The sequence below is a fragment of the Leptosomus discolor genome, chromosome Z (genome assembly GCF_034619465.1).
Source record: "Leptosomus discolor isolate bLepDis1 chromosome Z, bLepDis1.hap2, whole genome shotgun sequence".
Taxonomy (NCBI): Eukaryota; Metazoa; Chordata; class Aves; order Leptosomiformes; family Leptosomidae; genus Leptosomus; species Leptosomus discolor.
Window position 1 is genome coordinate 67859103 of NC_141419.1, and position 144179 is coordinate 68003281.

The following is a 144179-nucleotide window of genomic DNA, read 5'->3' on the forward strand; positions in this document are numbered from 1 at the left end:
AAATGTAGTAGACAAAAATCCCTTTTTTAATCCAAAAGTGTATTTAGATTTTAATTGGGGGATACAAAGAAAGTCAAGCAACAAGAACACAAGTGATGGAATTGGAGAGGAAAGAGGAAAATAATAAACAAGTAGGAAGAAAACAGAAGCAGGGAAAGCAGACGAGGAGAACAGTGAAACAAACAGCTTACCTCTTGCTGCAGTGCTCTGAAAGCTTTTCTGTTTCACTTCTCTTTCACACTCACTGTGTCCTCTCCAAGGATCTCAGTGTTTCACAACTGCAGAGATGCCTCCTCATGAAAATGCATTTGCATCACAGCGTATCCTACACTTTTTTGACCTTCCTTTTTCTTGACTTGCTTCACAACTCCATCATTAAATTTATTTACAGTGCATTTCTGAGCCATCAATCTGTCTCCAACAAGCTCGTCACTGCAGATTCCCACCCAGCAGTTCCCTGCCCCTCTCTAGCTGCACCTTCTATTTCCCTCCAGGCTGTAGCTGCTCTCATTGACAGAATTCATAGGTGGTAAAACGTATTCACGTGGCTAAATTACAGAAATTGCTTCTTTCAGGACAGTGGAAGATTTAATTACAGAACAGTCCTTAGCCTTTATTCAGGCATCAACTAATTCCTCCTGGGCCCCAAAACCCTTTTGTCTTGTAGATTGAAAGCACAATATCTCCCGTTGCTTCTTTGCCCTTTACAAGACAGAATATTCCAGCAAAATTAATTTGAAACTGCTCAGTATTTCACAAGGAAAATGTTTGTATTATTTAAAAGCTTCCCAAAATTTCATTCTCACAATGAAATAAAAATGTTTTCCTCTGGTCTTTGAGAAAGAAAACAAAAAAAAAATGAAACCACTTTCTTTTCATTTCTATCTAATGTTACTGAAACAGTTTTTATTTCCAGTCAAAATGAAGAATAAATTTGAACAAAATTGAAAAAAGCCTTTGGTTTTCTTCAAATCTTTTCATACAAAATCAGCTGGTTTTGCCTATAAGCCTAAGGAGTGAAGGGGCTTGGCCTCCACCAAGGCCCAGGCCTAAGGGGCAGAAACACATGTCCCAAGTTGTCCAAAGTGCAAAAGTCCAGCTCAGTTGGAATGAAGAAGATTTGCAGTCAATCTGAAATTGTGTGGTAAAGATGGTAACCAAGTAGACTGTAAGATGGGAAATATCATTAAATGTAGGTTAAAAGAACATTTGCTGCTGGCTGAAAAGAAACACGGGGCTTGGTCTCCTGTGTGGAAGGCCAGCCATACAAACTGTTTTGAACACCAGGGAACAAAGAAAGGTGGAGAGGTCATTCAGTCCTAAAAGAGATGCAGCAAAATAAAGATGAAATAAACTTTCATTAAATTCTTTGTGGTGAGGGTGGTGAAACACTGGAACAGGTTGGACAGAGAAGCTGTGGATGCTCTACCATTGGAAGTGTTCAAGGCCAGTTTTGATGGAGCTTTGAGCAACCTAGTCTAGTGAAAAATGTCCCTGCCATATCAGCAGGGTTGAACCGGATAATCTTTAGAGGTCCCTTCTAACTCAAACCATCCTATAATTCTCTTATAAAATTAGGTTTTCCGCTCAAGCTAAGGAAGAAAATGGTTAATGAGGGCTAGTTGATGATTACCCTGTATCCACTCCAGCTCAAATAAAAGCGTAATGATTCTTTAAAGAAAACACAGTTAGTAACATGGCAAACCACAGTACTTAAAGAGTTATGTGTGGCTCTCACACTATAATAGGAACAGCAGCAGCTCAGATTATCTGATATTCAAAGGCACGTGCCCTGAGAGAGGCTCAGACAGGGAAAAGACAGTCAGGAAACACCAGTGTTGAGCAGAGGTAGCAGGCTGTAAAACAGTATTATCTATACAAGCCAGAAAAGATTAAAGCTAGAAAGGTCTCCAGGTAGCCATCCAAGGACCATGAAATGATCATGTGGCACACGAGTAGATCCTCTGTGACCCCTCTGGGTCTTCTTTCCTCAGTCCTAAGAAACACCCTTACTAGAGCAGTGCCTAGAGGGGTGGGTGCATGATACTGTCTCCAGCTTCATCAAATGCAGTTGCTGGAAGACAACTTGCACTCCTGCTGTCTTTTCACTTGTGCCCCTGATCTTGCCCAACATGGTCTTCTTTCTGCTCTTCTTCCTATATGTTCACTTATGTCTTAGCCAGCTAGATCACTCTTTTTGGCAGCACTGGTGCAAGTCTGCAACAGGAAGGCAGAGTAAAGCTGTGCCCTTAAAGAGCTCAATGCTCGTAAAAGCCAAATCTTGGAGTTGCTATGGGCTATGCTCAGTCTCCTCTAGCAACAATGCTGTAAATTAAATTCAGGAGCAGTAACAGAAGGTGCATTTTCTAACTTGCCTTTTTTTTTTCCCTTTCCCCTTTTGCGTTCACTTCTCTGAATTTATCATTGTGGAGGCAGATTCAGGCTTTTACCACAACAGTAATAACAGCAGCTCTGGCTCATCATCTTAACTTCTTCATCCAAAAAGAACAGTTATTATCGTCTTCAATGCCACCTAAAAGGCTGCCAAATACAACTTCCCTTATTACAAGATACAAAACAAAACCGACAGCCACTACTACAGCTATGGAGAAAGGAAGTAAGAGATGTCATTAAAATCTTCCTCAATCACTTTTCCTGCTTTTTTCTTTTCTTTGTGGCTAACAAACATTTAAACTTCTGTTTTGTTTTGGGTTTTTGTTAGATGTTTGTGTTTGTTGTTAGATGTGGGTGTTTGTTGAAGGACATTTGGGTGTCTCTGAATGGCCAGACTTTAACTATTCAGTATTGTACAGTGGGTAATATAAATAAAAACCTTTGACCTTCTTGACTCATTTGTTCCAGTAAAACAGGCTTAAAGTTTCTAATTATTAGAGGATGCCACTATCGTCTCTCCATCCCCCAGAGATGATTCTATAAACACTGTGCCATTGTTTCTTCATTATTTCCTTCTTCCTAGCGCTCTTCCTCTCGCTGCTTAGCTGCCATTCCTTGGGTTACCTCTCCATCCTTACCGACTTAGAAGCCCCAACTATCTCTGCTCTCCACAGGAAAGAGCTGCTCTTACCCTGCTATCCTTTACTGAGCGAAAGGCAGTCCTTTATGCTAAAACTCAGAGTCTTTGCTTCTGGTTAAATAAACCTAAGAAAACACAATTCTTCCAATAATGACAAGACGAAGCCGGAGTGCTTTTTTACTATTCAGATCATTCATATTCTTGCCTTCAAGATTCTGGCCTACAACTATGGTATAACTTGTTACCCCATTGCAGCTTATCCCTCCCTTTGGGCCTCGTCAGCCAGTGCAGCACCTCCATTTCTTCCCACAGCATCACTCCTCACTGTCTTCTGTGTAGCCATTTTCCTTGGAAAGACTTTCTATGCATGCCAGGCTCCCAGGCATCCATCCTCTCCCAATTTATTATTCCCTGCTAATATCGTAGATTCTAGCCAATACAGAGCCAAAGGACTTAACCCAGTATTGAAACCGCAGAAGGTAAATAAGCTACAGACAAGGAAACATCTTCCCATCACAAAGAAAACTTGGCAGTGTAGCAGCCACCTACAAGACTAAGGAATCTCTGTTGTGGGACGCATCAGAAAAGTGACAGCAAGGACATCTCGCAGGAACACATTACCTCCAGTGGATGATGTTCTGGGAGAACAGATGTTCTGCCTCATCTGTTGAGGTCCTTCCCAGACAGTTCCTGATTCTGTAATAAAAGTAGCAATATCTGACTTCACCTAAGCTACCCCAAGTTCTGTTCAAGTGGCCACTTAAAAGTTGTGGTCAAAATACACTGAAGCCAGGCTCTTGGTAATTGTTTAACAAAAGAAGCTATGTTGCCACCACCTATGGCCCCATTGCAGGTTGCCCTTTTTATACCAGCCTTTCGTCAGATCCTTTCCCCTGCTTCTTAGCATCTGCTCTGACTGCAAACACGTAAAAAGAAATAGCTTATGTGGAATATTTGCCATACTACTTGGAATGGAAGATGTTCCTTTCAAGTCAGTGAGACAATGCACGGTAGTAAAGTTAAGACACACATGTCTGTAAAATATTAGTGTAATAACAATACAGATTTGAGGGATTCACATTCAGATAGCTGTAGTAAGGAATTACAAATCAACTACATTGAAGTTAAACTTTTGATGACTGAAATGGCACTGAAGCTTTTGCAGTTTTACAAATTAAAACCAGGGTCCTACAGTAAAAAAAATCTTGTTATATAAAATACATTTGGTACCACTCAGAATCCTCAAGAAAATTCCAAATGCAATTTGTGAAATTAAAATGAAGGGATGCTAAACAAAGGCACCGGAAGGGGAGTCTCCTGTTACTAACAAGGTCACCAGTGAAACATCCATTCCCAGAAGGAAAGGATCAGTATCTCATTGGAGCAAAGGTAAACAAGAGATGAGGCGATAGAAATTCTTGATTCAAGACGTTGAACTCCTCTGGCATATCCAGTAAAATCAGAATCCTTGCAGCTGACTCGAGTCAGTTGCAACAGGTAAAGATCTTCAGTAGATCCATCAGCAGTGATATTTAAAACTTTGTCTGAAAATAATCAAAAGACATAATATGTTAAAGTCAATCAAATCTTACAGAAAACAAGAAGCCACTACAAAGAATGCAGCTGTTAATTACAGAAGAACCAGTGATATTTTAAATAAGCAGAAATAGAGTGATTAATGCATAAATGAGTTTTCTGTGTTGGTAAATAATCAAGGAATTACCAAGCAAAAGAAACAGAGCCATCTTTCAGTGTTCAACAAATAGAAAATAACATAATCATTAAGAAAATGAACCTTATACTACCAAAAAGGATCCTCTAAACAGTGAAAAGGAAAAAGATTAGAATTTAACAGCTACTGATGTTATCAATTAACAATATTTAAAGAAGGGCATGTTTTCCCCCAACAGTATTAGTCTAATAAAAGATATCTCTCCCTTATTTTAAACATTGTTAGTCTCATATTTTTTATGACAACGGTTATGACAACCCGAATATCTCCAAAAGGAGTAAACATACAGAATATAGTTTTGATACAATCAAACAGAAAGGATTTGCCATATTATGATGACAAGAAATTACCAACAGGAAGTCGAAGAACAGCTCAGAATTCTTTAGATCTTGCATCAACAGTAAAGGATGTTAAGATGTGTTTGTCATATGATGCAATTCTAGGAATAAAGACCGGCTGGAAAACGTGTCAGCTGGTAATTAATGACAAGCACATGAGAAATCATTAACAAAAACTATTCCTATGGATGACCTGGATGACCAGCTTCTCTGCAAAAGAAAACAAGTCCACAGCCTTAACACAAATATACAATACCATAATAAAAACTGGTCTGTCTTATGTATGCTATGTTAAAATCAAATACGTGATTGTTAAATATATGATAATAGCTTATAGTGTCATTAGGTTTCATTTCAGTAATGTCAGGTATGGATCAAATTTGTTGAACAGATGCTGAAAGCAAACCTTGGTAATACCAGGAGCAGAGCTTGTGCTGGCAACACTGAAGTACCCCTCTCAGAGCTCATGCTGGGTATGTTATGGTAGCCTGGTCTTCAGAGAAAACAAGGCTTACACAATTGCCACTCATCAGTCCATGTCCCTGCCACTCCACACCTAATAATATTTGAAAGTGCTGGCCAATTTTTGCACTGAATTGCAAAACAATTCAGGTTGGATGAGTCCAACTGCTGAAGTATCCAAAGGCAAATTAATTTTAACAACAGTGAATTGCAAAACGATTCAGATTGGATGAGACATCAACAGGTCATCTGGCAAAGGGTCAATGGGTAAATGCATTTTTTACAAGTTTCAAAAAAACCTGCCATTAACCTAAACATACATAAACAGCTTACGCTTTGTATCAGCTGACCAACTGAGACATACATACCTGTATTAACATAGCTCTAGGTGAGTCATAGAACACACTGATGCTTACCCAGATGCAGGTGCAGGGTGAGTTAGGACATTGAATTGAGAATACAGAACATAAATCTGTAAGAAAATTGTTTTGAATATTCTGTTCCTCATAGAATAAATTGTTTGCCTGAGGCATAAATGTAAGAACTAAAACCAGTAAGACTTATTAAATGGGCTAGAGAATAATAATATAAAATCTGACAAAGGTAACCTCCTAATTTCCATTTAAAAGGCCATGTTTCACTTCTGCCTACAAACAACTTTATAAAGTCAGGATACGGATGTTGTTTCAATTCCGAAGGGCCTGCAATCAGAAGGTGAATCTTTGTGCAAAGAGTTTGAGATACTGCTTGAAAGGAAAAATATTTATTTCTAAAAATAAAAGCTGGTCTCGTTTTTAACAAGCCTGAATTTTTTTCAGCCCAGCTATTCATCAGCAATCACGTGACAGTAACAAAGAATCGCAGAAACAACCACTCTCTGCAAATTCTGAACATTATTTGGATACAGAAACGGGTATTTTTTCTAACATTACACCCTCTTCCATCTCACATCCTTGAACTTTGCTGCATCACTGCAGAATGCCTGCTTAGAGGCTTGCCAAACAGTAATGTCCAGTGACATTACAAAAAGAAACAAAACTCATCTCCCCTTCATGACTCTCATTTGAACTACGAATTATAGCTCTGTATAAACTCTCTCAGACCTTTCTATTCTTCAAAATCTGATCATCTGGATTTAAGGAGGGATTTTATCCATCCGCTGGGAAGCATGGAAGTCCCTCAACAGAAGATTTGGACTGCTTTTTACCAGGCAGTTTACTGTTTCCCTTCCTCAGTACTGGCAGTGGGATCACATGGCAATTCAGCTGAAGATCGAACCAGATGAAGATACCATCTGTTTCTCCTGTACTGAGTAACTGGATTGGACTCAAGTATGTAGCAGCTTCAGGTGTTGCTATGTGTACAGACAGCAGCTGTTGCTATACAGTATTTCTCCAGAACAGCCTAATCAGGATGAGAACTTCTTTTGTAAGTGAAGCTAAATGTCGGGCCTTCTGATGCATAGAGGAGAACACCTTAGATGTTCTAGATGTAGGGGTCTCATTCTGACAGGCTTTGATACGAACACTTAGGATTAAGGCTTGCCCATACCATCAGCAGCATTATTGTGACCTTTCACTTTGTAAGATGAGTTTGTACTGTTGTGTGGAGTGTTCCCATAGCGCTCTGGAGAATTTTGCTGCAAGACTTTCTCACTAGTGCACAGCCCAGCAGTCTGTCCTCTGTCTTGAACTGCCTCTAATCTCAATGGATCCCAAAATGCTGAAACACGTATCTGCCAAACTATTGCTGCTATCAGTAGTTATTTCTGCTCTATCAATCTTACCAAAAGCCTGGTAAGGCTTTAAACTTTGCTCCAGCCTGCTGACTTGTGCTTTACTAGGAGACAGAATTTCAAAATGCCTAGGAAAATGCTCTGTGTTTTGTAAACATCATACAAGTCTAATATTGTTTATGTTCCAAATTCTGTTAATACTGGTGTTAGTCTGCCTTGTGTTTTAGCTTCTGCCCCAACTCTGCCTCTGTTTTGGCATAGCCTGTTGCTGTTGTGCCAACCCAAAATTAATTTTATAATATGTTGCTCTTCAAATGCTTTAAGTATGGCTACACTGCAGCCAGAGCTGTGACTGAATCCTGCACAAATGTATACAAGGCAGCTTTAACATAAGCAGGCAAAATATTTAGAAGAGTATAGCTGAAAGAGCAGGGAGATTACACACAGGCTGGAGATAGACTAGTTTCTGTGGTGAGGCTAGCAAGTGACTCAAAATGCACTTGGGATTCTTGAGACAGAGAGCGAACAATAAAGAAAATCAGTAAGTATTCATGGGCTTCCCTGACCTGTATGAAAGAAGGGCAGAATAAGAAACATCAGAATATTTTGGTGAAAACCACAGTATTCTTGCGATTATAAATAACAGACACTTAGTTTGATAACTGATCATAGTTAGAATCTTAAGCAATAGAGAGAGAGCAATGAGAATTAATTAGACAGTAAAAGGCAAATTCCTTGTCAGTCCCTGAATGTGTTGTCTTGATTGGAGATCAAATTCCTTGTCTGGTAAGACAGCTTTGAAAGTCACAAACAATGCAAACAAATCCTGATGCTTTCTTGGCTGAGTGCAGATTTTTGTCACCTTAATAGATTAATTTTATCAGATTTGAGCTAAGACCTCTCAAGTATTGGGTAGAAATGGTACACTCACCCCTTAATCACGTAATTGAGTAATTTAGGTCTATTACCCAATCTATTCTTAGCCTTTTAGAGAACGTATTTAGAAATTTTACCATCCAAACTGTGACCCAAGTACAGCACTGGCTGCGCTTACAATAGTCTGTTAGGCTCATCTCAGCCAGCGTAATAATGCAATGACATAAACCCTGCAGAATCTTGCAGAGGTCAGATGGCCTGGAAACGTACTGGAAATATGAGTGACTCATCCAGCGTTCAAAGTTTTGCTCCCTCAGACCAAAGGAACAACAGCTTACATGTTTATGGGATATGACAGGATTACACATGAAAAAGATAGGTGGTTATGGTGGGTTGACCTTGGCTGCCAGGTGCCCATCAAGCTGCTCTATCACTTCTTCTCCTCAGTTGGACAAGGCGGGGAAGAAAATATGACAAAAGGCTTACGGGTTTAGATAAGCAATTACCATCACAGGCAAAACAGATTTGACTTGGGGAAACTGATTTAATCTATTGCCAATCAAATCAGAGAAGGATAATGAGAAATAAAAACAAATCTTAAAATCACCTCCCCCCGCCACCTCCCTTCTTCCCAGGCTCAACTTTACTCATGATTTCTCCATCTCCTCCCACTGAGCAGTGCAGGGGGACAGGGAATGGTGGTTGTGGTCAGTTCATCACACACCATCTTTGCTGCTCCTTCCTCCACACTCTCTTCCCCTTCTCCAACATGGGAGCAGTCCTCCATGAACTTCTCCAGCATGGGTCCTTCCCACAGGCTGCAGTTCTTCACAAACTGCTCCAACGTGAGTCCTTTCTGCTGTGCACAGTCCTTCAGGAACAGACTGCTCCAGTGTGGGTCCCCTGTGGTGTCACAAGTCCTGCCAGCAAATCTGCTCCAGTGTGGGCTCCTCTCCACGGGTTCACGGGTCCTGACAGGAGCCTGCTCCAGCACAGGCTCTCCACAGGGTGACAACTTCCTTCATGGCACATCCAACTGCTCCGGCATGGGGTCTTCCACAGGCTGCAGGTGGATATCTGCTCCACCATGGACCTCCATGGGTTGCAGGAGGTCAACCTGCTTCAGCATCCTCTTCACCATGGACTGCACCTGGATGCCTGGAGCACCTCCTCCCCCACCTTCTTCACTGACCTTGGTGTCTGCAGAGTTATTTCTCTCCCATATTCTCACTCTTTTCTGGCTGCTGTTGTACAGCAGTTTTCCCCCTTCTTAAATACGTTATCACACAGGCACTACCATCATCACTGATTAGCTCAGCTTTGGCCACCAGCAGATCCATCTTGGAGCTGGCTGGCATTGGCTCTATCGGACATAGGGGAAACTTCCGGCATCTTCTCACAGAAGCCACCTCTGCAGCCCGCCCTCCCCCAAAACCCACATAAACCCAACAGAGTGGTTGAAAGCTAAGTGGTCTCCAACCCACTCTTTTCACTCAAAGGGTAATCCAGATTTCTTCAGATAAATCTTTTTCTATACCTTCAAATTATTTTAGAACAGGCCTGGTATGATGCTGCAGACAGACCAGGATTGTCAGGCTATTGATCTCTCTATCAGGGTATCATGGACAGAGAAACTGGAACCTCTAAAACTACTTAAAAACATCTGAACTGTTTTCTTATCATACATTCCACTGATTAATCAGAAGGCAGACTGCCACGGGAACTGTAATCTCCTCTTTTTAGAATGATGTAGGTATTTTGTCTGTTATAACTCAATGCTTGTTCTGTGGTTTGTGGCCTCCCCGCCTAGTTACAAATGTTCTTGACTGAGTAGAATTGTGGATATGGCTAAACATATTGCTTCTTCTTTCCCTGAATAATCTCTTCCAATGATCCACTACAGTTGTGATATTGCTGCACAGCTCAGTAATGTATTCAGAGCCAAGCAGGCATTTTCTTTATAGATCAATATTTTGAGGAATCTCAAAATATTATGACTGGAGTTTTTCACTCTTGTCCTCAAAGAAAATATGACTTTCAGGGAACTGTTTGATAAAGTTATCTTTGTTTAATTATGTGATATTAAGCATGACAAAAATACATATTTTTTTTTACGTTACAAATATTTCTTGCATTTTTGCACTTAAGATAAAAACCAAGTACTTTTAAAAAACTTTATATTTCTCAAAGGTACAAATTGTTCCTTCTGTCTTCAGGATCATTTTCCCTATCCCCATGTACTTGGGTGAGCACATAAGAATATGGTTTCCGTAAACAAACAAGTTGACTAATTACTATGTAAACCAATAAAGAGAGTTGCAAGCACCACCTCTCCCAAATCACCCAGCCTCCAAGACAGGACTGCTCCAACTGTCTCTCTTGTTGCAAACTGTTTTTTATCTGCTACAGAGACTACTGATAACTTTCATGCAATTTATTAAATTTCTTCTGAGTTAAACTTAGAGTTTTCCCACTACAATGGCAAGTTTAAATTGGAACTTAGGTTTTTGTATCATCTGAGCTTTCAAAGAGGGATTCTTGAGTATTACCAACATAATTTTTACTCCAGTAAGTTGACTGTGCCCTTCAATTAAACAGACAAACTAACTTTGCCAGTGTGCTTGTTTGGCTAAAAAGGAGAAGATTAACTTTTATGAATGATACCTTTCAAGGAAAGATTGATTTATATTTAAACTACTGGGTCTTCTCAGCAGTAAGCGAGAGATTACATTACATGTTCAGTTTCTCACACGTTTGTAAAGCTTACCACACAGTAATAACTCCACATGTTCTACAACTGCAATAATATTTGGTTGCAGAAAATTCTTCAGTTTAGAGCCAGTATAAATATCCAATGTATATACTTTTCCTCCATAAAATGGATGGGCTATCACATGCACTGAAGCTATACTGGTTCTGCTATACAATGCAATTCCTTGTCCTTGGAAACTACCCCAAATCTCCTATATCAAAGCTGTTAAGTGCAGGCACTTCGAGAATTTCAAGTGCAGATACAACTCTTACTACAAAGTATGCTTTTGGGTGCATGTTTCACTGCTACTAAGCCATCACAAAGACAACAGTGCTTTCATGCAGACAGCTTCTTGTCTTACTTCACACAGACTTTCAAAAATACTCTTAAAACTTTTGCCAGGAAAGACTCCCCCACTAACAGCAGACAGACTTTGCTACTTGACTTGCCCACATTAAAATCTGAATCACACTACCAACAGCAACCTATCAAAAATGCTTGTCCAGCATAGCTGAGTTAAGTGTGATACTTAACAGCAATTTCAGGACATTTAAAAATACTCCAAATTCTATGGTACTTTGAAGCATGCTGTTGTATATCCTCCCCGCTTCATCTTGCCATAAGGAATTGTGCAGCTGATTAACTGAGTATACAATAGTCTTGGATTTGGACAGAAATCATCCTGCAACAGCAGTCGGTTGGAACTGATCAAACTTTAAATCAGGCTTCCCAGATGAGACCTGGTTTTCTCAAAAATGCTTTGTACTGAACTAGTTCATCCAAGGTGTTCAAAGATTCCAGAAGGGTATAATTGCAGGTCAGCAAGCACCTTGCTGTAAGAGTCACACACTTGGTGTCGGAATGTTTGTAGAAACACTCAGAGTAGTATTTCTGTACTGGTTCACAACATCAGCATGCAGAAGACAATTTAAGCAGCACTGGGTGAGATCACTTTGCAGTGGTTCAGGTTATTCAATCTACAGACAACCCAACCATTTATGCCCGGAAATTACTAATCCACCTCACACACGTGCAAGGAAGTACATATGTGCTGTTCCATAGGGTTCCATCCCATCACCAGCCCGTTTCTCTATTTATTATGTATAGATCTGCCCAGGCAGGCTACCTTTTGAGCTGAATTTGGATTCTGTAGTTTCCTTGTTCTCCCAACACCAGCCTGAACTGAGATTATGTCTAAGAACCAGCAGATACGGGCTCAGGGAAATGATCTGCAAGGCAGAAAGAGCACAGAGTAACTCCTGGAAGTTTGCAAACCTACTCTTCACTGGCTAACTAATTCATGATCTTATTAAATATCACTGCTTGGAGACTGCTGAGGGATAACAATGACTCAAAGTACTCCCTGTCTTAAAAGTTCTGGCACTTGACCCAATTCTTACAAAAAAACCCAGGACATCAATTGAATTCCTAACCTCACATTTCAGCTCACTAGTGACAGGACACTTGTGGCTCTCAGAAAGCTTTGTCTTTATAGAACATAGTAATCTGGCTTGTCAGCTAACTGCTACTTCCAAGAGCCCTGCTGCTAAGGCCTCTCACGTGTGCAGTTTCCATGATAGTGATGGGATCCTTGTGTGCTGAAGTGCCATGTCCTCAGCAGTAGCATGGCCACAGTCCCCTGCTCTCCAGACAGCTTGGGTTTTCTTCAGAGACACTCCCCTGTCGTTCTTTCAGTTGCCTCAAACTTGTCACCTTTTTAAAGTGCTGGAATCAACCTTAGGTCAGGCTGACTGGGTGCTACTTAAACCACTCTGCCTAGTGATGAAGAATACACCCCACCACAAGCCCTATTCAGAAGCCAATTTAGGTTTTTAAGAATGTAATTTTAATTTTTTGCTGGTTTATTCAGTAGAAATCAGGGATATATTTCCTTTAACCACCCTTAAGAACAATTCACCAAGATCAGAAAAGCCAGCCCTTTGTATTTTTACGAATGACAAATCTGACTGTCCCCCAGTACAGAAGTTACTATGAAGGCTACTCAGTGCTCCTTGATAATGTGATTTTGAAAAATTGCTACTTGCTTGTAGGTTTTTCTGTAAGGGTACAATTTTCGGCAAAAGATAATAGCTGTTGAGAGCTGACAGTACAGCTTTTCTGATGCATGAAGAGAAGCCTATCAGAAACTTGATTGCAGCTGAGTGATTTTCAGACTTGTTTTCAGCCAGCTTCCAAATGTTCCATTTACCTAGTATCTGTTTTAAATCATATCGGCTTGCCCCTCTGCTATCTGAGAACACTAATACTGCTTCAAAGACCTCAGCCTCTACAGTAACGCACCTGAAATACTAAGACTCTGATCCTTTGGCTGACAAGAAATTTTGAATCCATGTTTAATTCTCTTAAGCCTAGAGGTATAGATACACACATATAGTTGCGTCTTTACTGCTTCAATTTTTCTTTCACGCTTTACTAAAGACAAAACTGGATTGCTGCTTACATTCATCTCCTGAAAATTTGTTTCTGAATACTCAACAGAAAGAGATCATATTTCCTCCACCAGCGTATTCTTTGCTTCCTTGCTGGGCCACTTCTACGTGGGGTATAATCAAATCTTCCAGATCATTTCAAAAGTGCTTTGATCTGATGCCTAAATTTATGGTAATAGAAAAGAATGTTGCTCTCCGAGATGTACAGCACACATCACCCTTAGCTTTAGAACACAGATATGGTCCTTCCTCTGGCTGCTGAGCCATAATTTCCTCCTTTTCTCTACCAGCTGTGACTTTGTGTATTCCAGATGTAACTTTGATTCTCTTGCATATACAAGGTTGCTTTGGTAATGACTAGAGAATGTTTGGCTTGACAGAGGCTCTCCTTAAATACTTCAACCTCCAAGTAGAGGATGGTAGTCAATACAGCAGCTTTAGAAAAAAAGCTGTGACTCTCTCTTGCTTCTCTGGCAAATGCAAATGTTTTATTTCCCTGGTGCTCCCTTTAATTTGGAGTAGGACAACAATATCACAGATGGGCCAAAGCATATTTTCTACTGATCTGTTTTTTGATGTAATTATTTTGGGATTGTTATAATAAGAAGTTTTGGGGTTTTTTTCTTTTATACAACAAGAGAAATAGAAGGGCACCAGGAAACTGGCCATTGGCCTTGGAATCACAGGTGATTAATCATTCCTTTCAGACATGCTTATGAGAGCTGTATGTCCCGGCTCACTGTAACCCACGTGCTCTGCAATATGCTTGGAATCCCTGGAAAGCATGGCAGGCAGTACCAATTCCCAAGTAGGACTGGGCAATGTGAGCATAAAAAGCCATGTCTCAGTGCTGTTAACTTCAGTTATTAAAGTACACAATTGCACGACAGCTAATTCAGAGCGTGCTCTTGTCTTCAGGTTTTGTCACAGACGTTGCACTCTTTTGCAGCGCAAGTGCAAACTCCTGTTGCATGGCATGCCTTTAGGCACTCCTGGTAACAGTATTTTGGTTCAATCTTTAGCCAGAATTAAGTCACACAACTAAAACAAGCCGCTGAAGCACCATATCCTTTTCTCCAACCATGCAGAAAACCACTTTACAGGAAAAGCTGAGACAAATCCTCTGCAGATATCAATTCCCTGTGAGGAGGTTTGTTGCCTAGATGGACCTCCGTACTTAAAGGCCTTCTGCCAGCCTGGGGTCAAGAGGCCCTGGAAAGCAGCACTGGCTGCATGCAGGCTGCTGTAGAGCGCGCAGGGGAGCGGCAGTGCGGGCCCGCCGAGGCCAACGCGCTCCTCGGGGCCGAGTTAACGGCAAGGCCCGAGCCGCGGCAGGCGAAGCACAGCCGGCCCACCGCCCCCGGCAGCCACAGCGCAGAGCGGCCACACGCGGCCCACCTCCCCCCGCAGCGCCCGCTTCCGGCTCGGCCCCGCCTCCCTCCCGTGCGACCGCTCGGCCCGGCCCCACCCACTAACGACCGCCCCCCGGCACGAGCCCTTCCCAGCATGCAGTGCGGGGCGCCTGACCGGCCTCGCTCTACGACCGAGGGAAGGGGCGGGGCGTCGCCCTCCCCCCGCCCACCGCGGGGGAGGGAGGGCAGGAGACCGCGAGCGTGGCCGGTGGAGAAAAGCTGGGCGGGACGTAAGGCTCCGCCCGTCTTTTTCCACAGGAGAAACCAGGGCGACAGCCAATGGGGAAGGAGCCTCGCGAAGCGGGGGGCGGGGCTTCGGGAGGCCGCGGGGCGGGGTCGGCGCGGAGTTGCCGCAGCGCCAGCGCCGCTTGTAAACAGATCCTGCCCCACGTGACGCGCGCGGAGTACCTGTGCGGGGGCACGGCGTATTGTCCGCCGCGGCGGCGGGTTGATGACCAGCGGCGGCGGGCTCCGAGCAGAGAAGAGGTGATTCCTCTCCGTTCTCCCTCCCTCCCCACCCTCCGCCCCCTTCGCCGCTCCGGTGGGGATTCAGCGCATCCTCCCCCCTCGGCGCCTTCCCCGTCCCCCCGCCGTTAAGATGGCTGGTGGTGGGCGGTGAGGCGGGACTGCGGGGAGCCGTTGCCGGCCGGCGGGGCAGGCGGCTGACGGGACGGTACGGGAGCGGGGAGGGTGGGTGGTGTGCGTGGGAAGCCGCGCAGCGCCATGTCCGCCTTCGCGCTGGAGGAAACGCTGGAGGCCGACTGGGTGGCCGTCAGGCCCCACGCCTTCCAGGAGCGGGAGAAGCACAAGTTCGTCTTCATCGTGGCCTGGAACGAGATCGAGGGCAAGTTCGCCATCACCTGCCACAACCGCACGGCGCAGCGCCAGCGCAGCTGCTCCCGCGAGCTCCGCCGCGGCGGCCCCGCCGGCCCCGAGGCCAGAGCCGCCCCCAAGGCCGGCAGCCCTGCCGTGCGCAGGGACGCCGGCCTGCCGCGGGGCTCCGCGCATCCCCACGCCGAGGCGGGGCCGCGGGGCTCCGAGCGGGGCGCGGCGGCCGAGGCGCTGCCGAAGAGCCCGCTGCGCCCCAAGAGCAGCCCGGCCCGGAGGCCGCAGCGGGGCCCGGAGGCGGCAAGCGCCGCCGAAGAGATAGAAGTGCTGGAGCTGGCGAAGGAGGAGGTGGCCGCCGCGCTGTCGCTGCCGCCCTCGCCGCTGCCGGCGGCCGAGCCGGCCGCTGCCGACATGGAGCCCGCGGGGGAGGAGTGCAGCTGGGCCGGCCTCTTCTCCTTCCAAGACTTGCGGGCGGTGCACCAGCAGCTGTGTTCGGTGAACTCGGAGCTGGAGCCCTACCTGCCTGCCTTCCCCGAGGAGCCCTCGGGCATGTGGACGGTGCTGTTCGGAGCCCCGGAGCTGTCCGAGCAGGAGATGGACGCTCTCTGCTACAAACTGCAAGTTTACTTGGTCCACAGCTTGGATACCTGCGGCTGGAAGATCCTTTCACAGGTGCTCTTCACCGAGACTGACGACCCGGAAGAGTATTATGAGAGCCTGAGCGAGCTGCGACAGAAGGGATACGAGGAGGTGCTGCAGCGGGCCCGCCGGCGAATCCAGGAGGTGAGGCTACCGCTCGGTCCAGATATCTCCACCTTGCTGTTTCCTTTCCCTCACTCTATGACACCTTCTTTAGTTGTTCTCTCCAGCTGCTCCCCTCTGCCTTTGCTGGGTTGGTCGGACCATGGGACAAAGAAAGAAAAAGTACAGGAAAACTCTTTAGTTTTTTAAAAAAAGAGAGCTTTGGGAATCTTAATAAGAAAATGAGGCTTAACCTTTCCGAGCTCTCTAGGGCCGGAATATAAGAAGGTGTAGATTTCCTGGTCATCCAACTGTGGCTTGGTACTTTATTCTGCACAACCAAATGTAGGTGTTTGTGAACAAGTATCTGATGGATTTGGCAGGTCTTGCTCTCAGATCTTTGTTCTCTTGTTGCTTTGCACCAGGATATGTTGGAGTTTGAATTTTTCTGTTCAATGGGAGCAGCAACATGCAGTATTTATTTTGACAGTACAGTTGTGGCATTTGAGGACAAATATTTCTGAATTCCTACAGGCTCTAGGTGCTGAATCTGATATTTCAAGTGAGATGGTGTGTTCCAGTGGAATTGGAGTAATTACAACTTTTGTTCAGGTAGTGAGTTCTTAGAGTTGGGATTTTGAAGAACAAGCTGTCAGGTCCTAGCATTTACTGCCTTGCTGGTGCTAGTGTCTGGCAAGACTTCTGTATTTCAGGACATGCCATCTCTTTCTCATTCCATATACTGTTTAGATGAAAGTAGTTGAGGAGGTTTTGCTAACTAATTTCTAGCATCAGTGTGTGAGAATTTTTTAACGTCCTTGTGGACTGAGGTATATGAGGACTCAGATTTCCCTAGTGTAAAAGGAGAATTTTACACTTGTTTTTATGTATTGGTGGCCTTGGTCCAGAATGTACTTGGATGTATCTTTTTATTTTTGCAAACACCATCTAAATTCTGTTGTATGGATATAAGTCAAGTTTGGCTGATTCAGCTGACTGCATATATCCTACCAATGTTGTGTGTTTAAAAATGTGTAGTAGTGGATGCTTTTTTCTTGATGGAGCATGAGCATATCTACTTGCTGTCTGTTTTGATAGCATGGTTTTGAGTCTTTGTGGGATTCAGGCCAAGGTTTTCCTTAGTGACTGGCATTACAGAGTGTGAGAAAATGGTTTTATTGATGAAATCGTGATAAGAGCATTCAAGTGTAGCATTGTCAGGTAAAAGTTTATTTCCAAACTGTTGTTTTAGGGTGTATCATAGTGATTTTTCTTTTTTTCATGGCTAGTTAGAGGGCTGAATTCATCCTCGTTAGTTCTGGTATACAACTGATAATTAGTCTGATAGTCTTCTGCAGTAGTTTTAGTCCAGACGGTATGAAAGCATACTGTTTTCTGCTTTTTTCTGTGACTGCATGAATTCTTGGGAGCATGTGCTAAGGTTGTCTTAGCTGTCAGCTCAGCAGTTTTTGTAAGGAGCGGAGCAGGACAAGAGAAGTTCCTGTTAAAGATGTGAGTTTGGGAACTGGGTACCTAACTCAAAGCACGTCATGTTTTTGGGGAAACACTAATTCGGAATTATTGAGCAAGAACTTGTTTCTTGGAGAATCTCAACTTCTGTTTTATTAGCACCAGTACTACTGGCAAATGATAAATGGGTTATCAGTAGGCAATGAAAGCTTTATCCACCAAGATCTCCATAAACTACAACATCTTATTCCCTGTTAATGTTCAGAGCTTGGTACAGCCAAAATGGCAGAGCCTATGTTTGCATTTGACTACAGTACAACCTTCCTTTCCCTTGGTAACCAATCCAGTAGTGTACCTAAAGTCAGTACAGCTGTACTTCTGCTTTGTCAGTTGTGTAAACTGATGCCTCTTTAATTAAAGGTACTTCGTCTTTAAGAAAGGAAATCGATAGAGTCACCTACTTTTCTCCCTCTTGGCTCTCGGGTTTCTCTCTTCCTTACCTGTGGGTGATTTACTTGGTCCACAGGAAATGTCTTTCTTTTAAGCAAATACTGGTACTGTTTGTCATTGCAATTGTAAGCAAATGAAGTGATGGATGATGGGTACTGCTTGGTATTTCTGAAGGAAAATTTTTTTCATACTTTAAAGAAAACCTGCTGAATCCCTGTTTCATCTTGCACTTTAATTTACTTTTCCATCTGTGCTTGATTTCTGCTTGTTAGATGCTTGCAAGAAAGTTGGGTTCCTGCAATTTTAAACAATTTTTCCTCTTACAAGAACTTCTGGGGAAAAGGGGAAGTGGCTGAGCAGCATTTGTAACCAAAATGGTATCTAGGAGCATAATGAATGTGGAGGGTCTTCATTAAAGTAAAATTGTGAAAAAAAAAAAAAAAAAAAAGTTTAGAACCCCAAGACCTTGACTTAACATCTTAAAACATAACTCTGTGGTTTATAGTTATTTCATATATCTATCTTTTTTTTTTTTTTTTTTTTCCCTTGAACAAATTCATCTGTGCAGTTAGAATATTACTTGAGAAATGTTTGCAGTTTCTGTTGATTGTATTCTTTGGGGTGGAGGAGCAAAGTGAGCAACAAAACCTCTTATGTTTGTTGTTTCAGCATCCCTTACTTGGCCATCTGTTGCTTTCCATAAGTAACACACAAGCCAGTTTATTTTCACAGCAGCTAATAATTGTTGCTTTTTGTAATAGTAATTTTTATCTCTGTCTCAATTATAAACCTTTCATAAGCCAGAGGAATGTTGCAAGTAGAAACAGATCCAAGATGAGGAAGAAAAATAGTTGTAGAGAAACTGTGTGACCTGGAATTAGTTCTTCTGCATGATTTGCAGTTTTGAAATAGCACACTTTTTATTTTTTTCAAATAAAACTACTAATTCTGGATCAGTTTAGGAATTTAATTTATGTTAAAGTAAAAACGTGTTTCTAAAGGACCAGGTATTTTCTACCTAATTTTTTAAAACCAGTAAACAGTTGCTGGAGTTCATTAACTTTATGCCTATTTAAAAAATTCATCGAGTGCTCAGCTAGAGGTCTAAGCTCCCAAATAGAGGCTTGATACGGAATCAGTTAATGACCAGATAAAAAAACGCTGTTATTTCAACAGAGAGGATGCAGCTGAATCCACATTTGGGATTCCAGCTTCTTGGCCAGTATTTCCAAAATTTGAAACTTTGTGTCTGGAAGGCAGAAAAGGTTTGAGTCTACTCTTGCTCCTGCCAGTTTCCTGTCAGTGTTTCCCCTATAACATGGGAGGAGTTTTTCTAGGCCAAGTGTACATTTTTGTGAGTGTAGTATTGTCAAAGATGGTGTTGTATCTCTTTGTCAGTGCTGTGTTGGCAACAGGTTGAAGTAGTCACAGTTTTCCTGAGTAAAAAGTCGTGTTAGTATAAACTATAATTAAGAGGGTTTGGTGGCTTAGTCATTCCAACAAGCGTATTCCGTTGTATGCTTATCCTTTTGCTTGCTCTTGCATAGCAAGCTATGAGTTTTGGGAAGCCTATGTTTACATCGCGTGCCTACTTCAGCATCTTTGATTTAATGGCATCTGTCAATCTCCCTGTTCCTTATAGCTCTTAATTGACATGGCAGTCTGAAATTTGGTGGATGATAGTTTATGGGATCTTGAATGCCAGTTATAAAACTAGTCAGAGACTTGCTTTTTTTTTCCTCATTGCTCTGTAAAATCTGCGGGTTCTAGTGTCTGCAGGCAGAGTGTTAAAGACCATTTTGCATCTCTGTTCTGTGTGTTCGTTTGAATTGCTTTCATACAAAAGTTCAGAAGCACTTTTTAGTGGATTAAATCCTAAAGAGATTCTGAGAGCATCTTGGGTTTTTTGGTTAATTTAAGATTGCCCAAGAGCAAGGACCTACTGATATTTTCAATCTCCTTCCCCTGTATAGTGGAAAATTTTACTAGGCACAAGAATAGCCCTGAAAACTTGTATCTTGCATTGGTTGGCTTAATTTTCTTTTGATTCAAAGGGCAAGAAAGGCTAAAGAAAAATAAAAATCTTTTATCTATTTTGTTACAGTAACAAGTTGTATGAGAAAAAAATGTAGGTGTTTTTACAGAAAGCTGTATAGTCACTTTTTTTTTTTCTTAAATCAGTGTGGATACAATTATTTTTTAATGACTTTTGCACAGCTTTAGTAGGCAAGGTTTTTTGTTTTGAAATATGACTGTCAAATCACACAGATTGGTAAGGAATTGGGTCAGTTATAAATCATGGAATTTGACATTTATTGCTTTCCAAGTGTGTCATCACATATTTCTGTTTACATCAAAAATGCTAAGTAATATTCATAGGTTAATCTTTTGCTTTGCTGAATCTGTTCTAGTGTTTTAGTGAAAAACAATATTCAGGATCATCTCAGTAACTAGCAGAATTTTATTTCCTTGCTTTTGGCCATGTGCATTCAGTTCTAAAATAAATGTGTATATGTTAGTTAGCGGGGCACTATATCAAAAATGCAAGTTTCCCAAAGGTAAGGTGACCTGTTTCTGTCCAATGATCTACTGCTAGGCACAGTGTGATTTAAAGAGAGATTCAACATCAAACTTGAAAACCATGCAAAAGTAAATAATATAAAACACTGCAAAAAAGTGTTCAGTGTTCCAGTAACACAAAAAAATGCTAGCAGTAGTGTTTCCATCAAAACCAATGTAACATCTTTCTATGTAAGAAGCAAAGAAAACTGAGTCCAGTATATTAATGCAATAGCTAGATTTAGAAGATACATAAACTGTCTCAGGAGAGAACACCAATTCAGATTTACTTTGGGACTACAGAGGATTAAAATAAGACATACTGTTGATTTTTTTTTTTTTTTTTTTTTTACCTATTGACATGAGTTGAGAAGAGCTAAGACTAATCGTGAGCATTCTGGAAATCCAAGCTATTTTTATTGAATGCTTCTTTTACTACTCATTATTTGTAGTGTTAACACTTGTTTCCAGTAAACCTGTTTTGATACACGTCTTTGTAAATAAAGTATTTAGGTACTGAACCAGTAGTGTAAGTTAGTACTAACCAAAATATAGTATGTCAACAGCTGTAGAGCATACTCTGTAGAACGGGCAGGTAGCCTCCAGGTTCTTAGGAGACAACTGTAGGATGTAAGTATTCTGGCTAGTACTTCTGTTGCTTTCCAACTAAAGGTATTTTCTCAGTCCTTATTCTTGTCAGCAGTCATCTTTTTATTTATGTGATTTGCAGCTGGAGTTATTAGTGGTTATTTCTGGTTGTTACAAACTAGTCCTAAGTTAATAAATATTTTAAAGGCTTGTCATTTTAAGGCGTTGCAAGTTCACACTTGACTTGTTCTGCAAGTGTCAAACCCAATAGTAAGGATACTGTAATATACTTTCAGATAAGCGGACTTAAATGTGAAGTAGTGTCCCCGTCCCATCCCCTTTTCTGCAAATAATAAAAATCTAAGTTGCATGGATATTTTGTTTTCAGTGTTTCAGTGAGTTTCTGAATTGTGTACTGTATGAGTCAATCCATGTTACAAGTTAAGCACACGTCATGATGACATGTGATATGACTGGAAGATGTGTAAGGTAGAGAGGGCTATGTCACTTTAGATTTTTGGACACTTACAGCAGCAAGAATGGAACGGCTTAATCATATGGTGGACTCACAGTTGCTGAAAGTCTAGGATGTGATTACAAGCCATTTTAAAATACATGCTTTAAGGTGACTTCTAGGAATCCAGTATTTAAAGGACATTAGACCATATTGCTATGGTATTTGCTTCTCTCTGTAGTCTGTGTATTAAAACCTTCTCAAGTCCTATGCAGAATAACTATTTACATTTTCATTGGAAATATTTTATGCTTTGTCCTTCTTCCATTTAATACCTTCTTGAGTAACTGTTTAATTTTTTCTTCTGCCCATCCCTTTTACTTCTGTTTTATAGGTAGCAGCAGGTTGCTTCAGAGGTTTATAGACTTGTGATTGCAGGTTAATTAGACTTGTTTGTTTGTTTTTGTCAGCCTTTTTGTGTTGTCTCTTTTCCAGTCCTAGCATGATACTTGTTTTGTATTTGAAGTGTGTGTTTGTTTCCCCCGCCCCCCTTTCTACAGTGCACTTATGGCACATATATATATAGATGGACTTCATGTATTGCTGTTAATGCCTTTTTAGTTTGACAAGAGCTAGATGAAGGTGGTGAATACTACGGCTGTATCTGAAAACAGTGGAATGCTTAAAATAACATACAGAACACGAACAAATTATATGTACACAAAGAAAAGGATATCTGCTTGAAAAAAATAGGTCTTCCATGACAGAACGTAAGTCTCACATGAGAAGTAAGAGCGCATTCTGTAGAATATAGCAATACTGTTCAGCATCACCCTTAGTTAGTAAGCTTAGACTTAATTTTTAGAAAATGAAGACAGCAGCTTGACAGTCTTGTAGTTAATTTCCTTATTCAAATACCTGAGAGAAAGAAAAAGGAAATAAAATGCAAGATATACTCTTGTTTAACTACCTGAACTGGGATTGGGGAGCTATTTATGTCTGGTAGTTAGGAGACTGTTCTGCTGATGAAATTATTTTATTTGATATTACCCTTCAAAATTTGCTTTGTTTTGTTTCCCTAGACGTAGAGGTAGACTTTCCTCTGTTTTTTGTTTAAAATTGTCCTAGCTGGTACACAGTTACAGCATTTTCATATGAATATTTTGAAAAGGTGTGAACAACCTATGTAATACACTCTCTGTAACTCATTTGCTCCCTGGGATTCACAGCCTACTTAATTTGTTAGCTTTTAGACATGGTGTTGTGTCTTTTCTTTGTATTTGCCCTTGAGAAAAAATATGCAAGACAATTTTTCCAGCATTATTTTCTTTCTGTTCAGTTTAATGTCCTACCTTCAGGTCAATGTCTTTTAAAACTGCTTTCTTAATCCAGTAACATTTTTTTTCTCTCTCTTTCTGGCTGAGATATTACCCAGGCAGGTTTAGAATTTGAAAGCAGATTCATTCTAGTAAATTCATCTTTTTCAATTTCTTTCTATAATAAGAGAAAACACTGCTTATAGATGATCAATGAGGTTTATGTTCTTTATATATGTAAATATTGCTGCCACAGAGCTGAAGAAGGCACTGAAAAGCAGAGGTTTTCAGAAATGGCTGCACCTACATTTTTTTTCCTCTTTGAGGAGATCTTTTAACATTCCTTTTTTAGTATTAATAGAAACATACCATTGCAGTCCACCAGGATATTACTGTTACTGGAGAGAACTTCAGTTGAAGTGAGGACTCAGTCCAGCTAAAGATGTATCTGCTAAACTTTTTTATCTTTTCAAGGGATGAAAACTTAGCCATAAGGAATATGGTAGAGAGAGAAGGAAGATGGGACAGGAGGACAGGGAAGAATAATAATAATGATATTGTTAAGATACATATTGATTAACTCAGTGATGTTATGTATCTATGTCTGAGCTGTTGCTCAAGACTGCTGTCTGCTAAATAGGCAGTAGAACAAGGTGGGATTGTGAAATGTTCAGCCTGTTGCTTTAGTGGTTGAGAGTATCTTCTAAATAGACTCAATCCTCTTCCTCTTTTATTTTCTACAGAGAAGAATCAACTATTGACATTTGGCAATACTATAATTTTACTCTGGGTCACTCTGTAATGCCACATGGTATTTTTTTAGTATTGTACAAAAGCAAGAGAAGCAAATGAACAGTATTGAACTCTAGAGGAACCTGCACCTAGAACCTATTTTGTGATTTTGGGCAACTGGAGTGCACAGGAGTTGCCAGTAATATAACAGTTATATTATTTCTTCTCCCTTTTCCAGAAAACAAACAAGCAAAAAAAAACATAGTTGAAATAAATTAACTTTATTTTTAAAATATGTCATAAGTTATTGTTAATTTGCTATGTAGTAAAAGTTTGTAAATAAGATATTGTGCTGTTGTAAACATTTCAGTGTGATAAACACTGAATGTCCAGAAGTTTTGTCCTGCTACTGGCATTCAATGTGACAGTGCACTAGGAAAGGGATGTATGGTGCTGACAGCAGTTGCAGGTTTAACCATGTAATGTATACTGATCTAGATTAGAAGGTTCAGAGTTTTTGAGGAATGGAGCCAATGTTAATATGTATTTGAACAATTTATTTTGATCACTCATTTTGCATTGTGGTAACATCACTGTAACAATTCAGAACAAATATCTTGGATATTTCACTGAAAATCTGTGCTTTAAGTACAGTGCTATTTAATAGCAAACATGCAGGAATGTTTTAAGAATGATGAAGAAAGAATTGTTGTGCCCTTACAGGACGTAATAATATGATCTCATCAGAAATCTGGTGGTGATAGTGGGTTAGTCTTTAAGAATAATTGTTGAAGCCCCTGCATAACTTGAAACAGGATTATAAAAGTAAAGAAAATAGATTCAAATTTGTTGGGCAGGAGGTTGGATGATCTCATGGTATCTTCCAGTCAGAAGCTGTATGAATTAATAAGGGAAATGTGGTTTTGTTTTAATTAGTTTGTTGTTGAAACTTGCCCAATTTCCATTTTCTGAAGAATTTGGGCCTGAAATGTAAACCAAACTATTATTAGTTTCTCTGAAAACTTCATGAAGTGTTTTAACTTGCAGTGGTAGATGTTAACTTGAAACGTTTCCGCAAATGTCTCCTTGTTTACTAGATCTTGCTTGTCAACTGTGTCCGTTATTATTAGTACCTTCTTATTAGAGGCTCATTTGTGCAGTTTGTATTATACTTTCTGATTAACTCTTTTAGTCATAGCCCGAAAGGTGTTTTGATGTGACGACAGCTTCCCTAGCAAGCTGGTTTTTGAAAATCATCATCTGGAGCACTTCAGAGTAGATGTGGATAGAACACTGGTGGTGGATTTGCCTGTGACTCATCAGTTGCAAACATTTTGGCAGAGGCTGTTTATAATTGAAAATCTTTTACTGGTAAGACTCTATCTCTGGGTTTCCTTTCTAGCAATTCTTTTCTGTTTGTGCTATTTATATAGTAAAAGTTATCAAATGTATGGATTTTTTTTTTCTTTTTTTGTTACGTAGGGGCCAGGCAAACATTTCCATTCAGAAAAAATTGAACGCTTGGTGGACTCTCTTTGTCCACGAGTTGCTTCTGGAGAGATGTTATAAAACACTTCTGGCTGTTCAGCAACTTTCTTTGTGGTGTGGGGTTTTTTTTCTTTTTTTTTTTCTGGAGGTAAATTGAGTACCTCTGCTTTCTTAAGTGCATAAACCAACAAAAATTGCCGTTGTCTACTGTTACAGTACTTTTCAAAACATATTTGTAGACAAATGGTTATATGACCTTCTTTTGGAAAAAATGCTATATTAGTGTGAGAGAACTGGATTTTTTTTTCCTTTGAAAAATGTTGTTTAAATAATCAATTAGCATTTGTTTGTGATGACTTGCAGACAATTTGTGTGGGTCATCTAAAATTAGTAGTAGCACAACTCTTCACATAACAGCATTGCATCATGAATTGTTTTGAGCTACTTTATGGGGACAGTATTGTAAAAGATTTTTCAATAACTTAGGATCATAGATTATTATGTTAGAAGGAAACTTTCTTGATTTTCTAGTTGAACCCCATGCTTAAAATAGAACGAATTTTGCTTAGGACTTTGGTTTGTTGTGGTGTGTTTTTTTTTTTTTAAAAAAAAAAAACAACCAGACAAATCCCAAACTTTAAATAACACCGTGCACTTTATATGTGTTTTAAAGAAATTAAAAAAAAAAATTGAAAGAAACAAAGGTATTAATTCGGTTGTGAAACTTTTGAGGGAGAAAATCTGTAGATCAGTTTTAAAAGTTTCTGAAAGTTTGCAATTTCTTAACAAATAGCACTGTGGCTTCAGAGCTCAAATTCTTCAACCTTCAGTAATGTGATATTTGTTTATAATCATCAGGTGTCAGAATTTTAAATTGTACCATTCTATCACTTCAGAGTAGTATGATTCAGAAAAAAAAAACCTGTATGCGGGAGGAGTTTAAAAAAAAAACAACCCAAACTACTTTCTATATTGGAGCTGTTCTGGAAGAGTTGAATTAATAGGTAAATGATATATATTATTTCAACTATTTTTTTGTCATGTTGCTTTATCGCGCATGGATTTTATTTCTCCGTAACATTTAAACTGTGTATCCTTTCCCCTTCATTTCCGCATGAAAACAGGAACAAAACAGGTAACGCCACAGAATACAAGTCTGTGTTTGCCTGATACTAATTGAACTATACCAGCCTTGAGAAATGACACACAGGGCCATTTGGGTTATCTGTCAGCTGTCATCCGGGGTTTAAAGATGATTTCTTAGCCATGTTGTTGAAGGGAGCCAAAGAACTGTATTATCAGTTTGCTAGTGCTGAAAGCGGGGGGATCCTATTGCTGTCTGACCTCACCACTTCAGCTTTGTGTTCCTTCCTGTTGTGTTTTTCTGTCCTTGCGGTTTGCTGATTCAACTCAGTAAATTAATCCAAGAGAAACTACATGAACAGCTTTCTGCCAGATGCTTAGCTAGTTTGTTGAAGGACCTGAGAAATACCAAAGTCAGAGCAGTGGAGGAGTAAGGCATCTGACAGCAGAAGGAACAAGGAACCGGTGTGGAGTTGGAAGAAGAGAAGGAGGAGAGGCTGGGAAGTGGGACCTACTTTTGATAGCAGGAAGCCATTAGCTCAGCTCAGCTTTAAAAAGTAAATTCACCTGTACCAGTGCTTTGACTCTGGTATTGTCACAGTGCTTTACCTGCTTTGAATTACATTTTTAAAAGTCTGACATTAGTTTTGTCAGATATTTGAGAATATCTGCTACTGTGCCAAATGCATTGTGAAACTGGTAAAAGTACTAATTCAGTGCTGCTGCTGTGATTCCCATGAGCTGACTTCAGAGTGAAATTGATTATGCGTCTTAATTTTTTTTTTTCTTCTGATCAAATGTTCACCTTTGTTTTCACAAAAGAACATTTACTCTTTAGCTGAGTGGGTATTTGGCTAAGCCTGCATCCTGACATGGCAAACTTTACACAAAGAAGGGTTTTAACAGTAGCGTTGTAGTATATACTGAGTAAATATCTTCATTGTATGCAAATATTAGTTTGTTTAGACAGTCGTCAGTTTTGGGGCTCTTGAATATGTTTTACTAATAGCATAATTCAGAAGCACAGAAGAGGGTCTGTGGTCCAAAAGTTAATGTATTTTGTGGCACAGCATGAACACCTGTGTAATATATGTTCTCAGCCTTCTGGCTTTGTTTTTTTTTGTTTGTTTTTTTGATTGGACTCCTGCAGAAAAAAGTTACTTAGAACTCATTAGGACACGTGTAAAATAAGCTCTTTGCCAAGCCTTCAGGGTGAGGTGTTGCCTAGAAGTCTTTTTGTTCAGAGTTACCATGTTCCAACTGATCAGTGATTCATTAGTGACTTTATCTTTTAGTTATTTTGCCCCTTTCCAAAGAGAAAGAGTCCCAGAGTGCCATAATAACTTTGAAATATAGTTAACAGATTTGTTTTATTAATCAAATTATATTGCAATGTAAATTCTTATTTCTGTGTTACTAAGAGCAGGAAAAAAAAGCCTAGCATTCCTGTCTAATAAGTGTTCCTATGCAATTAGCCTTTCTCTGCTATTTCTGTAGCTTATTTGTGGCTATACTGTCCTAAGTAATACACTAAATTCAAACAAATACCTGGGTTTTTTTATGGGCACTAATTTGACGTGATAGTGTAACTCAGGAGTGGCACAGCCACGTCACACCATAAGGTAAGGTGATCAGACAAGTACCATCTTAAAATAGAAGCAACTTTACCGTGATGTTACACGTTTGTCTTGTTTACAGAAAAGGAGATGTATTGTTCTTAATTATTGGCATCTCCCTCTTGAGCTTTCAGAGGAGAATTTGGTGTGCCATACATTGTTGTCAGAGTTGGCAGCTTTAAGCCTGAACCTTGTGATATTCCAACAAGTTATATATATACATACAGTTCTGCTGAGATTTCTATTTAGAATTTTGGGTGGGAGAAGTTGCATTGTTCAGTAATGATGCATGCATGGAAATAATGTTTTGGCTTACTTGGCTACATTAAATACTACTTCAGTTTTTCTTACCCAGTTCAGTTCTTTTCCTTTTCTACGGCCTTGTGTTATAGGTGGTGTATTGAAATGAGGCGCATTTTGGTAGGCAGTGTAAATGAACTTGACAAAAGTAATTATCACTGTCCTAGGAGCTGTTAATCTAAGTATAGACTACAACTGATATGAGTGAAAAGAGGACAGGCAATCTGAAATGTGCTGGTCTTAGCCTTCTGGTATGCCTTCTTGTAGTGGGTTGACCTTGGCCACCAGGTGCCTGCTAAGCAGCTCTATCACTCCCTCTCCTTAGCTGAACAGGGTGAGAAAATATGACAAAAAGCTTGTGGGTCGAGATGAGGACAGGGACATCACTCACCGGTTGCCATCACAGGCAAAACAGACAAGTTGACCACGAGCCAGTAGTGTGCCCTAGTGGTCAAGAAGGCCAATGGTACCTTGGGGTGCGTTGAGAAGAGTGTGGCCAGCAGGTTGAGGGAGGTTATCCTCCCCCTCCAGTCTGCCCTGGTGAGGCCACATCTGCAGTACTGTGTCCAGTTCTGAGCCCCCCAGTTCAGGAAGGACGGGGAACTACTGGAGAGAGTCCAGCAGAGGGCTACTAAGATGATTAGGGAATTGGAGCATCCCTCTTATGAGGAAAGGCTGAGAGACCTCAGGCTCTTTAGCCTGGAGAAGAAAAGACTGAGGGAGAATCTTATCAATCCTTATAAATATCTGAAGGGCAGGTGTCAAGAGGGCCAGGCTCTTTTCAGTGGTGACCAGTGACAGAATAAGGGGCAACAGGCACAAGCTGAAGCACAGGAAGTTCCATCTGAACATGAGGGAGAAACTTTTTACTTTGAGGGTGGCAGAGCACTGGAACAGGCTGCCCCAGAGAGGCTGTGGAGTCTCTTTCTCTGGAGGTATTCAAAACCTGTTTGGATACAGCCTTGTGCAACCTGGTCTAGGCGAATCTACTTTAGCAGGGGGTTGGACTGGATGATCTCCAAAGGTCCCTTACAACCCCTATCATTCTGTGATTTTGTGACTTGGGGAAATTAATTTGTTGCCAATCAAATCAGAATAGACGGATGAGAAATAAAAAAATAAATCTTAAAAACACCTTCCCTCACCCCTCACTTCTTCCTGGGCTCAACTTTACTCCTGATTTCTCTGCCTCCTACTGCCCCAGTGGTGCAGGGCGACAGGGAACGGGCGTTGTGATCAGTTCATCACATGTTGTCTCTGCCACTCTTTCCACCTCGTGCACTTCCACTACTCCAGCGTGGGGTCCCACCCAACCGAGACAGACCTCCACAAACTTGTCCAGTGTGGGTCCTTTCTGCTGTGTACAGTCCCTCAGGAACAGACTGCTCTAGCATAGGTCCCCTGTGGTGTCACAAGTCCTGCCAGAAAACCTACTCCAGTTTGGACTCCTCCCCATGGCTTCACAGGTGCTGTGACAGAAGCCTGCTCCAGTGTGAGCTCTCCACAGGGTGACAGCTTCCTTCATGGCACATGCACCTGGTCTGATGTGGGTTCTTCCATGGGCTGCAGGTGGATATCTGCTCCACTGTGGACCTCCATGGGCTGCAAGGGACAACCTGCTTCAGCATCCTCTTCACCATGGACTGTAGGGGAATCTCTGCTTTCGCACCTGGAGCACGTCCTTCCCCTTCTTCTTCACTGACCTTGGTGTCGGCAGAGTTGTTTCCCTCCCATATTCTCACTCCCCTCTTGTGGCTGCTGTTGTGCAGCAGTTTTCCCCCCTTTTTAAATTATCGCAGAGGCACGTCCACTGTCGCTCTGATGGGCTCGGCCTTGGCCAGCAGCAGGTCCGTCTTCGAGTCAGCGGGCACTGGTTCTCTCAGACATGTGGGGAGCTTCTTCTCATAGATGTCACCCCTGTAGACCCCTGCTACAAAAACCTTGCCACCTACACCCAATACGTCTCTGCACACATGTGCTTAGTTACACAGGCTCTCTGCATGCAGGTAAAAGACTGTTTTAAACAGGTTTTAAAAAGGAATAATGTGGCTTGCTTGGTATGAGCAGCTCTTCAGAGGTCTAGAAGACACATCTTTCTTGTGTTTTAAACACCTTGTGTTTTACTTTCCATCATCTTTTTTTTGGGGGGGTTGTTTTGTGTGCATGCGTTTGTGTTCGTTTCTTAGAATAACTGCAAACTTTGAACTTGTTACATGTGTTTTACGTGCGCATTTGGTTTGATTATTTTAATTGGCTCAGTCCTACTGTAAACAGCCACTTAGAAAATCCCCCCAAATCCAAACTAACCTTTGCAGTGCATCAGCATACACTTCCAATTCCCTGTCTTCAGAAGCCTGGTTGAAAACTTTGGACATTTTTGTCTGCTCAGTAGGTGGTTGGTTGTTTCATGTACCAGTTACAAAAACTGTGTGGTTTCCAAATAAGTTGGATATGTAATTCACTCGTTTGTATCTTCTTTTAATCTTAAGAGATTAGACAGATGTAGCGCTGTTTGCAGCACTTCTCATGGTAGGCAGTATTACCTTCTTAATGCTAACCCAATTCTGTCCCCATCTTTTGTATTCTTAGATGGTTTCTGACCCAACAGTAAAATACATTTTAGATCTGTATTGGAGAGTCAGGCTTTGGTCTGTTACTGGGGCATTTAGCTGCTACAATAATGCAAATGCACTTTTGTTGATTGTTGATGGCAATGCAAACAGAAATCTAAATGTCCTGGCAAGGCTTGATCTTTTAACCACAACTGGTAACATTTAAATACAGAACCATGTGTGTAAGAGAGAGAAAAATAGTTTGCCTGTAGTACAGATTTCATGCTCATGAGGACATGTGGGAGTGTATTTGCTTTTAACAGGATTTTTTTGTTGTTGTTTTCTTAAAGATAGCTTAAAAAGAGAGAGAATAGAAACAATTTAAAGCATGTTCTGATATAAGAAATTTTTGTCTAAGTTCTGTTCCTAAAATTTTGCGTACAAATTTTATGTTCTCTAGAGCTTTACTTCTTTGGAACTCGTCTGGAGCTCATTGCAGACTGTTGCAAGTGTATCAGCAGAAGGGTTTGTTATTTTACTCTTAGGACTGCAGTTCAGTGAAAAGGATGGAGTATCTAAAAACTATCTGCAGTAGTGTAGTTCTCTCTGAGAAGAACTATCCTTAGTTCTCCCTGTGATATTAAACAGGCTGCTTCAGATAAAGATCATCAGAATTCTTCCTGGAAGTAGCAAGTAATACTATGAGGCTTCCAAGAATCTAAATTTGTGGGAAAATAGGGTATTCTGAAATCACTACTATTCAAAAAATATGAAGAAGCTTAGGAAGAGACTGAAAAATATCTTTATGGCCTATTTTAGCTGGAAATGGGTATGTGTCATATTGCAATGTTTTTATAAAATACACAAAGTAAAATAGGAATAACAGGGAAAGTTGTGGGAGTAATAGCAAAGGAGATGTAAGACTTGACTCTTCAATGATTAAATCAAGCTTTGGGTTACGCTTTGAACTGAGGTCAACCTGCACATAATTACACTGTCTGCTGTAATGCTTTTAAATATTTATGGACAAAATATTTTTTAACAAGATACTGAAGACAGAAATAATCTGTTGTATAGTTCAAATATATGTGCTGTTAAATTGGAAAAAAATGCATTTCCTGCTGGTTAGAGTCTATGTGTATAATAGTTGCCTAAAATATATGGATTCATTTAGCTGTGAACAATGTAACATCTGTGAAACAGGATTCTTAAAATAAATGCAGTATTCAATGGGTATAGTGCTAGTCAGGCCTGTACAGGATGTTACTCTACCCTCCTCCACCCATTTTAAATAATATAATTTAAAAAACTGTGAAAACCAAAAATTCATAGCAAGACTAATGAAGTAAATGAACAGTAACACTCAGTGTCTGTGCTGAGAATTAATCATGAGTGGGGCATAAAACATGCCACAAAAATTGTTCATGTATTTTGTGCTAACACCTTGAAAACTGTGTGGTTTTAAAGTACCAGATTGGTTTAGGCATTTGTCCAGCTTAACCGATGTCTCCATCTTAGTAAAAGGTATTAGCTGAATTTTCATGTTTCTGATATAGTGTATTGTCTAGATACTGCCTGAGTGAAGGTCAGAACATACATGGTTAAACCACCTGTGAGTCTATGGAGGGCCTGGTTTGCCCTGTGACATTATTAATTCAGTGGATTCTGTGCTAGACCAAGCATTATTGTTATCTGATAGTCTGAATACTGTCTGGATGACAACCAGCTAAAAAAATGCTTCAGCTGACTTTGGTCCAGAACAGGAAAGCTTCCATCAGACTGCTTTGTAGAGCAAAGTGAGAGAGGTCCTCTATCCAGCCAGCTTAGCACTATCTGTCTCCTGTGTCAGTGCCCCGTTAGGATTGTTGGCGATAAAGCAGCCTGGACTCTTCATCAGGCTTACAAGGCTCTGTCTAGAAGCTGAATCAAACCTATCAGTCTTCTGGCCATACCACACCATATTGGTGAAGGCTTGGTGATTGGTAATTGCATCAGTTCATAAAAGTGAGAGAGAATAGTCTGACCCTTCTATGTTCCTTTACCCCGCATATATAGAATCATAGAATCATTTAGGTTGGAAAAGACCCTTAAGGTCATCGAGTCCAACCATTAACCTAGCACTGCCAAGCCCACCACTAACCATGTCCCTAAGCACCACATCTACATGTCTTTTAAATACCTCCGGGGATGGTGATTCAACCGTTTCCCTGGGCAGCCTGTTCCAGTGCTTGATAACCCTTCTGGTGAAGAAACATCTTAATGTCCAATTGAAACCTCCCCTGGCGCAACTTGAGGCCATTTCCTCTTGTCCTGTCACTTGTTACTTGAGAGAAGAGACCGACCCCCACCTCACTGCAACCTCCTTTCAGGTGGTTGTAGAGAGCAATAAGGTCTCCCCTCAGCCTCCTCTTCTCCAGGCTAAACAGCCCCAGTTCCCTCAGCCGATCCTCATCAGACCTGTTCTCCAGACCCCTCACCAGCTTCGTTGCCCTTCTCTGGACACACTTCAGCACCTCCATGTCCTTCTTGTAGTGAGGGGCCCAAAACCGCACACGGTATTCGAGGTGCGGCCTCACCAGTGCCCAGCACAGGGGCACGATCACCGGCCTGCTCCTGCTGGCCACACTATTGCTGATACAGGCCAGGATGCTGTTGGCCTTCTTGGCCACCTGGGCACATATCAAAACTAGGATTTCAAATGCATGTCATAATTTCTCTGTTGTGGTTTTTCTTTTTCAAAACTGATTTTTTTTACACTTCTTTGATTTCTTTTCTCTCATGTAACTTTTAATCTGAGTGGAATTTAAGGCAGCAATTTTATGGTGTTGCTGATCTGACAGGAAAAAAATAATTTTGATATGATTTTGAGCTGGTTTGTGAACTTTGTAGAAAAGATTAATGCTGGGATGTTTTTCACCAAAACGCTATCTGAATGGCCCTGTAGAAGAACATGTTAATAGATGGATGGGTGTAATGAGGCTGCATGTAACTGGTGCTCGCAGGTTGGTAACCTTCCTCCTACATGTTTTGAAGAATATCTGTATGCAATAGCTTTTTGGTATTTGCTCCAAACTAAATAAGGTGATACTCTGGTTTCCCAATCAGTTTTTGTGTTTTGGTATATCTTTTCTGGCAACTGTAGTTTAAATGAAGTTTCATCACCATTTTCATTCAGAAAGGTCTTCATTAGGCACAGGAAGTAGATTCTGTGTGCATCATTGCCTTAAAAAGGAAGAATGGTTGCTTACCGTGTGTTAACAATTTAAGAATATAAATGTATTCCCTATGAATAACTTGCCCTTGCTTGTATTTTTTTTTATTGGGGGTTTGGTATTGCTGAGGGGTTTGAGGATTAGGGTAACCCCAAGAACAGACCAACTAGAACTGCACATGGACAAGACCTTGAATAATGTCCATTTACTTATCTTCTGTATGCGCAAGAGTGTAGTGATAATTCATTACTTATCTACGTTTAGCCTGTACCTGGGGCTAAACCTGTAACAGTTGCTTGATCACCCAACGAACCCTCACCAGCCAGGGAGGGGAATTGGGGAAGAAGGAGAGCAGATCCATGGGTAGAAGTGAAACAGATTTAGTGAAAACAGCACCAATACCAACAGAGATTTACTTAGCCAAATGAATATCCAGTCATCACAATTGACCAGAGAGCAGTCCTTGGGAGAAGCCAGAGGAGGAGCAGGAGGAACCCCACAGGAGCACTCTCTCCTCAGCCAACCTTCCCCTTTATCGTGACCATGATATTGTGGTCTGGGCTACACCTGTAGCTAACTCAGGTCAGCTGCCCTGGTGACTCAAAACTGCTAACAACCTGCCTAGCATGGCTGGGCTGTGATTCTATCCCAGCTAAACTAGGACATTATCATAGCATTTCCAGTGATGGACATGATTTTCACTAAACAACCAACTAATTTTAAGTAGATACTTGCTTTTAGTGTCCTCAAGATGTTTTTGTACTACGCTGATGGTCATAAAATTTATATGGTCCTTCATTTCTTGGCACTTTCACTCTAACTTCTGCAGAGTTGTGACTGTCTTACAGAATTTCGGAACTATTAAATAGGCCTTGAGAGTGGTCTGAAAAGGCAAAAAAAAAGCCCTGTGGTGTATTGTTCTGTTCCTGGAATGAAATTACTTAAGATTCTCCTTTAAATGGTGATAAGTTTTCTCTAATTTTTGTCAATTTTTTGTTGCCTTCTAGTATTCGTATTCTAGTAGAATAGTAGTAGGGTTTCATGATGAAACAAAGGTGTAAATTTATTTAACAAGAAGATGCGAAAAGTCCAAGCAACTAAAAGGAAATTAAGATTACAGTGTGCTGTGGAGCTGCCGCTAATAATAGAGACCCTTCTTGCCGTGAGTGGCTTGAGCATAGTAATACATACACAGCATAGTAATATAAATGTAGTGAAGCAAACTGAGTAGACAGTATGGTCATCAAGACATCTCTTGACTGTCCTGGGATATAAATGAACAGACACCAAAGAACTGTTGACCAGAGCTTCAATTTCTGATCTGCAGTTCCCTCTATTTTGTCTTCCAGTAATACTTGATGCAGTTGAGTGTACTGAGAATCTTGGCATCCAACTTGAATGAACATATAAAAGATACTATGATATTATTCCATAGTGTTCCTAATCTATATTAAGTTGAAATAAACTTGGACTGTGAAAATGTGCTTTTGAGAGGATAATATTAAGGACAAGAGACTTTGACTTTGAAAATTATATAAGCGGGGAATTAGTTTCACATAATCTTGCCTTTGTAAATACATCAAGTAGTCCACATGTCTGTACGAGATTAGTTTTTGTTAAACAGTTGAGTATTTTTTTAGAAATGGTAGTTTTCCAGCAGCATGTGAGGTCTGTCCAGGCAAGTGTCCAAAATAATTTATATGCTTGTTTTGCATCTAAAGTCATACATTGTAACAAATTTGTGGGAACAGATGAATTTTCAGCTTTGTAAGAACTAAAGGAAGGATTGGACAGCCTTTGCTGTGTTTTCTTATCTGAATTAAAACAAAAACTGTTTTAAGTATTTTTAAAAGGTTATAATACTTACATAATTTCCTTTTTTTTTTTTTTAAAAAAAAAAAACAACAAACCAACAACTAATGGAAGCTTTTTGCATTTGAAATTTCTTGCCTAAACTGTCTAGGCTAAAGTCATAAACTGGAAGGCAAAATTACTAGAAATGCAGATCACTGTTTTGTTTCATGTAGATTCTCCTCTGTGTCTGGAATTGCACTGATACAATGGGCCTGTGTGGGTCCAAAGTACAGATAGGCAAAACACACACCACCCCCCACACCCCCCCAAAAGCTAGAAAGATCTTAATATGACTTCTCTTTTGTCTCTTTGCCTATCACCCCGCCCCCACCCTGAAACCTGAAAGTGGGAAATGTGTGAAGTAGCGTATCTGATTACTGAATTATAGATGCTTGCACTAAGTTGTTTTTTGTGCTCATATTCATTACCTTGAAGAGATTTTTGTAAAGAAAAATCAATAGAAGTGCTGCACATTTTGGGTTAAGGTTATCAGAGATGTGCTCATACTTCACTGGCTAAATTCAGGATGTGGGTGAGGATTAAGATTTTTTTCTTTGTTTGTCTGAGTGATGATTTTGTGGGAGAGGAAAGATAATACAAGAGGATAGGCTAGAAAGTATTTTTAAATGACTCACTTTTAACAGGAATGTTTGAATACATTCGCTAAAATTGACACTTTTTCTACAGCTTCTGGAAAAACATAAGAACACTGAAAGCATGGTGGAACTGCTTGAACTGTATCAAATGGAAGATGAAGCCTACAGTAGTCTTGCAGAAGCTACAACGGAGCTCTACCAGTACTTACTACAGCCATTCCGAGATATGAGGGAACTTGCAATGCTTAGAAGACAACAGATAAAGGTATGGTAAAGGTAACCGAACTTCTTATTAATGGGGAAATAATGCTTTTTAGTTACTATTTACTACTTTTATCGTGCAGTATATGCAGTGATGGTTTCTCCACTAGATGTTGACCCTATTTTTCTTGTTTCTCCACTCAGAGGAGTGCTTTTGAAGAGTGAGAATGTCTCTGACATATGTATCTAACCATCACGTGTTTAAGTGACTGTGTGTGACTGTTCAAATTAATTGCTGAATTTAATAGGTGAAACTTGCGATTTTGTGATTACAGGGAAAAACAGCTAATATATAAAATAGAAGGTGATGTATGTGTAGTATCTATGCTATAGGTGATTCTTTTAAGAGATTACGCAAGAAGTTAGTTTTCATTTTAGTTTTCTGAGAAACCATGGGAAGTCAGTAGTTTTCATGTAATCTGAAACATGGAAGTGTATTAGATGCATGTAATTTCTTGTAACACTTTAACAGTATCTTTTCCTAAGAGCTAAAAAAGTATAGACAGCTGAAGAATATTACTGTTTATACAATGTGTATGTTTGTTTTTTAAAAAATAATTCTAATTTTAAATACTTCACCAAAAAGAACAGATGTCATCTTTTTTGCATCTCAGAAGTACTTTTGATAAAATCATTAGTTCCTATGCAGACAATTAAGACTGTAGCCTTCTGATTTTTCTGATGTGTGTGTTGTAACATAGAAGCTAAAATGGGTTTGTGTCACTTAATCTGTATTGCAAATGTCAATTTATCTCATCTTGCCACCTTTTTCAATTAGACAACAGTGTTTTTACTGGTTTCAGTTTAAGAATATAGGTGTGGGGTTGTTTTTACTGGTTTTGAGTATAGAATGAGGGAGGGAGGCAAGAGGATTTAAGATTCCAAAACTAGTTTTATTTTGAGCTATTGCTATGTCCCTAAATTAATTTTTCAGAAAGTCAGCAATCTGAAACTAACTTGGTGAGATAATGGGATGATATTTGAAAAGTAAAGTGTTTTTTCCTTTGAATGATAGATGCTGCTGCATAGAGAATTGGGATGAATATTTTTTTCAGATGTATTACATGGTTGAAGATTATGAACACTATGTTTAATAAAAAGCCACCTTCAGAGTATGATGAAATATTTCCCATTTTACTTAAATTTATAGCAGAGGAAAAGATAATTTTTTGGGGGTTCTTTGGTCAAACGAGAAAAGGTAAATATATTGAGTAGGAAGTATAAATTGAGAGTTGTGTTGTGGTTTGTTGTTTTTGTTTTTTTTTTTTTTTTCTTTTTCTTCACTTCAGCGGTCTCTTGAATTCCAGCTTTGATGAGGAAAGGCTGAGAGACCTGGGCCTCTTTAGCCTGGAGAAGACTGAGAGGGGATCTTGTCAGTGCTTGTAAATATCTAAAGGGCAGGTGTCAAGAGGATGGGGCCAGGCTCTTTTCAGTGGTGTCCAGTGACAGGACAAGGGGCAACGGGCACAAACTGGAGCACAGGAAGTTCTGCCTCAACATGAGGAAAAACTTCTTTACTCTGAGGGTGACAGAGCGCTGGAACAGGCTGCCCAGAGGAGTCTCCTTCTCTGGAGATATTCAAAACCTGCCTGGGCACAGTCCTGTGTAATCTGCTGTAGGTGAACCTGCTTTAGCAGGAGGGTTGGACTAGATGATCTCCCAAGGTCCCTTCCAACCCCTACTGTTCTGTGATACTGTGAAATCACCTCGTTTTCTATTTTTCCTGAAAGAATAACCGTGGTAAGCTTCAGAGACATGTTCTGTGGTGGATTATTTTAGTCATACATAGTTGCAGCTAATGTACATTGAGTTCTCTTCCTAACTTGGCAATTTTTGAGTTATAAAACTTGGTCATCTGTATTATGTGGTAGAGAAAGATGCCATCTCTTGTTTTTCATTTCGTTGTTTGAGAGAAAGCAGTACTTGTATCTATGATGACAAAATATATATTATGCTGGGTAGCTAGGGTAGAAGAATTGCTTTATAAATAGAACTTGTGCATGAAATGGTTTATGTTAACTTGCTGCATGTGCTTTTCTGGCAGGCTTAATAGTGGAACAAAGATCCTTAGGTTTCAATAAACCCTTATGACTGGGGTTATCTTTGTTTTCATGCATAACAGAAGTATTTCTGATGCTTATGACCTTGGTGAAATGGGACCTGTGAACATACGATACTGTTTACGTATAGAGTGACAAAGAGAGAGAGAAAGTTTGGGTGTAGGGAAGGGTAGGGTGTTACTAAAATGAAAAAATAAGTCACAAGGATAATTAAGCTTGAATACAAATATTGGTATTTAGTCAAGATTGCATATGCCTCCTGCAATTTATTTAATATTTTTAGACCTTTTCTGTATTACGCATCTGTTTTTTGATATGTGGGGAAGTTGTTTTAGTTTGATTTTAAGAATTTGGGTTTTTTAATTTTAATCAGTTTTGTTAGTTATAAGAATGAGTTTAAGAGCAAATGAATTGCTTTGCCTATAATCTTTGAGAAGAGTATTTAGTGTCTTCTCCTTTTGGAGCAAGACATAAAAATTGGAAGATGTATTATCTGTGTGTTAAATTTCTGCTGTGGCCGTGAAACTTTTAGGAAAAGACAAGCCTGCAGAAAGAAACATGACATTCTGTTTGCTCAGCAGAGGCTTATTAGAGTAGGACAGCTGTATTCTCTGCAGATTCTTTCTTGGGAAAAAAAACCCATCAAAACAATCCATAATGAAGTTTGTAACAAAGTTAAAACATTTAGAACCTTGAAAATGCGGATTAGAGTTTTCCATCTTAGACATGATAGAAGTCTTTTTTTTTTTTTTTCTTTGTTGTTTTTATATTTTAGTTTGATTTGACTCAATGTGAAGGATGGATTCGTTTCTGTCACGGTTTGAGGCTGGGCCGGCCACTAACGAATGACAGATGCTCTCTACTAACGCCTCTCCCCTCCCGAAAGGGAAAAGGAGAGAGAACAAGGGAGAGACTTTATGGTTTGGAAAAGAAAACTAAAACAGCTTTAATGAAACAATAACAATAAAAGAAAAGAAAAGAATAATGAAATAATGAAATATATACAGTATGTACAAATATATACAAATAGATACAAAACCAATACTGAACCCAGCTCCCCCCACCCTGATGACGATACGTCAGGACCACACTGCAGGTCTGGCACTGGGGCAGTCCCAGGCTGGACTCGGCAGCAGGCAGGGACGGGATGCAGGAGCTGGACTCAGGCACTGGATTCAGGGATGCACGGGTCGGGATCGATGGCAGAAGGACAGAGTCCTCCTCACATGTCGGCCATTGAAGAAGAGAGAGACTGACCCTCGTGATCTCTCAGCTTTATACTGAATACGGCGTGTATTATGATGGAATACCCTGTTGGTCAGGTTTGGGTCACCTGTCCAGTTCTCTCCTCCCTGCAGGGGTGACCCTTTTCCACTCCCGGCACCCCAACATGGGGTACAAGATTTAGCAGTGACCTTGGTCACTACAAGAATAAGTATAAGCAAAGGCCTCTCTGCACACCATTCCTTGGTATGGACTGTAAACATCAGGCCTTATCACTGCTAGAAGCAGTCACTGTCTTGAAAAACATACTGCGGTTTCAGAAAGTGCAGTTAGCTAAAGGAGACTTAACTGAAAAGTTAAAAGCACTAAACCAGAATTAGTTCTGATTTAGCCCAAACCAGGACAGTTTTGTACAGGTGAGGAATCAAAGCTGTACTGTGAAGCACTTAAATATTGCTGGATTTGGAAAACATAATGAAAAAGGTTGAAGATTATGGAAGGAGGAAAAGATGGCTTATTTTTAAATGAAATGTCGCTCTGGAAAACTGAAATTTCTACTAGTCATCTGACCCTAGAGCAATACGTTTGGTACTGATACGTGTCTCATTTTTTCATTTTTTTGGGTCCCAGCTTCAGGAACCTAGTTTTGTTTGTATAAATGCTTAATATTTGTATGCGCTGCTCAAATCCATGGGGACCTCACTCTAAGCATGGTAAAATGCTTACCAGATACCATGCATTCTTGAAAGAATTGGAAACTGCAAGCACAGCACTGTTGGTACTTATTTTTTTTATATATATATATATATATATATATATATATATATGATATGGGAATAATCCTGCTCGCCCTAAGGCTTTTGTGATGGACACGCAATAAAAGCCAATTAGTAATGAATGGTATTATCAAATTGAGAAATGCTCATTAAAGAGGAAAGTCTGTACTCATTTCAAGATTATAATGTAGATATGCTTACTAAACATACTCTATGTGTTTGGTATGACCATATTTTGTAAGGTAAGCGTGAAAAGTTGTATTGATAAGCCAGCCAGACAGTCAAACCTATAATAATGTTCACTGAATGCTGGAGAAGGTATAATAAAGGATTTAAGGCAGTATTATAATCTATCTACACAAAAGCTGTGCTGAGTTTGTACAGGCATTTGTAAATTTCATTATTTCTGGACTGTTGCTGGTTTAGATGTATAATATGTAAAGACATTCAAGCAGTGAATTTTAGCATGTTAATTTTGCTGTTTGGGTTGCTTGTCCATTTCTTCCTATTTCAGACTCTCGGATGTAACGTAGGCATCAGGCAAATGAAGCTTGATATTCAAATGCTGTATTATATGTTTTGGACTATCTCTGTATTTTTCCAAAAATCTGGAAGACAAGTATGAACTTAAAGCCAGAGGGCAAACAATACTTATAGATTATTTTATCTAGCATTAATTTTGAATTCTGAATGGATTTTAAGATGATCTTTTGGCTAGAAATCAGACTTCTGATAAACTGAAAAAAGCTGTAATGCTTTTGATCCTAAAAATGTTTCACATTTCTAACCAGAAATTTTTCATTTATCAGAATGGATCATTTCTGTGTGAAAATTTAGCGAATTTTTTTGTATGTTAAGAATACATGTTACCATAGCAGAAAAGTGGGACGTGGTAGGCATCAGTAGCTGGAAACCTGAAGGTGAAATACTCCTGAAATTTTGAAGAAGCAGAGTAGGAATCTGTGCTCTGGTGCCTTTGATTTCAGATAGTTAATTCTTAATTTTGTCAGATCTTCCATATATAGTATGGAGAGGAGGGACCGGTTAGTGGTTGATATTTGGCTATAGAACTTACTGACAGGTTAATATGATCGAGCTTTAAGCCCTCTAAGACAAAGATACAAAGTATTCTTTGATATGGGGTACCAAATCTGGTTATTTAAAAAAGAAAAAAAAATCTTTCAAAATAATACCTTCACGGGCAAAACCCCAAAGCCTTTTGTGTATGTACAGTTGTGTTCACCAGTCTTCATAGAGAGAAAGAAACTACCTTGTAACTTTGAATTTTTATGGTCTTATAATTGTGGATAGTACTTGACAGTCATGTTGATTAGGCATGTTGTTGGATCAAACCCCAGGTGAAATCACTGGGAGGCTTTCTTTTTTTATGCTTTTTAAAAATTTTTTTTGTTAATGTGCTTGGTATTAGACTGAAGATAAAATCTAAGATAAATTGTTTTGTAACCTGCATGTAGATGCCAGCAAAACTTTGACACAAGCATTCTTGAAGGTGTGAGCTAGACTGGAGTTGTTTAACTGAGAACTGATAGTATCTTGATACAGGTGAGAGAGACTACAGTCGTCATTACCTCTGCATTCATCTCCAGGAAATAAGAACATTAAAATGTTATTATGTATTAAATATATTTAAAAGCATTCTTAGGTTCATTCCATACGTATTCATTATTTTATGTTGACACGTTAATTCACTTGAGTGTGAGGGGTTTTTAAGGACTTTACACTGATGTTGAAGTCTAGCACTGGAAATAAGAGATTGGAGCAGCATATGCAGCTTGATAATTCATCAAATTACTATTTTTTTTTTTTGAAATTGTAGAATGCTTTATTAGTCTATGTTTGGCTTCCCTTTCAAGATTCTTTAAGCAGATACTGGTACCGTTGAAAATACAGTTCTGGCTCAACCATATGTGGATTTGCTTGTCTGTTTAATACTTGATAGTGAATTGCAGTAGTGAACCTTGTAACTAATTCAACTTCGATTTGTGTCAAATTGAATACTTAGAAATAAATTACGTTACATTGAACACTTTCACTTTTAGTTAAAAAGTATTTTCAGAAATATGAAACAAATTCAAAGGAGAGGATAAATTTAGTGATTAGGGTAGCTAACAAAATAGAGTTACTTAAATACTTAAAGAGACAATACTTAAAAAAAGTCTCACAATCAACTGAAGATGTCTCAGGGAAGGGAGTGGACATCAGTGCTTCGTACTCTTAATTTGTAGTGTTGTTCCCATGCATCAAATAGATGAGTTCTGTATACTAAATCCATGTTTTTATCATTGGCTTTTGAATAACTGATGCATTTTTAGGGTTTTTTTAAGCCTCATGCAATATTTTTGAGTGTATGGTGGTCTTGCAGTGAAAAACGTGGAAACAAAGCTACACAAGGCATGCTGGAGGGCACTAAAGCAGCACTGATTAAAATGTATAGATTATTGCATGACAGTCAGCTTAATTTCATTCCTCTCACTTTTGCGAACCACACCCTCCCATGGTTACAGACTAGTGACTGGCTGACAAGTTGATGAAAAATCTGTGGTAAAAAAAGATAAGATAGTACTCAGTGGAGAAACACTTCAAAGTAGTCTTGTCTCTTTTGGTATATCTGCAGTTGAAGGTGTGTCCTCACATAATGAGAAATCATAATTAAAGAAACTTGGCCTTTGAAAAACCTGTAGAGTAGAGAAGTGGTGATCTGAGTTTATGAAAAATGTCTGGATTTGCAGATTAAAGTCAAAGTTTGACGAAAATATTGCTCTCTTGTTTGAGAAAGTGGTGTAGTATGCTGACTTATGCTGTGATAGTCTTTATAATCTCAAAGTCTGTTGAAGAAGGGTTGTATGCCAGTCTCTGTTTACATACTGAACTATAAATCCTCTAGACTATTGTATGAACTCATAGCAAAACATTTTGCTGATTAGAAATAGGGTTTTATGGGCTTTCTGAAAAAATAATGCTCTGAACAGGTGAACTGATAGAAGGCAGGCAGGTACTCTGAATCAGTGAGGAAACTGAACTCTAGGAATGAGGTTGCTGACTACAGAACTGTGGCTGGCTTGTATCTAATCACTTAAATCTGCCTGTCTGCAAAGCAAATACAGTACAAAACTGCTCTGGATGTTCAACTGTACAACTGATTAATAAGACTTGTAGAAAAATCTCATTATGTTTGAATGCCAAAAGGTTTGTTGTTGTTTGTCTTGTTTTTAAAGTTCTCCTACAAAAGGATGGGCTCAAGAATAAAATGGTAGGTGAAATTGTCAGTAAACAAAAAGTAATGCATATGTAGAAGAGTGATGACAACCTGCGAAAGTATACATCCACATTTGTACACACTTAATTAACTGTTACTCCTGAGGAAGAAGGTGCGAGAATTATCTTGGAGTTCCCTGAAAATAGCTTGCCATTCAGCATTTTGAAAGAGGAAAGAAAGGTTTAGAATTGGGGGGGGCAAACAAAATTAAAAATTACATCACATCTTTGTATATGTGTGTGGTACACTCGCACTTTGAATGCTGCAGTTTTAGTTTTTCCCTCTCTAAAACATACTGTAGGATCAGAATAGTTACAGGTTGGCAGTGAGGATAGTAAGGGTATTTCCCTGCAAACAGCCTCAATTCAAGGGCAGAACAAATGAATCAGATTGCCTTCGTTTGGAAAGCATGTGATTCATGTAAGATAAGAGAGAGATCTATAAATCGTGAATGATAAGGGGAATAAAAAATTGAATGATTTCTTTCAGTCTTTGTTATGGTAAAAAACCCCAGGGGCCTCTCATTGAACTCGTGGTGCTTTGAAACGGCCTGCAAATAAAGGAAAAACAATTAAACCCTTACTGAACACCCCTTACATGCTCTGTGGTAATAATTTCCATAGTAACTATGTACACTAAGTATATATGTGTTCCAGAAAGAGACAGACCATCAGTGGCTATTAACAATGATTCAGTTTAGCCATCAACTCAGGAAGCCTCTAAAGCCGTAAAGTAACAGAAGTTGGAAGTTATCAATTTATCCATACCTCGTGTCTTAATTTTTTTTTCCTCCAAGTGCTAGTAATAATTACAGTTGGAAGCAAGGGTGGGGACAGCCTTGGATCTGAGCTAAGATTAGGGTATGGGGAAAAACGGTGTAGAAAGGTGCAGAATCAGAGTGTTCATTCATAAAAGCATCTTGATGAAATTCTGAAAGGATGTTAAACACAGAGAAAATACTAAATTGTGTGTCCCTGAAAAGATTAGAGTAAAGGAGGGGGAAAAGTAGAGGTGTGTGATTTTTTTTTTTTTTCACTTTGCAGAGTTGGAGATGGGGAAGGAGAAAGGAAGAAAGAAGCAGCTTTGATGTAATGTTATGCAGGATGTGGAGGGCAAGGAAAGGAGCTTAAGGTCTTTAAAGACAGAAAAACGTGATCATGAGAGTGTAAAGTTTGCAAGTTCATGTTTACCTAAATCTGTAAGAGTTTGAAATCTAGTCCTTTTTTTTTTTTTTTAGTAGTGCTCTGAAAAAACAATTTTTGTAAGCTTTCATGATATTTGCTGGCTCATACTGGATCTTGTAGGGCTTTATTTGCAGTTGTTACAGCTATTTTCGGTATTTCTATTCATGGGTACTTATAGGTGTTTAATCTGATTTTTTTCTTGTCTAATACTTGTGCCCCTATTATTTTCCTTTTTTTTTAATATATCTGTATATATAAATTGTCAATCATATTTTGAGGAATTCTTGATTGATCTGCTTAACGTTTTGTCTATTGTATACATTAAGGGTTTTTTTTAACTGAAGATTTAAAACTCCATCCAATCATTTTCATCCACAAACAGAACCTAGAACATCCGGAATTACTCAAACCCACTTGCTTTGACACTGGAGCTCACTTGCTTAAACAAAGTTTTCAAATGTGTCTACTAGAATGTATCTTGTTAAAAAATACACGTTTTTTTAAGATAAAGCGTTCTTTTTGAAGGTGAACTTTTTTCAGCCTGGAGCTCAGTCAGTGAAGCTGAAATGTAAATAAAGGTTTTATGATATACATATGGATAAATAAGGAAGGCATAAGTCGGGGTGCACAATTTAGCCTTAATTCTGTCAATTACCAATATAGAATACTTTAACTTAGTGGTTTTAATGCTCCTTTTTATACAGTTTTATGTGTCTGGGGAAAAAAACAGTTGAATAATACCAGTCATTCCTCTTACTCTTGTCATAACCTTAATCTTCTATGATTTTTCTCTTTTGAATACTTCATAATTTTACAGCATTCTCCATAGTTCCAGAAAAGACATTCACCACTGGGCTTTGCAGTACAACATTATTGTTCAGTGTTCTTTCTGTATATCCTAACATCTTGTTTGCTTTTTAGTTTGTTACTTCCTTTAGAGTCTTTATTTTTATTGAATTGAGTATGTCATTCTCCTGTGTTTTGATTAAGATAATCAAAACCCCTGTAGCTTGTATTGCTAGTCCCAGCCTCCAGATACTTTAAGGAGACTAGACCATCCAATCTAAGTTAGTTTGCATGTATTAACATTAAAGCCCATGTAAGTATTTGTTAGGATAAAACCGGTAAAACTGTAAAGCCTTTTTCACAGATGAATGCTTTCACTTAATATATTTGGGCTGTACAGATGGAATTATAACATATTTTGGGAAATAGTGCTGGGTTTGTGTTACCAGCTGGGACCACAGTTAAATTAAAACCTGTAAGGCTAATGTTGAGAAGTCCCTAAATGGGTTATAAAGCTGAAATGCATGCTTTCTGGTTACTATATGCAGCAGGCTGTGGGTTGGAATTGATTGTTTGGCCTCCTGGAATGTGTTGAGGTAGGTGAGTGTTTGAGCCGAAACACTCCTTTATGTATGAAGCTGTTTCCTTTTTGTATATCGTGTCTGCCATCTGTAGTGCTCCGTCAACTTACATTTTTTGTTGTCATGATTAACTGACCTGCTACTGTTACATCTCATGTTTTTCTCCTTTTCTGTCTGTTACAAGTGTGTCTAGAAGAAGGATAACAAAACGAGCGGGAGAGATGTGACAGATCCCTGCCAAAGCTATAATGTGACCTGGCCTAAGTCTGTTTCTGTTGGTCTTGTCCATTGTAGTCCTAGCTGTCTTCAGAAATAACCTGGAAAGCGTTAAAGACCCTTGAGGGCTATTTTTTTATTTAGGAGATGTATACTATACAAAATGTAACAAAATTCTATAGTTGCAGGCCTGTTTCTTGTATCTTCTCACAGTAAGCTTACTTTGCTCTCTTCAAAACTCACCAACAATCTGTGAATATCCCAGAGAAGAATGTTTCCAGTAGAAGAGCCTTGCCTTTTTGATTCATTCTCACTTGCTCACAGGTTAGATTATGGACCTCCTTTCAGTTTGGTTCCTCTGAAGAACTAATCTGTTTTTCTTCAGAAACATATCCATACGGTGTAGAAATTTGTTCTTTCGTGTTCCATTACCCTGAAGCAATTGCTGATGGAAAGAAATGTTTCCATGATGGGTTGAAGTTAATGGCTTCTGCTGTTTCTTCCTCTTCTTATGTGCTTTCTGACAACCACTTTTGTGAAAGCTTTCATCGCTTTCTTAGTTTCAAAGCATTATCTGAAGTAAAGCTTGCAAAACTTGAAAGTCTTCAAAAGCGAGTTTCATAGTCAGGAAAAAAAAATCTTAGCCAATTTTACCATAAGGCTTGGATTCTTCTCAAAAAGAATATAGGGTTTTTTTAGGAAGAATAGCTGGATTTTTTTTTTTTTTGAGAAAATGGTTGCTAGAAGAGAAACTGAAATTTGGCTATGTGATCTAGTTGTGAGATGAGATATTTTTCTGCTAGACCATACTTTCTCCAGAACTTTGAGTCCAAATGAGTAACTTTCAGACCAAAAAGTGAGTTTGAGAAAATGTTGGGGAACTGAAAAGCCTTTTAGGTTAGAAAAAACTTGTACCAGAGTTTCTTAATTTTCAGCTAAAATAAATTTTCACTGAATCAGAAATATACATATGTTTAAAAGAAGTGTCAATTAGATGGCAGCACTTCTTAGTTTTTCTTTCCTCACTCTGTCCATTTCAATTCTTCTGTGGTTTCTCTTACCCATATCTAGTGTGGACGATAGTAATTTAAAGAAATGCATTTCTGTTTAGTCTTTAAAATGACCTGTGCTCTTTTATGAACTGTAAAAACAAAAGATGCTGGCATCATGAAGGTGTGCAGTGAGCAAAATGAAGCGTAGACGTGATGCATGCATTGCAAACAGTAATGGAATGCAGAAGCACCGAAGAGCTTCCTTTAATTCCATAATAATAGTTATTGCCTTACATCAAGGTAATTAATTATTGAAGAGAATCTAGAAGATAAAGTCTTCAAAAATCACGAGCCTGTTCATGTTAATATTTAATGGTCCACATGTGTTTCCCTTTTCATTTTTAAATTCTTAGCTAGGATAAACAGAGAGAGTGGTCACTTCCACCATGAAGGTGATGTAGTCAGGGAGGAAAGCTGCTGTATATACTTCATAAGCTGCAACCTCCAGAGTCAGGTTCCCTGTCTTTCCTCCCTAGCTTTTCAGCTTGTCACAGTTATTTGGTTTTGGTTATAAAGAATGACAGTAAATACCTTTGGAAAGGTTGCTAATAGTATTTTCTTTTACACTTTTTTTTTTAATAACTCTGGGGTTTTTTGTTATATTTCTTGATGGAGAAATTGAATGCACTGGCTGGATGGGAGGAGGTTGGTTTTCCCATGGGGAGCACTGGAGCAGGTTCAGGTCAATGGAGAGGCTTTCAGAGGCTAAAAAGTGTCTATGTCAGGCAAACCCAGAAAAGTAAGTTTGGGCAGGAACACCAGAAGCCTGCTGGGAGCAGCAGACAGCTAGACTCTGCAATTTCCAGTGTACCAATGTGAACTCTTAAAAGTTCTCTGCCACTCAGAATGTCATTGACCTGATAGAAACAATGCTGGGAAGCAAGGACCTGTCTTGAAGGACACAGTGCAGACTGTGATGATTGAGTACCTTTCTTGAGTCTCCTTCTGACAAATCTGCTTTTCCCAAAATTGAATCCTCTTATGAAGTAAAATATTAAAGCAAATTGGTTGCTTTCCTTCCCCCTTGCATGAGAATATCTCTGTCTGCTCTAGGTAAGAGACTCGCTATGTTTGTAATACGCAGTACCAAGCTCCTGGCATTGCTGATAGATAATTAACTTCCCTGAATTTTTTTTTGATTCATTTGACTCCTACTGCCCCATGAATGGTCTGAGATTCCTTTTGCTGGCAGCAGGTGGCCACAGTGTGTTACGCTAAATTTAACTACACTATCCAAAGAGTAACATAGACCTCTGTGGCTGAGGACTGCTACTGCAGGAATGAGCCTGGGAGCCTCGATCTTCTGAGCATTTGCAGCTCTTGTTTATTCTTGAACTTTCTCATTCTGAATTTGTCACCATGAACCTCAGTTTCCTCTGGCTGGCATAACTGCTAAGTGGTTGTTGGAATAAGCAGTGTACTCTAGTCCAGCAGCGTTGGATGTGAAGGGAACAAGCTTTTCAATTTAAGGTTCATCCTCAGCTCCTAGCTAGCCACCTTTCTTAAGGAAGCAGCTGGGGTTTTTCAGCTGTCAAAGACTGTTTCCCACTGGCACCTAGAGTCTGTCTTCACCTATTGTATGGACGTTCCCTTTGAAACAATGAGAGCCTCCTTTCTTGTTATGGTTTAACCCCAGCTGGCAACTAAGCAGCACCCAGCTGCTCACTTGGTGGGATGGGGGAGAGAATCAGGCAGGTAAAAGTGAGAAGACTCATGGATTGAGATAGAGATAGTTTAATAGATAAAGTGAAAAGCATGCATGCAAGCGAAACAAAACAAGGAATTCATTCACTGTTTTCCGTTGGCAGGCATTGTTCAGCCATCTCTAGGAAAGCAGGGCTCCATCATGTGTAACCATTACTTGGGAAGACAAACACCATCACTACAAATGTCCCCCTCTTCCTTCTTCTTCCCCCTGCTTTTATTGCTGAGCATGATGCCATATGGTATAGGGAGAAATTTAATGAAATATAACAAGGGCAAGTGTAGAGTCTTGCATCTGAGAAATAAAAACCCTGTGTACCAGTATAGGTTGGGGACTGAGCTCTCAGAGAGTAGCGTAGGGGAAAGGGACCTGGGGGTCCTGGTGGACAGCAGGATGGCCATGAGCCAGCAAGGTGCCCTTGTGGCCAAGAAGGCCAGTGGCCTCCTGGGGTGTATTAGAAGGGGTGTGGTTAGCAGGTTGAGAGAGGTTCTCCTCCCCCTCTACTCTGCCCTGGTGAGACCCCATCTGGAATAGTGTGTCCAGTTCTGGGCCCCTCAGTTCAGGAAGGGCAGGGAGCTGCTGGAAAGAGTCCAGCGCAGAGCCACAGAGATGATGAAGGGGGTGGAACATCTCCCTTCTGATGAACGGCTGAGGGAGCTGGGTCTCTTCAACTTGGAGGAGACTGAGGGGTGACCTCATGAATGTTTATCAATACGTACAGGGTGAGTGTCAGGAGGATGGAGCCGGGCTCTTCTCAGTGATGGCAAATGACAGGACAAGGGGCAGTGGGTGCAAACTGGAGCATAGGAGGTTCCACATTAACATAAGGAAAAACTTTTTCACTGTGAGGGTGACAGAGCCCTGGAACAGGCTGCCCAGAGAGGCTGTGGAGTCTCCTTCTCTGGAGACATTCAAAACCTGCCTGGACACGTTCCTGTGTGATCTACTCTAGGTGGTCCTGCTCTGGCGGGGGGGTTGGACTAGATGATCTTTTGAGGTGCCTTCCAACCCCTACCATTCTGTGATTCTTTGAATATTCCTGTGATCAGTTGGGGTCGGCTGTCCTGGCTATGTCCCCTCCAAACCTTTTGTGCACCTGCAGCCTACTTGCTGGTGGGATCGTGTGGGAAGCAGAAAAGGCCTTGATGCTCTGTAAGCACTGCTGAGCAGTAACTCGGACATCTCTGTGTTATCAACACTGTGTGTATCAGAAATCCAAAACAGAGCCCCCCACCAGCTACTATGAAGAAAATTATCTCTGTCCCAGCCAAAACCAGCACATCCCTCCTCTATCATTTCATGGCTTCAGAGCCAGAAGGTTGACATTGTGCGTGTTTCTCTTATCCAGGTGGCAGAATGCAGTCTGTATGTGAACATTATCTGTACCTTGGTCTTTTGATTGTACTACAAGACCCTTCAAGAAGAATCTTCATCTATTCATGTTTATGGTCAATAATTCTGAGGGTTGGACTCTCTTGCTAGGTAACAAGCTGTGTAGGTACAGGCTATGAGACTGCTAAATGTCAGGCCAGGTCAGCTGAAGCAGCATTAGGGAGATGCTTCTGTCCTGTGTATCTTTCTGGGGCTACTTTCAGATTTTTAAGCGTGCCACTGTTGCTGCAGCCTTAAGGCATGATGTTGGTCTGTTCTTATTAATGCAAGTACTTGGGGACTGTGTTCCAGATGGTAGTCATTTGTGGAGTATGCTGCTCAGTGTCTTTCAAATGTGAATGTGTATATGAACAGACGCATAAAGGGATGCATCAGTAACTACAGGTCCATCGTCATAAACATATACAACCCCATCTTCTCTGCTTTGCAGGATCATGACCATCTGCTTACAGTTGCATATAAATGTGCATGCTTGTGTGGGTATTGCTAAAGCAAAGGTTTCTTGGGTTTTCTGTGCCTTGCTGTATGAATGACCTCAGTGTGAAAGGTGGCATGGATGACACACTTTCAGAGCATTTGCAGCTCTTGTTTATTCTTGAACTTTCTCATTCTGAATTTGTCACCATGAACCTCAGTTTCCTCTGGCTGGCATAACTGGGATTGCAGTTAATGAAAAGGTGCTTCCTTTTTTTGTTACTTGTAAATACTTGCTCTAGGGATCAAAGATGTAATTTATTATGCCATCATAAACCTCTTCAGCTTGCATCATGTGTGAATAATGTTTTGGCAGGCAAATGTTTATAAAGAAATGTTACTTCAAGGCTTCTTACTCTCTTAGAAACGATGCCTAACAAGAACATTACTCACTTTGCTGGGGGATCCTATGTCAGTTCCAGTATAAAATTACATCATCTCTACCAAGGAATAGAAAAGGAAGGCTTAACTGTAATGTTTTTTATCCTGCTTCTCAAAGGGACTTGCTGTTTCAGAGTTCTGTGTAAATAGAAAGAATTAACTTCATCAGTCATCATGCACTGGTATATACATAGTTTGACATTTATTTGGAAACTCTTGTCTGTCCACTTATAACCATTCCTGTGGAAGTCGTGGTACGTATGTGCTCTATCAAATTGCATGTTACAACCTATCTGGTAAAATTATTATTCACTCACCATTTGTCTACATCTTTATTTTGCCTGTTGCCTTTCTAAGGGTTTCGGAAATATATAAGTAGATTAAAATACATTATTAAACTACTTTAAACATTTTCAAGAAATTAACAGTCACTTAAAAGGCATCTGTATATTTTTACTTGTAAAAATCATCCCTCTAAGAGATGGGGTAAGTGGATATGCAAAGGTAGATCCTGAACAGTCACTTAAAAACCGATCATTTGCTGTTCAACTATAGAGTGGAAGGGCACTTTGAGACTAGATTGAAGCTTTGTCAAAGCAAGATTAATATTTGAGGCATTAGAACTTCAGGTTAAAATATCTGGGGACATATAAGACTATGAAAACTTTTGGGCTTGGGTGGTTTTGTCTATAGGGAGTTGTCGTCTTGACTGATGAAAAATATTCAAAATTAAGGCTTTGGTGTTGCAGGAGCAACCTTACCTATTTCATTACTTAGATATATAGTCTGCAGTGGCACTACTTAATAACTTACCATTTAAAAAATGTGTAAAAAATTACAGTTTGGGGACAGAAAGCTATATTTATATTAATTTTTAAAAGAAACTCCAGCTCTTTTACTGGCTTCAGATAGTTGTTGCTTCAAAATAAAATTGCCTTGATCTTGACAATGAAAAGATACTTGAACTCCCAGGCACTAGGAAAATATGTTTTTAATGTCATCTATAACAAAGAAAAACTACTAAAACATTGATGGTTACTTACCACTACCCCAACACATGCCCCGTTTCCAGCTTCATTCTGACTGAAGAGCATTCATTTACTTCAGAATTAAATGCTCCAGGCTGGAAGAAAGCCTGGATGAAGCATGGTTGTTATCTGAAGCTAATAAGATATTTAACAAAAAGATACTGACAACTCAAATTTACATTTGAGGTTTTTCTTTTTCCAGTAAGAACAGTAACAAAACCATGGATATACTTTTTCAACAGAAAGGAATACTTCAAAGAGTTTTTGTTTCTGTTGAATAGAAGCCATGGTGATTTGCTGGTAGTTTTCTCTCCTTTTTGTTTTTCTTTCTTAGCCACCCTGAAACTGGTTGCTGTTGGCAAAATAGCAATCATTAATTGTGTTATTAATTATGGACTGATTTATTTTCAGATCTCGATAGAGAATGACTACCTAGGTCCCAGAAGAATTGAGAGTCTGCAAAAAGAAGATGCGGATTGGCAGAGAAAAGCCCACATGGCTGTGCTTTCTATTCAAGATCTTACAGTTAAATACTTTGAAATAACAGCTAAAACACAGAAAGGTAGTTATTTTCTACTATCCTATACATCAAATAAAAGATCTTAAAAAATTTATTTAATATTTACTATATTCTGTATTGTACTGTGATTTCCCCCCCCCCCCCCCCCCCCCCAAGTTCTCTATGAGGAAGATGCAGTTATCATTCCCATTTCTTTCTTCTTCCGTGTCTATTCGGGTATTTCACCAATAAGCCTTTTTATAGCATCATCAGAAGTGAGCAGAATAGAAATTTTAAATATAAGTTTTACAACCACTTTCTCAATGTGATTGCATTAGCTGCACTGTACATTTTGCAAAGGATTTAGGGAGCATAGATTCCCTAATGAACTCTGTCTTGTGAACTGGATATGGCACACCACCGTAGCGTTTATTACCTTTCAGTTAAATTTCCTTTTCCTGTCTTTTCTGCCTTTCAGTAAATTTTTTCATAGCCCTAAATATTAAACAGCAGCTTGTTTCTGAGAAACTCTGTGAAAGCTGCTCTGTTGTTCAGAAATCTTCGTGGAGATAACCTTGGCATTTCTACACTTGAAGAATGTGGCAGTTTTAGTAAAGACTTGGTGCAGTAAAACCGGGTCATGTGACTTGCCATGTACATCAATGCTGTCATCCTTGCAGCATTTTAACTTAAATAATCAGTTTATTAAAGCAAACACCTGAGGATGTAGTTTCATGTCACCTCTTTTAGTTTGACTATGGGCTACCACTGGCGGAGTTTATGTCCTGCTGTCTTCCCTGCCTGACCGCAGGTTCCTGTTTCTTCCTTTGCCTTGGTGGTAGTGATTGTGCAAGCAGATAAATGATCTGTACCCCAGGAGAAAATCTTTTTTGATTGGTAGGTTTCCTGTCATCTCCCTGCATGACTGTTAGATCTGCCTCAAGAGAAGCAGTCACTGCAAAATTCTTTCCTTTTGGTGACAAACCCAAGTTAAAGATAAAATGAAACTTCACCTTATTTTGAAAAAGTGACTAAACCAATTCAAGCATGTTGGAATGATTTAATGAGAGCAAATTTTAAATGTATTTAATTAGTTTGGTTCCTTTTCTAGTATGGCAAAGGCAGCAAATAAAATACCCTATTAGTTGATAAAGAACTTGTATTTACAGTTACTTTTGGGGTTTTTTCACATGCTTTTTTACGTACAGCAGTCAGGATTGTGGGGAAAAACACTGGGAAATTAAATGCTTGGACACTGTTTACAACCATAGACCTTTGGTATATAGGTTGCTTGCCTGTTTTGTTATGCTTTGGGTTTTTCTGGCCTCTTGCTGATCATACCAAAATACTAACAGAGGGCAAAGGAAAAGCACATGAGAACATAAAGGTTATTTTTTATTACCTAACAGTGTGTACTGTCTTCTGTCACCTGGAGACTTAATGCCATCTCTTTGATTGTGTGACTTGCGTGCCTTATGCTTTGCAGAGCTAAGTATACAGTGTGACTTGCGTGCCTTATGCTTTGCAAAGCTAAGTGTACAGTATCATGTGATTGTTCTATATATTAAAAATGGTGAAAAGCTCATGTGTGTCAGTCTAGATGTTGTCTGGGGCTCAAGAATAGAAAATCTGAATCAAGCAAGGGACTCCCGCTACTCTGAAGTAGTCTTCCTGGACAGATGGTCATTCATCTCTGCATATTAAGATCAGATTATAATTTGTTTAGTTAATTTGAAGTAATTTTGTGAAGCAACCTGCATTTTAAGTTAAAAGATAGATGTTACTTAAATTTACTTCAGTATTCTTACGTTATTGCACTTGAGGTCAAGCTAAAATTTTTGTTGTAAATTGTAATTTTTTTCACTCTGCAGATTTGACTGCATTATAGAAATTACTAAGGGAAACTGGAGACTTTAGTAGCTGATAATTGATGCTTTCAGAAGTGGAGAAAACGTTGGATGCAGTTTAAGACCACATGGTAGCATTAATGAGGTTTTTATTAAGTCAAGAATTCTGAACCAGTAGTTCAGAATCGTCCCTCTGTGCATAACAAAAATTGGAATTGTAGTGATAAAATTATCAACAAATAGCTAATTGCATATTTACATGAATCCCAAGAGTACTTAACATTCTGGATTTGAACTTTAGTACTCTGTAGAATGACTACTCCCTGCTAGGAGATCTTTGTATGCTTTTGCATAGAAATGTGTGTCTGCATTGTCTGCAGTAGAATCACTAGTGATCTGAAGAGTAGACTGGTAAGCTGTCTGCCTTGTCTTCCCTTCTGTAGCTGTGTACGATCGAATGCGAGCAGACCAGAAAAAATTTGGTAAGGCAGCATGGGCCGCAGCAGTGGAACGTATGGAAAAGCTTCAGTATGCAGTTTCTAAGGAAACTCTGCAGTTGATGCGTGCTAAAGAAATCTGTTTGGAGCAGAAGAAACATGCGCTGAAAGAGGAGGTAATTTTTCCTACCAGTAAACAAAAAAAGAAAACATGCAGAAAAAACCCCAAATCTTAAGGAGTGTTGAGTACTTAAAAAACAAAACAAAAAAACCCCAGACTTGAAAGTAATTATTTTTCAGCTTAAAATAATAAAAGTCTATATTTAAACTTTTGCTACACTCTACCATGTTAGACAAATGGACTTGCAATGTAGGTGTGGTGGGTTTTGTGCCACTTACTTTTTAGGTTTTCCGTCCACCTTTTCCTGGTTAGTCAATCCCGAAGGCAGTTTTTAGAGTTAATGTTTACAGCTGTCCACTAGATGAATAAAATTAAGAGAAGGGATAAGACAGAAACCTGCTGCTATGTAATCTCCACATTTGAGCTTTCAGAGGCATGACCACCTTTTTGGAAGAGTTCTGACATTCCAGGTGGATGCTTCTGAACGTTAGTAAATACACAGGTGACTAGCCTGTTGTACTGCTCTCTCTTTGTCTTTGCTTACCCTACTTACTAAGGCAATCTTCCAGAGGATTGTTGTGCTAGCTACAGCTTTCCTGAGGAAAGAGTGCGTGTGTTAAACTGTGTTTAAATGTCTTAGTAGAAAACCCCCACATTTATTGGGTTTTATGACACCTCCTCAAAAGCAAGAATGCTGCAAATCCTTTTAGAATTTGCTATCGTATGGATGTTTGGTGCTAAGAACTTCGTCATACTAATGTTAATTTACATTCTATCCGATCAGTTGCTTGTTTTTGGAGTGCTTTTCAAATGTTTCAGCAAAATTTCACTAATCTGGTCGTTCTGTTATGAAAAGGTTGTTCAGAGAACTCATGACTTCAGCACTGTATAGATTGGTGGGTTTGTAAGCCTGATAGACTGTGTGCCTATTTTAGGAAGGTAAAGACAGCTTGATCTGCAAGGAAAAGAGAGTACATGCAAGACCCAGAGCACAAAAATAAAAAGTTTGCTCCATTTCAATGCTCTTTAGATTCCGAAAGCCAAGAATGGTCTGGAAAACTGAGTTATCAGGCTGTTGCCATCCTTAGCTAAGAGTTGATGAGGGAATCCAGCAGTGCTAATTGGAAATATTATATTGAATATATTCACATATTTAGAGCAGCCATGCGTCATCTTTTCCATAGCACATCTTATTTTTCTCCCAGTGGAGACCTTCTGTGAATTTTTGTTGAATGAGAGCTGGTAAATGAGTGGTTGTTTGTTTTGATGTGCAAAAGCATTAGGAAAAGGAGAATTTCATACAGAGGGGTGAAAGGCTCTGAACTGAGAGTCTGGGGGTTTTGGGGATGCAGAAATGAGGAACATCTAATGGGTGTGCATGGGCATGGTGCTTTGGGATGGTGTATTACAAGGTATAGAGACCTCTGGGTCAAAACTTGGTGATGGGGAGATATGAGGACCAGCTTCTGTTCTGAAACATCTTTTTCTGCTTTGAGAATATAAAAGCCCTAAGTATGCAAAGTTGGATATGACAAATGTGACTGAGAATCTCATATTGGAGAAGAAGGGTTGCAATCTTACAAAGAAAGTAATTGCGGAACTGAAATACCTTCTCTGGCAAACCACTTAGCTACGGTTTTCTAAGCATAGAAGGTAAAAATGGGATATTCCTTTAAAAAGACTAAAATGCTCAAGAAACTAAATTTGTCAAGGTTTGAGCTGAGGATTAAGACAGAAGGAATGACAATTCAGAGCAAAGACTGGAAATATGGAAGAAGTCTCCTGGCAGTTAGGAGGGAGTATCTGGAACAGACTTCCAGTGGGAGTAACAAACAGAGTTTTGTGTTTTGGTTTTGTTCTTGTAAAAGCAGAATAAGAACAAGAATAACAACATGGAAATTATTTTAAGAACTCGGTTTTATGAAAGCAGTTCATTTTAGATTTGTCTGAAAGCATTCCATGGAGTAGAAAGCTGGATTTGATGGCCCTCACTTTTGTATTCCATGTTAGGCTATTTTTCTATTAATTTTGTAATCTATCACTTTATGTGTGCTCATACTTCTTGACAGAGGCTTTCTGTTTTAACCCGTTATATCTTTATTATCAATGTGTGGGTTTACAGATGATACATTTCTGCCTAGGAACTATTAAGTTCCTGCTTAAGTTCTTCACTTAATATAAATGAGACAACAAAAGCCATAAGGGCCAGAGAGACTAAATAATTTGCTTCAGTTAATAAAGGAAGTTGTGGCATAGCAGGAAATTGCACTCAGATCTCCTCAGTTCTAATTCTTTGTCCAACTACAAAATGTTTCTTTCCTGTAACATTCTCGCTTTGAAGTTCTTTGTGTTTCTTTCACCATGTCGATCAGCCAAAGACCTACCAAGGATGCAGCAAATTGCTTGTACAGATTAGATAGCAACTTGTAGCATTAAGAATTGAACCACTCTTAGTTTTTTAACAAAATATGCTGAAATTTTCCCAAGAATTATGATACTGTTTTGAATTACCACACTTGCAATAGTATCTCACATAAAATTTTAACATAAATGACTGAAATTAACAGTCCTCATTTTTCTTTTTCATGGGGGTCTACTACGTAGCTAGGATATCTGCCTGAGAACCATACAACAATACTAATTTCCCATCACTGTTGCACCTGAAGAATTAATATAGTGGTGGTATACCTCTAAAACTGACCAGGTAGCTGGCAGCATCTGTAATGTGTGCTTGCAGGGCTGAGATTCAGTTGTTAGACAGGTCCTTTATCAGGCAGACACCAGTGCAACTGAATGAAATACTGAGTTGCCATAACTTAATAAGCTGATATTTTGAAGATGGCTCGTTTTTGTGTCTGTGTGTCTTTATACAAAGTCTATGGACTTGTATTTAGGAATATCTTTTTTTAAAGAAAAAAAAAAAGTAAGCTTGAGTAAATTTCACAGTTCACTGACAAAGCAAAGATTCAGTTTTGGTAGAAGTTTGAATGACATTACATTAATTAAAACAAGCAAACAAACAAAACCCAAACAGCACCCCCCCCCCCCCCCCAAAAAAACCCACCAGATTTTGTTGCTATGCTATATTTTTTTTAACAATGAGAAAATCCTTTGAAAATGCTAAAACCCAGGATATACCCTGCCTGACCAGTGAACATTATTCCTCTTATATGGAAAAACTGGAAGGTTAAAGATAATTAGTCCTTTTGTCTTGAAAACTAGCCTCTAATTCACTCCAAATATGCCATCATCATGTCATTTACTGTTCTGGTCACAATTAGTAACTTAATATGGATGCAGACTAATAGAATGGTATAACAAGACATTTTGGAGTCGCGCTGGACTGAAACATATAAATTTTACATTATTGCTAGTAAGATTTATGATGTTCACTTAAGGACTTACTGAGCCTTTCAGGCTAGTAGCTGATATACAAAAAAGTGCATTCAGTAAATATACAATATAGTAAAAGAAATTTTAAAAATAAACTTTACAAGAATTGATTCACAGGTCTTCTATGAGTCTTATATGGAAAGAAGCATAATATACAGAACTGTTTCCTTAGTGTTTCATTGAGCTGTGGAATTCCTGTCAATGGATGATGATACAGGTGCTAAAAGCATAAATGCTAAAAAAAAACAGGGATAGGATAAAATATGAAATAAATTCCATGAAGTCTATTTTGTGTGAAAGGCAGCACTGTGGTGCAAGCTGTGGTGGAGGCTGGTCAAACTTTTTAGGGAGGTCTCACTGCACTGCCTACTATGTTTCATCTTCCTGGATATTTGCAGTTAGCCTTTGTCAGCAACAGGATATTTAGTAAGATGGGTCTTTAGTTTAATTCAGTACAGATACATTTCTGATTTAGTATGGTTATATTTAAATGTGTGATAAATAAAACCAAGGAAACCCATTTCTGCTATTAATTACAGACACAGTTTTACACCTTGAAGAAACCGCCATAATGTAAAAACATACTAGTAAATACTTTTTGAAATTTATAGTTTTTAGGTCCTGTATTTTTGCTTGTTAGACATTTGGTTTTAGTGATTGAATGTCTGTAATACAGAAACTGGACAACATTTCATCAGAATGGTAGTGCACGTAGATCACAAATATTTGGTAAAATTTACAATTACTTTAATCCATTATCTGAGAGAAATCATCAGTGATACATTTCTTGAGCAGGTAGAGAACTTGGATGTAGCCCTAACTCTTCTGCATGCAGGTTGTAGAGCTGCATGGTTTTGAATTCCTTCAAAAGTGTGACAGCATGTAAGATCCCCTTACATGTCGGAATTTCTTAAATATGGTCTGAATGGCTAACTGTATTGAGCGATTAAATCTTGCTTGGCTGAATGAAAGAGGGTGATATGAGTTCATTTCAATTTTGTCTTGTGTCACATTTTCGATTTCAAATATATGACACAAATAAGTGCTAATGATGTATACATATTTTGATCTAGATCTTTTATTTTCCTGTGAAGGACTCCAGAAATGATGAAACTCCTCAGTTAAGTTGTCATTACAAGAGGATCAGTGTATGTAATTATCCCTGTTTCCACTAGCTTTCACTTTTTTCCTCAATTTCCTCTTAGTGATAGTTTTAACTGTAGTTTTTTAGATGCTATCAGCAAAACAACTTTTAGACTTTTTGGACTGAAGATAAGAAAATATTTTATTATGTATCTGTGTTCTGTTCTGCTTGGTATCCCAGAGTCATGTGGTGCTTTTTTTTTCTTCTTTTTTCATTTAGATGCAGAGCCTGAAAGGTGGTACAGAGGCCATAGCCCATTTGGACCAGTTGGAAGCTGATTACTATGATCTACAGCTTCAATTATATGAAGTGCAGTTTGAGATTTTGAAATGTGAAGAGCTGCTGCTGACAGCACAACTTGAAAGCATCAGAAGACTGATGTCAGGTGCTTTATGCATTTTAATTAAGATGTAATCTGTACAAGATAGTTCTCTTCCTAAGCGTCCAGTAAAGCCTGTGGGAATGAAATGAGAACAGATTCTTTACCATGCGAAGAGCTGGATCTTCTAACATAAGTACTGTTAAATTAAAATTTATACCTGTTGATAAGGCATATACATACAGAAGTTTTGATCTGGTTCTCATTGCCAATAAGCATAGAAGGTACTATGTAAAGTCTTGGAAAACTAAATTCGGGGGAGGAAATGTCTGAATTACTGAACTTGTCTTATTAAAAATTTGCATTGGTACTATTCATTTATTTGAAGTGATTTGTTTTCAAAAGGTATTCCTGCAAATCAGAGTCCTTCAGCTAAACTTTGAAGCTTGTTGTATTGCCATCTCACTGATCTAGAGCAGTGATGCAAACCTTACGTTTCCAGAACCTACTATACCTTGTGTACTCACAGACTATGGAAACGGACAGGTACACCATACAGTGGTTTTGAATCCAGTTCTGGCCTTTGGACCTTTCTGTAGGTGATGTTTTTATTTGCACAAACTCTGTTTTACTGTTTAGTACATAGGGCTTGCATAGCAAATTTTGTTACGGACAGAAAAGTCACTTAGAAGAGATTTGAAGTTGGAATGTATTGAGAGTTGCCTCTGGAAAAACAGAAAACATGGGGATCATGGATTGTTCTCACTGTTACATGAATCTCCTACCTTTAGACTTGTGATTGCAACAGCTGTAACTGCATGTATGGAAGATGAGGATTGAAAACTCTATAAGTGACTTAAAGAAATGTGGCAGCTTTGACCAGGTGCCTCTGTGGAGAGCTAGTTAGTGCTTTAGAGATTGATAGGTTTTGTACTTGGAAAATCAGACATTTAATTTTAGTACTGAAGGCATGGTATGGTTTGCTTACCTGTGGACTGAAGGAAATCACTTGAACAGGAGGCTGAGAAGGAATGTGTATCAAAATCCTTTCTCTTTGATGTAGTCATAGTAAAACCAAAGGGCCCTCAGAGATTTATGCTATAAAAACATCATAGGTCATTACAACTTCTCACTAATGCTTTCTCCAGGAATCTCAAAAAAACCCAAACCCCAACCCTACAACCTGACCCAAAATAAAACAAAACCAGTCAGCTAAAAAACTAGCCCTCTCCTTCCCCCATGGCAATGAAACAATTCATTGTTCTGGCTTCCTTTGCTGTTCTAAATTTGTAAAGTATTCTTTAATAATAAATCCAAAAGTTGTGGGTTTTTTCTATTAAAGGCAGCTGTCTATGTTAGAAGGAATTAGTGTTTTTTAACAAGACTCAGTTTATAACCCATAGGACAGAAAATGAAAAATAAAGTTCTTAAATGTGTAGGAATTTTGTTCAAAGAATGAAATTACCTCTTCAGACTTTACTTAAGTGGAGGAGGTAGAAAGAGTAATACGAAGAATGTGACACTGAAGTGGCTACATCTCTTCAAGACTCTTCAGCACCAAATCTGAATAAGAGCAGCTAGAATATATAGTGGTCTTTTAATATGTGTTGTTTCCTATGCTGTCAAAGAGAAAAGAATGGTCTGTTGCATCTCCTATTACGCTTCACTTTTAAAGTATACTTATAGTCAGTAAAAATAATAGCCTTTTAATTGTGCACATCTGTATGATTTCAAATACGTGTGTCGTGTCTTAGCGACTTGTAGAGGCTGTTGCTATTCTTTACTCTTTGACTGTATTGGCTCTGCAGAGGTATTTCAGAGAGTTTTGGATTCAGTTTTGATTTGAGGGACATCATAAGTACTGCTATAATGAAGTCCCAAAATAATTTTTTGAGAGCATGATTTGACTTGACTGCCAGTTGGTTGTAAGCTAGAAGAAAAACATTTTCTTTTGCAAATTCGGCACATTGGATCTGAAAAGTATCAAATGATAATAGATTGTCATATTATAAACAACAGTAGTATTTTTTTTTTTTACTTTCGTTGTGTAAATACCTGCACTAAAATTCACAAAATGTGCATTTATAGGTTGGAATTTTAATGGGTTTTATCCTGTCCATACAAACTATTCACAGATCTTCGTAAGGTGGTTTTGTGGTGGATGCACTTGTGCACTGGAACAGGCTGCCCAGAGAGGCTGTGGAGTCTCCTTCTCTGGAGACATTCAAAACCCGCCTGGACGCGTTCCTGTGTGATCTACTCTAGGTGGTCCTGCTCTGGCAGGGGGGTTGGACTAGATGATCTTTTGATGTGCCTTCCAACCCCTAACATTCTGTATCTGTATTCTATATTAAATTACTGTCTTTAAGTCTGTATGAAATTATTCTAAAACAAAATTTGCATGCAAATTCTCCCATTTTATAAGTCCATGGCAAAATATAATTGTTGTTAGCCATGAGTCTTATTTTTATCCACTGGTGTCTCAGAGTGTGTTCTAGTGACTTGTCAGTTTTATTTATGGATGAAATTTATGTTGGTGGGGTTTTTTTTTGTTTTTATTTCTTTTAACTAAGCGCTGATATAAATAGTCTAGTAGCTCTGTTATTATTAGTAAAGTTAATACAGTGGTGTGCTTTCTTTTCTGGTCCTACCACATATTCTGCTGAGCTGAAGTTAGCATGGTAATCAGAGTCTATACATGCAAATAACATGAAGTGGCAGCAGGTTTTAAAATGGACAGTGTGCTGAAGAAAAACCCTGCCCCTCTCCCCAAATAATCTAGTAGCAGAAGTAGGAGGAAGTTACGGTCTTGCTGGAAGTAGTTGATGTAGTTGAAATGAAAAGGTTTGGTGGTGCTGCAGAGTAGACAGTTGACCATCGTGCCAACCAGTTTTAACCAGCAGTGATGCAGATCCTTCTTTGTGTATTACAAAAAATGCCCTGCTTGTTGTGCCAGTGAAATAAGGGACAAGAGGCCTTTGCTGCTTCTTCATCCCAACATTCTGCAAGGATTTATAATCATTGCTCCTTCCTTCTTGGTGAGAGATGAGAAGGCAGCATTCAGAGATGAGCTTAATGTTACACTGAATGCTTTGCTCGGGAGGCTAAAAATCATGACTGTTGATGAAACTATGAGTAATGACCTCCTCTTCAGGCCTGTAATACTCTGAAGGATCGCCTTGAAATTACCCTCCCTCTGCTGCCTCTGAGCAGAGGCAGTGACTGGGGGGTCAAAAACCTCCTAAGAGAGGATTTTTGCTGTTGTTTTGTCTGATTCTCCTTTCATGAAATTAATAGTCAGTTGTGGCAGAAGAATCCCATGCCAAAAACTTCAGAAAGAGTCTGTACATCATGAACTTTGTTAGTAAAGACCAGAGGATATTACTGCACATCGTGGGTCCCTTGTATGTAAGAGACCCAAAGAGATGCATGGACATTGTGGTCAAGTTAGGATACAGAAACAAGTGTATAGTTACAGTTGCATTTGTTTTTTAAAGCTCTGAGCTTACCTGCATACCAGACCGTGCTTCGTTGATGTTGATTTCTGTTCTTCATATAAACTTTAAAGCCCTACAGTGCTTTGCTTTTCCTCTGACCTCTTGATTTTTGATAGCCTTCTGAAAGGACGATACCATTCTTCTAGATTAAATCTTGCAACTCACTGGGAGGGTTGTTTTTGTTTTGTTAATCAAATACAAGCTACTGGTTTGACTTTTTCATTGCTGACATTTTTAAAACAGAGAAGAGAGATGAAGTGGTATATTATGACACTTACGAAAGTATGGAAGCCATGCTTGAAAAAGAGGATGCAGCAACATCTATACACTTGCAAAAAGAGGAGCTGCAAAAGTTACAACAAAAAATCCGCCAGCTGGAAGCAAGACGTGGACGTATTTCAGCCAAGAAAGCCTACCTCAGAAATAAGAAGGTATTATTAAATTGCAAATTTCTAGCATAATTAGCAAATTTAATAAAACTTCAAAAGGTTTCATTTCAGATGAACTTCCAAGTCTCCCAGAATTTTCATGGATTATATTTACTATTTACCAAAAGTTGTTTTACAGAGTACCAAATATAATAGCATGTATTATTAAATTGATATATTTAAGATTCAGTTTACCTTTTAGCTTTAAAGGAACCTTTAATTACTTTGAACTCAACAAATAAACTTGTTTCTGTTAACAAATCAGGATACTTTCATGTGGAAAGTACATGCTAGAATGCATGTTTTTACAGAGAGTATTTTTATATATATTGGCTGAAGATAACTTTCAAGGGTGTTTTCTCACTAATGAGTTTTATTTTCATTCTCTTACCTCATCCTTTTAGACTTATATCATGTGTCAGTGATATTCTGTATTCAGCAGATGTATATGAAATCCAGTATATAATATTAATTTGTAAGATTAGGTGTGCTGTTCAGGGCCACTTTCCTTTTTCATGCATTACATGATTGGGATGTTGTGCAGAATATTGTTTTTTTTCAGTCACTGTCCTGTCTCTGATTAACACAATATGGAGAAGACTGCAAATAAATTATTATAAAAGAAATGCCTCTTGTTAGCCTGTTATGGGAAGTAGTTTGCTTGCAGTCATTGAGTTTGTTTTTTTGTGAGTTTGTAAAAAGAATAAGTGTCCAGAAGCTGGGCTTTTTACTAGTTTAAGGAATACATCCTATCTGTCATGTTATGCTAATTAGCATAGGCTATATTGTAATAGTTATGCTATTTTCTCCTGAACTTGAAAAGACACTGCTGGCATCTTGCAGAGTAGACAAACCTGTTTAAAAGTGATAGCCTAGTTACTGTTCCGTACTTACAAGAGTTAACAAGTCAAGAAGGAACCCTGAAGCAGGAGTAGAGAGTTTTTAGTATGCCTTCTTATCTGTATAATGAACTAGTCACCTTTAATTGGCTGATTTGTTTCAAGGTTGTACTATGATAAAATACCTGGTTTAAGAGGAATAAACTAATTCACTGAAATGTGATGCAGAGTTATATATGGTAGTAATTGCTCGTCTGAGTCTTCATGCAGGAGTAATATAGTCACGTCTGCTCAACGTTGCGCTAGAAGAATGTGGCTATTCTGCTTTCAGGAGCTGAGGTAATTCCTCCATGTGAAACTTCATTGCTGGACATCACATGTGCTCTCAGAACTAGTTCCAGCTCTCTTCTGATTTCATTGTCAAGCATAGCGTTATCTGCAGTTGAGTGCTGCAGCGAGGTACTTAGCTTTCAGCTCCTAAAAATTCACAGATTAGAATAACTTGTATTTAAACTTGCAGGGGGACATCAAAGACTTTTATTTGAGCAAAAAGAATAGGCAGAATCTGTTGTGTGCCATTTTGCGGCACTAGTTGGTCAGGAAAGAATATAGCCATTTTGATGAATATTTGTTAGAAGTGTTTACTGTTGCTGCTCTCATTACTGCTGAGTAACGCAGACCCCTACTAAGCTTACTAGTAATTACCTGAAAATCAAGACTTTTCTGTCTTTGATTCAAACATAAACAAGCTTAGTATCTTGAGTGACCATTCTAGTGATATTGCAAAATACTGTTAATGAATGCTGTTTATAGTGCCTGATGTGGGTAGTTGTACTTTACGAAACTGGTGGGAAAGAGGGTTCTTGCTCTGAAGAGTTTGCAGTTTAGGTTAAGCACGCAGAACAAAGATACAGATGGGACGCAGAAGCAGGCTCTAGATGGTGAGAGTGAGCTCAGTGATGACTGAATGCTAAGTGGAGAAAAGAATGAGTTTCTGAGGGTACATCTGGAGAGTACATACGATGTGGTAAAACTTTCTCAAAGTCTGTCTGTCTCAATTAAGAAACACTTATGAGCTGATATTAGAGTCTACTTAATGCTCTTCAGATTATGTTCCTAATCATGCTTGTTTTGGCAAAGTATCTTAAAACATATTAGTAAACAAATGTTCTGTTTTGGATTGGGTTGATGGGATTTTGGTGGGTTTTTTCTTCTCCTATTTTTTTTTTACCCTTTCAGTCCTGTACTTGGAAAAAAACCAAAAAAAAACAAAACAAAAAACCCCACCAAAACCAAAAGGAAGCTGTGCATTAAGTGGTGTATATCACAGTCTTGTGATACACTTAGAAATTACAGTCCTTCCTCATTATTAGCTTTTTGGCAACTGAAGATTCCCTTAGGAGAATGCCTCCTTTCTGGGAGCAGCTATCATGATTAAGAAAACAATAGGAAATGATTCTCATATCACCAGTTTTTATTTTTTGGAGGAGATAATTTCATCATCTGGGTATTTGAAAATTTTTTCTGTTGAGAAACAATGCAGTGAAAAGGAATCGGTTATTCTGTGTAGAATAAGTTTATATGTAATACAAATATAAACTTCTGTGACTATAGTCTCTATTACTTTTGTTTTTCAGAAATTCCTTCCCTGTTTTTGCAGTTGTTGCTTTTATTTTTTAATGATGTCAAATAATTGTATCAAACCTTTATTTAGAAACTTTTGGTAAAGGTTTGTTAGAAACCTCATTCAGTTTTGATTCTGAATAACTGAGCCAGCATTTTTTAAATTTATGGTTTATAGAGGTTGATGTTCTTTTGCTATACTGCCATGAGTATAAACTCTTTATTCTCATGTATTTTTGTATGAACCTATTTGCATTTGTTAAGCAGTCATTTCCTGATGTTCCTTTGTGTTGGTGACAGTGAGTTAGTTACTCAAAAGTAAGATTTTAATAGTGTTCTCACTGTTTTTCTTATTTCTTGAAAGCTAATTACAGATTTTTCGTGCAGGATATCTCTATTGTTATCCCAATCTACCCCCTACTGGCTGCACGGTAGTATTAATTAGGTTATCATATGAAACAGGCAGCTTTTTTATTAGGGAGCTAGATTTATAGTAAAGAGTAAAGGTAAAAAAGATGATGTAGAAGGCATCTAGAAAGATATCTTTGGAAAAAGAGTTGTGAAGAAACTGAATTATTTTACATCCAGGAAGAGTATTTCTTATGAGCAGACTGGGAGAAGCAACTGGTTGGTGAGGCTATTTGCGGTATGTTCATAGTATGTGCTTTGATCTAGGAAGCTTCCTCACATGCTACTGTGTCCATTTAATAGGACACCTTTACTACTTTGCAAGCCTACAGTTTAAAGCACAGCCTGTGCCAAAACAGGTGTTATGTAGATGCAGTGACAACTGGTGTAGGGTTACATGGTATGCTTTCATATTATTATTATTATTATTATTATTATTATTACTACGACTATTACAACATAAGGGCGTAACTGCACAGAATGCTTGTAGTAAAACACGGTTTCTGCATGTACTGAGCTTACTAAATGAGAAGCTAACCTTTTAATTGGGATGCTTTTCAGTCTGAAAGCAAGGATCACTGGAACTAGTTAAATAAATATAATACTAATGCAGATATCTCTCACATATGTTAGATATTACTAGTCTTAAACATGGTAGCTTATCCAGGGGCGAGGGCTGAAATGGTTCTCAGCTCTCTCTTTTTGTCTCTTTAATAGAAGTACAATTTGATACTGTGAAATCAGTCAGGTGATTAAAAGATAAATGAATGTTACTTCTTGATGCTCTCTGTTGTGTGGCTCACACTGGACGAAATGCTCCTGCTTTCCCAGTGCTGAGAAGGAAGGACTACTTCATATGTGCAGCAGGCCGTATTCCTGCTCGTACACCCAATTATGATGTTTTCTTTTTTTGCCAGAGTTTGTTGGTTTGTGTTCAATTCGTAATCTGCCATAATCATCCAGATAATTTTCTTTAATGCTGCCACCTGGCTGTTTTTTTTTCTTTATGCTTTGTTTGCAGTCACTTAATCTTGTCTACAAGTACAACCCTGCATTTGTCCCTATGAAATTGCAACATTTTTTGCTTTGGTTTGGTTTTTTTTAGACCATTCTGTAATTAGTTAAGATGATTCGAATTTCTAATCCTGTGCTGCAACATGTTTTCAGCCTTTCCTAATCTTTTTTTATGATTTCAAGTCATAGAACAAATTACATTAAAGTAGGCTGTTTATCAGTACAAAGTCAGCACCAAATATGTTTTGGTCTGGTTTATCCTCTTTAATGCTTAAAATATCTTTCATTATTGCTCTTAATCAGAAAGACTTAAATACTGATGCTGAAGAGATAATGTTTCATAAAAGTGTGCCCCCAGGTATTTGAGACATGTCAAGAAACCCAAAGCAAACCTAGTGTATGTTTCCTCATTACTTTATAGTATTTTTTTATATCTTGTAACATACATTCCTCATTATTTCAGAAGACTTTTAATCGAACTTAACACAGAAATAGAGAATAAGCTATGAAGTTAAATCAGTGGTAGTGTTACAAAAAAGTCTTTCTGGTTCTCTAATAATAATTCTAAAGCTATTGCTGTGTCTTTGAAATGCAGAAATGAGATAGGTTGTCCTTCTATGGTCACAAATTAAATGGATTAGCTTTTCCAGCTACACACATACCCCCCATCTCTGATGAAGTTGGGACAGTATTTCCACAGACACTTATACTCTTAGGCTCTTGTCGGTTGCCTGTATACGGTAGCAACACTGATGGTCTTACTGTTTAGAAACATTCAAGACAGCATGGTATTTCTGTCCTATACAGGAATGCTGGCTACCTTTTAAGGTGATCACAGTATGTCCATAGTCAGCTTGTGGGAGAATGTAGTTCTTTCTGTGTTTCCAAGTGTCCAAAATTGTGTGCTTTTTTATCCCTCCCCTCCTTGTTTTTGTGTCTTTCTGCCACTACTGTAGTATCTTGCTTGATGGCTGATAACTCTGTCAGCTGCCCCAAGCAATGTTTTCAATGGCAAAGCTCCTGTCTGGCTCCACCCGGTAAGTCAAGCTGACTGATGCCAAGGAACCCCATTGCTTCAGTGTTCTAGCTGCAGTCATGCTCCACACTGCTTCCTAACACTGCCCCGTCTTACGCAGCCGTGAGATGTGTTTTTAACTACACATCTGACTTTGTTCTTGTTCCGAGTGGTGCTTATAGCAGGCTTAATTTCATTGCCCTTACTGTCTGATTTCCTGGCCCTCAGTATTGTCCTGTGAACTTGTCTGTCCTGTCACTACTCTAAGATCCTGCACATGCCTTATACTTCAGTTCTTTTTATATTACCTACCTGAAGTTTAAGTGTCATCTATTGTAACGTGGCCTGTTTTGTTTTTTTTTCCCAGCCTGTTCTTGTGTGCAGGCAATGTAATAAATGCTTGATTTTTAAACCAGATGTTACAGATGTGAACTTGATATAATAAGTGAGCCGGTTTGTGCATGCATAAAATTGTAACAACCTTATTACTGTTTGTGCTTGCAGTTTGTACATGCAGATGAACTGACACTTGTAAATGGGAAGCTGTCTAGTTGCGTAAACAGAAATATGAAATGTATTTGAGTTCTATTGAGTTACTATCCATGTATACAAATACATGAAGTTATACAAGGGTTTTATGAAATATTTGACAAATCAGTGTTTGTTGCCACTTTTGTACTGATGTTGTAGAACAGTTTTCAAGCAGCTGTTACTTGTGTATATTCTTTTGACAGTTAAAAATAATAGGTTTGGGTTTGTCTGTCTTGGTTTTGTTTCCATTTTATGTTTTTATTGTAAGTTGAATTAGCTTGGTTAAGTTAGCTTGTCTGAGATAGGCTTTATAATTTTTATTTTCTAATATTTAGTTCTATTTGCTAAATATGACATTATACCCTGTAAATCGATATTTGAAATTCATATAGATAACATTCTGTGTCTCCACAGGAGATCTGTATTGCAAAGCATAATGAAAAGATCCAGCAGCGTCACCAGAGTGAGGAGGAATACAAAATGCACCATACTGTTCAGCTAGTAAGTTTTGAGTTTTCTGCTGTAGAGTTTAGCCTTTAGTTAATAGCTTGCATTCCTCATTATATATTAATTAGGAGAATAGTCAGAGTGATAGCTGTTTGAAAAGAGTGGTGGATTCCTGTATCATATTATGCTGGTAAGGGGGAATATATAACTGTGTTAGGATGACATTGAACCCAAGCAAATAAAACAGTTCTTTAATGCTGGATTCACATCCTAAGTGATTACTGCTAGGGTTAGGCTGCATGCAGTTTGTTATCATGTGCCCATAGATGATGCTACACATCTCCAAGTACAGCATGAGATATGCTGAGATGAATAAGGAAGCCTTATGCGTTTGTTCTTGAATTTTAATAAGCTCGTTCATTATTTTTCTTCTTTCTACAAAAGAAGTCACTTGAATTGTGAGATATAAAGATGTAGTTCCAGCTATATGCTCCACAGTCCTCTGCACAGTCTCATCACAGGGAATAGGCTAGCTAGTCTAACTCTTGTGCTGAACATAGTAGACTTTATCTTAAAGAATATTCAAATTCTGGCGTAGGTCTTGGGAGCTGATATAGTATCAATATTTAATAAAGATCACTGACAAAGATGCATTGAAATCCAAGTCTCTTTAATTCAGGCTTCAATTAGATTAGTGAAAGTGATTCTATTTCATCCTTATACATTTTTAACATTGATACATTTGTCCAGGAAGTCAGCTGCATAATTTATTTTATGAAAAGGCTACTTGTGAAAGACAGTATGTATTGACATACTTTTCCAGGAACTTAGAAAAATTTTAATTTTTTTTTTTTTAGTTCTTACAATAAGGAGAAGGAATTTGCTGTGTGAATTGTAGTCTATTTATCACTCTCAAAATAAGACTTAACAAAGCTGAAGGACTTTGTCTCAAACTCTACAGGGCTTTTTCATTATTTATTTCATGGAGTTGCATGCTTGCATTATATAAAGAACATTATGCTAATGTTTTTGGTCTTTTATTCTGTTAATAACGTGACTGAAAAATTCTACTGTTATTGTAAAATAGGATTTCTGCCACTAGTTTCATGAAGAGTTTTGAAAAGATAACCTCAAGAGTGTCCAAACCTGAAACCAAATAAGAATTGCAATTTCACTATTCTTATTTAAAAACAAAACAAAAACCTCTTGAGTTTGAGACTGCTTCAGCAAAATTTTGATCTGATTGCATATGTAACATGCAGGTGTGGTGGTAGAACTATCCTTTCCTCTTGCTATAATCTTTTCTTTATGCTTCTGTTTTAACTTCTTTGCTTCATTGCTCTGTTACTTTCTTTTTACCACATGCTTCTATTCCTCTTCACCTTTTCCTATTTCCTGTCCTTACTATTTTTCAGACATGTTCTCCTTTTCCTTTCGCTAATGCATCTATACTTACTTCCTTTCAAATCACGGGAGTTGGCTCTTTTTGAAGGACACCAGGCCACTAGCTGAATTCTGAAAATGGCAGGCAGGCACTGCTTTTGTGTTGCCTGAATGACAATAGAAGTTCACAAAAGTGAACTTTTTAATTATGATGATGAAGATGAGCTTTTAAAAGCAATACTAAATGCTGTGAGTCATTTAAGAATTAAAGCTGCAGTTTCTGCTGAGGTTGTTTTTTTCTTTATAGTCACTGGTTCTATTACAGCTATTCTGGATAGCTCCTGAACCTGCATATAATGACTTATGTCACCTGATAACTAGCATCCATTTTCAATAAATTTGAGTGAAGAGTAGTGGTTTGTTTCAAAGACGTAGTAACTTTCCCAAAGTTTTGTGAAAACGGATGACTAGTTAAAGGAGGTGGATCTAAATGTGGTTTTCACTGAGGTAAGATCCCCCAACAAGAAGAAAATACAACTGTCTTAGCTGCAAGGAAGAGCATCAAACCTTTATTGAAGTAAGAGTGCAGAAAACGAAGCTGGATTAAATCATGACAGTTTAAGTTAACTAAATACAAACTTCCATTTACTATTGTAAATGATAATGAAAATGTTTGCTTCATTTGCTTAATATTGGATTAAAACCTTTGTGGCACTGTGTTCTGTGATTTCTTGCACTCTGAAAATACTAATATGACTTGTTTTAAATGGGCAACCCTGCAATCTGGACTGTCATTTTGTTCTGGGAATGAGAGAAAATGGATACTGGTTTGCTGTCTGGCTAATTTATACTGGTTTTCATTTAAGGGGGCTTTTTTCAGTATAATGTTCTGTCATGTCTCTAGTTATTTTTCATCTTTCAAGGTAATAATTCCAATTCTGATTGAAATCTTTCTTTACTGACCTTTGCATTTCTTCAAGCTTATAAAACATGACATGCATGGTTTTTAAGGGGAAGACAAAGGCCATTTTTGAAGTTCAGAAGTGTTTATTTGAGAAGCAGATTGTTAGGTAATTCTTAACAATTAGTAGAAGAGTTATTCTAATTCAGTTTTTAAAATTATGCTAAACATAGCATTGGATTTAATATTTACATGTTTTCCATATTTCCTCAGAAGCGAGATCAATTACAAGATGAAGAGGAAAGAAAGAGCTCCTGGGTTAGTCAGGAACGACAGAAAACACTGGACAGACTTCGCACATTTAAACAGGTAACAGAAGAAGAGTTGTTCCTTTCCACTAATTTATTTTGCAAAAGAAATTTTCACTTATTCTATGACTATACTATGCTATTAGCTATTCTCTTTCATTGTGCAGTTAACTGTTCTTTGGAAAATGTATAACAAAATATGGCATTGCTGATAATGAATTCCTCTGGCCTTTGCATTCGCAGTGCCATGATAAGCTTCTGTTCACTCCTACATCTACACCTTGGGACAAGACACTTTTCATCAGTGTGATTAACATCTAAGGCCAGCGTATTAGGTCAGAGAGGACTTTGTTGCAGAGGGAGCCATCAGCCAGTTTAGATTAGGAAAGCAAGAGGGAATTTTGAATTTTAGCTTCCAGACAAAAGAGTTTTGAATGTACAGTCTGGTTCTTAGTAAAATCCTAATTCTTGTATGTCCCTGATTAGACCAATTGCATGTAAATTGTGGCTTAACCAAGAATAAAAATTAAGAAAACGGATTGTTTTTTGCATAAAGGTGAGGATATATTTGCTTTGTTTTTACATCCAGAACAAAATGAATGAAAATAGCAGGTGAATTCTACTTGTCTAAGGCAAACCCTAACGACAGATACTTAGAATCTAGAATAGCGCATTGCATGTACTTGTCTAATTGTAAATAACTTATTCACTTTAGCGGTACCCTGGGCAAGTAATACTTAAATCCACCAGACTACGTCTGGCTCATGCAAGAAGAAAATGTGCAGCCAGCTCACTGTCCTGTGTCAATCAGCCTCAATCTTTGCCAGCAACCATACAAATCCAAGAGAAAAGTGAAGAGGTGGAATTGGAAAATGCAGTTCAGCCTTTGCAAGTGCAAGAATCCACAAGCTTAGAACAACTTCAGGATATCTTGTTACCTCCCAATGGTGTTACCTCTGAACTGCCTCATGTTAGTGCTTCTCCGCTTACCGGTAACGAGCTTCAACCAGAGACTGTTACTGTAGTACCACTTCCACCCCCTTTGCCTCCACCACCTCCACCTCCACCTTTACCCTCCAAGGAAGATGCCACCAAATCCTTAGAGAAAAGTGACAGCTTTGTTAAACGTCAGAGTGAGGAGAAGGGAGTCCAGCACTCTTCTGGTGTCCCACCAGCATATCTGTTTGACAGCAGTCAGCTAGTCAGTGCCAAGAAGAAGCTTAAGAAGACTGGTGATCTAGAGGGTTTACAGAGGAGGAGAGGTAATGTTTTAATTTCTGTGTATTTAATTGTGATGCACATCAGTTCCTCTTCTTTTTTGCTCTATAAAAATGTGTATGCTGTGATACATTTATAATTATTAATGGGAAAGTTGTTAAATCTTTTTCAGTTGACAAGTTTTGGCAACTGAAACAAATGTTGGGACCTTTAGGATGGTGTGCGATATGCTTGTTCAGTTAGATGGAAAACACTTGTGAAACTGACTCTACGATATACCACATTAGACTAGCTAGAAAATGGAGCTGAATGTTGAGTAAAAGAATCTTTTCCTATCTAGTTTACAGGCAGCACTACAAATATTATGTGCTTCACCCGAGGGTGCAGTATTTTAATAACATAATTTTACATAATTTATGACCTAGTAAAATGAATAATAGTCTTTTTACACTGGAAACCTTGAGAATGTTTCCTTCAAGTTTTCTTCAAATTTTCATACAAAAATCCACAAACCCTCAAGTACCCTTGAGAGCTGAGTAAAGAATACATTTGTTTAACTGCAATTGGAAATTAAATCTGTAATCATTCAGCAAAGCACGTTAATAAATAGTTAAAAAATCATGAACTTCTTTGGAAACTGAGGAGAATGAATAGAGCACAGGGCTGAGTTGGGAGATCTGTTACAACTTGTTGATTCTGTGTAACTTGGTTTTACCTGTTTATCCCCTATATAGAATGGGGAGTATGGCAGCCATGTTTAAACAAAATAATTGTCGTGTTTCCGTGAAACATGCTATGTTGGACTAAAGTTTTTATTTGAAAATAAGAGATGGGATTTTCAAAAGCACTCAGCTGAACTGAAGTCACCGAGAAAAAGTACTTTCAGTACTTTCAGTGGGCCTTGATTCACACTGCTGTAATATGCTGTAATAATATCTTATTACAAATTCTGTCTGGCTCTGTCAATTACAACTGCAGAAAACATCCCTCCACCGACATTTTTCCCTCAGCCATGTAAAATCAAAATTAGAACTGTCTTCATTGATCAGACAAGCACGAGTGTTTTCTCTAGAGTTGTCCTTAAATGACAGAAAACCCTTGAGGCGAGTGCACAGTTAAGCTCTTAAGAATCTTGCAGGTCACAGGTGCAGCATCTTAAGTTCATTATCAATTTTGCTGCTGCTGTGCTCCATTTTTCTTTTTCTGTAGTCCTCTTGCTTATTTTTCTGATACCCATTTTATCTTGCAGTTTTATATAAAGTACTCATCATGTGTGCAATTTGTTGTACATCATAAAATGACAAATATGGAATCAAATTATGCCCTCCTTTTTAAAAGTATTGCTAATGCCTGCAGCAGCACTCTACCTCTGCTCTGTATTCCCTAAGATTTTCCAAGTCCCTTAAGTGGCTTCAGAAATTTGTCTCTGTGTGACAGATGAGTGTTTTATAGTCCTTCCTTCCTCCTTCAAATGTGCAGTCCTGGATTCTTCTTTTATTTCTCTCTTTTCCTTGTATATATCCCAACTGTCTGGGCCATTAGTCTGGTGGACAAAGCCCACTCATAAATGCAAAACAGGTTTAAAACAAGTATTCTACAATACACAAAAAGAGCTAGAGATGGATATTTATGTGTTGATTCGTATGTGCTGCACATTGTATGTGCTAGTGTATGTGAGCAGCTATTTCAGACTATTGTACTTCATTGTAATGCATTCTCAGGATTGAGATCTTACCTACTTGTGGCTCTTCAAAGAGCCAAAGCCTGATTTTATTTCTGCAGACAACTAGTTTCGAATTGGTGATAAAGGAAGGATTTGCGATAAAGTATTAACTCTTACTTCTGTTTTCAGTAATTATAAAGGAAGGGAATTTATATAGGCACGCTGTGGCTAGGTGCTAATACACACATGAGTCCAGAGAAGCAGGAAAATGCATGCTGCTGACTATACTGCTGCTTCTCTCACTGGCATGTAGTAATAGTCATATGGTAGGTAAGGTCAGCCACAAAATGAAAGTGCTGAGAATGGACTGCACAGTCCGATACTTAAGGTAAGTACTCATTGCCAGAGCTTCAAAGACAAGCAAAATAATGTAATAAACACTTCCATTGTATTGGATTCATTGCAGCTATTTGATTTTCCTGACTGCAAACAGGAAAGCCATCTTGTTCAAAAAGTTTTACTGCCTGATAGGAGGTTAAGTAGTTTTAGAAATTACAATTATTTGTATAAACCAGTTTTGACCTGGTAATAGGAAAGACAAATTTGGAGGCTAAAACAATATTGGAGCTACCAATATACTTATGGTATGGGACTATCACATTAATGTGGCTACTTTTTGGTCTGTTGGAAGTGTAAGTGAAGACTAGTAAAATGTAGTAAAAATAATACTGAAGGTCTTTTGATTTACTGCAGTGAGTTCCCCGATGGATGAAGTGCTGGCTTCCTTGAAACGTGGCAGCTTTCATTTAAGAAAAGTTGAGCAGAGAAGTCTCCCTCCTTTTCCTGATGAAGATGATAGCAATAACATCTTGGCACAGATCAGGAAAGGGGTGAAACTGAAGAAAGTGCAGAAGGATGTTTTGAGAGAATCCTTTACAATTCTGCCTGATACTGACCCTCTGACAAGGAGCATCCATGAAGCATTGCGACGAATTAAGGAAGCATCACCTGAATCAGAGGATGAAGAGGAGAGTTTGCCTTGCACAGACTGGGAAAATTAACCTGTAATTAACATACATTTAAAAAAAATATTTCTTCCCCACTTTTTGTATAACAATAGCGGCTAGGCCTCAGGCTGTGTGTTCTAGGAGACTTAGTATGAATGTGGCTAAACTGTCTGACATCTAATGTGGTAAAACATGCACATATGAATTTGGTATCGCTGACTTTTCAAAGAATTTGAAGTTTATAGTAAGGAAAACTTTTTAGGCAACATCGTAGCCTTTTATTGTTTGAATACTTTTGCCGAATACTGACAGGACTATAAAAAAAGCTCTGTTTTCATTTAATAAATTTGAAGGGACTGTTTGTAGCTTACCAGAAAGCTTTAAAAAGCTTTTAAGTTACAAAGCAGCACAATCATCCTTGGACACACTTTGTACTTACTTTCTAATTACTTCTGGCCTTATAAAAATTTAGTATGTTTGTCTCTTCAGACTGAAGAGCTCCAGGTGAAGGACAGTTAGATTTAACTGCTGAACACATTGAAATCTCATTGGTTACTCTGTGTTACTGACTTTTTGATAGCTTGGTTTCAGTCTGTAAACTCTGTGACTTAATTAAATTCCAGACTATAAACAGTAAATATACAAATATAATTTATACTTCTGCTGCTTGGACAAATCCCATGAACTTGCACTATACTAAGGTACAGTGCCTCGAAGTACAGATATCTGAGTTCAGCAGATGAAGATAACTATTTCAGAACAAACCAGAAATTGGCAAGAGATTAGTTTTCAAAATTTTGGCTGCATCAATAGCATGAAGAGATTCTTGATTACAGCAACAGCATACATCACTCTTCTGTGGTGGTTCTTTTCTGCTACTGGCATGTGGATGAACTTAAGTCTTAACAAAAGTTCCCACTAAACTTAAAATTTGGAGAAAAAAAGAGGTATGACAATCTGTAAAGAATTTAAAAATCTCTTCAGAAATCAAAGGCTATTTCAAGAGTATGGAAGCTAAATAATTATCAGCCTTGCAACACAGCTAGCAGTAGGAAAAAGATAACCTTTTTGGATACAATCAGGCATTTCTGCCCTGGTTAGTTATTACTATAGCTGGAGAGTGACTATTGATAAAGTGCTAAAGCTGTTTAAAAAGTGATGGTGACTTAGTACATCATCTGCTGAATGTTGTGATCATAAATACTATGTCTCAAACTGTTCCATGGATATGCTATTTTCAAATAATATTTAAAATTTTTTAAAAGGAAAATAAATGTTGCCTTTATTTCCTCATGAACTAGCTGTTGGCCACAGTAATGATTTAATACTGTTTAATTACGGCATGCTACTTCCATACCAAATGTACTGCTAGTTTTGGAGTTGAAAATCCAGAAGTGGAGGTGTACTTAAGTTTTCCTGAAACTCAAAGTGAAAATAATTTTGCTTGGATATAGCTTTTTTCTATACTTGCATACTCAAAAATCCCACTACCACAACCCTTCAGAAATCAAGTGACAGCTGTAAGAAAAGACATAGCTTGGAATTGACTTGGGTTTCTCAGTGCAGTTATTCTCTTTTCGTTTCCTAGATAACTGAGAAAATTTGAATCCGCGATCTGACTTTATGATTTTAGTATTATCCCATTCTTTGGGATCTTGTTTGCATTTTTTAGCAAGAATACTCTTTAATAACATGGGTCTTTCTTTAAAAAAAGAAAAAAAAAAAAAAAAGGAATTTTCCAAGAGTGACTTTGAATTTTTTTTAGTCTAGTTGGTGGGCCTTCTAACATTTTCCATTGGAAGTGTATCCTCTTAGAAGTCTTATGTGTACATTGCCATACAATATAAATACATTTTTTCCTCTGCTATCTTTTGCAGCCCCACAGAAGCAGTTCAGAGTGCAGGTTGAAAGTCACTGCCATGCAGTACCTCTAGTGCGCTGGTGGTTGTCTCCTTTTTACCAGTTTACAGTTGTGGCACCTTCCCCTTTTAAGGAGACGTTCCTGTCAGATGCTGAGGTCCCATGAAATCACTTGGACCTAGAGTGGGATGCAGTGTCAGAGATCTGAGTGTGTGCTTCTTGGAGTTTTTCACACATCTTGGACCTGCTTTCTCTTACCAATGTCATATTCTATTATGAAAACAATCTTGTTTTCATGAGATGAGACTGTTTAGCAGATAGTAGAGATTTGATTGAAAAACAGTTGTACAAAATAGCTAACAGCTCAGAAAGGAAAAATGAGCCCCTATGGAAGCACATGGAATAATCTGGGAGAACAGAGACTGAGACAAAGCCCTCATGAAATTCAGCTGACTAAATACTTTTCACATAGATGAGTGTGCTTGCTTGAACATACAGGAACCCAGAATTTATTACACAAGAGTAAAACCTAATGCAAGTCTGTTGTAGAAATTGCAGAATAGTATTTTTTACTATGAGGTTATCCATTTAATGCTTTAAGATTGACCTACTGATTTTTAACTGTAAGCTCTGCACATAAAAAAACCTCAGTTGCATAGATATTTTAGGTTGAAAACAGTATACGATGTGTATTGGCACATATATTATGAACTATGCTTAATACATGTACATCCTTATAGGCTAAACGTAATGCAATTATTTGCATTAGGAGTGAAGGCTAAATCTGATATAATGATTTATGTTTATCAAGTGCCAAAAACTATCTTAATGGATGTGCAAGGAGTATTAACAATGTCCACTGAACTGGTTTCATTAATTATTGACATTAGAAGACAAACCAATAGTAACTAATTCCTGCAGGATATCTAGTAACATCTTATATTACCCGCTTTTTGAGTTCACTTCTACATAAAGTTATGACTAACTTTTTTTAAGAGCAGTTCCTTCCTTACAGACATTCTAAACTACGTACAAAAATGTTGAGGCATTCTGTGTATTGTAAGTACAGCTGAACAAGCAGTATAAAGATGCAGTAGCTTCTGTATGAAAAATCAGAAGATTACTGGTTATCAAAAGTATCCCAAACCAGTATCTCTGTGTGTGTGTACACAGATAGTGGTACACATAAATCACTATAGTACATCAAGAGTACTTTAAGTAATGCGAAACCTGGGTTCCTTGGAGTGATGGACAAAGTAATGGATAAGCAGTGAACTTCTGCCTTCCGTAGTCTTCTAATCCAGTATTTTGGGCCTCTTCAAACTCTATTCTGTGTTCACTGCCAATAATACTAGAAGGCAAAAAAAGACCTGGTCATACTCAAGTGTGTCCTGGCTCCAGAGTGTCATTTCCCTGGGAGCAAAGGGAATCAAGGCTTTTGAAAACGCTGCTCAGTATTGCATGTTGGAATTGCTTAATATGTAGAGAGTATTTGTACAGCTGTTTACCTTTTCAGATGTTCCTTTTGTTTTTCCCCCCAAACAGGTGATTCACAGCCACTGACGTGAGGAAAGAAACACCAGTTGAAGATTACTTTTCCTCTTCATTTCTGAAAATTCAGAGCCAGCAGTTATGATCATCAATTCCCCAGGAGGCTTTCTTTAGCAAATGATTCAGTATATGGAAAAAATGGCCCAAAATGTTAATTTTTGGGTCACTTTTTTATTTAATTTGTTCAAAACATTCTGGTTTTGGCAGAGAGCTAAGTTGTTTAGATGTGCATTTTATATAACCAAGAATGCCCAATTCTTAAGCACTTTTTATATTTGCGTTAGTAATGTGTGGCCAGTTAAGTGAGGGGGGCATTTTGAGTTGGGCGAACACTTGCTGTTAGAGTGACTTTGGGATTCGGCCAAGACATCAAACCAGCTATAGAACATCCCTTCACTGCACTGAATATATCATCTGCTTGAAAATCCAACTAAATAGCTCCTTGCAGAGCAGCTTGCTGTGTGGCAGTGTGATATTCCAGAAAGAGCAGAATTCCTAGTTGCACTACAGTAGCTGAAATTCAGTAACATGCAACTAAGACTTTTTTTTCTTCTTAGTTTCAAGAAGTGTATGTCATTATGAAAAACAAGTGACCATAGCACAATAAGAAACAGGAGTTGAATTCAGTACATATTCAAGAATGTGTTTGTTTCCAACATGGTACATTTAGGAAGACATACTGCAGCACCTTTTTAGAAGGTCAGTGTAATCTGACACCTTTTTAAAGTAGACATTTTCATGCTTTTTTTAAAATAATATTTAGCTGTGCTGAACCAAGTTAGTTATACTTTTATCATTTGTTATAGGAAGCAATATTTTGTAATTTCATACTTAAAATTATTTTTCTCTTTCGGTTTAAAATGGCTTTTGATTACTCTAAGCAGCCTTCTTTAAAAAAAATGAAAGCACTTATAGTTCAGTTGTGAAAATCATACTTGTCTTGCTGGTTTTCATTATTCCCTTTAGTGGCTGCAAAAATGTTTGTATTTCATACCCAAAAGCCTACTGGCTGAAAAGAAAAAAGTTCCCTTTTAACCCTGACCTTTTTTAAAGCAGAGTTAGAACTTTGTCTGCAGTGGATACCTGGAAGTAATCCTAAACTTCATGACTAATGGCTGCAGGCAGCTACTCTTATGATACCACAGTACTAAGAGATACAGGTACTCCATGTGACATTAAAGTCAGGCTGTTATAATTTTAAGAAAACTGAATTTTCACTAGCGTCTTATTTTTACCAGCATGACATACACTGTGTTTGAGAAATACACAGTCCCTGTCCTTTGCATATTTTGGTCCATTCACTGTTCCTCTTGTGACAGACAAACTACTGTGCAGATCTGTTTTTTTTAAGTGGAGTTATGCATTGCTGCTGTCGTGAATTGGAACGCGTACTATGTTAATGTTAGTAACAGGAGATTTCATGTCTTCCCATTTACTTATATAAAGAGGAACAGGAGAACTTACCTTAGCAATAGGCTATGTAACCTAAAAGGAACCTCAGCTCTTGGACACTTCAGTTGTTTTGCTGTAGGTGTCCTGAAATTAAAGCTCTGTCAAACATCTTGAAAGGATGTCGCATTACCCTTACTGTCAACAGGCATTTTCTTGACCTTGTTGCCTTATTTATAAAGTGAACATTTATTTTCAAATCACCTGTGAGCAGTGTTACTGTAGAGTTGTATCGATTTTACTGTATTAGTTGTCAGGTCTGTATTTTGCTGTCCCAAGATCAGGTCTATGAAACACTATGATACTGGCTTTCCAAGGACCTAAAACTACACAAAGTTTTTTTCTTAAAACGCTATTCTAAACCCCGAGTTACATGGTGTGGTTGCAAGCTGTCTAATACTGTGCTTATGCAGCAATAACAGCAATTTCAAAGTTCATCATAATCATTTGACATTGCCTATACCATAAGCTGTGGTGTATTTTTGCTCTACATTTATCTTCTACTCACATCATACGTTAAAACTGAGGTAATCAAACAAATTTTTGGCTGTAGCACAAAGCAGAACTATGATGTAGAATGGTAATTCAGATTATGCAGTTAATCTGAAACTTTTGTGCTAAATTAACAGTGGTGATTGAAGAACTTTTATGTGCATTTTCTCCCTTTTTCCAGCCTGCAGTTTTGTTCCTTAGAATGTGCATATGGGGCACTAGCAAAATTCCAAGCCAAGGAGAAATAGTGTAGTTTTAAAGTGTAGGTGCAATGGTCCCCTTGCACAACATTTGTGTCTGCAGTTTACCACTGTGTTGTGACTTAACTAAATAGCTCCATGCTGTACTGTACTGCAGTTTTCAAATTGCAACATCATCTGTCATCTTTGCCTTGACAAATGTGTGCATGATTGAGAAAAATTACCGTCCTTAATCTGTTTTATATTTAGCTGAATTCTTAGATTCCTGTAATAGCTTAGTTTATAGAAATGGAACGAACATGTACTTTATGCGCACAGAAACGTTAGTTGTTATGCTGAGCATAGCAGTTTATATCAGTTCAAAACTGCCATCTTCTATGCGGAAAGTGCTTTTTTTTTCCACATACTGCTAAAAAAAAGTTCCTGGATTTTAATCCTTCATGAGTCACTAGATGTCACAATTTCACATAATTCTCTGCTTTGATATAAAAATTGTGCATACATAGTGTACAGCCTAATGCATAAAGTTTCCTATCCTCTGTAGTGTGAAGTTTTGCAGTGGGATGGCCACAGCAGCAAATGGGGAAAGTTTAAGTATATTCACAAGTAACTTGTGGAAATTATGATAGTCCTGCATTGAGATTGTTTCCTTCATAGCTGAGAAAAGTTGTAATAATTGTGATGGTCCTTGAGAAATCTTAGCAAGCATCACTACAGAAAAAACACAAACATGCAAGGAAAGAGAGCCTCCATAAAAAGACCTTTCTGCCTATTATTGGTATTTTTCATTTGTGGCTGGACTTCATTGTTGTGGCTGTGTTGTTCTGTCACTAGTCATTTCTCTTAAACAGTTTGTCAGCTTTCAGGCTTTTTCAATTTTTAGAAACTTCTTTCTTTGTTCAAATCAAAAGTGGTTTAGTATAGTGTAATGGATCCAGTGAGGCAAAGAGTTGGAATGCATAATGTTTATTGTACAAATGCTTATGTGAGGACTGAAAAGTCTATGAGTGGGAATGAGAAATGAAATACTCAATTTCTGGTAAAATAACCAAAATGCAAGGTAAACAGCAATAGTCTTTTGATCAGAAATGGAGTTTGCATCAACGTGAATTCTGTGCTGTCATTCACAGAGGTTCCAGATCCTTTACAAATGACCAATAGTCTTTTATTTTATTCACTTTACTGTGTTTTCATATATTAGTTAAGTTACCTGTCTAGGGTAGATGAAGGCTTTTTTTACTTTTCTTAAACATCACTTTTAAGCTTTATTCTTTTTTTAAAAAAATCTGACAGTTAGTATGACTCTACGTTGTGTTCTTTTGTGGCTGCATTGGGGATAGAACTCAACATACTTCATTATGTTATTGTAAAGAATCATTTTGAGTATAAGCACTATATTCTGTAATGTTTAATACTAAAGTAATGACAGGTGCATTATTGAAGAAGAGGAGCAGAGGAGGCAGAAACTTGCTGGTTAATGTTACCCTTATGCTGTATGTTGCACTGAATTTCAAGGGTGTAATTTGTAAATCAAGTTTGTTCACATGTGTAATCAGATTTTACTTTCATTGTAATGCCTATGTAATTAAATTACCTGATTATATTTCTGGTAATGATTCCATAAGCATGGACAATATGTTGTTATATTTAGCACTACAGAATTAATGTTAAGAACAAGCAAAGCTTCTTGCGAAGGAAAGGAGTAAACAAGCACCTTACTGGGAGAACAAGTTGCATGATTTCAGTGCTACTGGAGCTGACAGGCAGTAGGACATTCTAAACTTGACTGCAAATTGCTCTGTGGTGTAATAAGCACATTGACATACTGCTATCAATGCTGTAAAAAGTACAGCAATGGCTATTTTTAACGTATACATATACTGTAACTTAATTTTTCCTACAAAATGAATTTATATTTAATTGCTGCCTAAATACATAAATACTTAGGATTTATAGGAGGGTCAAGGGTGGGTGGGCATGCCAGTATATTTTTGGGAGGGACTGTTGTATGTACGGTTCTTCGCACTTCCCATTCAGTTTTGACTATTAATTCAAAACTCCCAGCTCTGACTATGGTGAATCTGCAACCTGACATTTTTGTACTTTTATTGTGATTCAGGTCTTCTATATTCTGTGGCCCAGAGCTTCAGAATTTGACAGAAAAGGTTGTCTTTCCATTCTCAAAATGTGAATGCGCTGATGTACCTCTGATATGGAAAATGACCAAGCAATGAGTTTTACTCTGCTGAGTTTCTAATATTAATTTAGAGCATTATTTAACGCTGATCTCCAAGGCTATTAACCAGTAGCGCGTCCATTTGGAACAGGTAAAAAGGATGATGGCCATTTTGGTGAATATAGTCCAAACTGCAGAGATTTTATTCCAGATACTCACCTATTTGGTAATGAGTTTGCCATAGACTGGCTTGATTTTCAGATTTAGAAACATATTTTCGATTTCTGAATTGGGAGATAGTTGTTGGGGATTAAGGATACTCAACATCTCCCAGCGTATTACTGTAGTTGCTATGTGTTTTGGATTTCATCTTAAATATATACAAATACATCATAGTAAGATGAAAGCTTAAGAAATACAGATGGCTGCAGGTTTTCTTGCATGAATGAAGCCAGTGAAATTTAGTGAAAACTAACTTCTTTGTTAAGCCTTTTGAATAAGTAAGAAATAATCAAAAGAAAACCAATTTGCCATTCACTAGCTTTGTGCAATATTATTGGTAGCAGACTCAAACACTACTAGCACGTTGTGCTTGGCTTTGAGAAGGTTGTTTAACTCCATTATATTCAAAAGGACATATTAAATGCATATTTTATTGTAAACAACTCTGCAAATTTACTATGCCTAAAAATGCTCAGTGTTCTACAGTATTAAGAAGTTCTGTTAAAAAAAAGGTAAAAAAGTAAAACATTTCTAGCAATACCTAAAAACTAAAAAAAAAAAAAAGGTTTAACTGTCTGCTTTTTTGCTCTTTTTTTCTTTAGTGCAGCTTTTCTGCAATGCAAGTTTATTGCTGTGTATTTCATGTTTTTTATTGTCATGACTCAGAAATTTAAACCTGTACACAAAGTAATGCACTCACCTTCTTGTACATGCAATGTAACATCATACTTACAGTTTTGGTGCTTTAAAATGATTCCTTTTTCTTTATTAAAGGATATTTATTTGACCGCTGTCTAGTTTTAACTTTGACTATCTACCAATATTAAAAAAAATTTTTGTACTGTTTGGTTCCCACAAAAAAATTTCGTATCTGGTTCATTTAGATTTCTGTTGTTACTCTTTCAACTCCCCAAGCTGCCTGTCATTGCTTAATGGCAGATGGTTGTGCCTAAGCTATGTTGCAGCAGGGAATAATTGTATTTAGGAAACATTTTTGTAAACTATATACTAAGAAATACTAAGAACTTGTCTCCCTTATTACACTCTTCTACCCTTTTAGAGCCTGCCAGTGACAATGTCACTCCATGGAGTGAGCAAGCCTCCACCTGCAATCACTTAAAAAGACAGGTAATAATAGTGGAAAAGCTCAAATCAAAAACATGTCACTTTTCCACTATTTGCGTTTTTCGTGTATGTACAATGTAGTATTTCAAAAGCAAACTAGATTGTATACGAAGGACTTGGATACTTTAGAAGTACCTTTATGAGTGTTTTGAAGAGTTTAACCTTTTTTCCAGGGGAGGGGAAATAGCCCAAAATAGGCAGCCGATCAGGTCCCAGACTAGAGCTGCCAGCTGTTCGTTGGGGTGGTTTTTTTTTTCCTATAGTCATTTTTTGTTATTCTTTATCTAGACATAAATTTTATGAAAGAAGTGTGTTTGTATCTTGTATCTTTTCCCTTTCATTCCTGTGTTTCTGGTACAAGAACTACAGTGCAGATAAGTCAGTGCAGGCACGTTCTATGCCCCGCTGGTCCCTTAACATGAGGAAAAAAAAAAAAAAGGTGTATTTCAGGAACAGGAACTTTTTAGTGCAATTAATTACAATCCTGGGAAAACAATAAAAAGGTATGACATTTCTAATAATAAAGTGAAACAAAGGTTGCGTTTGACTATCACTGGCTTTTCCTATGAAAGAAGAGGGTTGTGTTTGTAGCTGAGGTCTGTTCCTAGTGCTCTCACCGTGCCCTCGGCAGTGGGTGTGACCCTGGTGTGGGTGCCTTCACACGTTCTGCTCTGAACTTCTGTTCGCTACTGTCAGCAGGTGTCCACTTTGGCATTGGCTTCAGTAGATAAGTAACTGCTCTTTTACGACTCTTACAGGTATTCCTACATTGGAAGTGTATTTAATGCATGTATCGGAATTGCAAATTAGTGAATATGTCTATAGGCACACTTGGAAGGCAGTGGTATACTACTCAGAATAAGGCCTAAATGTTTGTACAACACAGAAGATGGGAAGAACTATCATTTATTTTTTTCACCTTCGTTACATCTCAAAGGTAAAGAAAGGTACATTGTAAATAAATACTCACTGGGTCACAGTCCTTCTCAAACTTGTAGAAATAAAACACCACCTCTTTCTCACAGAAACCATGGGTATGAGTAGGGTTTGTTGCTGTTCCACCACTTAATACTCAGCAGAGGGGATGGGGAGAAGGGAGAGAAGTAAAAATGGAAAGGAGTTTGTCAGATCTCTTTTTCCAAAACCTAAAAACTGCTCCTTTTCTCAGCAGTCCTTACTGCTGCTTCCCATTGTAGGGAGAAGCCTATTTTACAGGCTTTATTCTTCCTGCTGTAGGGAGGAGCTTACGCGAATCCTGGACTCCTGCAGCATTTCTGAATCACCAAACCACCAGTCACTGCCACCACCAAAGCCCAAGCTTTATGCTCATGTCAAATATCACTTATCTAGGTCTAGTGCTACAGAGTTTGGCCACTGTGTTTTTTACCTTTTTGGAGGGAAGGATGTAATTAACCTAACAATATAAAAGCCTCTGTAAAGTCAGCCATTTAACTGTAATCAGCATCACTTTGCTGACACAGACTGCACTACAGCAGAAAACAATTCCAGAGGTTTTACCAGGAAGCTATGGCAGCATCACCACATAACCTGTCTTGCTCACAGAAGTTTCTGTCCAACTCTCCATCCTGCAGAATTGCAGACCTGACTTGTTCCCACAGAGACACCTTCCTGCCCTTTCCCCCTTTGTACAGAGACTCTTGGTCTCTCTTACGTTCTCTAAACTTTATGTAAATCTTCACCCCTGTCATGCTGACTGTCCAGACTTTCATCAGCTTAAAGACAGCACATCTCCCTTGAAATGTTGCCTCAATAGGAAGGGCTGGTGGATAAAAACAGGCAGAGCTTCTTATCTGTGCTGTTACAGCTGCTGCCTGTCTGCATTAGTGCTGGCATTCACTCTCTCATTAATCAACGAAAACTCTGAGGGGAAAAAAAAAAACACAAAACAAACCCCAAAATTATATTCAAGATCATTCCCTGTATCTGCTGCTTTACCCCTTTGTTCCTACTGTATTTGTGTGCTGTCTGTGTTTGTTGGAGATGCGTGTGCTACAGACAAATCGCATGTGTTAACGTCTCTTCACTCTCTCCTTGCCTTGGAGTATAGATGACTTCTTGATACAGCTCACAATGCCCCACGTTGCTTACGTACTGCCAAGCACGTTCATGGTCTTTCAAAAAAAATTCATATTACTTCATTATCTTAAATGGCTTCCAATTTGCATCACACTCCCTCTGTATATTACTGTTTAAAAGTAACAGGAATAAGAAATTGAAGAATCATGCAATTCATACAAAGCATTTATATTAACTATACCTTTTCCTCCTCAGTACTTTATTTTAATCCCATTAAATTTCAGTAGGAATGTAACTGAGCTCTTAGGACACAAAATCATCAATGCATGCTCAAACTGCCATGCATGTTAACTGCACAACTTAAACAACACAACAGATGGTTTATGAATCAACTTAAGACGCATCATAGAGTGATGGCCGTTTTTCCCCCCCACACACTCACTCGCTGTGAGTAAAATGACTGTTAAAGTGGACAGAGTCCTGCAAAAACAGTTTGACAAAGAAGCCATTGCACACTGCTCTTGGTTTTTAATAACATATTAAAAAAGTAGTCTTGAATGAGCATTAAAAAATAAAACTAATTATATAAATATAAAAAAATCCTATCCTTTTGTTGCCGAAGCACATATACCTGTGTCATCCCCGTAATAGTTTCCTGAAGGTTTCTACTGATGGAAGGCCACAGCCTCTCAAAGTGATCCATTCCAGCGCCTACTGGTTGAAGGCTTCTCGTAATACCAAACTAAGCTGAAACATAAGGTCATTACCCCTTCTCCTGCCCCCTACCACTGTACGAACAGGTTATTTCCGCCTGCTCTGCAACAGAGTTTTATGTGTCCCATCATTCCCCACCCCACCCTGCCTTGCTCTGTCACTCAGCTTTGAATTAAACCACACTTGGTGGGTCAGCCTGGCAGCCTTTGTGAGGTCTGGCCCCTCATGGACCATTCTTCCAGTGCCATGGCGAGCAGATGGGATCAAGAAAAACTGCATGCTAGCGAGTGACACCTGGAGCATGTCTACTCATTTAATCCATGCTGGGAAATGATGGGAGGAGCGTAGGAGTTGTCCTCAGTCAAAGGTAGCATTAGTTAACACCATGCCTGATACAGTGTACTGCTGTTCAGTGGATGAAGTTTGTCACTTTTCTTCAAAAAAAGAAAAAAAAAAAAAAAAAAAGGTGTCTACTCAGGCTATGTTTTCAGGGAGAACATGAGCTGCAGGTTGCCTACCAGGAAATGCTTTGCTTAGATTTGTGTACACACTAACATATATTACATTTAAACCACATTTAAACACCCAAAAGCAGTTACAGTTCCAAGACAATACTATATCCTGTTTCAGAGAAAAAAAAGCCCTTCAAGTCTTGAGCTTTAAATCTCAGTTTGCAGTAAGAAAATTTCAACAGAAACTCTGTGTCCCAACCAGCATTCATCAAGACCGCACTATCAGCCATCAGGGATAAACCTGGGTTCTGATCCCAGCCACCAGCTGCTCAACAGATCTAAAGTCTTCGTGCCTTGCGAGGCCCAGATACATAAATCTGCTGCAGTCCTTAGTGGATACACAAGGTTGCAAGGATGCTTTTGAATAAGACAGCGTTTGGTACTATCAGTACCAGCTTGGTTAAGTGACTGAATGCAAAATTTAGCTCCTGCTCCCTTTGGAGCTCACCCAGTGGAAGGAGCCTACCTGTTTCCCAAGACGACGCAAAGAGGTTTTCCATTAGCCCATCAACATGTCGTTGCAACAGCAAGTCATGGGGTTTCCTTAAAAAAAAATCTAATATACTGAAATACTGTAAATTAGAATTTCTTCACTTCTGTCTGCTAAGATCTTCCAGCTGATGAAGGCCTGAATGCTTGATATACCCCTGTCACCAGCTAACTATTTTCCAAGTAGCTATGCCACAGCTTTTTATCTTATATATTTTTATATATAAGACACAGAGCTATCTATGCTTATGGGAGTCATGGAGGTCAGCTTACAACTTCCTCAAATAGCAGCTCCCTCTTTTGGTGCAGCACATTCAAAAAGATATAGACTTAAAACGCCATGGCGAAGTCCACAGCCACCTAGTAGCTACTCCAGAGCTGTACAACCAGCCTCAATGGCTGGTTAATCTGTTTGGTTTTATCCCGTAAGTAAAGCCTCCTCTCTGCCAGGGTTACAGAGGTGATTGCATCTTTGGGCATACCAAGAGTCGTTGGTGTGGTTGCTTGCTCAGCCACAGGGCTGAATTCCACTGTGCTCTCTGAGGCCTTAATTCCTTCTGGATTTTATTTTTAGATACATATATCCATGTTACAGCTTCATTACTGCAATTTGGCTGAAGTGTCATGATTCCCTTAAAAACCTTTGAACCTAAAGCACTATTTGCTATCCGCCTGTCCTGCCAGTCCAGACTAAGTCTTGTAGCGAGATTTCCCAGTCTGACTCAGGCACATTGCAGCAGTTGCACAGAGATCTGCTCTCATCTTTGTACTGGTTCTGTCAGGGAAGTTTCCAATGTTACTTTAATTTCTTTACAAAAGACCTGTCCCCTGTCCTAGATGATGATAAAAATCCACTGTCTTGATGGGAATTTTTGCTGCCCGGTATATGATCCCTTTGTTTTAGCATGAAAATCAGCTCAGTTTCTTCTGAAAACAGCCTGCCAATCTTGACACATTACTGTATTTCGACTTGAGGAGTTACACACGCCTTATAGGAATTTTCTATTTCTGCAATGCAGTCATCACCAATAAAGAGCACACAAACTCCTGTCTTCTGAAAATACTTGCGTTGCTCTCTGTTTTAGCCAGCTTTGATTCAAAATACTTCCTCGTGGCATGCTTCCATAACACTTGTTTAGAACATCCCTGGTGCTTCCTCATTGCCTCTTCTCTTGGCTTCTTTGGCTGCTGACTCCTTCGCTGAGGCTAAGAGATGTTCATGCACAACAGACAGCACCCAGTACCTACAGATATCTTTTATGTGTTTTTTTTTTGCTTGGGTTGCTGATGTGCCTGCCTGGTAAGCAGGACACTGGACGTTTATGTATCTCATTCCATAAGCAGTTTAGGACTTTCTTACATTTATTGTAAACATGTGCTCAGCTGCTTCACGTCAGGCAGGAGAAAAGAACATAGACAGAAAAAAGGAAAAATACAAGAAATATAGGATTAAAAAGTTTTGACTTGTAGGTTCAAATTATAACAGTAACCACTCCAAATAACGCTTTTGTAATTTCTTTTTCTTTCAAAGACGTAAGGAAAAGGTGCCTATATCAAACCAGCACGTTACTCTGCTTCTTCAAGATCTGCAGAATGACATTTCCTCTCTGTTTTCTCCCCCTGCAAGCAGATCTCCAAATGCGCAGAATGCTCTGGTGCAAAAGGGCTTGACTGGTAACACAGGGCTACACTTTGAACCAGCAGCTTCTGAACAAAGGATAAAGAACCCTCCAGGGCTGCTTCTGGGACACAGCGAGTGCAGCCATGTTTGGACTAGCTTCCACACAGATAGCAGGGTGTAGCAATGAGGCTGAGCAGCAGGGACTCAGTGCAGGACGCTGACACTGGGTACTACTTAAGTCACTCAACTAGCCATTACTATCCTGGCTCCTCTCACTAAGTGAAAGTCAAAGAGAGTGCTGTGCCTTTAATGGATAGATTTCTGGTTCCCATTGCTGCAGATTTCTGAGAAACAACACTGCTGGAATTACAAAAATAACAGTGTATTCAGATGCAGAGAAAGCAGATTTAATTTTTACATTTCCATCCACAGGTCAGGGCTGTGATGTCTCTCTTGCAGGGAAGTACAAGACCATTTTCCTTCCCATTTCTTTTGCTTTGTTTAGAGAAAATTCCAGTCATCATTTAACAAAATACAATCCGGACTCAGGCAATTTCAAAGGTCTTGTTCCCTCTCTGAAAATATTAAGCTTGCAAATATCTGCATGACCGTATTTAACTCAAAAGGGGGAATCCATACACAAAGATTACACTTAAACATACCTCGTCAGTGTAGTTCTTCGTCTCCCCTTAGCACCTTGATGCATGAATTGTTTGTGAAGGTCCTGGGCTGTGCCTCCTTGATCTACTGGGAAAAAAATTCTTCCTCTTCTGGAATTACCACAGCCACAGAAATGCAAGTTCTCTTCCAAGAAAACTTCTAGGTTGCTATTCTCAACCTAGTGGAAGCACAGGCAGCTGACACACTGCTGGACCCACGCAGTGAGAAGAGACTTGGATGAGAGCAGATGAGAATCCCCAGATCAGGGATGGACAAGGACTGAAACTACTTTAAAGTTAAAAGAAAAGAAACCCAGCTCAGAATGTTGTTAACCAAACACCACAGGTGATAGGAAATGATGGCAGGAATAAATAGGGAGTGTCATCAACCAGTACTGATGACTAATACCAGTACCAAACCTCTAGAGCTGTGAGGATAAAGACTGAAAAGACATGGGACTTGCAGACTCCAATTGTGTTCATGAAACACATACGTAATGCAGATCTTGAGGAGCCTACAGCAATCACAGCAGAGTTCTGGTGCAAGCCAGGTGTGCTCAATATTAGCATGATGTGAATGACTAAGCAAAGCAAGATCCTTTCTAATGAGCTGCTTTGCTGCTGCTGTGCATGCAGGTCAGGTGGTCTGTCCTTTGCTATGCAAACAAGTCTCGCCTATTTTACAGCTACCAGTTCGATCTAATGGAAGCTTTTGACAACTTCGCATTGCCCCCTGCCAAAAACCTAAAACATCTTTGATGGTTACTCCTCCTTCCCATACCTGTATGTGAAAATGACACAAACTGCCAGATGTATTTTTGCAGCCAAGCTTTGCTTGAGCAAGTCCTGGCAATGAGGGAGAAAGTGGGTATAAACTACTCTTGTGGTTCTTTGGTCCTAGGATGAGCTGCCAGCAGTGCAGAGGCAATAGTGGCAGCTACAGGTCCCTGAGAGGTTGTGGCAGGCAAGCTATGAGACCCCATATGGTGTGAAACCCCACTTCTATCTATAGCGTCTAGAGGTATTGTGGTATAAACAGTTGCACCTGCTTTCTGGCTACGTTGCACAGCCAGAAGAGCAGACATGAACTCAACTGACCCCAGGTTCTAACACGAAACTCTCTTCATTGTTCCCAAACATTTAACGTAATGAGGAAAATTAAACCTACTTGTCTGAAGTAAGCGGAGTAAAACAAGGAACTAATGCTAGTAAGCAAAAATAGAGATTTTAAAAAATATCCGTTATTCCATAATATGTTCTCTGCTTAGCACCATTCAGAGGTAGTGCACATATGCAGCATTACGAAGAAAATGTAAACAAGACAATTTGAACATTGCTTTGCAGAGTCAGGTCCGTTTCCTGAAAAAAATCAGTGTATAGCTGTGCACTTAACTGGCATATCCAGTTACTGAGACTGAACTACACAGGTTTGGATGGAGATTCTTGATGGTCCTTTTTTAAAACTCTCTTTTGATGTTCAGACCAAATCTCTAATCAGATTTATCTTTGGCCTCAAGGTCCAAAATTTCTGCAATCAACCAAATCAAGTGCTTTTACTGACACCCACAGCTCTGCAGAGAATTAAGGTCTGCAACAGTTTTCCATTCCTCTCTCCATGCGGTATTTCTGAAAAAGGTTTTGATTTTGACTTTTGAATGCGGCGTTCACAGGGCACTGTTCAGTAGCCACTTCAATACAGAATATAAAAGACGACAGAACGAATTGAGGTTTGGCCTCTTATTGAAGGTAAACCTGAAGTTAATCCCTAACTGGTAGAAAACCAAGCAGAAATCAGAAACCTTTCACAACTGATAACTGAAAAGACACATCCCAAAATACTCATTTTTAATTGAAGCGTTGTTCATTCTTGCAGGGTTTTCTTTAAAGGAATTATCCTGGGAATGCCACCGATAGCATTAAATGATACTTATTTGTGTTACATCTGGTTTAGCCCTTTATTTATTTATATTTTACCTGAAAATGTATTTTCTTAGAGACCTTATAACAGCATTCCTGCATTACCAGTTCATTTTGTTCTCCTCTTTCCTGGATATATAGGCCAGGAAAAGGAATTCCCAGTCTGTAACAGACAGATTAATTCACACATTTTACTTTGTCCACATAGAAAAATGCAATTTCTGGATCATACGGATTATCAACAAGACACTCCAAAAACTAACTATCCAGATGGGGATATACTTACAAAAAATCTTTTATGTCAAAGTCAGGATTTCACAACATAACACACTAATGCAAAATCCAGTAGCACCTGAAAGATTAAGGTAGCTGCTGCTATCACTTGCACATACTTGGAAAAGATTAAGAAAAAAATAAGGAGTAAAAGTACATTCTCCAGAGAACAGCAAGTGTATTTCAAAATAAAAAAACCTGTATTTTTGATTATTTTTGGGGGGAGGTGGTGTTTCTGTTAGGTTTTTGGTAATTCTTTTTGCTTTTTTTTTTTTTTTTTTTTTTTTTTTTCACAAGACCATAGTTGCCATACAACAAGTAACACGCGATGTGACTGCTCTCCCCTCCAGCGCAAGTTCATGGTCATGTTTTCAGGCTATAGTGCTCAACAGTTTTCTTGGATACAAATTCCCATAGCTTCATCAAAGACAGATACAATGTATAATACCTGTGTCTGGGAAAGTAATGTTTCAAACAGGCAAACTTTTATCCCCAAACCGAAGAGAAGAGGCTACAGTAGGTATAGCCACCTACATATGAACTTTAGGTCACAATTTCTAAACACTCACCTACTGTACATAAACATTAAAACTAGTCTTAGAAATAGGATTTTATTTATATGTGCACGTATGTCCACCTTATCCCACACTTAGGTTTGGCAACTATTCAGGAATTCAACAGTGCAGCCCTCAGTAATTGTATTATTTTAAAAAAAGAAATGAAGCGTATCTACTCTATGAGAAAAGAAATTCTCAAATATCAATTTCCAATTTTAAATTTAATTTCAATAGGAAAATATTAAAAATGTGCACATCTAAATTTTTCCATGTTCTGTATATACATATGTGTGTGTACGTATACATAGAAATACTCATGTACCACACATATTCACAAAATTTAAGTGGAAATATTTCTGTCCACTATTTTCCCACATGTAAATGACATCGTATCTTTAAAAATGTCAATAATAATATCATTAAAAATAATATTACATTTATTCCATCATCAACTTCCTGTGTTTTTATTCTTTCTTCATCCTTATTATGTCCACTGAGCAGTAACAGGCCAGATTCTCCCTGCACTTCCACAGATGCTATGCCAACTGAATGTTGCTGACATCACATCAAGGACACATATGGTTTACAGCAGCTCAAGTGACAGGAGAATCAGGCCCAAACATCCCCAAGTAAATTAAAAAAATGGTCATATCTGCTCATCTGGACCTGATGAAGATATACACACCACCGTCTAAAACGCACCAAATGAAAAACATATAGCTCACCACAAAGTTTTCAACCAGCAGCACGCTGAACCAAGCTCCCCCCACCCCTTTAATAAATAAAATGAGAAAATACCCTAAAAATATGGAGAAAACTTAAACACTGTGTACATTACATATTGTATAATACATGATGGTTTAGCATTCAACCTAAACCGTTTTCCTGACCAGTCAGGGGAGACCTGATAAATCACTGGCAAAGAAAAAAAATGGTATTACAGAAATAAAGCATGAATTTCTAATATAAATGAGAACCTGTGTGCATTATATGGTATATACACACAGTACATACAAAACAAACTTATCTTTTCTAGTTTTGAATAGCAGTCTCTTAAGTGGAGAAAATTGTGTTGTACAAATTTAATAAGCAGCTAGATTTCATGTTTAACATTCAAATTAATTTGGGGAGCAAACAAAGGTCCGTGCATCTTTTGACTCTGAAGTCTGACACTCATTCATACATTTTAAAAAAGCCCTCTTCAACATTACAAGCAATTTATGGCAAGAATGTACTTTGATGCAAGACACATGACACTTGGCTTACCTTTCAAAGAGGTTGTGGGGTTTTTTTTAAATAAATCTATCATATAAAGAAATGTGTGTCTGCCAAAAGTCTGTTAAAATTACATCAAAACAACTTTAAAACCTGCTCACTGAGGATAATTGAATTCAATTTCCTGTTTTTAAACATTTAGTTAACAGTTCAGAATATTGCCTGGTGTAGTTTCAATAAAGATGTGATATGAAGACCATAAAAGAGTAAACATGTCTCCATTTCAATTTGCTATGATAACAAAACCTCTAGAAACAGCTTTCTTGGCTGGACAAGTTCAGTGTAATCCCTTGCAATAGGTCTATGCCCTTAATGAAATCTATAATAAAACAGTGCTCCCCATAAGCCATTATTCACAAAACCTGAAATTCATGTGACATTCTGAAAGTCTCCTGCAGAACAGGTTAACAGTTAATTGAACATACATATTCGATATATGTATCAAGGCCAGAAAACAAACGACTGGCTATGCCTTGTTATCTGTGCATGTCAAATTTTACATTTAGAATTCTCAGGGGGTTTTTGCTCTTTTTTTTTTTTTTTTTTTTTTTTTTTTTTTAACTGGGGGACTCACCTTCCATCATTGGTTGGCTTCAAAATATAGTTAAGTGGAAGATAGTATCTCACTGTAATTACATGGAATTCATATGAAAAAGTAAACCTTACATTGGACAACATTGTAGAACACCAGAGTAAGCTCCATAAAGAAATACAGTATCTTCCAGTGTGTGTGTGTGTGTGTATATATATATATATATATATATATATATATATATAAAAAACCGAAAACCAACCAACCAAAAAAACCCCCAAAAGGAAGAACTTTATACAAGCAGTTATAGTAACTTTGTTTCAATTAAAGATGCAACGCTCTCTCACTCCTGGCAAGAATAAATTGGTAATGGCACTGCTTCTCCACAGTGCAATGTATCCTGAGAAATTATTAAGAACAACAAAATAGAGGGCTGTCATCACTAAGTTCTTGCACAAAACACAGCAATTAAATATCTTAAATAAATAAAACAGCAGATAACCTATATTGTGTCTATCACAAAAAGGGGATGTGACCTGGGACACTGCTAATTCTTCCATCACTGATAATTAGAAAAGGATTGCATTCAATTACTGTTAATATCTTTCAAGTTATCTGTGGCCAATAATGTACAAGGAGGTAATTTGTAATTCAAGTTTTTTTGTTTGGTTTTTTTTTTCTTCAACTAGCTACAAGCTGAGTTCTAAATTTACATTGAAATACGACTCAAATTTAAAACAAGCCCTCTCAGAGGAGCATTTTCTAATTTTGTGCAACTTTGATGCAGAGCCCAACACAGTCCTATGAAGAGAGACAGTGCATCTTTAAGCTGATTGGCACTGAAATCCCATTTTTTTAGCTGCATTCTATTAGCTTGGCCAAGTTATCTCGTAACTCTGTTAGTTCAAATATTTTTCCATCAAGAATTTCTAAAAGTGTCTTCAAGTTATTGCGAAAAGCTTCTTGCTCATTCTGACTTTTCTCCAGACGTTGCTCTAGATCAGACAGCTGGCCTTCCAGGTCTTTGTTTCGAATTTCTACTTCCTTCAGAGAAAATACATAACATGTTAATGTGTTGTCTGCAAACAGAAAGCAGTCTAACCGCCTGCTGGTATTCACGTGCTATTTTTGTCAACTGTTTTTTAAAACAATTTGTGACCCTTTACATTTTCCACTAAGCCAAAACCAGAACACAAATTGTTATTACGACTGCATACGTACTACCACTTCTGCCATTTTTTTTCAGCAATTCATCTGAAGGACAGAAACTTTTGGAGAAGGATAAAATATAGTCAGTGAAAAACTGATGTGACATACCTATTTAGGTAAGTTATTGTTTCTGTCATTCAGAAATATGCCACCTACTGAAAACAGCTTCTCAAAGGTTCAAGTATTCCCTGATTTAGACTACATGAATTGCTCAAGGACATAGTCCTCAATAAATGGTCTCATACAGAAACGCATCCAGAACACTGCTTTATGGATACAGAAGTACTACCTTATTCCTGTCTCACATATAGGCCTTTTCACCCTGAAAACTAAGACAGAAATATAAACTAGGAAGACTGATATCAAGGTGACACTGATTGTAACGAACTTAAACCAGCAAGTGCAAGATGAATGTCTCATCTTGCTGCACGGCGCCCCGGAGTACCCACCTCAAACCCCGCACTTGCGCAGCTGTGGGAGCAGGGAAAGCGTGCAAGCCACCAGTACCGTACGGAGCAGCTCTTTCCGTGTGCCAGGCGGTGTGTGATGCACAGCTGCGGGGATCTGACCCCAATCAAGCTTGGCTCTCATTCACAAGGAAGAGAACTCTCCTGGTGCCAGTCTGCTGGGACCCCTCACAGCTCTGGCTTGTGCCTGACAGGGGAGGGAGGTCACGGCTGCTCAGCTTTGTGCAAAGCGAGTGACCTCTCATCTATCAAATTACTAATGTAGCAGTCATAGAATAGAGTCATAGAATCATTAGGTTGGAATAGAGCTCTAAGATCATCAAGTCCAACCGTTGACCCAACACCCCCATGCCCACTAAACCATGTCCGGAAGTGCCACATCTAAATGTTTTTTTAACACCTCCGGGGATGGTGACTCCACCACTTCCCTGGGCAGCCTGTTCCAATGTTTGACCACTCTTTCAGTCAAGAAATTTTTCCTAATGTCCAATCTAAACTTCCCCTGGCGCAACTTGAGGCCATTTCCTCTTGTTCTATGGCTTGTTACTTGGGAGAAAAGACCGACCCCCACCTCACTACAACCTCCTTTCAAGTAGTTGTAGAGAGCGATAAGGTCTCCCCTCAGCCTCCTCTTCTCCAGGCTAAACAGCCCCAGTTCCCTCAGCCGATCCTCATCAGACCTGTTCTCCAGACCCTTCACCCACTTCATTGCCCTTCTCTGGACACGCTCCAGCACCTCCATGTCCTTCTTGTAGTGAGGGGCCCAAAACCGCACACAGTATTCGAGATGCGGCCTCACCAGTGCCCAGGACAGGGGCATGATCACTGGCCTGCTCCTGCTGGCCACACTATCGCTGATACAGGCCAGGATGCTGTTGGCCTTCTTGGCCACCTGGGCACACTGCTGGCTCATGTTCAGCTGGCTCATGTCAACCAGCACCCCCAGGTCCTTTTCTGCCGGGCAGCTTTCCAGCCACTCCTCCCCAAGCCTGTAGCACTGCCTGGGGTTGTTGTGACCCAAGTGCAGGACCTGGCACTTGGCCTTGTTAAACCTCACACAACTGGCCTCAGCCCATCGGTCCAGCCTGTCCAGGTCCCTCTGCAGAGCCTTGCTGCCCTTGAGCAGATGAACACTCCCACCCAATTTAGTGTCATCTGCAAATTTAGTGAGGGTGCACTCAATCCCCCCCTCCAGATCACCAACAAAGATGTTAAACAAGACTGTCCCCAAAACTGAGCCCTGGGGGACACCACTTGTGACCAGCTGCCAGCTGGATTGAACTCCATTCACCACCACTCTCTCTGCTCGGATTCCCAGCCATTTTTTTACCCAGATTAGAGTGCACCTGTCTACACCACAAGCCACCAGCTTTCTTAGGAAAATGCTGTGGGTCTGCAATAGCATATTGTTATTTGGTCCATTCATTGCATGTCTTGTAAATTCATGCTAAATTTCATAATTTCAGTTATGAAAAACACCTTCAAAGGCAAACAGGGACAGTGTACTTAGTACACCATATGCCCTGCACAGCCACTCTTCGGAACACTGCACAGTGAATTTGCACTTGCATACATTAACATCTTTTCAGCACCACTTCCCTTTACAGTGGCTTTGTGTCACAAAGCTTTACCAGGCCCACTTTGAGCTTTTTGTTTTCACAACGAGTTTCACACAGCCACAGGGAGGGACATTCGGCAGCAGTCACTGCTCCCAGCATGAGTGAATCCTCTTTCTGCCCTCCCACTGTCCACTCCTTTTCTGTCTCCCTCAAAGCTAACAAATATATTCATGTTTACATTGGAGAGATCTCAGCTAACCATATAAACAATTTGACCCACACAGAACATGTACTTGGGCAGTCAAGAGTAACAGGTATAAAATGGCAGTCTTGCGTCAAAGTCCTTGGCCCAAGACACATTTCCACCCGTGAGGGGTCTGATGGCAGCGCTGACTGGCCACTGCATCCCTGGTCAGAGGAGGGATGCGGTGATGTGGCCAGTGCTCAGTTTTGGCTCTCAGCCTCTGCAGCAGGGGAGAGCTCTTGGACCCCCAGCAGTGGTGCAGATGGAGAAGGCAGAGCTTTGGGAACCTGATCTCCTCATAACTGTAGCTGCTTGTGCACGCAAGGGTTACCTCCTTTCTCATTTGTAAATGGGCAAGGTAAAAACTACAGAGTTTTGGGCACTGGTCTTGAACAGCACAGCTGAGAGCAGGAATTACCCCGTGCTGCCAGGACCAAGAGAAGAATTGGTTTACTCTGTTTAACACTGAACAATATAGTTGCCAAAGCACTAAAGGAAGCTAACTGGAAAGAGTCTTTGTAGAAACTATATAAATTAAAATACATACATGCTTATGTAGTGATTAGTTACCCCACTGCTGCTATAAACGAACAAGTTAACTGATTATAACCTAGCCGTACCTTCTGAAGTCTCTCCTTCATTAAGCCTACTCCTGCCCCCCAAACCTACTTATTTCTCTAAGTAGGCAAGCCGGTGATGCAAGCAACCACTTTGGAACAAATCCATGGATACATACACAATTTTATTTCATGATATCTGGGCCTGAAAAGCATCCCATTGGCATGTATCTAGCACTGAAGATCACCTTTCAGGCCCTCCTCAGACGATTCTTAAACGGAGGAATTGTTCTGCTATGAGCTGTTAGGGTGGGAGCACCAAGGTAAAGCCGAAAGCTTTATGCTAGATGTAGGAACCTCCACCCATATTCAGCAAAAGGCTAACTCTCCATTGCTAGTCCTTGCCCTGCATCTCTTCAAAACAGAAGAGCACCCTCCTTTTGTTTAAACTTCCAGCTTGCATATTTTATTTATATTCCATTCTTGACTTCCTTTTACTAATCTACATACATTCAGCTTCCCAAACATTTCCTCAGGTACACTTTCTCCCACAATTCCTCCTATTTTCCCTAACTTATGCCCAACATATTTAATGATGTATGGGAAGTAGAACTAACTGAAATATGCCAGGAGCTGTTCCTTTTAATTTCTGAAAAATGCTTCTTCCCAAATTTTACATTTGATCCTTAGACACATTTACCCTAGGTCAGTATTAATGATTTTTGCAATAATATTGTATTAGAGGTTCATGTCCACCTCATGCAGTTTCCTATTACAAATCAGTCTTACTCAAATCTGTTGCTTCTTGATTGGAAGCAGTGGAGATGTGTCCATGTAATCTGTTCCCTTAGTTGTGCCATTTCACTTTATTTGCAGTTATTCTCACCAATCTCAGTACACTGACTCTTCCAACTCATTCAGGCCCTTTGGAAAGTGTATTTCACACTTGCTTGAAGCTCTTCTTACAGCAGACACAATAATTTATTATACATTGTTTTCTTTTAGAAAAGCAATAAACTATTGACAAGTGATATCTGTGGTTTGCACTGTTATAATCTTTTGTGGAATTCAGTGCAAGGATCCAAATAAAATATTCAAACCATATACAACAGCTATATTTAGGAATCAGCCATAGTCATAAAGATATCCTGACTTACTGTGAGAGTCACACTGATCATGACTCATTGATACATCTTCTCTACATTGCTAATGAAATTATTAACTATCAAGGGCCCAAATACTTACCCTTCACAGTGATAACATACTGGTTTTCACTGGAATTTGCCAATGGTGGATTTCTAATTCATTCTCTGATATAAGCATGTCAGAAATGCAATACACCTTGAAATAGTAATTTCTTTGTATAGCATTTTTCATACAGGCTATATTACAAAATATTTTAGAGTTACATAATCCACTTGCAAGCAGAAGAGGGAAAAAATAAAGCAGAAGAAAAAAGAGATGAACAGATACAGACCCTGGAGACAATCACCCTGAAAACAGATGGTGAGTCAACTAAGTGAACAGATGTGACATGGTTAGTCTGGAGCTACAGAAGAAAACACCATTTCACTGACGTCACAGATGTAGAGTGAAGTGGCTCAGTGAAGGCCGGTATAATCAAAACAGGATGATTATAGCAAAGCAAAAACTCAAGATCTTTTAGATGGGCTGTATCAGGTCAGTAATAAGCTTAAGGAAGGGAACTTTAACTCAGATCCTAAATGAGCTTTAAATTTACTTGGACAGAACAATATAGAACTATTTTCAGAAACTCATGGCCTAAAATGCGATGCATGGACACATATTCACAATGTATCCATTTGGTTACTAAAGATATAAATATACCAAAAGGAAGCTACCGACTTTATAAGGTCAAATTTTTAATAAAAACTTAGCATTTTCTAACCTTTCATCTTTTACTAATCTCTTGTAATTCTGCTTGCTAAGGATAGCTAATTCCTGGCTAATTATTACTTTTCATATGATCTTACACTGAAATTATTGCGTATGCTACTGCTAGATCAATTTCCAACTTTCATTATAATCTCCCTTTTGATCCAGGTAAATGCCTTTTTAGCCGAAAACTCCCATTTTTAGCCTAAATCCAGCAACAATGTTTGGAGTAGTGGAACAGGCAAGGTCAGGTGTATTTAAGCAATCTTTAAAGATTGTTTAAACTAGTCACATACCTTTTCCAAATAATTTAAGAATGGGGAAAAATTAATAAACTCATTTTGTTCTTATGTGGTTTATTCTGTAGGTTATAATGAGATTCAAGGAAGTTCCAAATCATGTAACACATTTCAAATAACACCTGCTTAATGATTTTTAAGCTGTGGCTAGTCTGATGGGGCTTGCTTTCAGCGTGATTTAGGTCGAGCCATAGAACAGTAAGGGTCACCTTTCAGCAGTTTCAATTTGGAGCTATTTAATGCCTGAGTTTCCAGTCCTATTAAAACTCTGAAGTCTGAATTCAGAGTTTAACCCACCTAAGCTTCGGGTCAGCCTCATTCTGAAGGCAGGTTTCACAAGGGAGGTGCGTATGTGCTGGCCGGTCAGACAGGAGCTCAGACGTAGCAAGGGAGGGTATACTGAGGGCATACTGATTGCCACAGGCTGAGGTATCTGGCTTTACACACAGTTAAAAAACAACCCAGAAAAAAACAATAAAACCACAATGATTCTAAATAATTCCAAGAAAATGCCAAAGTGTGTTTTTAAAGCCTATACTACACAAGAACGCCTTAACCTTTACTTTCACAAGGCATGTTTAAAAGCTGAATACAAACTCATCCCAACCTGATGATACACAGCCTGACAGTTTCAGTGGCACACAAGACCTGTGGGGAGACACTACAATGAAAACGAGACCAGAACCGCTGAGGACATTTATTGGTGAAGGACATCTGCTAGCCTGAGAGTACTCTGTAGACTTGTAAAAGAAATTTGGGTCTGTTCACTTGGGTAAAAATAGCAACTTACAGCAGGCAGAAATTTTAATATAAATTCCTAAGGATTATTGCAACCCACCGCTTTGCAGTACAGTCTAACTTACATATTGTCCTGGCACCTTCAGTGAATATAGCACAAGTTACTGATGCTCACTTGACAATCATTTTTCCCTTCTCTCTAAATTAAGATGATGCACTATAGCTCACCTGTAACTTCTGGGTCAGAGAATCCCTCTGTGCCTGGAGCTCTCTGGCATTGTCGATTTCTTGTTTCAATCCTTCTATTTCCTAAGGGAGAAGAAACAACCTTGCTAGCAACACTAGTTACCTGGCTTGGCCTCAGCGCAGGTAAGCTGGCTACAGCCTCTTCTCCTGAGCAAGCCATTGCAATGATACCAAGACAAGCAGTTGGCTACTGCCCACCACAGCACATTAAGTTTAAGCCCTGTTCTCAATACTCCTGAATCACAGTCCCAAAACAGCAATTCCATTGTGAATAAAGAACAATACAAATAAGTATTTTCTTTTATAAAAGTCAAAGTTTTCCTCTCCCACACAAAAGATCAAAAATAATTTTTTTCCTGGAAAATTAAGGGTGCTTTTAATTGGAGAAACAATTTTACACGTTAAATTCTATTAGAATCTATCCATCTCCATTTCTTCAAGAGAAAAATCCAATTTTCATCTGTGATCTGCTTATTAAGTCACTAGCAGCAGGGCTGAGCATTAAAAATTGCCTGCTTTGACCATTGATTTCTGTAAAAAGAGAGTCTAAAAGAAACAGTATCTTTCATTTAGCAAGAAGAAAGTAATAAATGCAGATAAAACAATGAACAGAAGAGAAACCTTTTCTTAGCTTACTTTGAGAAGACAAGAGGAGAAACAGTTAATAAAACTAAAAGGTATCAAAACCATCAAGTACTTTTCCCCAGAAGGGCATATTCACCTCCCAGAACTCCTTTTGGCAAGATCTCTTTGCAGCCAACAGCTCAGGATAATTCAAAAGTGAATGGGCATCAAAATGGGAAACATTACCAACCTGAGGCTAATCTCTTAAGTATGAGGGATTGCGGAAAAGGCTTTGTTCCATTTGGGCAGGATATTCTGTACCTACTGTGCCTCTCCTGCATCCTCCTTAGAAACACCTAACAACTGCCCAGCTGCAGACAAGACTCTGCAAGACATACTGCCCCTCTGAACATGCACCCCACGCCCACTGCATCTGCCATGGAGGGCTCGAGGGATCTGGTCTTACACAGGGCAAATAATCCTTCACATGCGGCTCCTTCCATCTCCTTTTTCCCATCCATAAAGGGGCTATTCTTGATCATTCTGTGGCACAAATCTGCTTTCCTCTAGGACCCGTGCCAGTGCAGGTATTACTCCAGTTCCTTTTATTTTCTTGTTGCTGGTCCAGCCCAAGGCAGATGGCACAATAAATATCATCAAGTTTCAGACTTGGCATGCATTTAAGGACAGGGCTGATCTTAGGGATCACAAAAGTCAGCTATACTAACATAGCCTGAAAAACAGATTGTCCTGAAAAAGGCATTGATCTATTACTCGTCCCAAACCCTTCTCTCCAGAAAAAGGAAAGAGTGCTTACAACTGCTTCCCTTCTTAGTGAATTTGGACTGCATCAGTGTGATGATTGCTCTGGGGAAACCACTTATGGCTTACTTTCCTGAACAGAGATGCTTGACAAAAGCAAACATGAAAACAGGATACTTTTTTTTTGCTGTTCAGATACTCAGTTTTATATCGGACTGATGTAATCATATACACAGAAAAATATTAATTATTTGAAAGAAGCTGAAAAAAATTTTACGTCATGACATCTATAGGAAACAACATAGTATTCACCAGCCATCACAAGCTTAATATTGAAATCCTTTAGAAATGACATAATGGAAAAGCCAAGAATAAATGTTAGCAAATACCTCTTCTTTTTTCTTCAGCGTAGACTCTAATTCCTGTATCGTCTGGTTTAATTCTGTTTTGTGTGTGTGCACTGCATTGGCTTGACTGCTCACACACTCTAGCTCAGTCACCTGTTGAAATAAGTAGAAGCCACACAGAATTAATTTCAACAAATTCAAGTTACTATTTCAACAAATAATACAGAATTCATTTCAACAAATTCAAGGTACTATTACGTCTTTGCATCAACAGCTGCATTTGAAATATGTCCTTAATTCTGGGTGACTTATATTGATTAAAATGGTGAAGGTGTTCTTATGAAGTTATGAAATTTCTTAACAAATGGTTTAGCATATAACGATTACTATGACTTCTTGGAAACAATAAATGTAATAAGTTCCAGGCTGAAAAGAAAACTGATTAAAACTTCCATTTACTAATAATTGAAAATTTTATGAAAGAAGCTGAATTACCATTTCAGAAACAGTAATGGCTAGACGATTCAACACAGATCTGCCTGTCTAACTAACCTCTCCATCTGTCAATTTTTAATGTTGCACCATCTTAATCAACTAAGCCACAATGCTCACCCACTTCCTAGTAAGCCAGTTAACATTTCAGAGTTCAATTTCTGACTCGGTATCAACAGTGTAATAGCAGACACTCAGTGACCAATGTACAGCTGCCAATTTCTTACTTCTCTAGTTTCGGATCTCATCTCTCAGTCACAAAGCCAACAGCTAATGGCACAATTTGGATTTGCACAGTTCCTCTTTATTAGCAGACAGCCAACACTCTCCATCTTCCCTTGGATAAGTTAAGATACCTGGCAGTGGTATGCCCTTTTTATTTTATTTTTTAATGAAAGAGATGTTAATATCTTGCCATTCCCAGATAAGTGGTTGTCAAAAAACAGCTTCTGCACCAAAGAAATAAAATCCAGGCAGCTAGAGTCTACACAGAAAAGTTCATGTATCTCTGTTCACATACCTCTCAAATTACAGAGCAAAATATTCGAGAACACTTACAGTGCATGTCTGTGTGCATGTGTGAACTAAAACCCTTTTCTTCAATAACAAACTGTTAAAATATTAAAAATACAATTTAAAACCCAGTAACTCTTTTTTTTTTTTTTTTCCAGAAGATACGAGCATGTCCATCTTAGTATACATCTTCAACAAAGCTGTGGCATCTACCTAAAGTAACTAAGAAATCTGTCCCCAAAACTCCTTTGAACAAAGTACTACCCAATTCTGAAATGAAAACCTTTAGTTCTCCATTTAACTTTCTTGGAGAAACAGCCCTTAGACAGAGGGCAGGACAACTTTATTTCTTAGATAAAAGCTCATCTGAAGGAATCGAGATTGGTGCCCTCGAACATCAATGTAGTCTAGCTAGTGAAGTCACTGTGATGCCAGTAATTTCAGACTCTGAAGTATTTGTAGGCTTGAAAGGTAGATTATTGAGTGCAGAGAGAAGTCAAAGGAAAGCCAAGACGAAATACAAGAAAATTAAAACAAAATCCCTATCAACTTCTCCCTTCTGAGTCACAGGGCATGAACTTCCTCTCTGTAACAGCCATGACAAGTCTAGTTTCTTCTACTGGAAAACTGTGATTAGACATTTTTGCACATCAGGTTTATAAATGGAGAGAACTGAGATTATAGCGAATTCTTGGGAAGGGTAAGGGGAATGAGGGATGAGGATATAGCTTGTAACACAACACCCCACACCCCACTCCAAAGAACTATCTTATTTGCTGGAATTGTCCCAAAATAAATATCAGTGCTCATGGCAAAAAGTAACAGCAGTTTGCTCAGTTTTATATGCCATTGAGCATTACAACTGAAATCTTAGGAAATTTTCTCAATTTGCTTCAACTACACAAAAATGTATCTATTTAGATTCCTTGTGACTGCTACCAATTGTGCCTGTTACAAACAGTATTCACCACTACAATTACACAAAAACAAACAAGCAGAATTGGAACGCACCAACTGCAATAAACCTGCATGTACACAGTGTCTGAACTAACATCTAGATACAGCAAGAATCACAGACTAATTTCAGCTGGAAGGGGACCATGGTGGTCATCTGGTTGAGGCCTCTTGTCCAAAATAGGGCCAATTTTGAAGTCACATTTGGACACTCAGGGTCTTGCCCAGTCAAGAACCATTCACTATCTAGCAGAGCTGCCACAGTTTTATGTAGGTTCCTGTATTTCTGACATTGTGGGTTTATGAGAGCTCTAGCTCATCCCTAAGTTTTGATGAAACTGTCAAACTCACTCATCTTGCCCACCTTCACCCCTTCTCATGTTTAATTTCTTAAACATTTCCAAGCTTTTCTGCTGAACTGAGTCTTGAATTTGAGATGGAAGCCTCGGTGAAGTCAGGGTGAGGTGTTGTTAGGGGAACCCAGCATCAGGCCCTCTCCCACCTGTTGTGAATCACAAAATCACAGAATGGTAGGGGTTGGAAGGGACCTCTGGAGATCATCTAGTCCAACCCCCCTGCTAAAGCAGGTTCACCTACAGCAGCTCACACAGGACTGTGCCCAGGCGGGTTTTGAATATCTCCAGAGAAGGGGACTCCACAACCTCCCCGGGCAGCCTGTTCCAGTGCTCTGCCACCCTCAGAGTAAAGAAGTTTTCCCTCACGTTCAGGTGGAAATTCCTGTGCTCCAGCTTGTGCCCGTTGCCCCTTGTTCTGTCCCTGGGCACCACTGAAAAGAGCCTGGCCCCATCCTCTTCACACCCACCCTTCAGATATTTATAAGTGTTGATAAGGGCCCTTCTCAGTCTTCACTTCTCCAGGCTAAAGAGCCCCAGGTCTCTCAGCCTTTCCTCGTAGGAGAGATGCTCCAGTCCCCTAATCATCTTTGTAGCCCTCTGCTGGACTCTCTCCAGTAGTTCCCTGTCCCTCTTGAACTGGGGGGCCCAGAACTGGACACGGGACTCCAGATGTGGCCTCATGAGGGCAGAGTAGAGGGCAGCTCTCGACCTGCTGGCCACACTCTTAATGCACTCCAGGACACCACTGGCCTTCTTGGCCACAAGGGCATATTGTTGGCTTGTGGTCAACTTTCTGTCCACAAGAACTCCCAGGTCCACCTCCGCAGAGCTGCTCTCCAGCAGGTCGACCCCCAGCCTGTGCTGGTGCATGGGGTTATTCCTTCCCAGGTGCAGGACCCTGCACTTGCCCTTATTGAACCTCCTTAGGTTCCTCTCTGCCCAGTTCTCCAGCCTGTCCAGGTCTCACTGAATGGCAGCACAGCCTGCTGGCGTGTCAGCCACTCCTCCCAGTTTTGTATCGTCAGCAAACTTGCTGAGGGTGCACTCTGTCCCTTCATCCAGGTCATTGATTAATATATTGAATAAGACTGGACCCAGTACTGACCCCTGGGGAACATCACTAGTCACATGCCTCCAACTGGACTCAGCACCACTGATCACAACCCTCTGAGCTCTGTCCTTCAGCCAGTTCTCAATCCTCCTCACTGTCCACTCGTTTACCCCACACTTCCTAAAGCCTATAAGGATGCAATGGGAGACAGTGTCAAAAGCCTTTCAGTTGTGAAAGACTGGAATGTTGTATGATAACCTCCAAGATGGTCAATCGCTCTTTTAAAGCTGTTGCACTCAGCAATACCCACTGGCTCTTACCAAGCACTGGCACAGTGAATACTCATTTACACAAAGAGGCTCAACTGGAGAGACAGAAGAAAAACCAGTCACCAAACCACCTCTGTCCTAGCTCCTAGTGCCTTGGAAACAAGTGTGCAGAGGTGTCTCATCCTGTGACTAAGGAAGTGCTGGGAGCCCCACTGTTCTCCACATGGCTTCCTCTGGGCTGGTACACCCAGAGAGGATGCATGCATTGGTGCAAGCTTGAAATCCAAGGAGGCTGGTGGATTGAACTGTGGTGAATGAAACATTACTGCTCTTGGCTGCATGTATTGTTGCTGGCTGAAAACACCTTCTGCAACAGCCCCGCCAGCTGCATGGCTCACATCAACACTCCCCAGCACACTCTGGTCCATATTAACTCAAGACACCTATTGAAATTGCTTAAACAAACACAGCTAATTTTGCTTGAGCACAGCAGGGAGTGCTCTCACAAACATTCTTGCCAACATAGGCAACTGCTGTCAAAAGGGCAATTAATTACCAACAGTAAAAGGGCTGTGATGTCTTACTCTGATCGAGCTTGCTTCTAGGCAAACATCCACCTCTCACTGCTTATGCAAGAAAACGAAGCATTGTTTAACAGTTTTGTTTACTGTTTGTTGAAAAATCAGTAAGTTGGAAAAAAAAAGAACAAATTAAATTTAAAAAAACAGCTTACTTTAATTGCAGTTTTATTTAAATGCCCATTACTACAAAGACCTGAAAAAATGTCAAGTATCTACATGTTCTCGAATGTACCTATAAAAAAGAAAATCATATTGTGACCCTTTCAAAAAAATCTGTAGACTAAGTTGGGCTGGAAAATGATGCGATACAAAGAATATGCAATTGAAAACAGAAGCAACAAAAGATAAAGCTCTAGGTAAAAACCTGGATAGCATTTACTTGCTCTATTTCCTTGTTTCAAATTGAATTTATTTTTCTCACGACCAGTGGTCCAAAAATCATTAAAAATAACTGTTTATGAATTATGCACAGAAGGGGGCATAAAAGGAAGCTAAAATGCTTTAGTGTGACCCTCCCACACACTATTTTCAGGGACATCTCTTCATTCACTATTTCACATTTAAGAGCAAGGCTCAATCAATCATTCAAGCCTTTGCACAGCAACACTGAGCAATGTACCTGTGATTAAGCTTTGTTTCCAGCACTGAATTCAGACTGAAAGAACAGTCTTTGAACACTAACTGATTAAACAAGGTTCTTCTATTGTGCTGTCATAAAACTGCACTCAATTGCATATCTGAAAAAAATCAATACTGTGGCTTCATATTTGAGACTAAAAAAGAAAAAACTATTGTTCTTAGCCTCTGCTTCCTCATTTTGAATTTATCATCCAGGTAAGGATTGGAGGTAGGGGAAAAAAATTCTGAGACGGCTTTTTAGTGATTCTTCCAATATATGGCTAGCATTATACTTAACTGCATACTTCAGTGAGAAATACATCAGCTGAAACAAGACAGAAAGGCAACTTGTTCTGTCAGAGCCTAGAACTTCTCAGCAGAGGCCATTCTAGAGTTTTCTGGAAATTTTAATCTAGGGTCAACAGCCTATAAATAGAGGAGGATGTGAGGCAGAAGTTTTTACTGCAACAGACAGCTAGTATACACTGGGCTGCTGGTAAGACTGAAGAAGTGAGGCTTTGGGCCATGTAACACAACAAAGGGTAGCAGCCTTGATGTGAGCTTAGGACAGTGACTGCCCAAAGCTTCAGAAGGCTGAAGAATCTCTCAAAGAAAACAAACCAAATCAAATTAAAAGCAATCAATAGAGGAGATTGCATCAAATCCCAACACAGATGACTACTTCACAAGTAAAGGCTTCAGTTTGATAGAGGCAAAGAAGTGGGAATGACAGAAATATTTTGAGTGGTCACCTTCCCAAGCAATTACTGACTGAATGAATCTGTGCTATGTCTGCTGCAGGTTGATTCATTTTTTCAAACCACATTGTTGAGATAAATTTGTACACTTGTGATCTCAAACAATAGTTTTTATTCAGCATCTTAAATTCAGTACCAACAGATTATGAAATTTCTTTTAAACTTCATGTTCAGTCATCTGTTGACCAGCACCCCCAGGTCCCTTCCTACCAGGCAGCTTTCCAGCCACTCCTCCCCAAGCCTGTAGCGCTGCCTGGGGTTGTTGTGACCCAAGTGCAGGACCCGGCACTTGGCCTTGTTAAACCTCACACAACTGGCCTCAGCCCATCGATCCAGCCTGTCCAGATCCCTCTGCAGAGCCTTCCTACCCTTGAGCAGATAAACACTCGCACCCAATTCAGTGTGATCTGCAAACTTGCTGAGGAAGCACTTGATCCTCTCCTCCAGATCATCAACAAAGATATTAAACAAGACTGGCCCCAGTGCTGAGCCCTGGTCACCTCTTGTGACCGGCCACCAACTGGATTGAACTCCATTCACCACAATTCTTTGGGCCCCGCCATCCAGCCATTTTTTTATCCATATTACCAACATATTTTCAGTCTAGCTGTAGCCTGGTTTATATACCTGACACTATTAACTTGTTTCCTAAAGGTATTTTCATCCCTCCTATTTTCTGTGGAATGCAATATCCAAGGCCTACTATCTCAGGCTACAGCTCAGAACAGAGTGCTCACATGCAAGACTGAACTTAAGTATTAATTATGCATTTTTAGCTTCTGGAGTTACATCCCTAAATGGATCATAAATGTAACAGGACAATATTATTCCATCAAAAATTCAAGATGAACCTCCTACAAAGAAAAAATAGCCCTTTGCTTTCCACAAGGAGAATAGAAATGATGTTGCATGGCTCAGCAAAACTAGGAATAACTGCATAAAGTTCCACAGAATTTATGCAGAAGATTCTCAGTTCTTCATGGTGGACAGTAAGATGCAAGACAGTATGCAACAAGCTGAGTATATAAATAATTCCAGTATAGCTTTCAAGAATAAAAACATCTGGAAAGATTTTTGGTGCTAAGAAATGTGAAAATGCAGAAAACAAGGAAAATTGCTTTTCAAGGTTGCTGCTGAAAGAGCAAAAAGCACACTACAGTATTATTAATATATATCATTTCTGACAGCAAATTAATTATTGTAGTTTTCCCAGATTTACCCATAGATAAAATGATAACCCAGGGGCAGAGGGGAGTTCTGTGCATTATGAACAATATATTACTTTTTTGAACAGAGAAAACAATTAAAGATTTTGCTGAAAAGGACACATTTTTCTCTGTGGGCACTGATGCCTCAAGCCTGGGAAATATCAAAATGTTTTCCACAGTTATTCATTTCTACAGAGATGAAAGAATAATCCATCATCTGCTTGATTTTTGTGAAGGAAGTAATGAAACTGCAGTAGGAACATTTGAAAGTACAAGAAGTTTACTAAAACTGATGCTTAAGCTTCAGCCATACATTATTATTTGCAACTGATAATTCTAATACTAACTTCAGGGGACATCCCTATCTCTGCAATCTAATTAGCAAATACTTTTTCCAGCTATCATGCCAGCTCATGAAATACATGCAATAGCAAACACGGTACAAGTACGTCATCCTTTAATCCTGAGGATTTAAATCCAGTAATTTCCTCATTCTCCAGCAGAGTTTTGGAATTACAGGATTTATTTCATTTTACAAAGCTTGAACGACATAAAAATATTGTGGCATGCCTCCACAAAGTATGCTTTTTATAACTTGCAGATAAATGGATCTTAGCACTTTTCTTAGGTTTTTTAGAAAGATGAAGATGGGGATGAGAGACCCTTCTGTGAAAATCCTTTTTTTCTTTTCCCAGAGTGACAGTAGTTTGGTTGGTGGTTTGGGATTTTTTCACATTATAATCTCGTATATGACACATCCAGTGAAAGTGAATTCCCAGAAAAAAACCTAATGAAATAAGTCTTGGGTCCTAAATGCAAATCTGCTCTAAAAACAAATCAAGGCAAATGGAAAAAGACAGAAAAGACTTGCCTTCAGTTCATCATACATCAAGAAAAGCCAAATTCACATTTTGATTTCAGGAACATAACCTAATTCACCTGCTCTGTCTGAAAAGAGACTGTCTTTTTTAGCAAACTGTAATTATTAAGCAAAGGGTGAATCTTGATAAAGGCTAGATGTGGATTACTTGTATTAGGAATCACACACAGAAAGGGAGCTGAGAGTATGGGCTGGATTTCAGAAATCCTGTCCTAGGAAATCTCTGATAGTCTAACGTCAAGACTGACAACACGCACCATTTCAAAACTAATACGGAAATTATGATACCGGAAATGGATATTGGAGGAGCAAAAATGTGTATCTGAGAAAAAAATACATATCACCTGAAATAAAATGCTTGTATTTTTCCCCTGGTATCCCCTAATGGCATGCAAAGAAAGTGGACAGCCTCTGGAATGGTTTTTCAAGAATTTGAAAAATATTACTCTTTTTTACTTCTTTTTATTAGAAACTAGTTCCACTGCAAGAAGGATAACCAAACTTACGCAGATAATTACAGCCTGCTGTGAAACATAAACTTTTTTTTAAGACAAGACTGTAATTTCAAAAATAAAAAACGGTAACTATATTCCTGTATGTTTTGTAAAAACTCAACTATCACAATTGGAACAATTAGCCTTTTCAGATCTTACTGTGTCACAGAAAACCCCAATACTCCCCAGAACATTTGGTCAATATTTAACTTTAGGACCTTACTTGGGCAAGAGCTGCCTTTTTTTTTTTGCCTTTTCAGGAGCTTCTAGTGCAACAAGGGTTTGCCTGCAATTTCAGATGAAAGGACTGCATATGTAAACATATGGACTTAGTTGTCCATTTTTTGTGCGCTCAGAACTGGCCCATCTGCACATATGTTTTTTTCAAATAAATGCATAGACAAAGAGTAACAAAACGATAATCCCACTGTTTTGATTAAATTGCCAAGCTACCCATATCTATCCTGTAAAATGCTCATCTATTTTCTTTATAAACAAATGGTACCAAGCTGCTATCTAGCCACAGGCTAATTACTGTATCTTAAGATAGGAGTTATACTTGGATAAGTTTTTTCTTTAATCATCAAATTAAATACAATGCATGTTTCAATTGCTCAGTGGGCGTAGGAGGACACAGTCTTAAAGGCAGGATGACAAGGGATAGGCATCACATAAAAAAGGTGCATTGCCAATAAATTTCTGGATCAAAACTCCACTCATGCATTTCTTGTTACCACAGTTTCTGTCACCTTCTTTCATATTTCAACTTTTAGATAATGTTTTTCTTCGGCCACATAAAACCAGTTATTCACAGTAGTCCCACAGTGGTGCCAGAAAGACTTCTCAGCAAGTATGAAGCCCACAACATGGGCTCTGATTCAGCAAGCAACTTACCACATCTGCATGTTCAATATTTAATTTTGGTTATTCAATTATTAATGCAGCTAGTGGAAACGTTGAGGTGACTGCTAAAGGATCTGCAAAGATTTGCTACAGATAATCTAAGCAGATGGCTCATACAGTGTTCCACACTTCTGGACTTTAATAACTGCTTTTATAGACTGTTGTTTTCTTTAAGTAGCACAGAAATAGCCCAGTAAAATGACCATGGTTTTATTTCCATATGCCCATGAATTTTTTTAATATCCATTTTAAAATTTACTTTGCCAGTAGTGAAATCAGGGCCCATTATTTGTCAGGTGGTTTTGATGACAACATAAGATGTCCTCACACTTACTTCATCCATTGAATAAAAGAATCAGAACACAATAGGCTAATTTTATACTATTTCCTAGGAAATCCTGGTAAAGTAACAAGCTAGAACGCAAGAGTTTACCTCTCTGTTCTTTCAGGAATACCCTGATCACTTCATCTCTTTTCATCTTAGGTTTCTTTTCCTGCAGATGAATGATCTTGAAGGATTGCAGCTCTTATTATTATGCATTGCTGTTATTACTCTGTGCTATTGCCCAGTGTCATACGATGATTTACCTCAACAGTGAGCATGCACAAAAAAAATTCATCCTTTTCATTTTTGACATGACAAAGACAGAACTTTGGGCTACTTTCCATAATTCATATCACCATTCAATCCTTTCCTTTTTGCGCTATCAGGATTAATGTCAGCACCAATGCTATTCAATTTGTCTGAAGTAGCTCACTTCAGGGTTTTTCTTTCTGTTACTGAGCTGTTCTAACCTCATGAATCCTTTTCAACTTCAAAAAGCTGTGCAAGGTGTGTAGGAGTGCTCCCCAACCTCGTTTAAGGGAAATCCTTGTTGTTCACTTGCTCCTGAGCAGATTATAGGAGAGAAGGCTGAGAGCTCCAGGTTAAGCTCTTGACTGGGCATCACATCTTCCCAGAACCATTATCTCTTTGCATTTGAGAGGGAAAAATCCATATACTCATTTAGCAAACTTCTGAAAAATATAATGTCTGACAAAATATCAAAGTACAGTATTTCTGACTTAAGCTCACAATGTATCAGAAGAAAGCACAAAACTTCAATTTATTGAGAACTTTGCACTCACCCAGACTGAATTTGTACTGTTTTGTTTCAGCTCTAGGCATTATTAGTGCAGAGAACAAATGGAAGAAGGAAGACAAAAGCCTCAGAGAAAGCAATAAATGTAGGTTAATACGAAAAACTGAATGGATAGATGAGTAAATCTTATACTTAATCAGAAATGGCAAATAATAAATTAAATCAATTCTTTAAATGCCATCAAAATCAATGGGCAAACTCCAGTGGAAGGAGAGTCTATAGATCTTGGAAGGAGGGGACAGCCACTTGGGAGGAATATAAGACTGTTGTCAGAGGATGTAGGGAGGCAACTAAGAAAGCTAAGGCCTCCTTGGAGTTAAGCCTTGCAAGGGAGGTCAAGGACAACAGAAAGGGCTTCTTCAGATACACTGCAGGCAAAACTAACACTAGAAGCGATGTAGGCCCACTGTTGAGTGAGGCGGGTGCCCTGGTGACAGAGGACACAAAGAAGGCAGAGTTACTTGATGCCTTCTTCGCCTCTGTCTATACTGCTGGAGACTGTCCTCAGGAGCCCCAGATCCCTGAGGCCTCAGAGGAAGCCAGGGTAAAGGAGGGGTTTGCCTGGGTTGATGAGGACTGGGTCAGGGATCAATTAAGCAAGCGGGACATACATAAATCCATAGGCCCTGGTGAGATGCACCCGCAGGTGCTGAGGGAGCTGGTGGGAGTCATTGCTAGACCACTCTCCATCATCTTTGGTAAGTCGTGGGGAACAGGAGAGGTGCCTGAGGACTGGAGGAAAGCGAATGTCACTCCAGTCTTCATAAACGGCAAGAAGGAGGGGGAACAGACCGGTGAGCCTCACCTCCATCCCTGGAAAGGTGATGGAACATCTTATCCTTGGCGCTGTCTCTAGGCATATCAAGGATAAGAGGGTCATTAGGAGCAGTCAACGTGGCTTCACCAAGGGGAAGTCATGTTTGACCAACCTGATAGCCTTTTATGAAGACATAACCAGGTGGATAGATGATGATAGCGCAGTGCACGTAGTTTATCTTGATTTCAGTAAAGCATTTGACACCATCTCCCACAGCATCCTCGCAACTAAACTGAGGAAGTGTTGTCTGGGTGATCGGGTAGTGAGGTGGATTGTGAATTGGTTGAAGGAAAGAAGTCAGAGTTGTAGTCAGTGGGACGGAGTCTAGTTGGAGGCCTGTATCTTGTGGAGTCCCTCAGGGGTCAGTACTGGGACCAGTACTATTCAATATATTCATCCATGACCTGGACGAGGGAACAGAGTGCACTGTCAGAAAGTTTGCTGATGACACAAAACGTGGAGGAGTGGCTGACACGCCAGAAGGCTGTGCTGCCATTCAGGGGGACCTGGACAGGCTGGAGAGCTGGGCAGGGAGAAATTTAATGAAATACAAGGGCTAGTGTAGATTCTTTCATCTGGGAAAGAACAACCCCATGTACCAGTACAGGTTGGGGACTGAGCTCTCAGAGAGTAGCGTAGGGAAAAGGGACCTGGGGGTCCTGGTGGACAGCAGGATGGCCATGAGCCAGCAAGGTGCCCTTGTGGCCAAGAAGGCCAGTGGCATCCTGGGCTGTATTAGAAGGGGGGTGGTCAGTAGGTTGAAAGAGGTTCTCCTCCCCCTCTACTCTGCCCCGGTGAGACCACATCTGGAATAGTGTGTCCAGTTCTGGGCCCCTCAGATCAAGAAGGGCAGGGAACTGCTTGAAAGAGTCCAGTGCAGAGCCACAAAGATGATGAAGGGGGTGGAACATCTCCCTTCTGATGAAAGGCTGAGGGACCTGGCTCTCTTTAGCTTGGAGGAGACTGAGGGGTGACCTCATGAATGTTTATCAATACGTAAAGGGCGAGTGTCAGGAGGATGGAGCCAGGCTCTTCTCAGTGATGGCCAATGACAGGACAAGGGGCAACGGGTGCAAGCTGGAGCATGGGAGGTTCCACATTAACATAAGGAAAAACTTTTACACTGTGAGGGTGACAGAGCACTGGAACAGGCTGCCCAGAGAGGTTGTGGAGTCTCCTTCTCTGGAGGCATTCAAAACCTGCCTGGACGCGTTCCTGTGTGACCTACTCTAGGTGGTCCTGCTCTGGCAGGGGGGTTGGACTAGATGACCTTTCAAGGTCCCTTCCAACCTTTAACTTTCTGTGATTCTGTGATTTTAAAAAGTATAAACACTGTGATACACAGAAAAATTGTTTCTGTCAAATCTGAAAACAATTATAGAATAAAAAATGTTGGGCTTAAAATAATTGAAAACAACTTAAAAAGCAACAAGTACTGCATGAGACAAAAGAGCCAGTTTACCTCAGTGAATGAAAAATAAAAAAGAAGATAGAAGAATGAGATGTAATGTAAAATCAAAAGATGTTTATGAATAAAACATGACGAAGTTCTAACTGTGGAAAAAGGTACCATAAGAAGTCAACTAGTAAGACAGTATTAGCATATTATTTCTTTTTAATATAAAGATGAAACTATTTATGTAAATAAGTCTACTTATAAGGCTATTTATATAAAGAAGAAACTAAAGATGGAAAGAATAACGCAACGTTTACTAACCAATATGCATTACTTCCCCTCTCCTCTCCCGTCCCCCCCCCACTTGACAGAGGATAGAAGTCTGTCCTATCTGTAGCCAGCAGACATATGACTCAGATACCAAAACTTGTATATAAACCTGAAGCATGTTAATGAGTGAACACCACAATTACATCATATGTAAACCAGATAATGTATTATTAAATTGCAGTAACTACAGAAGCCAATGTCAGCAATATCATTCTTCATTTTGGAGGCTATTTTATACAAGATTATGATCTTGTAAGTAGCGTATCGCTCCAATTCATACATATCTATAGACATTCTTCTTCTCCAGTGGGCAACATGCTGTGACAGTCAGCTTTTCCATATAAAACAATTATGACAGTACAACTGAACATGAAAACTAATTTCCAAATTTTTCTTTCTCCTTGAAATAAATTTTCCTATGAGTATTTCTAAAAAGCCGGTCTATTCAACTTTTCTCACCAGAATTTCTTTTGGATCAAACACCATTTTTCTTCTGAACTGGCAACAGATGCAAGTTTCAACATGACAGATTTCCATTAGATAAGATATTAGGAAAAATAATTTGACAAGCTGGTCAAACACTGAAACAGGCTGCCCAGACAGGCTATGGGATCCCCATTTTTTGAGACTTGATTCACAGCCCTGAGCAACCCAATCCAGCCCTGGAGTTGCATCTATTTTCAAAGCTGGTGTTCAGTAGAGAATCGGACCAGACAACCCCCAAAGTTACCCTCCATGCTAAATTACTCTGTAATTCTACGAACTAAGGATGGAGTTCATTTCACCTGACTAAAAGTATGTCTATAGGACTATCTAGGTGCTTATCCTATGAAGAAAGACAAGCACTTACAGAAGCAAACCAAAGACTGGGACACTTTCTCTTCATGGTTTTGTCTCTCCAAGAATTACAAGGAAAAAAAAAAAGATTACCATCCTAGACTTGATATATAACTTTTACATAATCCCAGGTGAGACAGATTCCAGTCTGAGGAACATTTTTTGGATCAACTGCACCTACGTGTATATACTGAGCTTAATGGATAAACTGAACTGAAAGATAACACAGTGACTTAACACTGCTTGCTACCACGTGTACCATAAACCAACAGTCTCCAGATCTGACATTTCAAGAGCCTATTTTCAATCTGTGTAAGAGAGAAGCATCTGACTTGCAGTTTCTTTTTGAAATGGGGTACTACTTCAACTTGAAAGATCAGTCTCCAGCATGCAGGTTAGAAGAGCTCTTGTGTTGTGCTGTATGGATAACAGATTGAGACTGATTTTTTTTTTTTTTTCCACATTACCCGCATACTTCTGCCTAGAGACTTTGATTTATTGGGTTAGCCAAGTCTGTATTTTTCTAAAATCCATTCCAACAGAGGACAGTGCTCTTGATAAACCATCCTGTTGTAATTTACAGGCGTGCCCAGAGAGACATAGGAACAAAGCATTGCTATATTCTACATGAGATACCAACAAGCCACGAGGTCACAGATTGCAGAAACATTTAATAAAGGCATGTAAATGGTGATCAAAAGAACATAGATGATCCCATGTTACAAGATTCTGCGTTCCCTCAAAAATACAAAATAATTACAGGAAATCTGCTGGGCAAAGGTTATGAAAAATCACCAGGTATTAATGAATGTAGTTACAAAGACTTCATCACTACTGCTGTTAACTGCAGTATCATATAAAGCAAAGTGACACACTAAAAATTCCTGTATTCATTAATTATATTTTCCAATAATGGATGTTAAATAAGATTTGACTAAGAGTGAGAGTAACATCAAGGAAAAGGGATCTTTGCCCATCTTGTCTGGTTGGGTTTTGCCACGGCAAATGCAGCTGCTGTTCTTGTGTGCTCCTTTTCTTTTCTTTCTTAGGTAAGGACTATATTGTCTCAGCTTTGCAACAAAAGCTGTTAACACATTTTATTAGGAAGAATGCTACTTCATTATGTCTGCGTTTTAGTGATGAGTTCTTCATTGTAAAGCCTATCTGGTGGTCAAGTCCACCTGAATGTCTTCACTATAGTAATTTTAATAAAGGTTGTAATTTAAATAATTTTATCACAATTTATATTACCATCTATTCAGAAACCTGGGGCACAGGTTGGCACTCCCACCCTTCCAAAGGAGAAGCTTAAATGAGATGACAGACAAAGCAAAAGTCTCCCTTTCTATAAAAACAGATTACAAGCTTGTGCCTGACTAGAAAATTTCTGAAGCAAAGCTGTTTTGTCAGCAACTGCTAATTTCTTGAGCTGAAATCACTTTGCAAAAAGCACCAGTTTTAACTACACTTCATGCATTTTGCCCAGCCAGCTATGGCACACACAGTTACAGTCTACTGGAAATTGTCACTCTTCCCTATGAAATGATTTATCTGGGGCTTCAGGGTCCTTGTCTGCAAGTCAGTCTAAGTATAGAATCATAGAATTAAAAAATTACAGAATCATAGAATCATAGAATGGTTTGGGTTGGAAGGGACCTTTAACAGTCATCTAATCCAAGCCCCCTGCAGTTAGCAGGGACACCTTTAGCTAGATTAGGTTGCTCAGAGCCCCATCCAACCTGACCTGGAATGTTTGCAGGGATGAGGCTTCTACCACCTCTCTGGGCAACCTGTTCCAGTGTTTCATCACTCTCATTGTAAAAAATATCTTCCTTACATCTAGTCTGAATCTGCCCTCCTTTATTTTAAAATCATTGCTCCTTGTCCTATTGTAACAGGCCCTGCTAAAAAGATTGCCCCCACCTTTCTTATTGGCTCCCTTTAAGTACTGAAAGGCTGCAATAAGGTCTGCCCAGAGCCTTCTCTTCTCCAGGCTGAACAACCCCAACTGTCTCAATCTGCTGTCATAGGGAAGGTGCTCCAGCCCCCTGATCATTTTTGTGACCCTCCTCTGGACCCGCTCTAAAGGTCCATGTCTTTCTTGTACTGAGGACTTCAGAACCAAACAGAGTGCTCCAGATGGGGTCTCACCAGAGTGGAGTAGAGGGGGAGAATCACCTCCCTCGTCCCGCTGGCCATGCTTCTTTTGATGCAGCCCAGGATACGGTGGGCCTTCTAGGCTGCAGGCGCACATTGCCAGCTCATGTCCAGCTTTTCATCCACCAGTACCCCCAAGTCTTTCTTGGCACGGCTGTTGTCAACCCCTTAATCCCCCAGCCTGTACTGATATCAACTGCTTTCTCCTGACCCAGGTGGAGGACCTTGCACTTGGCCTTGTTGAACCTCATGGGCCCACTTCTCAACCTTGTCCAGGTCCCTCTGGCTGGCGTCCCACCCCATCATCTCCACTTAGTCATCTGCAAACTTGCTGCGGGTGCACTCGATCCCACTGTTTATGTCATTGATAAAGATACTAAACAGTAATGTTCCCAGTATGGACCCCTGAGGGACACCATTTGTCACTGATCTCCATTTAGACATTGAGCCATTGACCACTACCCTCGGGATGTGAACATCCAACCAATTCCTCACTCACCAAACAGTCTACCCATCCGTTCTTTATCTCTCCAATTTAGAGAGAAGGAAGTTGTGGGGGATCATGTCACTGGACTTACAGATGTCCAGACAGACAACATCCATAGCTCTTCCCTCATCCACTGATGTAGTCACTCCATCATAGGTGGCCACTAGGCTGGTCAGGCAGGACTTGCCCTTGGTGAAGCCATTGCTGGCTGTCTTGAATCGCCTCCCTGTCCTCCATGTACCTTAGCACAGCTTCTAGGAGGATCTGTTCCATGATCTTCTCAGGCCCAGAGGTGAGGCTGACAGGTCAGTAGTTCCCAGGAACTTCACTCCCCTCCACTCCCCTCCAAAAGTGAGGACACTTCTACTCTTTTTAAAAACACGTGCAATGTTTCCCTTTTTCCAGTCACCGGGGACTTCACCTGACTGCCATGGCTTTTCAAATACCATGCAGAGTGGCTTGGGAACTACATGATCCAGTTCCCTCAGGACTCTGGGATGCATCTCATCAGGTCCCATAGAGTTATGTGTAGGACAGCCCCAACAACCTGCCATTTCCCCGGGTTTCTCAAGGTCAAGAGAATTCTTGCTGCTCTTCCACATCCACAAGTTAGATGTAGCCTGCTAAATTTCTCCCTCCTCAGATGACTATGAGCCTTGCTCTTGGGACTACTAACAGCCTTCAGTTGGACAAGGCCAGCACAGGTCTGAAAGAACCCTTCGCAATTTGCAGAATTTCTCTAACTTTAATTGCCATACCTTACTTCATACAGGTGAGTACAGCAGATAAAACTGAATTAAAAGGTTTGCCATGTTTGCTACTTGTCCTTTCCGTTCTTGTCAGCATATTCATGAAACCTGTTTTCATGCAAAAAAGCAATGCTTTTGTTTGTTTTTATTTTCTTAACCAAGTACATCTCCTTGATATTTTTCTAAGTTAACTGACATTAACAAAAGTAATACAGCTTCATCAAAGACATCTTCCCTCCATACATATACTAATCTTGCCTTCACTTTGCACAGAAATGTGTCCTAAGCTATGATTACAAATTCATATGGACAAAGGTGAATAAATTATACAATATATGAAGAGTTGCATATGAAAAGAGAAATGAAAACATTATATACTTGTTTTCATAATGCAGCCTTCAACAATGCATGCCTTACTCCTCCCTCAAACACTGTCATTCCTTCCCCCACTGTGCACTAATTTCTGATTTACCAAATGACCTCTGCAAAATTTACAGTGAAGGGAACAGATCCCAGCCCCTCCTGTATGGAAGTGGGAGCAGATCTCTAATTGTATATAATGATCTTGAATCTATGTTCACTTTTCTACAGGTCATGGATGGGAAGAACCTGTTCGTCTCTGTTATATGAGGAAACTACAATAGGATTTCTCTAACTTACAGATTTGATGTCAAGTTTCTGTGGGCTTAAATGCAAGAGGGAGTAAAGTGTAACGCTATGGAGAAGGTCCTGAAACAGATGTGATGCCATCAAATGAAGAGTGAAAGCTGGCAAACATGTCATAAGGTGAGATACTCTTCCTGCAACAATACCCTTTGCAGAAAAAGAACTGCTACAAAGGAAAGAATTTCCTAATGGAGGAACCCTGTGTGCTTTAAAGTAACCATTAATTTCTGTCACAAAGATTAACCCTAAAAAGTCCCAAGAGTAAACTTATTTTACTTGAAAATTAGCTAATACAGTCACCAGTACTTCCACCTCAAGGATCCTGGTCATTTGCCTCAACTTACCCGCTTATGAAGACGTTCTGCTTCCTCCTGATAGGCAGCAAGTTGTTGTTTCCATTGTTTAACGTTGGCAGTGGACTCCAGCAGCGCTGCTGTGAGCTTAGCGTTATTACCCTTGAGTGTGGCCAGTTCTGCCTCCCAATGCTTGCTGATTGTTGAACTGCACAGACAGAATGAGAATTGTCAGAGCCCCCTGGTTTCTTCCTTTATTTTTTTTTTCTTACAATGTCTTACAATTTTTTTCAAAATATTCAGGAAAAATGGAATTATGCAAAAATCCTACGACTCAACATCCAAATGAGAATACAAATGCTCAAATCACCAAAAGCATAAATTCAGAAAATAGAGATGTATCATTGTTGGAAAACAACCTCTACCCTCCCAGTTCAGCAAGGTATTTTTATTCAACAAAAAGTTAAGGATGATGAAATCTGTATAAGCTTCCCAAAAGCAACAGCGTGTAATTCTAGAACATGAGCATATAATTAACGACTATTTTAATATAGATGTATTGAAAGTGCTTTTTTAATCTACTACTTTATGAAATACATTATAGAAAAAGATTTGTTGCGAACTTGAGTAAAGAGAGCTAACGTAGTGCTTTGGAATTACAGCTTAGTTGACTCAATGAAAGCCTTCTATCCCTCAAATATATTTTCTTTATTAAATACTGTATTTAATTTGTACTTGCAAACTCAAATATCTTGAATTTCAACACCATAATACTATTAATATGCCTTTCCTCAGTAATATCAGCAAAGAGACTAAAGATCAAGGAGGATAGGGATATTACTACTTTATTGTAAAGAGAAAGCCGATGTTGGGCTTTACTGAAGTAGCCTATGGAGGAACAATCCTTGCCTACAGTTTAGTTATCCTCTGAGCAAACACTGGACTTTACTTTTCACAGATAATTAGTTTGCCATCATCCACAGACCCTATCTTTGCACTCAGTATGCAAGGGAAAAGCATCTCAGACACATCAGGTGAATGTATTAGTACGCAGATAGCTCATTAATGTTTACTTGTATAATACTAACAGCATATGAGGTTCACACCTAGGTGGAAAATACATACAGAAAATAATTTATTTTGTCTAACTGACTATTAAAGGCATCATTGAAAACCAAAGATCTGTAACTCTGGCCAAAACTACTTTGTATATAGGTTTGTGATGAATTATGAGGAACTATTATAATCTGATTATTTATTACAATAAATATATTTTAATATGCTTAATTTAATTATAAATTATTACTATTTTGCATGCAAGTTTATATGTTTATTTGAACTTTGTACATACGAACAATGAAACATTCTGCCACCATTTTGTCCATTGTGTTTCTTTCTTCCATTTCTTGCACATGCACAGCCCATCCCACCAAAGCATAGTTCAAAAACATTATGACTCTTACAAATACTCCTTAGGCATTCAAAATCAACCAGCCACCAAGAAACATTCATTACCAATTCATATCAGATCTACTGTTTCACTAAAACGTGATGTCTGATTCTTCCACACTCCAGCATTTCCTTCCAAATACGCCGCTTTGTCCCCTTCAACAGGAATACAAGCTCCTTCAGAAGAGGAATACAGGTTCTTTCAAATTGCTCTAGCATTTCATGATCTATTCAACTAATTAGAAGTTCACCACCGGAAATTTTAAATCTTCAATGACTAAACTAAAATAATGATAATCCTACTGCATCAGGAAGCAGACTCACATATTAAAGATGAGAACAAACGTCTGCAAAAGACGACAATAAACTTCAGTAACAATGTCTATTCCATTTCTCTAATCAGATTTACTTCTCACTTAAAGTAGCAAGCAGATCAACAAATTCTGTAAAAAAATGCTAAGACATCTAGTTCATTATCAATTCATGCTAATTCATGACAGTTCATTATCATACTCATGAACAACTCCTTGATGTTCTCATGTGGCAAACAAATATCCCTTCCAGCCATTTCATGCAAGTGAGTAGTTCTATTTAGTAGTCCTGCTTACAAAATGAGCCTTACTACTAATCTTTCCTCACAGAAGAAATATACACACCAGATTTTATATTGATGTTAATACAGCAGATTAAAAGCTTTTTATCCAGTACACTTACAGGATGAGAATTGTTTGGTTACTTAATATCCTAATTTAATACGTAAACAGAGAAGTGAATAGTTTTTTTTTCCAATCTAACAATGTGTATACCCACAATGATATAAGATAAACTTCTAAGCCATGAAGGTCCCAGAAGACAGACTCTCAGGCAGTGCTGAGTAATAACGTGAAGGACATTCGTGGCATGTTTCACCTTCACCTTTGCCCAGTGCCCTTACTACCCTGCCAAGAAAACAGTCAGCAGCTCTTAAGTTATTGCTTGTATACTGGAATGTCAGCATTAAATATGAAGTGTGTATTTTCTAGATTCAAAAGCTAGAAGGTTTCTTTGGAGTTGGTATTTTTTTAATTGGGTTTTTTTTCAATAGGAAGGCACCAGTATTATTTCTCAACCATAGTTTTTAATCCTAAGAGATCTACATAGTGGGCACAAACATGTCTATTTTAATGCAGATATTATTTTTTTGTACCATGTACTGTTTTTTTTTCCACAAATAATTTCTACTGTATCTTTCATAGATTGTACTATGGATCCATAAGACAGAAGCACATTACTTAAATGAGTCTAGTTTTCTAGCTGATAACACACCATGACTTCCCAACTATTTACAGTTATCCCATTTCTTCTCACAGAACTCCACATTCTCTGACATCAACACAACCATGTCATGGATATCATACCAGGAAACCAAAGAACCAAAGAAGTAAATTTTTTGTTTCATAAAATTGTAATTTGATTAAAATAGCCCATAAACAATCCTGGTAATGCTGACTTACTTTTCTTAAATACTTTCTTGACAGACTAAAAAAAAATAATCTACAATTAAAATTATGCCTTGTGAATTATTCTGGTTAAAACTGGATTCATTTGGATTTAGATTAATTATTTTAGGACTGGAGAAAAGCACAACTATATCAGGCTGCTCTTAAGCTAGACTAAGTATCTGCATTGATGCCTATATCTGTAGAGCTACATTGGTTCAAATTTATCAACTGTTCCACAGAAACACTGAGAAACACACAGTTCAGACACAAAGAGAATTCTCCCTCGGAACAGAAGATGCTGGGGGCTAACACCTGGGAGAGGGTACACGCAGATCCAGAAGCTGATGTGTGGAAAATTCAAAGGGCTCTCAACAACTGCTAGAGCCCATGACCAGAATTTTGATGGTGGAACAGCTGCACTACAGTCCCACCCAGAGGGCTGCACATACTCCTCCCTACAACCTTTTACTTAATTCCTGTCTGAAAGGCTTTTTGCTAAAAGGAATTGATTTTGTGCTTGATGCGTTAGATTCTGTCATAGGAAATACACAGCTCTGTCAGGTTGTCTCAACAGTTGCAAATATCTAAACCAAACCCCAATCATTCCTTGTGTATTCTGAGAATATTTGCTCCAGGAAGCACACAAAATACTAACACTTACTCTGAATGACCCAAACTGCAGTGCAACTTCTACCAGGAGGTTGTTTTTTATACATACAGCTTTCAGCTTTGCACTGCAGCGTAAAGAGCAAAGCTGTATGTATACACTGGGGGATACAGGCATACACATTGCAGTCCTGTGGCACAAGAATTCAACCTGCATGCATGTTCTGTTTTGTGCTGAAAGCCATCCATCCCTTTGCTGGCAGTGTCACAATTTTTAACAGTTACTTCTTCAAACCTGTCAGAATTAACATCACGGACTGCCTGGCACACTCAAAAGTTTCAAGACGGTCCTTCAAAAAAAGATACATCCTTAACACTCCTGCTTGATGCCTGTTTCTCAGAGTGAAAAGCTCCACCCAACTTTTAAAAATACCCTAACAGAAGATAAAGCCTGATAATTTCCCTTGTGAAACTTCTGAACAGCTGAAAATAAATAAGAGAACAAGCTGCTTTGCATACTTTGCTACATTAGTGCCAAATACAGGAGGGAGAATGGGCCTCTAATAGATAATGGCAAAATATGAGTTTTATTGTCACGCTATACAAAAAAAACGCTTTCATAGCAGAGGTTTAGGTCTGATCACAGGGAACATTATTCCCACAGTTCACAGGATTGTAAGAACTTGTTAGCGAGCAAAACGTCAAAACTATCCCAAATCTCTGATCCTTGGTGGCGGTCACGGTAGCTGGTACGTGTGTAACATCAGACATGTCCACAGTCAGAACACTGCATGGTGCTCCACCATCAAGGGAAAGGATTCAAAGGCAGATATTTACCATCAATGGCATACAGTAATTCAATCTTTACCACAAAACACTCCTAGAACAACTGCTGGCTGGTTTCATTCGGCCTAACTGTGACATCCCCTGAAAATTAAGTAGGCATCAATGATCTTCCATTGGCATTCTGACCAACTAACATCAGGCTGATCTCCTTTCTCATTGGGGATTAGTTACAACCCCAGTAAGTCACTGAGGAATAGCCTTGCTATCTGTCCATCTGTGACCTGAATAGAGTGCCAGAGGCTATAAATGCATGATTATCTTTCTCTGCAAAGTAGGTCACTTAAGGAAAATTAATCCGAAAAGCTCCAGTCACCACGTTTAGCCAGTTGGAGAACGCTTGCAAAGGCAGGGGGCAGGGAGCACACATTAATGAGTTGCATTCAGAATGAAGTTATTTTGAGAGAAGCTTTCATGAAACAAAGAAACAAAAGCAGCTGAAATCTACTTTTTGAATCTGTATTGCTTATTCATTGTTTGCCCAGTTGTATGCAGAACTGACACTATAAAACATGATTTAAGCTTTATTTGAGATTTATAGAAATAAAATGTATGTAGAATTCTGGTTTATTGGTATTTTATGGATTTTAATATTGGATTCATTGCATACAATGAATTAATTTAAAAACTAGATTTCTTACTATAGCATAGTCGTGGTTTCAAAGAACTACAATTACTCAAAAGCATGTAAATTCTTTTCTTCAGGTGTCACTGTGATCTGCACTGCAGGTGTATGGTGAGCAGGGCTGTCCCAGCACAGCAGAAATAAGGAGCAATTCAGCTGAGTAGAGAATAGAGTACTTTCACTACAAAAACTGGCATCTGGTATAGGAACGAAATCCATAAGACTTGACAAATATGAATGGAGCAGAGTCCCTGTAGCCGCTGCCCAGATTATAAATAGTGGCATGTGTTGGAAGCAGCCCAAGAGGCTGGTGGAGTAAGCATTACCAATCAGCAGGAGAGGTATGTCAACCAGCTGGTAACAATGCAATAGCCGTGCTGGCAGCAAGGGGAGATCTTTTCTGACAGCCTTGCTGGTGAGCAGCTCTTCACGCTTAAGGAAGCAAAGAGGGATCGTGAATGATTTGGTTCTGTTACAGTAGTATCCAAGAGCTCTGGTGAACTCAAATAGTGTAGCTTCTTCTCTTTGGAGGCATAAGGCAAGTGTTTGGGTTTATGTAAAACACGCTGGTGCACTTGGGAAGGAATTCTGCACAAGATCCTTATGAAAACCTCCATATGAAATAAGCTTCAGATAATGCTGAGGTTCCAGACTGGAAGGGTGAGATCTCTGCAACAGGCTACGCTTGCTATTGTCTACATTGGAATGATAAGACTGTCCCATTAGACAGAGATGTTGACTCTGCTGGCACAGAGAATGAGTGCAACACTCCTCAGGGTATTCCTAAACACTCTTATTCAAGCTGAGAATGAGAATTAAGCTCCTCACTTCACGCCCTGATTTAGAAGAAATTTTAAACAGGCATTTTGGGAATTTCATCCCTTTTCAGAGATTTCAAAAGGCATCTTCTGTGGCCATCTATTAAATGTGTAAAACTACTTCACAATAGAAAGGATTTAAACATGATGCTTTTAGAGTTTGTCCTGGTGCTAGTCCAAAGTACCATACGCTCTTGGTAATGATATGGAAATTTCTCCCTCTCTCTTGAATGTTCAAAGCAAAATTTGAAACAGAAAGGGGTTTTGTCATTTATTTAATTATACGTAATCAGGAGTCCTAGAATGAGTGGGAAGCTGAAGAAAGAGCAGTGGAGTAGATCAGGTCCTATCTCACCATTCCAGGAAGAGGCAAGAAAGAAAAGTTTCGAGTTGTTCTGTCATTTTAACCTTCATACAAAGCTGTCTGCTTGAACAGGCCCAGCAGATTCAACCACTCAAAAGACTCCAAACTTAAGTACATGAGGGACACAGTCATCTATAGTATAGTTAAATAATTAAAGACCAGCCACAGAAGGAAAGCTACAGTAAGAATGACAGCTTTTGTAAGAAGAAAACTTAAGAAACAAAACAAAATTGCCTCTTTACAGCTACTACTTATTGTCTTATCTGTAGGTTGTGATTAACTGGACACACACGAAAGGAAGTCTCATTTGATAAACTGGAATTTATTAAAAAAGGGCAAATACTCTCAAAGTTAAAATCAAGAGATAATTACCAGGAAATTGCTTTGAGTTAAATATTTTGAGTGAGGCCAATGAAAAACTAATTAATATTCAAACAGATTCTTATCCTTAATTAGAGTATTCAAAAGAATTTTTAGCAAAGGAGGATAGCTCCCCTGGGGAGAGAAGTAGGAACATTAACAGAGCATGAAAGATATGTTCTTCCCTTTGGGATAAGAAATATCTACATGATCTCAATGGAGTCAGATCTGCACAAAACCAGGGAAACATAGTTGTGAATCAGCTCTTCAGACTGGTTAAATGACAAATTTGAACATAGCATAAAAATATGAAGGAGGCCCTTGAAACACATCAGACTTTGAGTGCGGTGACTACTAACAAAGCCACACACACCTACTGGAAAGTGAGAAAGGCAGCTGGATGGCTCAAATCAGCAGGTGAAAGCATGATTTTTCTGAGAGTTTATCATTCTCTACAGATACTGAAGGTTTATTCCACTCCAGTATATATTGTTTTGAACACTCCAGGATATATTGTTTTGTTTTATTCTGCACACCCCTTTGCTCAACTCAGAACTACAACATGCTTGAGTTCCCAATTTCCACGTCAGTGTAGAAGACGGAAATGCAGAAGCTTTTTCTGCCAATTTGGGCAGAGGGGTACTTACGGAGCTATTGTGATTTTTCTTTCAAGGTGTTTCATATATCATCTTTCACTTTCATTTAGCCTTTCAGTTTGACAATGCTCTTGGATTCTGAATCGTCCAAAGTACCCGTGCAGCCCATGGACAGAAGAAGAGTTGCCTTTCCAGTTCTGTTACAGTCAGTCCTGTTCTTAGGCATCTCTTGTGCTGTCCTTTATCAGCTCACTGGGGAAAGGTAGGTATCTTTGCAGACTTGACAAATGAAGGTGACCAAAGAGGCTGAGTAATGGTACAGACTCTTTCCACTATATAGCAGTCACTATGCAATGCAAATTGGTGGCTATACACTGTTTAGATCCACCACCTAAATCCACGTTCCGTATTTAGTAATGCAGCCTTCATTCATCACAGGACCCATAGAAACCACCACCACACAGACTGCCTTTCAATATGAAACCCTATCACAGAGGAATAGATTGGATATTAAATTCTTTTTAAAGAAGGAAAATTTCACACAATACTCTCTACAGTAACCCAGCATGGTATTCCTGCAGAAGAAAACAAAGCCAGAGAAAAACATGCCCACATATGGTGGTGTTCACCGCTTTTTGAAACACTCAAAGTCAATAGCAACAGAAGAGCTCCTGAAAGGCACTCCATGGGATGCAGAAGACTGGGTATTAACACAGCATTAATGCTTCAGCTATGATTTTTATGAATCAGGGACTTAGGCCCAGTCCTGACGCAAGTTAAAGGCAGGGACAAAGAGAGGTCACTCTTCTCCACAAGAAATAATGACGTTTCCAAGTTTCTTGTATTGTCTGCTAGTGTACACTGGACGTTTTTACATAGGTGACATTTAAACTCTGTATCTCATTAAACTTAGACTGTTAAGAACAGTTTTATGCCTACCTTTTGTACACTGTATCACAATGCAAAAGACTTGTATTTAACCTGAATCATCACAGCAGCACTAAGAAAATCCCTGATTTCTTTGAAAAGGCTCAACTTTTATTTTAGGTTTATTCTTTTAAAAACAATCTCATTTTTGTCTTAGTCATTTAATTATATAGTAAGAGACACTAGGTTATCTCTTCATGAAGGTCGTAAAGCATAAACCAAAAGCTGTCTTACAGCTTTCAGCCCTTTGCAAGAGCAAGAATAGTTAACTAATTTCTAGCTTTTTTGCACTAAACATTAAAACCTTGTAGACCAAACATTTACCGTGTACTCTGAAAAATTAAAAGATTTGCCTTGTTCCCTTAGTGAAATTGCTTAACAGTATCACTGCAAGTATTTTAATCTTGTATCTGTAACGTATCTCATATTTTTCACAACTAATACCCAGTAAGGTTTTTTAGTTCATTAAACTAGGCATAATCCTTGCTGTTGCTATGGTGCTGAATACTTCAAATATTCCAACAAAACTACATTTTCAAAAGCAACCTAAGTTATTTAGGAACTTATGTCCCACTTTCTAAAATGACTAGGTATTCAGCTGTGAAGAAAGTCAAACTAACTCGGGCTTCTATGGCACTTAATCATTTTATGAAAGTAGTTAGATGATGTGGTTATCAGCAAGTCAGATACCAGGACACAGTGACCCTGACAATAAAATGATCTGAATTATGACCACCTTCATTCTGGAACTCATTTGTGCACTGTGAATTTAACTGTAAATTCACACTTTGAATTGGTATGGATCAATTTTGCTGAGGCGCCTGGCTAGACAAAACCCTATGTTTCTTTCAAAAACCCTACCTATAACAACAATTTGCCTATGCATTGAGCCAATCCGCACTCCTGTCAGCAATGTAACAGAAGAGAAGACAGCATTTGACTGCCCTACACTTCTCTCACCTGGGTTCTCATTTATTGAGTGCTACTCTGATTTTAAGGGTTCCACTGAACTATGCTCTCAATTACACCTCGGTGAGTTTGAGAACCTTTCCTAGCTTCACTACAAAAATGCTGTGGTAGTAACGTAAGGAACAACTCTTTTCCCAGTGACCACACCTCCGCCACTAAGTGAAACAGGGCCAAAAAGCCCTGGGCTTCTGAAGGTCATATAGACTGGTGAGTTCGCACTCTCTGCAAACTGCTCTGGTCCACATCAGCTGGCCAGACAGATCCCAAGCATAGTTTGCATGTAGCCAGATTTAGCACCCTTTCATCTCTACAGTCTTCCAAGGCTTATATGATCTGAGACCCTCCCGTGCCCATCTGAAACAGTTCTGGGCATCCAATGCACTTCCATGCTTTTGTGCAAGGAGGATACCACTCCGGTGGGTGGCAACGCAGCCCTCAAATCATTGCAGGCATGTGGAACTGGAAAAGGACTCCATGTAAACCAGTAACCGTGTCTTACAGTTGCAAGGATGCTGCATGGGCACAGAAGAGATGCAGCATCATTGCTGTAATGTGTGGAAATGGTTCAGCCCACAGTCCTCAGTGCCAAAGCTCATTTTATTTAGCCATATAGATGTGACCCATGAGGCTGTAAAAGCTACAGGTCGCTTCTACGGAGCTAGCAGAGATTCTCAGCTTTGCAACAAAAGTAAAGACAGTAAGAGCTACACTCTGACCAATTGCAGCCAAATGTAAAGCAGCGACACGGCTAAAGGGACCTCTCCCAACACTGTAAATCTGACATACACCACACGCAAGGGATCAAGAACCTCAGCACAAGGCTCTGCCTGCATTGCTAGGTACTGTCACAGCTTTAACTTGAGTGTGCTGTGCCTCTGCTGAAGACAGTGGCTGTTACAAGTGGCTGAATGTGAAGGATTTGCAAGTGCCTACTTTAGATCTTAGTTGAACTTTCAGTTAGTGATACCACAGGATATTTCAGCCTCTAAGACCCCTTCATGCTGGTTCCTGTCTTAGTCTCAAACACTGAACTTGGCAGAACAATCATTACAGCTGCAGGGCCTCACAACTCCACTACCAGCAACAGAAAGACATTCTATAGAACAACCTACAGACATATTTATATGTGATTAGGCAGTTGCATAAAGATTCTGAACTATGACTATTTGGCCACCACCGAGCTAGTGCATTAGGTTATCTTACAATATTAAATAATAACTACTGGTGCAATACATTTTTGCATTACAATTGCCAGTTTGCTTATTCCAGTAAATACAATGACATGGATTAATCATAGTTAGCGCAGGAGATGAACTGTCAGTTTACATGCTGATAACAAAACAGTTTTATTCCATTAAGCAAACAGAAGCTATGTGAGAGCATGGCAAATTCAATTAAGTGTCATTTATATCCTGTGATAGCCATACAATTACTGAAGAGTCAACAGCTTATATATAAAGCCCAGCTAAGGCACCTACGGAGCTGTCAGAAGCACTTTGAAGAACAAGCAGTAAGTCACATGGACTACATGATCATAGTAAAACATTTATTGACTGTATAGGTTTGAACAAAAGAACTTGCAAGTAAGTTGCAACACTTAGAAGTGGATGCACTTACAAGTGCACCCCATGTTTTTTTCCATCCCAGCTTCTGAAGAGAATGGAAGCATTAAATTTGCCTTGTTTAAACCAAATCTGATTCCAAGAAAAGACTGAATTTCTTGCACTATGTTGATCCTAGAGTCAAATTTACTAAAAAGAGATTAAATGGATGAAAAAATCATTAATGTAATAGATGGGAAGTCTCTGATAGTGGTACTTTTTCTATAACTACAGGTTAACACTCCAGAGGAAGCAGTCCCTATATAAGTTTCCCTCTCTCCGCTATTGTAAAAAATCCCAGTTTTTAAGAAAAAACCTAATTTGAGATCTTCCTTAATTCACTGGTAGTTGCTAGTTCTTATTTACTCAGTCTAGACTAAGTGATCTTAGGTTTCCTTCTTTTTTTTCCAGGTTCTTTTCAGAATAATGCATAGGTCAGATGACTTGGCTCAAAAACTCAACTGGAAGTTAAAAACATAATAATTTATAGACCCGCTCTCCCCAGCTCAACACTTAACTGACGCAAACAGTTTCAAAGAACAGTATAAAGCTTGGCTGCCCACTTCTCTCCCCGTCTCATCTTACTGAACTCATCACAAACCCAACAGGGATGCCAACAGTATGAAGTTGCACATGAGTTTTGCTAACTGTGAATTCACAGACAGCAGAACAGATGCTGAGCTCCCATCCTTTCATGATGGAAACATGCCACAGCACTGTTTCAGCATGTTTGTTTTCGAATACTGAGATCTCTATTTCACTTTCCCTGATAAGGCACCTAGACTAGGAAAAGCGTAGGGCAAACAGAATGATATGAAGATGTTTAAAAGCCAGCTTTCCCGAGCCTCTCACTGTGCCGAACTTACACCCAGCACAAATTATCCCTAAAGTGCTAAAGTAGAATTAACAAGAATAATAACATCTTTGGAGAATGTAGAAAGAACGCGCTACACAATTGGTGTTGTCATGTAATCACATTAGTTTTAAATTTCAGAGCATTTCTTAAATGAAGTGAACAGCTAAGTCACAGTCATACACAGTGATCAGCTAGATCACACTTCGGGCATGTAGGAAACTATTTTAGCTATCCTTTTAAAATTCAAGCCAACTTAATCATGTACTGCCTGCATGAAAAAGCATTTGGCTTCAGACAATCAGCCCATATTTTATTTCTATGCTTATTTTCACTATAGTGAGGGGAAAAAACCTTATTTTTCTTCCTTTGGTAAACTACAGAGTTGGATAACTTACTACAATTCAGACAATTCAGTTTTGTGGTTTCGGGTTGGGTTTTTTTTGTCTAAGCCATATTGTTTAAATAAAATTACTTCTCAATTTCCTATGTGGTGGCAGTCTCCCAGAAGAATAGTTTCCACTATTCTAACTTTAATTTTGAAACCAATTCCTTTGCATTTCACGACAGGAAGAACAACATCACTACACCACAGTGCCACAGAGTAAAATCTGTAAAGGCAACAATCCTATAATCGAAGTTCATCACAACAAATTAAACACGGGTAATTTTTATTATTGAGACAACAGAGTCCTAGGCATCCTGGACATTTTATTTCAGCACCTTCACCCAGCTCCAGCTTTCTTCATTTGCCAAATGGCTTCAGAGATGATTAAAACCCCACTTTTTATAGTCTAGTTCATTGCTGCTTTGTGCCAACCCAATTCATTACAGACAAAACTTGATGGCTGTTTGGTGTCACTGTGAAATACTTTGATGATGCTTATGAATTGTCAGTTGTCCACATCTCACGGAAGTGCTATTCAGCAACTTAAATTCATCTCAGCAGAGCCCCTTGTTACATGATCAAAACACTGATCGACACAAACCACTTTCTGCCTCTATTAAATGTCACTGGCACCTACGGCAATATTAAAGGAAGTCAAAAGATGTGACTCTCTAGGTACAGAAAGCTTACCTAAAGCATAAAGCTGACGGAAAACTACAGGAAACATTGATCTCCATTTAGCTGTATTCCCTATTTTATTCTTCAAGCTAACGCTTACCCCAAGAAGAGCATATATTAATTACTCCATATTTTTGACAAACAAAATATTCCACTTCTGTATTCATGTGTGCCTGCCCCTAGCCTCTACCTGTGTCTGCAGGAAGTGGGTTGATGCTATTGAAGTTCCACTGCAAGGAGTCTGCCTACTACAATGTGACAGAAAATAATCAACATGACACAATTACATTCAATAACAACTTGTTCAGGTGGAGCCTGAATGCTGTTGGCACACTCAGACACATTCTGAAATGGCTTACAATAAAGCAACTTTGGATTTTTACTTGATCAATGAGCTTTTACTCTAGTCTTCTGGGGGCTTACATCATCTGTACAGGAACCGTGACCCAGAGAGTAGGGAGAGCAAGTGGAACAGCCCACCAGGGAGCCACGGCAGGGTGACAGCAATGCCAGGGAACATGACACTGTGCTGCCTCTACAGAAAACAGGAAGCACAACTCTGGATTGCAATGTTCAGGAGGTACAATTTAAGGCTGGACCTGGTAAAGAGGGCTTAGTGGATGAAACCCATCTTCCCCAGGTTTAGATGTCTAAAAGCTAAGAGAGGTTAAGTAGTGTGATGGCCTTTCACCTGACTGGCCTTTCACCTGACTGGCCTTAGTTGCATACCTAGGAGGAAATGCACCAGGCACTACGGAACCCTGTCGGGCTTAATTTTTCAACCTCAGTGTCATATGGATGTGGCAGAATTTGCTGTTTCTCTCCCAGAGAACCCAGGTCACAGCATCGTCCAAAGGAACTACTACCTTAACTAGGTTTACTCGTCAAGCCTACCTCTAAATAAGGGAGAAATCTTTAGCAATCTTAATTCATCTGACAAAACCAGCAACACTCCAAAGAGTAACATATTCATTAACTATGGATCTTTTGGATCAGACTTGAAATGATGCTTTTTACTTCATGTGAAAAGTAAGAGCTACTGGTCCTTGGTCCTCTTGCAGGGATGCAAAATTATCCCTCAAAGAATACTCATCAGCTTACGAATTTCATTCAGCTCTATTCCAGATAAATTCTAGGAAAAAAACCCCTTCAATGAAAGCTATTTTTTGTGTAAGGGATTCATTTAAATACGAAACAATTCTTTAAAAAAATATACTAAGTTTGTACTCATGCTATGTATTTTTAATATAGAGAGTTTCCTAAACTGCTTTTCTTTGCTTTGTCAAACTTTAGTTTTTAAATATGCATTCTTTCAAGAAATGGGCAGAGGTGATCCATTTGGCTGAATCCTATCAATAAATACCTGCAAGACCAGAAAGTGCCATCATCAAGTTCACCATGATTTCTTTGCACCACACAGACAACTGTATGTTGGCTCTGAACTGAGGAAGTCAAAAGACACAACACAGTTAGTTCCTAAGCTGCATGTGCCTGTGAGTGCAAAAAATTCCAGGGGACAGCAGCATTCACATAGGTCTATACAACCCTCCTTTCTGTGTGACCGCTGGAGTAGCCTGTACCAGCTACTCAAGATACAGTTGCTAATTACAGTTACTAATTCTGAAGCTTTAACTATGGCATCAGAAAGGTAGCAAAGGAACAGGAGCTGCAGCTACCTCCTAAATTCACGCTCACCCCTGCCTCCTTTTAACCCAAGTAGAATTTGGCACACCTATCTCATAACTTCAACAGGAAAAGAATCAATAACTTAAACTATTTGTCTACAGTTATCATTGGCTTTGACTTTCATGATCAATTCCCTAGGAGAAAATTATCTAATTGATTAAAAATTAGCTAATTTTTAAGTGCATATGAGCTTCATTAACACCATCTAAGCGCTTTATAAATGGCAAAACCCATGGATCCAAGCCACGTAGTGCATTTCAGGTGAATCCACAATTAATAACGCACAAAATTCAAAGTAGAAACACTCCATGACTTAAGATGCTTGGCATCTTGTAACTCAGGCCAGATGTAATGTAAATTCTCCTACCCCATATCTAATGGTACCCTTATAAACGACAGTAGGAATTAAATGACAGGGTCTTAAGCTTAAACATCTGCAGAACATGGTGCTAGCCAGATTAATTTCTGTTTCCAGAGTGTACCTCTTCTCCAAGAAGAGGGGACAGTTAAGAAAGGAATAATATAGAAAAGACTAAAAGGAATATAAAATCCATAAAGTAAATCAGTTGTTTAATCTCCAATGTGAATCATTAAAGGATGAAGGTATGTTTATCCATATCCTGCCTGGAGTTTTGGAAAAATGAATTCTACACTGTTTCAAGAATAGTAATTGTTTAGTCATTAATGTTGTCATCATAGTTGTATGTTTATCATCAGGCTTTCCAGACAGCAGTGAAATCATAACCACACAGCCTATAGAAGATTTCAGAAGTGGGTAACTATCTATATATTACGTGCAGTTTCTCACAGAAGAAGTCCATGTATCTTGTGATCCACCATTACACCAGAGACAACATAGAAGGCAGAGTAACTTGTTGGTATCACTAACGGAAGGACTAAATCAAAGTATCAATCAGGTGCATTCAATGGAGCTTCACCTTCACTAAAATGTACCCAGCTAAAGACTTTATTTTTTTTTTCCCCCCTTTTAAAAAATACTTCACTCAAGTATTCCACTGAATTTGGACCTGCTGCCTGAAAAATGTAACATATATCTTTTCTCTTAGAAAAAAAGCAGACAGATGAGGTACAGCAACACAGAGATCTTTCAGAAAAGAAGAGAAGCAGGAAAAACACACACTATACCTGGTGCAGGGTAGAGAGGCCAAGTGACTTAGAAACACGAAGAGCCTACATTTGAAAAGAGCTGCTAACTGAAAGGTTTGGGCTTCTTGTTTGTTTGTTTTGCTGGAGCAGGGTTTGTTTGCTTGTTAATTTTAGCTCCTGTCTTCTCAGTAAAGCAGGAAATTAATTCCTGGTACAGAATTATAGAATGGTTTGGGTTGGAAGAAACCTTTAAAGATCATCTAGTTCCAGTCCATGGGCAGGGACATCTACTACAAGAGGCTGCTCAAAGCCCCATTAAACCTGGCCTTGAATACGTCCAATGGCAGGGCATCTACAACTTCTCTGAGCAACATGTTCTGGTGTCTCATCACTCTCATTGTAAAAAAATTGGGGGAAGATATTCAAGTACTCAAGCAACTGAACACCTGGAGATCTTTCTTCATTAAAGACACACATTTCACAAATATTCAAGAAAGTATGTCTTTGGTGGGCAGGTTTATGTGGGCTTTAAAAGAGTAAGGCTGTCTTTTGAGAATGTATTGTTGCTATAAGTTATAACATATTTTAATATACCGAAACTGACAAAAAGCCAAGTTTTCTCTTGCTTTCTGATTTTTTTTTAAAGCTGTTTTTTAGCTTGTGGACTTTGAACTCAAAACTGTTCAGCAACACTTTGACTTCCTTCACTTCTACGACAGAGGCATTCTATCATGACTACAATATAAGTTACAGAAGTTCATCTGCTCTGTACACTGATTTCACAAAACAATCCAAAGTTGACAACAAGTAAACCTTGAGATGAGTAAAATACACAAGAATCGAAGTAAGACAGTGATGCAGATTGTTCTGCAGCATACTTAAAAGTGACATGAAGGCCACAAATCTTCAATTCTCTTTTATTTCCTTTCTCTAAAACTGTGTAGCCTTTTCAATAATTTCTATGTGGACAGGAATATGTAACCTGAAATGCAGGTCTAGACTACTCTCCAGTTTCATAAAATCAGACTATAATTACAGAGTACATTTAGAGACAGAAAACAGTAAACTAACAAGTCTGGAAAAGTTTCTTTAGCATTTGTCTACCCATACAGATGGTGGCATAAATGCTGTATTTTGTGTTGGTAAAGATAAGTGGACTAAGTCTTGCACACGACATGAAGCTTTTATCTTCTAACATATACTTTTGAGTTGCTCTTGTGGCATAATTTGAAGAGGTCTCTTTCAAGAGCACATCTGTGTACAGATGGGTGAAAACTGTGTGATTCTTTTACCTGCAGAACAGACTGACATAAGAAAGTTATGTTACAAACATTTAAAATTCCCTGAAGAAAGCCCCCCACCTCTTCATCAAGAATTAATCACAGGCTGAAGGCAAGGGCATGAACTGTTCACATTATCTTGGTCGCGAAATATTTTCATGCATCAACTTTCCTAACCCACGAGGAGACAGTGAGTTTGACCGATCAGACTTTGTGAAAAATACGTTTAACCTGCAAAACATCCCCTCTGCCTTTGGTTTTCACAAAAGGCTTCTCTTTTCAAGGGTCATGACTGTTTGAAAACTCATTTGAGACTCAGAGGATCAATAGCTATGTGGGCTTTTTTTTCCATGGTAACTTCAGGTGCTACTGACTTTCTGTTTCTGTTTCTTTAATGGGTGGCTGGAAAATGCTAAGTATGCACTGAGGCTTCCAATCCAGACCAGCATGACATTTGTACTTTCGAAGTACTAAATCTTTCCACAGATGATTTTAAAATAAAAAGCAACTCTACAAAGTGGCTTTTTCTTCTCAGAATTTTTTTTGGTTTTCCTGGAGAATAGTGAATTGAGACCTGCAGCATTTCTTTGATGTCTGTTCTCTTTGATACTAATGACACTTCTCAGTTTTGAAAAAAATGTTTGAAAAGACAGAGGTTATAGTTGGAAATGCTAACCCAACTTCAGTAAAGTTTACCCAGAGAGATCGCTGGTGTATTAAAAACAACACCTTGGACTCCTTCATGGTGTCCAGCGAAAGTTCAGTTTGCAGCTTATCCCTACCTACTGGTTGAAAGGTTTCCCACGATGACAGTACACAATATCAAAACCACTCATGGAAGTAGGAATAAAGAAAACATGAGGTATCAACTATCTACATGAGATCTTCTATAATTGCCATTTTAATTCTTGTTCTTGAAAAGATGATTGCATGTTTGAGCTTACACCACACAGAACAGCAGATTCTAAATAACATATGTACAGATCATACAATAAAACAAACCTCACAGACACGGCTCACAAATCTAAACAAGCATACACACTGGTATCAAAATGCACAATAGAAAACATTCATTATTAAAGAAAATTACTAAGAAAATCTAGAGTAAAGAGAATAGCTCCCCCAGCAATCCCTAAATATGACCAAAAAAGTCACAGTGTGCTATGAGTAGACTACTAAAATGAAAAAGACATTTCAGAAAACTGTATTTTTGAAAATACCTAACAAAATTAATGATTATGAATTAACGGACACAACCAAAAGAACCACCCAAACCACACACTCTACAGAATCTGATTTAGTGTTAAGTATTATATATCCCAGTTCACAGGGCCAACGTTTACAGTTGCTGAAGTATTAACAAACAATATTTTAATGTCATCCAGACTTTTGATATGCTGAATACAATGGATATATTTTAGAAAATGAAAGTTCATATATTAAGCAAGATAGTACCACCATCTTTTTTTTCTTTTTTCCTCATTTTTACCGGGATTTTTTTTCTTGTGTATGTGATTAAATGGGGAAAAAATTACACAGTACAAGGAGCATCTTTTTGGTTTGGTTTTGTTTGGGTTTGGGACTTTTTTTTTGGTGTGGTTTGTGGGGGGTTTTTTTAGTGTCAATTGCATAAGGATTATATTCCTCTTCTAAGAACACACTTGACAGATGTTTCAAGAGTGCTCACATGTCCCTGAGGACTGTATTTATATCATCTAAATTTAAACACCCAGCTCACATTGTCCGAATCACCCCTTGGAGCTCCCACTAAGTAAATGGCAGGAAGTAGGCAATTCACATGCTCCCAACTAGAACGTGCTTAGGTGCACAAGGGAGATGGTGACATTACTCTCTTAAGCATTAGGCTATTTTTAGTTTTCACTCCCATCCATTCCCCCAGCCATTAAAATTGTCTCTATCACTTGCACAGTTTCTTCATTTTGAAGAGCTAGCAAGACAAACACCATGACCATTCTTGCAATAGCAGATACAAGTCCTATCCACTTGTCCTTCTATTACTAGAGATACCTTATAAAAATGTTACAGGATGAGCTGTATTATGCTGTTTGACAGGCTACTCGTTTAAAACCATGTAATGGTTTACTACGTACTCCAAAGATACCATAAAGAATTTTCAGCAGTTGTCACAATCAGGAAAGTCAGAGACATGAAAAAAAAATTATATGAACACAAGGTAAGACCTTCTGTTCAAATTAACGATTTCTTAGCAAGAACTTTCATTCTGAGGGACAGTCTACTTGGGCTAGATCCTGGCAGCTTAGGCAGAAGTGCAGGAATGCAGGAAGCAGCAGGAATTGGGTCAGGGAGGGAGGAGAGAGCAATCCCTCCCTGTGTCCTCCTTCCAGAGACCACCAGGCTCTTGCCAGTGGAGCACAAGGGGCTGAAGAACAGTATAGCTACAACCTTCACAATGTCAAACAAATGTTAGTTGAGGTGAAGGCAAGACCTACGCCTAAGTTGCTATATTAACCAGTTCTTTGCTTACACTGACAGAACGAACATATGCCCTTTGAGTTTCTTCTCTGAGTGTGCCTCAAGAAATAATAATCTTTTCTCAACAGAGTAATTGAATTCACAAGAGTTCCTCTGGTGCACCTCAAAACGTCACAGTTCGTTATAGTACTGTGCAATGTGAAGACAGATACTGCCTTTTACGCTATAGAGAAACCTTTCTTAAGAAACTGGCTTTTTTTAAATTAAAAAGTTGGTCTCCATTCTAGAAGGTTTTCAAAACCAAACTGGATAAAGCTTAGGGCAACCTGGTCTGATCTCATAGCGACCTTCTTTAAACAGGAGCTGACTAGAGAGCTCCTGAGCTTCCTCACAACAAGAAATTATTCTATGATCAGGTTAAATAACATTCAAAAACAAGAATTTAAAAAAAAAAGTTACACCCCACCCCCCAGGACTACTTTGTAAGGAAGCTATGCACAACCCTAAAAGAACACCCGAATACTAGAATTTGAGTATATACACAAAAATTATTAATTCAGAACTTTTCCTTAAAGCCAACGAGTTCAGCATGATCCACAAAGTATCTTTACTGTAACATAGCTAAAATATTTAAGCTTGTAGAAGTGAGTAGTTTTAACACACAAATTGAAAAATCTACTAAACAGATTTCTGCATTAAATTTTTAATGAAAACTCAATGAAGGAACACGAGCTAGCAGCATGATTTTTGTTTGTTCTTCATTGTACAGCATTGGATTTACATGCAGCATTATTAAATGGTAAGCTATCTAGACAGCAGCATGTCTAAGATATAAACATCATTTGAAATAAGTCCATTTTTACTAACGCAACGAATCAAAATTCCCTATTAAAAATCTGTTTGAATACAAAAATAAGAATTTTAACGAACAAGCAACAAACACACACATAAATATTGTCTGATCAAAACATTATGTAATACAAATTCCAAGTTTATGTATTACAAGAAAAAAATGAGGTAACAGGTTCGAGTTACGATGACAGAAAATTGAAGAATTTCAAGATATATCTCAGAAGAATCCTCTTACATTTTGTTTCTGAAAGTGTGTTTTATCAGCTTCATAAAGTGCCAAAAATAGAATAAAGCTTGTTATAAACAAATGTATTCTCTTCAAGGGTGAAAGAGCAAGTTCACCAAATAGTTAACCAAAAAGCCCCAAAAAGTAGCAGTTGCAGAGTTCGCCAGGTACACTATTCAGTTTTAATATTTGAATTATATTCTAAGGCTGAATAAGCTTAGTATAGTATTTCTTTGGGCTTATTCAGATGACCAGGAATTGTATACTATGCACAATCAAGATTCGAACTTTTAAATAAAAGCCAGTCACATCAAAAGTAGTCAAGATTTTTTAGCAACTTTTTTCTCTCCAGACTCCATTTTATGAACAACAGTTTTCAGCTAGAAAAAATAAATCACAACTTAAAGAACATGGAAAACATTTTTTTAAACAAGGAAGACGTCTAAG

The 144179-nt window shown here is 39.0% G+C and overlaps 2 protein-coding genes across 4 annotated transcripts in view; one reads left to right on the forward strand and one right to left on the reverse strand.

Moving 5' to 3' along the window:
- The first annotated feature begins 15514 nt into the window (after positions 1-15514).
- On the forward strand, positions 15515-80600 carry JMY (junction mediating and regulatory protein, p53 cofactor). Of its 3 annotated transcripts, none has more exons than XM_086479324.1 (11): positions 15515-16402; positions 36722-36895; positions 53439-53589; positions 55817-55986; positions 60688-60853; positions 64528-64715; positions 70557-70643; positions 73147-73242; positions 73897-74443; positions 76816-77126; positions 80475-80600. In XM_086479324.1, exons 1-10 carry the CDS (start codon positions 15515-15517, stop codon positions 77121-77123), a joined length of 2775 nt encoding a protein of 924 aa, XP_086335450.1. In that variant the 3' UTR covers positions 77124-77126; positions 80475-80600. The 3 variants fall into 3 exon arrangements, with proteins under 3 accessions (XP_086335450.1, XP_086335452.1, XP_086335449.1); XM_086479326.1 differs by lacking the exon at positions 80475-80600 and having other exon boundaries at positions 15515-15811; positions 15851-16402; positions 76816-77579; XM_086479323.1 differs by lacking the exon at positions 80475-80600 and having other exon boundaries at positions 76816-77579.
- Positions 80601-97585: 16985 nt separating this feature from the next.
- Positions 97586-144179, reverse strand: part of HOMER1 (homer scaffold protein 1) — a 71331-nt gene continuing 24737 nt past the window's right edge. Inside the window, exons 5-8 of the mRNA XM_086479469.1 lie at positions 123621-123777; positions 105661-105771; positions 103928-104008; positions 97586-97774 (exon numbers count right to left, since the gene is read on the reverse strand). Of these exons, the coding sequence (XP_086335595.1) occupies positions 97586-97774; positions 103928-104008; positions 105661-105771; positions 123621-123777 (538 nt within the window). The remainder of the gene's footprint in view (positions 97775-103927; positions 104009-105660; positions 105772-123620; positions 123778-144179) is intronic.

Excerpts from the sequence above, each read along its gene's own strand:
- JMY (XM_086479324.1), top strand. The coding sequence starts at position 15,515 with ATGTCCGCCTTCGCGCTGGAGGAAACGCTGGAGGCCGACTGGGTGGCC. Across the intron at positions 16,403-36,721 it reads CCCGCCGGCGAATCCAGGAG|CTTCTGGAAAAACATAAGAA; the intron begins GTGAGGCTACCG and ends CTTTTTCTACAG. Across the intron at positions 53,590-55,816 it reads AACAGCTAAAACACAGAAAG|CTGTGTACGATCGAATGCGA; the intron begins GTAGTTATTTTC and ends TCCCTTCTGTAG.